The following is a 144179-nucleotide window of genomic DNA, read 5'->3' on the forward strand; positions in this document are numbered from 1 at the left end:
CTATCAGGCTGCGATCAGATACTATAACCTTGAAGTAAATAGTGAATCTTATGTGAGAATAACCCCCTACATAAATGGTGCCCCATGTGAGGAGAATCCACTACTTCACTGTCTAATCTGTTACAGCAACAATTGTACTCTCTGTTTAATTGGTTGACTTTTCCGTGTTCCTCTCTTGCAGTAATTTGCCAGTTGGTAAATCAGTGTGATACAGTGTTTATTGCTTTTTGGTAAAGAGCTCAGGGGAGTTTGTGTGTCCTAGTGGGGGTAATTAAGAGACATGAAGGAGTGGCAGGAAACAACGGTGGGAGTTCACACTAAATGATGGCCTATCTCCATCTCTAAGTGATAACCCCATCCAAGATGCAACATTTATTTCTGTATAAGATACTTTTGCTGGAAACAGTCACAGAGATGCCCTTGCCTTTAGCATAAAGTGTCAACTGATCAGAGGACCAATTTGTGCTTAAAAGTTTAACAGTTAAGAAAATATTTACTAAATAAACTAAAGTAAAACATAAAATGAAAAGTAACACAATAAAATAACAGTAATGAGGCTGTATACAAGGGGTAATGGTACCGAGTCAGTGTGCGGGGGGGTACATTAAACAATGCACTCCAATAACCTGTAGAAATAGTGTGCATCTTTCAGCTGCAATGCATTAAATGTGACATTATTCTTGAAAGAGCCCACCATATTTAAATTGTGAATGTTTTCTCAGGTTGGATGGATAGCTCTAGTGTCGCTTTATCCTTGTACCAACTCCCTCTGTGGTGGGGATGGAGAACGGCTCATATTCCCCACCCTCTCATCCCATTTCCATTCATTGTGCTTGCCTGGGGACATAAGGCCATTAACCCTCCAGAGCAGTTGCCTCTTTTCCATTAATGAGGGTCTGGTGCTACGACAAATGCTGTCATCCATATTGCTCAGCTTCTATATGTTAGATTTGAAGAGATATTATGGGGTCTTTGATCATTACCTTTATTGAGACAAGTATTTTTAGCTAATCCACTGAAAATCCGCAAACATTCCTTTGTGTGTGTTTTTTTACAGCCCGTTGCACACTAAATACAGCAAACCCGAACAATGCCATTCTGAAACATCATCCTGACTCACTCCCATTCAGACATGCAGGTTATTTTCTCATAAGGAATCAATAGGAGGATGGAGAGTGAACAGGGATGTGTAGATGTGTAAAGCAGATGCTCTGAGAGGACACAGAGACAGGCTGATTTCTCTAGGGGGAGCGAGAGGAAAAAGGGAAAATGTGTTCCATACCTCTAGCTAGACACAATTGGAAATGGAGTTTGAATGCAAAACCCTCCATTGCCCCAACTCCTCTCTGAGCTGGGAATTCTCATTGGACGAAAACCTGTTTGTGCTAATTTGGTTTGATGTGCCTCAGTCTGTATGCCTACCTCTCAATGTGGTCATGTCTCCCAGAGGGACTGCAAAGGTGAAGGGTGACAGTACTTCTAGTAGGATTGTACATTTAATTCATAGCTTTAGGGGAACTTAATGAGAGAACCGTAATGGAGGAATTTGGGGTTGAAAAAGTCAAGCAAAGGATCACTTCCAACCAGCCCCTACTGCCATGACATACTGTGACAAACGGAGCTGTAAACAAACAGGCTGCCACCCTCTACAGACTTGACTACAGTAGTCTGACAACCAAACAAATTAAGGATGGCTTATGATGAAGTATTGTGGTCTAAGAGGGTAGACTGCAAGTGCCAGGACTTCATTTGTGTCAGACTAGCAATGATGGTAAGTAATTCCTGTGGTGGGCTGGACACTGTGCCAGGTTTTGATATCCATGCCATGAATACACGAGACAAAGATTCTGGACAGGCCATGACGTCATTTCTAGTTGCATCACTTCCTGCATGTATTCTCCTCATCTCCTCACATGTGGATAAGACCAATTTTTGCACAAAACAAGCAATATCTTTTGAACCACGGCTTAAAACCTCAAAGTGCAAATTCATGTGATTCTCCATGTAGTAACAGAGTCTCGGAGGTCTATAAAGCTTTGGGCCAGAGTATTTTATCCATCCTGTAAATAACCATTTTATTGAGAAGGTCAATGAGGAGATCTGGTTACCTATGCTGGATCGGAGGAAGAGGGAGACTTAATTGCTCCCAGTGAGTGCAGTCTGAGGACTTGATTAGACCTCCAACCACTTCTCATGTTCTTCATTTGTATGGCGACAACCTTCCTCCTGACTGAAATCAGGCTGGGGTCGTTCCATGTCTACCGGTCTCCTGGGAGTCATACCCCAATGACTCTCCAACCTACTGACTACATTCCCTCCATTTTACTTCACATTGTTACCCAGTGAAAAAATATATACTGTATAACTTCAATTAATAACCTGGTAATTTATTTGCTTTAATCACTAGGCAACCGGTGCTTATTAGTGATGGGCTTCTACTAGAGCCAAGCGTCTATTTCCTTAATGCACGCAGCTTTTGCTCAGTAAAATGTTGCAAAAACTACACTGTTTATTGTAACCAGTATGACCAGTATAAACATTACAATGAGTGGCAGATAGCCTAGCAGTTAAGAGCATTGTGCCAATAACTGAAAGGTTGCTGGTTTGAATCCCGAGCCGACTAGGTGAACAATCTGTAGATGTGCCTTTCAACAAGGCACTCAATGAGTCTGCTAAATGTAATAAGAACAAATCCATCTCGATCAGACGTGCAAAGGCTTCCTGTAATACACCCCTGATTTCGTTCTACAGCACCATGAATTTGATGTTGTGTTTTCTTTTTGGTGGTGCCATGGCTAGCAACGGTGACAGAACATTTATTAAATCGTTTTTATGCACTTGACCATGGGAATATCAGAGCCGTGTACATGGTAACATTGTAAACCATTCATTTATTAATTTAGACCTGCCATTTATTTTAAACAGGTGTTCATTTGTTAAAATGTTTGCCCGGCTATTAAAATGTTTTACATTATTCATATCAAGACAATTAGTAAAATAAATATGTGTTGTTTTTGAAAGTACAAATCATACTAATATATAAAAAAATATTAGATGCCTTTTACTTGAGTAATTGTCTTATTCTGTGACTGAATAATAGTATCTTCACTCCTGTATTTCAATTATTTATTTTGTACTTTTGTACAAAATGAATCCAAATAAACTGTGTTGAGGGAACTGAGGACAGACAGAGCTGTTATCTCTTAAGTGTACTTTTGCTAATTGTATTATCTCAAGGAAAAAATAGGAACTGCAGCCAGTATCATAAAATGAAAAGAGAAAATCACAATAATAGCGCTCAACTGAGCCGCCTGCCATTAGCAAGATGAATTAGTTGGGTCCATGCTAGTGACAACAGCTACAGAGGGAAACTGATCCTGGTGCCTTGAAGACCTAAGCTCCCAGACACCACCAGGAAGCAGACACAAGGCCGGGCAGACCTCCAAGACCCAGTGGACACACACACACACACACACACACACACACACACACACACACACACACACAGGGAAACAGTTGGCACAGAAAAGTATACCTACATACAATGAATAATCTGAGATCTAAGATACACATTTTTGCAATTATAATACTGGATGGAAATTCCAGTATTACTTTTCATACAACATATAAACTTTAGTACTTTGGTACTTTGACAAGTGAAACAACGGACACAGAAAATAAAAACATACTAATTGTGAAAATTACTTTGCCCCTTTGATGTATTTGACTTTTAGCTTATGTATTTAAAATCATCCTTTATTTTGCATGGTCATTGCCTGGAGCCTGGCTCCCCAGTGGACTCTACTCGTCATTCTATCCAGAGGCCTACATAATAAAGTGAGGACCCTTGGTCAGAGGCAGGTTACATGGCAAGCACTGCTGCACATAGGTGACATTGACTACAAATTAGGTTTAATATTGGATTCCAGGCTGGCGGCCCTTGCCCGGACTCCATTACACCAGGGAGCCAGCAGCCGCATGAAGAAATTTGTATCAGATCACATACAGGAGTATTTCAAAAATTCGTAGCTAGGGGGAGTGAAAGTCACCTGAATACCATGTTTATGTGGCTAAGGAGGTTCGCTTATGCAAGACCTGAAGACTTGTGTTAGCCGGAACTGATACCTAGTCTTCACGCTTTAGTTATACCTTAATGTTTTGGCTTTGGTGAATGCCCCAATATCATTCAATTTATACACAACTAACACTTGAACAACATAAACCAATCAATGTTGTGGTGTGTGCCCAAATATTGTGGATAGAGAAGGCAATGTATTTTTGTGTTAAAAACAACTATAATTGACCATTGAGTCAACTTAAACGTGCTGTTATCGGTTCCATTGAATTTCACATTAACACGTCTGTTTGTCATGAAAGTATTCTTGAATGGTCAGTATCTATATACTCATCATTTTTAGTGGCCATAGGTGCTGGGATGATTGATGACATGTGAAGTATGACATCATGCCAGTGGGTGGCTTGTAAGAGCGCTGTACCAATGAGGTCACTGGTCTCCTAATGACCTCCTCAGGTTTCACAGCAGCAGCCGCCTTCTCTTCGGCCCTACTGTAGGCCTCTCCACTCCACCCTGGCCAGCTCAACGCTTGGCTAGCCTCTGAGCTCATTGTCTTTAATTAAGAGTTTGGGGTATTGAGTAGTAATTAATTTGGTATCTCCTTGCCCTTAATTGATAGTACTTTTTCTGTACACATACAGTGGTGTTGCTATGTATCTATTGATGTTGATCCTGTGGATCTTCATTCATGATGGTATAACATCTTTCCTGCTACCTCATACTAGTGGGTATAATTTGCAGTATATATTCATGAGCTTTAACTGGTCAGGTCACGAAAAACTCATGAGCTAAAAGTATGCTTGCATTAAGTATGCTTACAAGTTCTGTAACATGGTTACTATTCCTAGAGAGGGCTACTGTACAGCCTTTACGGTGGTCGCTAAAGGTCTTGTTGCCACACAAACATCGCCTCAGCAGACTAGCCACAGCCTCACATCAGTATTTGTTCTGCTCTGAATCATAGGTGGCCCAAAGCTGTCTTGATAAATAGCTACTCCAGGCAAGCATGGAGTATGCTCTCTGACACTATAGGTCACATAACCTTGTTGTCGGGACTAAGACTAATGCAATGTGAAGTGTCAAGTTATTATACTGAAACTAGACTGTGGAACAGAACCCGAACTAGTCTGGTGATAGGAAATAGGTGAAACAAGGCAAGGTGAATGTAGAAAGGTCAGAGAACAAAGAGATAGTGAGGAGCAAATGAGAGGGTACGGCCGGGGAAGCATTACACATTAACGGTAGCCTGTTGGAGCTGGAAAGGGGCATTGGGGGTGCTTGCTAGTTGATGTGAATGATAATAGGCTGCACAGAATAATTGAACACGTGATATGTAATAGCTACTCAATGGAGACTTGGTAGCACATGATGCTTGTAAGGAACTTGTTTGTTTATTTCAAGACTAAATAATGCAACAATAATTCAACTCTCTGTGTCTCCTGAGCAAATGCCTCAGCACCTGTCAGAGATTGTGGTACAGTGCCTATTGAGAGAGATGCTAGAAGAAAACATGCTATTATAACAAAGCCAAGTAAACTCAAAGTAATTGTCTGCAGATGGTGAAAACAAGCCACAGCTGTTAATATAGAGTGAAACATGAGCTATAAAATATAAATGTAGCAGCAAGGGATTGAGAACACACAGCACCAGACCAAAAGCAAATGACTTCCCATTACAGAATATAACCTACTGATCTGACTATGCTCTAGGTACATAGAGCATTTAAAGAGACCAATCTATGACTGGCTCATAAGGGTGGGGGGAAGGAGAGAGAAGGAGAGAGAGAAGGCGAGAGAGAGAGGTCTGATTTCACTGATATGCCTTTTTCTCTTTTCTCTTTTTTTTTGGGGGGGGGGGGCTTGATGTCAGTGTACTTTACCAGCACAAAGGAATCCCGTGCTTGCTGACATGCCTCTGCTGAGAGGTAAAGAGGACATCTGTCTCCTGTCACAAGCCTTCACAGGCCTGCCATTACCCAACAAGGGTAAGATAAGCCACCATCAGTTTGGAAAGGAGGCTACTTGAAGCCTTGTTGCTATCCTCATATAAGAACGTACACTGTACTAGCTATGGGGAGGGAAAGATGGTGGAATGGTTTCAGTGTGCTTTGAAATGAAATTGAGAATGAACTCCAGAGATGCAAGGATAGGTGGGATCAAATGTTAATTAACTGTACTGTTTATAGCTCAAAGGCCACTTAGGACTCATGTCTTTATAGAAATCAGCACTCCAGATTAACTCAGTATAGTGAGTCCATGCCCCATAATGCTCATACTCAATAAATCAAACTAGTCTACAGCTTGAGTCGTGTGTTATATGCACGTGATGAAGCAAGTGCATTATAAAATAACCATATCCACTGAAGGCAAACTGACGTTTTTGTGTAATGAGTGTTGACTACATCCAGACAGCCTATATTTGCTGAATTCCCTACAACTATCACATTATCAAAATGCAAGAGGGCATGCTAAATACATGTCCATGCTTTTCAAATAATATTATGCTGCTTCTTTCAGAAGTCTTTACCCGCTATTAAGGTTGTGCTGGTAGCCTAATGTTAGTGTCGTTTATTTGGTTACAGATGGCAATGTTAAACAGCAGAATAAGCCTACATGATGCTAACATACTCAGTCATTTACATAGATACAGAATCAAACCAAAAACAGCAATCATCTTCCATCTCCATTGCTATTTTTCTGCAGTGGAGATGTCTGTGCACATTGTTAATCAAATGTGTTGTGGAAAAGCAATGCATTTGTCTATACATCACCCACCAAGCAGGGAGAGCCAGGCAGGCCCTGTGCAGTAAAGGCCCTGTGCTGTAATGGGTGTGTGGTGCTTCAATGAAATATTAAAGGATCCTAATGAAAAATAGGAAGATTGCCTTTCGCTGCAGAATTACAAATGTGTCTATTAATTTATATTTGAAATCATACCAATTTCATCTGGTGTGAGTAGAGCCAGGCAATAAGAGCAGTTTAAATTTTAATGTATAAACATTGTTTCCCTATTGAAATGTAACATGGGTCTTTGAACAATGTACTAGCAGCAATAAATCAACAAGAGTAGAAAATTGCATGTCAAATTTGCATTTAACAGAATATGAACTCTACCTTAATAAAATCAATTACATATTTCTTTAATTTAATTGGCGTCAGCTCAGATCTTGCAGAATGCTAATATAATTCAAGATTTCCATATTTAATGATGCATGATTTTCATGGTAAATTTTACTTGGAAAATGTTGTCTTTAATGAACCTTAGAGAAAGCTTTAGTGGGATTCTTATTTGATAAATGTAACTTCTTTATTTCTAAAGGTCTTTTGGTCATTTTTCTTATTTGATTATAAAAAGCCTAATGGATCATATTTGAACAATCAAGAAATACTTAAATTGTTTTGGTTTTTTTACTTAAATGGGTCTTATTTATTTATTAACGTTACACACCGCATAGGGTTCCTACTGTATGTTAGTGATGGAAAGGTTGACTATTTTTACTGACGGATCTTTTCGACTCGTTCAGTCAAAAAAAAATCATCTTTCGACTAATTTAGTTCATTTGAGTCTATAATGCCCAGAGCACACAGGACCCCCTACCGGCGAACGATGAACTGACGACTCGAAAGTGTTATGATTCTACAAGCCTCTCGTTCATATGTCGTTCACTTTAGAGGGCTTATTGGAGCTTTAATTTCTGACTGAGACTTGTAAGAGTGTGCTTTAAACAATCTAAAGGTATTGAGTGCTAGTTATACAAATAGTATTACTTCTTGGTACATGTATTTTTCTTCTCTATGCTTCCTGCAGCATAATCTATTTTCCTGCGCGCATTTATGACGGACAGTTCATGGTCGGAACACGTTCCTGGACTAGAGCTCCTGAGCGGGAGGAGCGTATATCATCCTGCTGTAGGACTCATTGCGGCCAGCAGGTCAAACTAATTACTGAAATGAACAAGTCATTAAAACGAATCATGCCTCTCGAGTCAGTAAAAATAGTTGTTCAAAAATAATGAATAGTTTGCTAAGTGCACATCACTGCTGTATGAGCAGAAACTCTTTCAGGGGTTTGTTACAGTATTGTTGAGCTATACAATATCAATACAACAGTAACAAATGATATAGTCACACTCTTGGTTCATACTGCATGATGTAGGTATAGCTACAGTAGCCAGTTTGCCAGGTGCTAGCCTAAATTAAATAATGCCACATGAATTACAATGCTGGTCTGTTTTAAATGTGTGGTATTTAATCCATCATTTACAGTTGAAACTGAGCTTTCATAGCGAATAGATTTTTTGGTGTATACCATGCTCTTTGCTAGTGTTTACCTGGAGTAGATGTCCGAGCCCACATAATAAAAACATTGCCATCAAAATCCCTCTGTTTAAAACTATCTGAGACTCTCACGAACGTGTTCTACGTTTTATTCTACGACAACTAAAATATTCACCGGTCTCGTGACGCCGGCGTTCCAACTTCGAGCAGGTCTTCTCACAAAAACGTCTGTCAAATCCGAACAGTTTGAGCCATAGACTATGACCCAACCATCGAAAAATGTGACTCTCTGTCTGAAGACAACCCGGTACAGACCGGTAGAACATGAATTAATTTTTTTGGGGGGGGAACCAGTGTTACACATGTAACTTTTTTTACATTATTGTAATGATTTCCTATATCTATCAGATGCATCTCAGACACCTAAAACCATACTTCCTTTTGAATTATTTTTGGATGAATGTGTTATTCAATGCGTTTCTACGAGCTAATATCACTCAGGCCTAATAGCACTAAGGCCTAATTCGAATCAAATATAAAATGCATTCAGAAAGTATTCAGACCCCTTGACTTTTTCCACATTTTGTTACATCCCACCCTTATTCTAAAATGAATTAAACTATTTCTCTCATCAATCTACACACAATACCCCACAATGACAAAGCAAAAAAAAGGTTTTTAGGCATGTTTGTAAATGTATATATATTTTTTTACTTGATATATGACATTTGCATAAGTATTCAGAACCTTTACTCAGCATTTTGTTGACGCACCTTTGGGTATGACGCTACAAGCTTGGAACACCTGTATTGGGGGAGTTTTTCCCATTCTTCTCAGCAGATCCATTCAAGCTTGGATGGGGAGCGTCGCTGCACAGCTATTTTCAGGTCTCTCCGAAGATGTTCGATCGGGTTCTGGCTGGGCCACTTAAGGACATTCAGAGACTTGTTCCAAAGTCACCCCTGCGTTGTCTTGACTGTGGAAGGTGAAACTTCGCCCCAGTCTCTGGAGCAGGTTTTCATCAAGGATCTCTCTGTACTTTGCTCCATTCATCTTTCCCTCGATCCTGACTTGTCTGCCAGTCCCTGCCACTGAAAAACATCCCCACAGCATGATGCTGCCACCACCATGCTTCACAGTAGGGATGGTATTGGCCTGGTATTGGCCTGGTATGGTATTGGTAATGACGCTTTGCATTGAGTTTGATCTTGCTTTTTTTTATCAGAGCAGAGAATCTTGTTTCTCATGGTCTGAGAGTCTTTAGGTGCCTTTTGGCAAACTCCAAGCGGGCTGTCATTTGCCTATTACTGAGAAATTGGTGGATTGGTGGAGTGCTGCAGAGATGATTGTCTTTCTCTCCAGAGGAACTCTGGAGCTCTGTCAGAGTGACCATCGGGTTCTTGGTCACCTTCTTGACCAAGGCCCTTCTCCCACGATTGCTAGGAAGAGTCTTCGTGGTTCCAAACTTCTTCCATTTAAGAATGAAGGAGGCCACTGTGTTCTTGGGGACCTTCAATGCTGCAGAAATGTTTTGGTACCCTTCCCCAGATCTGTGCCTCGACACATTGCTGTCTCGGAGCTCTATGGACAATTCCGTCGACCTCATGGCTTGGGTTTTGCTCTGCGCTGTCAACTGTGGGACCTTATGTAGACAGGTGTTTGCCTTTCCAAATCATGTCCAATCAATTGAATTTACCGCAGGTGGACTCCAATCAAAATGTAGAAACATCTCAAGGACGATCAATGGCAACAGGATGCACCTGAACATTATTTGGAGTCTCATAGCAAAGAGTGTAATACTTATGTAAACAAGGTATTTCTGTTTTTTTATTTTGCCCTTACATAGCTGCATGCTACCCTTTTCAGTTGCAGTAAATGCACAGTCCCTTTCCAAGGAGTCTGCTACGAAAATGGGAATAAATGGATGTCAATTTCCATTTTAAATTGGTAACCAATGACCCATTGAGACAGCCTTTCTACCACAGACAGACAGAATAACTGGAATTAGAACAGCCTGACATTTCAGTTAATTGCACCAAGCATGCCACCTTCGCAATAACCTCCAAACCAGGTTCAATTAAGTCTTCACCTTCCAGCCACAGTTTCAAATGAGAGCCACTTAAACAGTGCTATGAAACAGGAGAGGCATGATAGATTGTAGCAGTCTTTTGAAACAAGTTCCTATTGGAAAGTCACATTGGGTAATTATATTTTGTACACTGAGTTCTGTCTCTGATCATTTTTTTTTTCAATTAGACATATTTCCTAATCTTTACTCTAATCTTCATAATTGGCAGGCTCTTCAATACTCAGCTCTTCGCATCTAAATGCATTTCCATGCAGACATCCATGAGAAGCTTACTTCACTGTCCAATGATTTTTACATGTTGTTTGTTTAGGATAATCCAGGATTTGGATTAATCACAAATCTGCAAACATCCCAATTCATTTAGTTGCCTTTGTCAGAGGACTCAGGCAACAAATATAACTATTAATATGATCTCGTCAGATGTCCGTCTTGTAATTTTTCACGTCATTTTTATAGGCAAGTCAGTTAAAAACATCCTAAAGATTGATTCCATACATCGTTTGACTTGTTTCTACGACCTGTAACGGAACTTTTCAAGTTTTTGTCTGGACAAAGTGCCTGCGCCTCATGAAGATGGATTACTGGGCTGAACACGCTATTTGGACATAAATTATGGACTTTATGGAACTTTATGGAACAAATCAGTCATTTATTGTCGAACTGGGATTCCTGAGAGTGCCTTCTGATGAAGATCATCAAAGGTAAGTTAATATTTATGGTGTTGTTTCTAACTTCTGTTGACTCCAAAATGGCGGATATTCCTCTGGCTGTTTTGGGTTCTGAGCACGGTTCTCAGATTATGCTTTTTCCGTAAAGTTTTTAAAAAATCTGACACAGCGGTTGTATTAAGGAGAAGTCTATCTTTAATTCTGTGAATAACAATATTATCTTTTATCAATGTTTATTATGAGTATTTCTGCAAAATCACCGGATGTTTTGGAATCAAAACCTTACTGCAAGTAACGTGCCAATGTAAACTGAGATTTATACATGTATTGTGTAACATGATGTCCTATCTGAAGAAGATCATCAAAGGTTAGTGATTAATTTTATCTATATTTCTGCTTCTTGTGACTCCTCTCTTCGGCTGGAAAAATGGCTGTGTGTTTTTTTGACTTGGCTATGACCTAACATATATTGTGCTTTCGCTGTAAAGCATTTTTGAAATCGGACACGATGGGTAGATTAACAAGATGTTTATCTTTCATTTGCTGTATGTGTGAAAGTTACATATTTCTAAAAAATATTTTTGAATTTAGCACGCTGCCTTTTCAGCGGAATGTTGTGGAGGGGTTCCGCTAGCGGTACGCCTGCCCGAGAAAGGTTAAGAACACATTCTTACTTACAATAATAATTGTGAATTGCAAGTCCTATTGGACTTCCAATCACGGCCGTATGTGATACAGCCTGGAATTGAACCAGGGTCTGTAGTGACACCTCTAGCACTGAGATGAGGTGCCTTAGACCGCTGCACCACTTGGGAGCCCATGTAATGGTATCTTGCAAGCTGTTCCTCGTATTTATATCAAAGCAAACGCCTGAAATGGGCCCTGAAGTCTTATAGCCTTGTCTGGCCCTGTGGATAAACCATGCTTTCTTTAAGGGTTGATAGTTTGATATTTAGCATGCCACAACAGAATGAATTACCTAGATTGGTCATACTTTATGCAATGACTGTGGGGGTCTTATGAGCCATATATAGATACGCTATTACTTTTGACTTTACTAGTTTCTGTAAATGCATTCGGATCATGACTGAATGTCAAAGTCAAATAAATGTAAATTATATTATATATATATGGGGAAAGATTGTTAGTAGTAATGTACAAATTAATAATAAGAACAAATTTCAATTTTTAAAGCAAAACGTTTATTCATGTTTGAAATTACACAGAACTACCACAAGGAAGACTTTTCAGTCCAGGGTGTAGTCGGGTTAGAAAGAAACACTAAACATTTTTAATACGTTAGAATCACTGCCACAAATCATTTTCCATGACTTTATCAGTTTCAGAATCACATACAATACAAAAAAGAGAAAGAAAGTTTGAACCCTGTCAAACAGAGCTTGAAATGTACAGTTCTGAAAACTGAAACCTCTATGTATTACAGTTTTTAATAATGATTTTTTGTGTGAATTAGTAACAAGATGAGCAACATTCAAAATGTTCTTCAGTATTTACAACAGTTTTACTGTTTGGTGTTAATTTATGACCAACATTCTCCTAGCCCCTCCCTCAAAATCCACCAATTAACAATTTTGCACCTCTCCCTCTTATTTTAAAAATGACTTTTTTTCTCATTATTCTTAGTATTAATATTATTGTTGTTAACATCATACATTTTCTTGTTTTTGTCTTTTTGAAGTTGCAATAAAGCAACATTCTTTTTTTAAGATTAAAATATACATTAGATTACATGAACAAAAACAAAGAGTTTATTACAAGATGTAATCAAAACCACTAAATAAAAATGTTAAATAAAAAGACAAAAACTATGGTGGTGATATTGTTTAGAGGTAGTAAGTGAGCACTCTAAGCTATAGAAATGTTGAAAATCTATTGGTTTCTATGAGTTTGAATGAGGTAATAAAGCTGTGTATTGATTGGTGGGATGTATAAATACTCTTAAGCTATATTATATACAACATATTTTGTGTGACTGGTATCTTGCCACATGCCAAAAGGAAGTGCTATAACTGGTTGGATTTACTGTTAGACCCATGACTATTTCAACCAATAGCCCAAAATAACATTTGAATATCACATGACTTTCACCTCACACAGAATGTTAACCTATTTAAAGTTGTAATTTTCTATGCTTGAAGATTTTTTCCCAAAATACAGTGTTATCCCATTAGTCTTGTCAATGAAAGGACTGCATGTCAACGAAAGGACTGCATGTCAACCTGGTGGTTATAAGGCAAAACTAATACTGAAAGCAACTCTTCCAAGCTGCCAGTGAGTTTACAACAGTAGCATTTCTTATTTGCTGCACTCCTTGCATTCAGTGATGGAACTGCTACTTTGTTAGTCAATATACAGTAGGTAAGATACCAAGGGAATTAGCTGATCTAAAACAAAACAAAAATGATATATATTGCATTTCAAAACCAAAACATTTTAGAATGCATATGACAACACCAAATGCCATCCACTTAGGAAGAAATTCAGCTTGGGGAACATCACTTCTTAAATCAATTGTCAATTGAAATGAATGTTGCGCAATAAACATCTGGGCCTTGTTTGATTGGTACATGTATGTGCTTACCCCTTCAAATGACAGACATAAAATAGAGAAATGGTGAAATATAATCATGAGACTGATGGAGTTTGAGCGAAGACTTCACTGAACTACCAAGAAAACATCAGGTGTCCATATTGTAGAACATCATTGTGAGGGGGGTTGAGGACTCTGGTAGATGTAGCAGACAATTAGTTCTGAAAAAAAGTTTTGTTTATCCTCTCTGGTTGGTCAGTCATTGAAAGTTCACGCTCTACAGCTTGGGGATCAGATGCATCGATAACAGATCAATTCGAGGTATCAGAGTGCACACTTCCAGGTCCTTCTGTCGGGGAGATTACAGAAGATGGAGTCATTGCATCGTGCCATCCCCCATTAGCCTAGGAAGGAAGCAGAAGAGAAGGGATCAAAACGAAATACTACAAATGAAAGAAGTCCATGTTAACAACATAATGCTTCGTAAGGAACCTATATTTGTAATCAAGACCAGTTATTCCCCTCAAAATGTTTTCATGTGAGGGAGAATAAGATGACTCTGTACAATAAAATATATTTAGTAATACAGATAACCAAAATACAGGTACAAGAGTCATTCTTATTGTGTAGAGTTTGTTTGTGTCCATATGCTCATTTACTAATTAATAAATAAAAAGAGGTATCTCCTTTTTGATATACAGTAGTATGCAGTACAACTGGAAAGCCAATGGCCATTCTCTGCATTATACTAGCATCAGCCATGAGACTCCTAGAAACAAATGTGCCTTATGCCTCAGCCAATGGGAGCGATCCCTGAAATCAATGTCTAATCAGATTTCAGCAGTGGCAGACAGCTTGTCGCTACATATTCTTATGTCAGTCAGGAAGAAGGAGGGCTGGGGGTGGGTGAGGTGGGGAATGCTGAGTGGAAGTGACGGGGCAGGGCCTTTCCCAGAGAGCCAGTCTGAGCCAGCCTGACTCCGATTGGCTCGCGGCAGGGACTAGCCTTTGCTGGATCCCCTTCGTCACCATCAACAAAACAAAAGGTTAGCGTATGCTAATTAATCTATGATGCACTTCATTATCAAAACAATCCGTCTGCATTACTGTACATTGGGGGCTCTAGCACTCGTTGTTCATTGGGGGAATTAGTATTTTGATGATTTTGATCGCCTGGAATAGGTTAATAAATAGCTATATCTGGTCTGCTTTGTCACAATGTCGGTACTGCATTGAAATAAGAGTATTGCTGTATGAGAAGGCCTCTCTATCTCTTTAAATGAATTATCCAAAGCATGTTTTTGTTGTTTTCTGGATGTTTCTCCTCTTTTCACGTGCTATTATTGGATGTGTTGACTTGTCAGTAATGTAGTATTTCAGAGAGTATGTTTGTGTGGTGATTATTTGAGCTCTGGCCTAAACAGTGAAGGAAAGTGAGAGAGTGAGAAACACTTCAGTTGAGCCTGCTAGAGGTTGACACTTCTTCTAAAGGCCTGCAGGCTAAAAGGTGCTCAACAGAACCAAAATGACACCAAACGCTGTCCGAGAACACTAACGACGGCCTGTGTTATCGTGTGTGTGCTTGCTTACATGGTAAATCCCCCCCAATTATTTTTATTTTAAAGATAACAGTGTGATATTTTAATATACTTCCAAATATGTATCCCACTTTGTGAATGTGAAGTGATTGTCAAGTATGGAAAATTAAACATCTAAGCGGTTCATTGACAAAGGTTGGCAATGTCGAAAGTATTAGGTTCACCTCTTTGCAATACTGAAAATGTATAACTTTTATATGACTATCAGAATGTACATATTAGCTCATGATATTAAAATGCCTCTCAATAACAATAGCTGTCATGTTGGGAAGCTGAAAATAACCAAGCCTTCACATCACTACTGTCTCAACCATGGCAACATGAAGACAACAAATGGTAATAGTTTCTCTCTGACATTGCAAAGGGAAATATGTCAGTAACCATTTCTCTCTCCCTCTGCCTCTATCCTTTCTCATCAAACAAATTAATCTTTACTCTGATGGCTTCAGATTATGCACTGTGTTGTAAAAAAGAACCATATCAGCCCTCACCAACGAAGATGGAATTCACGTCTGGAAAAGGTTGCAGGCGATCTCACTTTCATATTTTATCATGGTGATAAGGATATGGCAAAGTCTCTGAAGCATTTCAAAACAGCTAAACTAAACATAGAATACAACTAAAAGCCTGCTTATGTCATTTTGCTTTCAGTCACATAAGGTATTACAAGATGTTTATAAAATCAAAAACAGGGGGGATTTTAAATCCAATGTATTTTTATTCCACCTCCACTATGATCTAGGTGTGTTTCATTAAACTCTGCTTTTATCCCCCTGCAATGAAAATGTGCCAACTTTGCTACAATCTCTAATCTCCAGTGTCATGTTTGCTCTATCCTTTAAGAAGCTCAATCACTTGCTGCGTTGCTGCGGCAGTGCTGAATGGAGTTTCTCACTTCCCTGGCTCCCAGCTGCTACTATCTATTCTCCTGACATCCTAGATTTCCATTCAACCTTTCAAGTAACATTCAAAACTTTTTTCTAAGAAAAGTAAATGTATAACGAGTCAAGAAATAAAATCAATTAGTGCAATTAATTTGCCTAAGATGGCACTTTAATCAGACAGTTGGCAGCAACACGGGGTTCTCCGTCTGAGCTACACACTACTACCATTATGTGTATGATGTTTACAGTAGAATGGATCCAGTTCGGACAAGGTCTGCTCAAGGTAATGAAAAATAACCACTGTCTCCAGAATGGTGCCTACAGGAAGAGGATACCGAGATCACTTACATTCAAGCCATTTGGGCTGTACATAGTGTTCCCCCCCAGAGCTTCACTGTATCCTGCCGTCTGACTGATAACATGGCGCAGGGTATCCACCTGTGGGGAGAGAGAGGGTGGGCATGGCTGTCAACTCACTGTGGCATGGGGGTTTACATGAACACACATGCTCAATGCCACATTTCAAAACATACAGGACTTACTCCATGTGGAAAGGGACTATGAGACACAGACAACACATTATGGTGGGTGTTTGCATTATCCAATGTATGTAGAGTGGATCCACTGTCATCTAAATGTCTACTCTACCTATGGCTATGTCGAAAGTTATTGTGGAAAATGTCTAAATTCTAACGTTGAGACATACCACTGGGAAAAGAAAGGCCACACTATACACATAAAGTATTCAAACATACAACAATGTGTTTTGTAAACAAAACTATATGCACAAACAAATAGAGGGGAGGAATACATCTGAATGGACATAATGACGAGGACATATTTGCTGTAACATATGGACAATACAGTTGTATTGTACGGACATGATTCATATGTTCTTTGAAGTGTTAAAGCCATACGTCTCTAGTTCTAAGGGGTTCATCTGACATGCGCATGATTATGCTCCTCTATGTGTCTCTGAACCTGAAGAAATAACATAATGGATGACAACAACAATATGTCACACAACCAAAATGAGACAAAGACAGGAAAAGATACAAGAGAGGAATGTAGGGGACCATAAAACCCAACACCAACCCAAGAGCTCAAGTCAAAGCCAAATGCATTCACAAAATGGAAACTTCAATCAAGTCTGTTACAGAGATGAAATAAATCCATTTTCTGGAGGCTTTTATAAATAATTGTTGATAGCAATGGGGTGGGATATTTTCAGGTAGGCCAGAATATTCCATCCAAAGCGAATTAGAGTCAGTAAAAAAGAAAATGGAGCTCACAGTGTGGCTCACTTTTGCAGTGGAGACCTGACTGTGGGAATTTGAGCTGGCCCAATGTGGGCAGCATGTCTTAGTTACTGTACTTCAGACTGCACTGTGGATGGCTCAGCACACAGGCAAAACTGGGACGGCTCTGTGCATTTGCACACAGGACCTGTCCCTGTTTTTGGCTCCTACCTGTGACTGCACATTGACTCCGACTTGTGCCCCTTGGTAAGAATCCCCATTCAGAGACTGCATGCTCAAGAACATGTCCCCAGAGTTTGGGAGGTTAAAAGAACCTGAAGAACCTGGAAAGGGAAGATGTAAGTAGCTGAATAACTATATAGAGGGCTACGAGGGAAGAGTACACACTAACTTAACACACACAAGCGCACAGAGAGACACAAACGCAGACACAATCTACTGTACATAGGAACACAACGCCCACTACTACACTCAGTTACTAGATTCCCAGAAAGTAAGCAACTACAAAAGGGAAGGACGGAAAGCAAGGAAATACAAGATAGAGGAGAGGATTATGGTCATGTCAGAACTCTGAGAGGCTATACAGATTTTCCCCAAAAAGGAGGCAAAACAAACTGAATGAAAATCACATGACACAAACAGAGATTCAATATGTGGCTGGTGGCTTTAAGCTCCAAATTTGTTCCACATCCCTTAATCCTTATCTACTGTTAGTGGGGAAATATCATATACCAATGACAAGGACAATAAGAAGCTTATGAAAAGAGCAGTACCAGTAAACATGTTGGTTAAAAGAGTGTTTTTGCTCTCTGCAGAGTCCAGCTGAAATTCTTCATCTTTCATCTGGAATCCTGGGTGCAAGAAAAAGGGGACCACTTCAAATAGCTATCGCTTACCAGATCACATCCCTTTGTCAGGTCAGCCAAGTCCAAAATCACAGTCATTCTCCTGGACTATACATTATGTTGGATGTCTTTGTATTGTCATTTGTGAGTCCTATTCATTAATAATTGTGTGCATTGTTGTTGTTATTTCACATTGGTAACCTATACAGTCTACTCTAACTGCTCCCAGCTATTATTTTCAATCTCTCTTAGAATAAAATGCACTACCATACAGTGGAGCTACAGTTTGACAAATTAGAGGGGGGGCTGAGGAAAAGTCAAGGGAAAACAAAACCTCAGTGACATCATTTTGAATTGTCTTTTTGCCAGAAATACATCTGTTCTCGGTTCACAAACCAAGAACGCACTCTTTATGCATGAGTTTGCTTGTCTTATTTGGCATCGACTGTCTCAAAGACAGGAGACTCTGGGATCCCCAGGCTGGGAGCAGTGCCTGTCACTCCTGCCTGTGTGAATGGTGCGTGAGTGGGGGTGAGGCATGGGGGGGCTGGGGGCTGAGGGCTGGGGGTGGATGGCAGAGTTAGGGCCTGCACAGGGGTGCCTACCGGAGTTGGGTGTGGTAGGGGAGTTGGTCTGGCTGTTCTGCACTGCGGCGGCCACTGCATGCGCTGCTGTTACTGCAGTCTTAGCAGCGTACAGGTTAGCTTCTTCCTGGAACTTGCCTATGTTCTTCTTGTACCGGATTCTCTTGTTGCCGAACCAGTTGGATACCTGGGGGAGAGAGCAGAGGGAGAGCCGAGGTGTCAGACGTCAAGCAGCCAAGGCACTGTGCACTGAGCAGTGTGATTGTTTCAAGACGTTTGGGTCCATCAAGTACCCAATTCCCAGCCCCTGCAGTAATGTCCACTGGGTATGCAGGCTAATTAAGCAATAATCAGGAATCACTTGTGCGTTTTCATAAAAGTGAGCATGACATGCTCTCTGTTTGTCTCTTGACAAAACCAACACACCAGGGGTTGCTCGTCTCCCACAACACAAACTGAAAAGTTCTCCTGACTGTATTACATTGCCAGGCCTATTGCTAAGGAAACAAGTTCTGCCATTACACTCAAAGAAATATATAGACTTGTTTGCTTCTGCATTGGTGGTAGAACTTGCTTGTGTTTTTAACAGATACACAGTTTAATATTAATGAAGGATATTGCGTACTACACCAGTGCAGAGCATCAAACCCATGGCTGGCCACTGCACATTCTGTCAGCCGGGCTGCGTAACACAGGACACAGGCATTGTGGTGCTATGGTGAGGTCAAAGAGTAACAGTGAGACCTAAAGTGCCTTCACAAACTATTCTCACCCCTTCCCACATTTTGTTGTGTTACAGCCTGAATTTTAAATGGATTAAATTGAGATTGTGTCACTGGCCTACACACAATCCCCCATAATGTCAAAGTGGTATTATGTTTTTAGAAATGTTTCCAAATTAAGAAAAAATGAAAAGATGAAATAGGTTGAATACTTACTGACTCAAGACATTTGTTATGGCAAGCCTCAAGTTCAGGTGTAAAAATGTGCTTAACAAGTCACGTAATAAGTAACAATAATAGTGGTTAACATAGTTTTGAATGACTATCTCATCTCTGTACAACACACATACCCTGTAAGGTCCCTTAGTCAAGCAGTGTTTTTTAAACACAGATTTAACCACAAAGACCAGGGAGGATTTCCAATACCTTGCAAAAATCTGACTTTGAATATCCCTTTGAGCATGGTGAAGTTATTAATTACACTTCGGGTGGTGCGTCATTACTTTCCTAACTCAGTTGCAGGCGAGGAAGGAAACCACTCAGGGATTTCACCAGGAGGTCAATGGTGACTTTAAAACAGTTACAGAGTTTATTGGCAGTGATAGGAAAAAACTAGGGATGGATCAACAAATATTGTAGTTACTCCACAATACTAACCTAAATGACAGAGTGAAAAGAGGGAAGCCTTTACCGAATAAAAACTATTCTAAAACATGCATCCTGTTTGCAATAAAACTGCAAAAAATGTGGCAAAGAAATTCAATTTATGTCCTGAATGCAAAGCATTATGTTTGTGGCAAATCCAACACAACACATCACTGAGTACCACTCCATATTTTCAAGCATGGTGGTGGCTGCATCATGTTATGGATATGTTTGTCATCGGCAAAGACTAGGGAGTTTCTTAGGATAAAAAGAAACGGAATGGAACTAAGCACAGGCAACATCTTAGAGGAAAACATGGTTCAGTTTGCTTTCCAACTGACACTGGGAGACAAATTCACCTTTCAGCAGGACAGTAACCGAAAACACAAAGCCAAATATAAACTGGAGTTGCTTATCAAGATGACATTGAATGTTTCTGAGTGGCCTAGTTACAGTTTTGATTTAAATCGGCTTGAAAATCTATGGCAAGACTTGAAAATGGCTGTCTAGTAATTATCAACAACCAACTTGACAGAGCTTGAAGAAATAATAATGTGCAAATAGTGTACAATCCAGGTGTGCAAAGCTCTTAGACTTACCCAGAAAGACTCACAGCTGTAAGCGCTGCCAAAGGTGATTCTAACATGTATTGACTCAGGGGTGTTAATACTTATGTAAATGAGATACAGTATTTGTATTTCATTTTCAGTAAATGAGCAAACATTTCTAAAAACATGTTTTCACTTCGTCATTATGAGGTATGATGTTGTAGATGGGTGAGACATTGTTATGAATTCAGGCTGTAACACAACAAAATGTGAAATAAGTTAAGGGGTTTATGAGGAACTGTTGCGTCCATATGAAATACAATCTCAGGACAATGTCTACTGTGTCTCTTCAAATTGAAACCTGAAACCTCACTTTAACAATACTAGTAAATGCTAACATTAAAAACGGTATAGGGTCCAGCTTCTATATTTCTAAAGTGCAGTTTCAATATTTACATTTCAATATTTATATTATATTACTATGACTACTACTTCAATATTACCGCACTGTGATAGAAATACAACTGTCTCTCATAGTAGAAAGAAAGATTGACATTTTCTTTGCATGGGGTAAAACCAGTGTGTGAATGCTGGCTCTGCAATAATAGTGGAATAATAATGAGATTAGGTTTGTGTTTTAATAGTCCTATAAATTAGAGTGGCCTGTCGCCGTGCTATGGCTCCCCTCTCAGCTCCTGCAGCCTTCTGCCGGACCAGCCAAAGAGCATCTGCCCCTAATGAAGCTTTATTTAATTTCCACCCCTGCGCTTACTTTTTAATATCTCCAGCAGCCCGCCAATACTGCAGCAAGCGCAAACTGACTGGATTTGCATGACATCAGATCATTTCTATCCTGCATGTCTCTGTGCTTCTAAATCTTTAATATCTAGCCAATTAAAATTAATGACCATTCAGGCGAAGCCACTGTTGGCATGGTTTCCTTGACATCAATTGTTTGATGGGTTTACCTAGAGGTTAAACTAACAAGGAAGGTTTAATTGGATGCAATGAAAGCCCTAGCCATCATCCTTTTTACTTAACCTGCTTACAGTGGTTTTTAAGGGCAGACAGGATGCAGGCAGTCTCACCCTTTGAGCCAGATCACCAACAGCATTGCAGACCATAGAAAACCTCTCTCTGAGTGGTATCATTACTGGGATATTACTGTATATATTTAACAGGAAACAAAAACACATTACCCTGCTTTGAGAAATCACTTTAAGGCAAATGCAATGACATTGTTATATTTTAGTAAATGTAGAACTAAATTAAGTATACAATTATCATTATTACAGTTAATTCAAATAAATGCATATAATAACAGTGATGATTCTGCAGTATAGTACTTGGGCTAACATTTAAGAGAGAAAAAACAAAGCATAGGTAAAAACAAGCATCCAGCCAGCTCTCTAAAGCCTCTGGCCTGTTTCATCTAATAGTAAAGGCCAAACTGAGCTGCCTGTCTGTGCTTCTGGGTAATGGCTGGAGCTGCCTTTAATCCATCCTTTATGAAAACACATGGTGGACCAAGGCTGATGCCGTACACCCGTCTGCTTCAATGGCATCTATGGGCCTCACAGCGCATCATAAAAAAGTCACTTATCAGCAGCGTTGTGTTAACACAAGGGCCACAACATAATGAAAACTACCTAGCCACACCATAGCCAGACACTTTATGCAGCCCATCTACATGGCATTATAGTGCATAATGAACACAATGATTATGACACTGAGCTTGGATTAGCAATATATGAGAGGCCTTTGAACATTTTTATACCGGTAATGATCATCATTGTGACTATCACTGGTTTTGGTTATGCTATAGAAACAGTAGTTCTGTCAGAGATATTGTCTTCTGATTCTTGATAATAATTCACTATCCGGTATTCAACAGTGTTACATGAATGCTTGGAATAGAAAAGTATTGCAATCAATTCATCAAAAACAGAATTGCTTTGACAGGATATATAATGTTGAAATGGTATTTAATATATCAGTATATCAGTTTGTGATGACCTGGTCAGTGTTATTCTGTTATTCAGGACAAGCTGTTATGACTGTATTTAACCACTGTTTGGTGTTGTTAGATTGCACAGCCTCAGCAGTGTTAGCATCACCTAGCCTGGGTACTCAGGGGCCACTTCCTCTGGTCTACACACATTTTTCTCCTGCCCACTGAACCCTGGCTTTGGTGATTCACAGGTTGCGCTAAACATTGTGTAAATGCAGGCACCGTACGGTAGGGACCACAACCCAATCCACAGAACTAATTCCCTTTTATCTTGTGGCAGACCGTGCATTCAATTGACTTCCCTATGTAGTGGGAGCCAGGTTGAAAGACTGAATTACCTGACCTCAGCAGCTGCATCAAAGGGAGCGATTGTATAATGGCCATGCAGACTCCTTGCAAGAACACGACACCGGGTTTGTTCTCAGTGACCCACTAGAGAGGGCATGTAACAGTAGTTAATAATCCACTAACATTTCTGTCCCATTCCGGGTCAATACACCGCTCTTGTCATCGAAAGAGAATAGATGATCTTTCCCAGATCTCAATACAACTGGATTTATAAGGACTTCTTAGAGAACTCCTTAATGAAGCCTCACACTTGGGTCTTAATTATACAGACAAAGGTGGTTTCAGTGGCCGTGCTGCTACTTATATTATCAATAATAGAACAGAGAACATTAATACTTAACACATTAACCCAAGGCATCCCTCGCGCCCTCGCCTAAATATATAATGACCTGAAATATTGATAAGTGTCGCTCAATTGAAGAGTGTGAGCTCTGAACTGGGCAACCACAGATTGCGGTGCTGTGTCGGCCATGTGTTCTGAACTCTCTCGTTTGTCCGTCTGGAGGGCTGCCTGTCCCTGTTCGTGCCCTGGGAGCAGAGTGACCCCTCACAGCAGCACTGTCTGGAGAAGATATCAATTATGGCCCCAGACACATCCATAAACCAAGACACAAACCACTGCCATCCAATCACATGCTTTCATTTAGGAGCCCAGTGTCACACATGCAAACTGACAGAGTGAAATAATACGACTGCATCCTGCATTTAGAGGGCCATTGCCTCATGAAGTGAGGTCAACTTTTAAACAACACCATTAGCTCCTTTCGCATCACTGATGGTCGCTACAAACAAGCACATTTGGCCTCGGATGGTATAATCTGAGGATATGCTGTTTACTTCACCAGTAAATAAGTCATCCATTCCTTTTACTGGATGAGAAGTCCAATTCATGCTTGTAAGTGTTGGTGCACATGTTTTACAGATCTAAGTTAGGTTACTTTTTTTCAAAAATGTTCATGCAATGAAACTCACACTCCGTTCCTTCTTGTCAGAGAAGAATATAGGCATTGTATAATGTCCACCCAAACCTACTTAATCAATCCATTAATCAAAGCAGTACAATCCACCTGGACATCTGTGATAACCTTCAGGCTGATATTTAATGCTTATTGATTCACATAGTTCTACTACAGTCATTGAAGTTCACCATTAAATTTGAGGTTATTTGGAAATACCCAAACACTCATTCTCTGGAGTAACTTTCCTGGCTCTCCTCCTATGCTTGAGTATTTTAGGATGACAAACTCAAAGAGGACTTGGCTTAGTCTAACTCAAAAGTAGTCAGCAGGAGTGTCTGCAGTGGCCTAGGCTTGTCAAGGAGAACCCTGCTAATGGGGCTTGAGATGAGTTCAAGTGAATTTGTAAAAGACCTCTTATTTCTGCATAGACTGATTTGTCCTCCTGGGAACTCCTACAGTGTCCTGTTTAGTGAAGCACTCAGAACAAAGAATTGTTCCACTTGTGAGGGTCAATGTCCACTCCTTCAACTAACATGAAGCACACAGGTAGAAAGCAGAACATTAGACACACGCTGCATGTTTTAAAACCAAGAAGAACATACCTAACAAATGATCTACAACTAACAAAAAATGCATACAGTATAGAAAACAAATGATTTGTGTTATAGAAATAACCAAAAAGTGAAATGATATGGCATGAGACATCAAAAACAAACACAGTGTGGTGGCATGGGTGTTATCTTGAACTGGTATTTAACAATCATAAAAAATGATTAAAAGTGAGCTGAAAATACAAATGGAAATGTTGTATGATCCCTAGTCTTTGCATATGATTTGCTCAAACTCTTGATGTGTGAGATTCAACAGCAAAATAACACGTTCTATGTATCACAGTGGAACTTGCTTGGTGCCAAACCTACAGTAAAACTGTAATCATGGTATGCCTACATGAAAATAGCATCGGATACATTTTTTTATGCCAGGATATCAGTCCATTTGTGTGAGGGAGGGGAGCTGTGTGCAGTGGTAGACTGTGAAGGTGCACATACAGAAACAAAGAACATATACAAAGAATGAAAACAACAACAGTGGATCAGGAGAAGTCATGACATACCTGTGATACTGTGATGGTGCTTCCCACCCCCTGAAGGCAAAAAAGAATGGGCTTTTACAGTATCTGACTGCATGACTACACTCAATATACCCTTTCACACCCCCTCCCCACAGAAAAGAGAGAACATTGCAAATCAGTGTTTCTTGTATAGGTAATTCTCAAATTGGAACAGCCATGGATTAACATCTGAACTAGAATACAAAAATCAAAATGGTTCAAGTTGTAACAATAGTAGCAGAACAGAGTGCAGGAAGATAACAATACTAAATTGGTTTGGGTGTGGGGGTTGGGTGTGAGAGATTATATTGCCTTCAGGTTAACCCAACTATTAGGCTAAAGGTCAAGTGGGAAAGTCACATAAGTTGTCTGTAAAAACAAAATGTTTAGTGGGTGAAGCAGTGTCGTCTCCATGTACAAGCCACTGTGACCACACACGTACACCTTAAAAATCATATTTATTTACTGGATAACCTATACTGGTAGACATCCAGTCACCTGGACTGATCAGGCAGACAGAGAACACGCATGGCAGATGGGAATGAGAAAGAAAATGGCAGGAGACCCAGAGTGGACAGCTATTGAAAGGCTAACATACTGTAGGCCCAGAGTGGACAGCTATTGAAAGGCTAACATACTGTGGGCCCAGAGTGGACAGCTATTGAAAGGCTAACATACTGTAGGCCCAGAGTGGACAGCTATTGAAAGGATAACATACTGTAGGCCCAGAGTGGACAGCTATTGAAAGGCTAACATACTGTAGGCCCAGAGTTGACATATATGGAGGATTAACAGGCCTAGAGTGGATAGCTATGGAGGGCTAACCCACTGTAGACCTCCTATTGAGGCCACTATTGAGGACACTGACCTCCCCTCCCCATGGCTACTGCTGCGATAGGCCGAACACGCCCGAACTGAGGTGTCATTAGGCTCAATGTCAAGGTAAGATAAAGACACTGGACCTCTGAAAGTGCGGAATAGCCGTCCTTCCAGGCTGGTCTGGTGTTGCAGCCAGGGGCCTCGTTTACTGCCTTTTCCCCCCTGATTACCCAACAGCCACTGCGTCTGAGACAAGGAATCTGCACCCACCTGGGATACTGTGATGCTGCACTTCTTGGCCAACTCCTCTTTGGCTTCTTCACTGGGATATGGGTTGCTGAGGTGCGAGTAGAAATACTCGTTTAAGATTTCCGTCGCCTGCTTGCTGAAGTTTCTTCTTTTCCGCCTGAAAAGTGAACAAAATGAGAGAAAGGCCAAGCTCATTAGCAAGACCAGTATTAACTCATCCATTTGGAACAGACAAATTGCACAATCAATCTCACACATAAATGGTGAAAATAATGAGGAATGTGGGTCTGAGAGAGGCGTCAGGAGCGGAATATTGTGTCCTGCCTTTCAGCACCATCCTCATCAACACACACCAAGCCATCCGGCGACCCACAAACACACACAACACAAACACATACAGTACATTGCTTAATTTGGTCTGTTGGTCTCTGATCTCCAGTCCAAGCGTGTAATGTGTAGTGTTTAGTGCAGTGGATGGGTAGGCGTGGTGATGGAGAGCTAGGCCCAATTGCCCAGTCGGAGTGCATCTCGGTACATTATAGAAATCACAACATGCCCAGCTGAGCATTCTTCCTGAAGTGCCACAGCCCCAGGGAACTTCAGTGGGAACAAAGCAACTCTAACTAGATCCGGGTCCCCTTCTTCCCCCCAGGGCACTACTTACCATGTTATTGAGCATTAACTTATTTTGCCTTGTTTACTGCACTTCACGAAAGCAATGAGAAGCAAATGTGCTTCTGCTTGGTTTGCTTTAGCCCTAAACTTCCTCCCACTCTCCTTAGAGCTCCACTCCACAAACTGTTTGTTATTACAGTAATCCAGAACACCTGCTCATGACCTCCACTCCACCAATTACACATGACTTTGTTCCTGCTTCATTTAATCTAAACTGCTTTCAGGTGCTAGCGGATGATTGTTTTGAGAAGATGGCTATAATACATAACGAATGCACTTTATGGCAAGATCATCTGTGAATATTTGCAGTGTGCTCTTTGGCGCTGTATGTTGTGGGTTCGTTTTTTCTCAGACAGGAAGTGCATTTCTCTAATGTTGTTATTACGATCATATGTCTACATAGAGTTCTGTCTATGGGTACCTTCCGATGCTCCAGGCTAGAAACATTGGTTTTGTGCATCACAGTGAAACACACAGGAACACACACGCACATATATACACACTGACCTGGCATCAAGGAATCTGGAGCGCAGGATCATGACGGCCTCACAGGTGCTCTGTTTGAGCTGCATCTGAATGGAGCTGAACTTGCGGTGGATGATCCCCACCATGCGCTCGATCTCTTTGGGAGAGATGGGTCGCGTGCGGGACTGCTCCCTCAGCAGGTTCATCACATGGGTGGTGAACTCGTTACACGCCTGCAGAGAAATCACAGAGCACAACCCAGCCCTGTTAGTGTCCTCCTGGCTGTATCTTTTGGCTAGGTACAACTCTCTTAAGTAGCTGACCCGCCTCCCTTGGTTAAAAGCATCTTCACTGAACGTGCCCTGTATTTATCCTACTGCTGAGTGCTTCAATGACTTAATAGGTGAAGTCGTCTATGAATGCAAATGCCGATTTGCAATTTGGCTTTGGCCCAGCACAGAGAGAATTTAACCAGCTTTTTGTTAAACCAGTAGTTCATACATGATTCATTAGAATAACTAATTTACGTTGTGCACACTTTAGCTCATTACTCTGAGTAAAATTCGTTAAGTATTTACATTTAGATAATTAAACAAGGAAACACCCCTAAGAAAGATGCCTTCACTTCAGGCAATGCTATCTCTCAGAATGAGAGAGTACATTTGTGTAATTTACCTCGCTGCCTTGCTGAGGCAGTGTTCCAACCTTTCATTTTCTCCTATAATACTCCTTTGTTTTATTGCTGAAGCTCAACGTGACAGCCTAATGAGTTGATCGTATTCTCATTTTACTGAGACGACTGCACCACTCCTCAGAATTTGTTCACGAACCACACAATATATACATGTTTACAATATTACAAGGGGAATATTTTGTTCCCAGTTTTGTACTCATGGTGGTTAATATTACTGGCAATATTTCTAGAACATCAGGGCAAAGTGAGAATGAAAAACATCATGCAAGCCTATGAAGCTTAAAGGTGTGATGTAAAGGAGGTTAAAGGTGTGACTCACACCCACCTGTTCGTATTTCTCCAGCTCTGTGTGGTAGATCTGTCTGATCTGGGTGAGTTTGGATCTGTAGTCTGAGTGTTCGATGGAGTTGTCTGAGGCCCCGCCCGAGGCTGCAGCTGCAGCGGCTGCAGCGGCTGATCCACCCCCTTTCTCTGGTCCTGACACGCCCTCCGCCAGCAGCATGTTGTCCAGGCGCATGAGCTGGGGGTCAGGAGGGTCCTCCTCCTGGGAACCACGGATGCTGAGGCCTGAGAGACAACAGAGAGAGAGAGAGAGAGAGAGAGAGAGAGAGAGAGAAAGAGAGGGAGATAGAGAGAGAGAAAGAGAGAGAGAGCGAGAGAGAGAGAGACACATGATGACATCCAGACCTCCAGACATGACACAGAGGCTTTTTGATTAGTGGGCTGTATGATAGGGCAGAACCTCCATGGTAACTGAAAAGTAATATCACTCCATTATTTGTTTAGTGTTCCTTTGAAACCAGAGGGTGAGTTTGATTGGCTCACCAAGAACCACACCTAGACACATATTCTCAAACAACTCCATGGCTGATTTCCATTAGGGTGGAAAACACACAACAGCTCAAATTATGCAGCTAAAGTACCAGCCTCACAAGTATTGTCTTGTACAGAATCCTGAGCAGTGAGCCACTAAAGCCCAAATTCACTGGATGTCTGAATTCTGGTATGTGCAAACATTGCAGGGGTAATTTACGCCATTACCTCAACAGAATCGTAAAGCCGTAGTGTGGGACAGGTAGTCCCCTGTGGGCATGGATTGGGTACTTCCTGTGTATGGTCTGTATTCCTGTTGCCCAAGCCTTCTTTTAACTGCACACTGTGCTGCTCACTGTGTGAACAGGGTGCCTTACATGACAGCAACATCCATAAACTGACAAAAGCTCAACTGCAAGGTAGCGCTTCTATTCTCCGAAAGGATGAATATACCTCAAGCATGTGTCTGCCTTTTCGGCATGGAGCAGAGCCTTAAATCACAATTGTCACTTTGTTTTCTGAGATGAAACACATATTTAGCATTATTCCACTTCATTTACAACAATCTGCGAGAACTACTGTACTACTACACTATTTAAAAAAAATATCCTGCTAATTGTGCACTTATTTACTCTGCAACTAAGAAACCTCAGGGCACACGCCTGTGCACGCACACACCCACAAATCGTTGAGCGCTGACTTTTGCTGCTGTTTCTTTTTTCGTTCTTTCTTATCTTTCAACAAATCCTGATTAGCCGTCAGTCAGCCTCGGAGCACACCTGCACGCATAGAGAATGTTGCCATGATGGCTGCAAAGAAAAAAGACTGCAGCAGTTCAGAATTACCAGCCAAATAGCCCTGTATTATTCAGTCTAATAAATGGATTAAAAAAACTGCGCCCAATCTGCAGTAAACACTGAGTGCCCACTCAGACGTTATGATTACCAGAGTTGTCTCAATTCAATAATCTGCCTGCGATTCAGGGATTTCCAGCAGCTCATTAAGGCTTCATTAAGATATGGTGAGCCTCTGAATTCCAAATAAGAAGATTAGTGGTTCTATTGTGTGAGGCAGTAGCCTAGCAATCAGAGGCCCTCTCAAATCAAATCCAATTTTATTTGTCACATACACATGGTTTGCAGATGTTAATGCGAGTGTAGTGAAATGCTTGTGCTTCTAGTTCCGACCATGCAGTAAAATCTAGCAAGTAATCTGACCTAACAATTTCACAAGAATATGTACATACAAATATATGAATGAGTGATGGCCGAACGGCATAGGCAAGATGCAGTAGATGGTATACCGTACAGTATATACATATGAGATGAGTAATGTAGGGTATGTAAACATTAGTGGCATTGTTTAAAGTGGCTAGTGATACATTTATTACATCAATTTTTCCATTATTAAAGTGGCTAGAGTTGAGTCAGTATCTTGTCAGCAGCCACTCAATGTTAGTGATGGCTGTTTAACAGTCTTGAGATAAAAGCTGTTTTTCAGTCTCTTGGTCCCAGCTTTGATGCACCTGTACTGACCTCACCTTCTGGATGATAGCGAGGTGAACAGGCAGTGGCTTGGGTTGTTGTTGTCCTTGATGATCTTTTTGGCCTTCCTGTGACATTGGTTGGTGTAGGTGTCCTGGAGATGTCCGGGAGGGCAGGAAGTTTCCCCCCGGTGATGCATTGTGCAGACCTCACTACCCTCTGGAGAGCCTTACGGTTATGGGCGGAGCAGTTGCCGTTCCAGGTGGTGATACAGCCCGACAGCATGCTCTTGATTGTGTATCTGTAAAGGTTTGTGAGTGCTTTTGGTGACAAGCCAAATTTCTTCAGCCTCAGAGACGCTGCTGCGCCTTCTTCACCACACTGTCTGTATGTGTGGACCAATTCAGTTTGTCCGTGATGTGTACGCCGAGGAACTTAGAACATTCCACCCTCTCCACTGCTGTCCACTACTGTCCCATCAATGTGGACAGGGGGCTGCTCCCTCTGCTGTTTCCTGAAGTCCACGATGATCTCCTTTGTTTTGTTGACATTGAGTGTGAGGTTATTTTCTTGACACCACATTCCGAGGGCCCTCACCTCATCCCTGTAGGCCGTCTTGTCGTTGTTGGTAATCAAGCCTACCACTGTAGTGTCGTCTGCAAACTTGATGATTGAGTTGGAGGCGTGCATGGCCACACAGTCGTGGGTGAACAGGGAGTACAGGAGAGAACGCACCCTTGTGGAGCCCCAGTGTTGAGGATCAGCGGGGTGGAGATGTTGTTACCTACCCTCACCACCTGGGGGCGGCCCGTCAGGAAGAGCAGGACCCAGTTGCACAAGGTGGGGTCGAGACCCAGGGTCTCGAGCTTAATGACGAGTTTGGAGGGTACAATGGTGTTAAATGCTGAGCTGTAATCGATGAACAGCAGTCTTACATAGGTATTCCTCTTGTCCAGATGGGTTAGTGCAGTGTGATTGCGATTACGTCGCCTGTAGACCTATTGGGGCAGTAAGCTAATTGGAGTGGGTCTAGGGTGTCAGGTAGGGTGGAGGTGATATGGTCCTTGACTAGTCTCTCAAAGCACTTCATGAGGACGGAAGTGAGTGCTACGGGGCGGTAGTCATTTAGCTCATTTACCTTAGCTTTCTTGGGAACAGGAACAATGGTGGCCATCTTCAATCATGTGGGAACAGCAGACTGGGATAAGGATTGATTGAATATGTCCGTAAACACACCAGCCAGCTGGTTTGCGCATGCTCTGAGGACGCAGCCGGGGATGCCGTCTATGTCTGCAGCCTCGCGAGGGTTAACACATTTAAATGTTTTACTCACGTTGGCTGCAGTGAAGGAGAGCCCGCAGGTTTTGGTAGCGGGCCGTGTCAGTGGCACTGTATTGTCCTTAAAACGAGCAAAGAAGTTGTATAGTCTGTCTGGGAGCAAGACATTGTGGTCCGCGACGGGGCTGATTTTTCTTTTGTGATTGACTGTAGACCCTGCCACATACCTCTCGTGTCTGAGCTGTTGAATTGCGACTCCACTTTGTCTCTATACTGACACTTAGCTTGTTTTATTGCCTTGCGGAGGGAATAGCTACACTGTTTGTATTCGGTCATGTTTCCCGGTCACCTTGCCCTGATTAAAAACAGTGGTTTGCGCTTTCAGTTTTGCGCGAATGCTACCATCAATCCACGGTTTCTGGTTGGGGAATGTTTTAATAGACACTGTGGGTACAACATCACCGATGCACTTGCTAATAAACTTGCTTACTGAATCAGCGTATTCATCAATGTTGTTGTCCGCCGCTATGCGGAACATATCCCAGTCCACGTGATCAAAGTGATCTTGAAGCGTGGAATCAGATTGGTCAGACCAGCGTTGAACAGACCTGAGCGCGGGTGCTTCCTGTTTTAGTTTCTGCCTATAGGCTGGGAGCAACAAAATGGAGTCGTGGTCAGCTTTTCCGAAAGGAGGGTGGGGGAGGGCCTTATATGGGTAGCGGAAGTTGGAATAAAAATGATCTAGGGTTTTGCCAGCCCGGTTTGTGCAATCGATGTGCTGATAGAATTTAGGAAGCTTTGTTTTCAGATTAGCCTTGTAAAAATCCCCAGCTACAATAAATGCAGTTTACATAGAGTTGAATGAAGTTCTTTCAGGGCCATTGATGTGTCTGCTTGGGGGGGAATATACACGACTGTAATTATGATCGAAGAGAATCCTCTTGGTAGATAATGCAGTCGGCATTTGATTGTGAGGAATTCTAAGTCAGGTGAACAAAAGGACTTGAGTTCCTGTATGTTGTTATGATCACACCACGTCTTGTTAATCATAAGGCATATACCCCCGCCCTTCTTCTTACCAGAGAGATGCTTGTTTCTGTCGGCGCGATGCGTGAAGAAACCAGGTGGCTGTACCAACTCAGATAGCGTGTCTCGAGTGAGCCATGTTTCCGTGAAACAAAGAACGTTACATTCTCTGATGTCTCTCTGGAAGGCAACTCTTGCTCAGATTTCGTCTACCTTGTTGTCAAGAGACTGGACATTGGCAAGTAGTATGCTTGGGAGCGGTGCGCAATGTGCCCATCTAAGGAGCCTGACCAGAAGAACGCTCCGTCTGCCCCTTCTACGGCGGCGTTGTTTTGGGTCGCCGGCTGGGATCCGATCTATTGTCCTGAGTGGTGGGCCAAACAGAGGATCCGCTTCGGGAAAGTCGTATTCCTGGTCGTAATGTTGGTGAGTTGACGTTGCTCTTATATCCAATAGTTCCTCCCGACCGTATGTAATAAAACCTAAGATTTCCTGGGGTAACAATGTAAGAAATAACACATAAAAAAAACAAAATACTGCATAGTTTCCTAGGAACGCAAAGCGAGGCGGCCATCTCTGTCGGCGCCAGAAGTGCCTGGCACTGACTGAGCGACTGACCCAGCACACCTAGTGAGTAGGCACTGGAGTGTGTTAAGCCTCTCTCTCTCTCGCTCAGACACATAAACACAAAATTGAGCTGAAAACAGTGACACTACATGGTCCTTTTAAATGAACATGATGTCATTTCTCCTATCACATTCCCAATTGACATTGGTGTGTTTGGTGTGTGTAGCTCAGATGTGGAGATGCGAATGCAAGACAAATGTGTGTCTATTCATGGATTGTCTGGATGTTTGTCTTGTAGGTGTAATGGTGTGAAAGTAGAGGATGAATGTGGCCATTTGTGTTGGAGACACTGATGCTGGAAGAGTTGTAGCATCAGGTCTGCCAAGCCAAATCACCCATGTGGACAATATGCCATTAACTCCACTAACTCTAACCCCATCCCCATCATACCTGCAAAGATGCTAAGCTATTAGAATCGGATCTATGGTGGTGGCAATAGCTGGAGGTTGATCTACCAAACAGGTTTGCTCAGAGCAGTACTTCTGTCTACCTTTTGCTGCAGACACTTGTTTAAGTCTGCACTTTCCTTTGTACTGGAGGTGCTAGTAAGTAGGTAGGCCCGTTTTTCATGTCAGGTATATTAACTAGAACTCTGAGAGCAGCCGTTCACATTTCCACACCAAGCCCATGTTGTCACTTTCACTCCACTCGTTATCCAGGGGAAATACAGCTGGGGGAATTTACAGGGCTTTTCAGTTAAATGGACATAAATCACTGGTTTCATTCCAACCAAATAATCACCGGTCATAAAGAGCTCCTTGTCTCTTACCATATATTACCTCAAAGTTCCTATGAGCAATAATGTGGCCATTCAGCGCTTGGGAAAACAGACCGAGGTATTAGGAAGTGACATGTAATCCTGTTATGAAGCTGACGTGTGGAGTGGCCATGACATTTTTATCATAAGTGTCCATTTCTATTTGGGAAATCAGCGGGATAAAAATCATTACTCTACTGGTCTGAGATTGTGCCGCCCCTCCAGCAGCCCACTAGGGTGTGTTTGTGCCAGAGCAGCTATCGAGCCCCATCCATAACAAACACGTTTGGAAACACTGCCACCCTCCACCTGGCTCAACATACAGTAGGGAGCAGCTCTCATTCAAAAGACCAAGTGCTGCGATTTTCCTCACAAAGTCTATCTACTACTGTCCCACTGGGTAAAAACAGGTTGAATCAATGTTGTTTCTACGTCATTTCAACCCAAAACAATATAGTATATGTGATAAATGTGTTAAATCCTTGTGGAAAACGGATTGGATTTGCAAAACAGTAATCAACGTACTGTAAAGGAATTGTCTTTTTTTCACTCAACTTTTAAGCTAAATCCAATATCATGGTGATTAAGTTTTTTTGGGGGGGGATTTCTCGTTGAATTCATGTTAGTTGACAACTCAACCAAATGTCAATCAAAACTAGACGTTGGAATGACGCCTGTGCCCAGCGGGGTGTTTCTCTCCCTCTCCTTGTATTTTTGTTTTCTCTCATCATTGAAATCTTTGTTCATGTTACTTAATACCTCATTTCTCCTCTAGGGTTGAAAGGAATTGAAGTCGACAATGTGATTAATACATTCATATCAGCGAGGTCTGGCCTGACTTTTTATTTGTACATGTTTCAATGTCGTATCTGATCCGAGACAATAACACATACGACAGATGAAGACAAAGCAGGCCTCTCTCACAGCCTCTCTCACAGCCTCTCTCACAGCCTCTCTCCCCTCCTCTGTTTATGATCATTTCCGGTTTCAGGCCGTTGTCTCGTTCATCACCCCTGCTTGAAGTTCTGACAGTGATCTGAGCAGTGCCTCCAGCCTCTCCTTCCTACCACCTCTTTCCCCCTGTGCCCTCTTTCATTCCGTTGGCTTAGCTGACCTTTGGCCAGTGCTTGTTTACTCTCATCACTGAAGTGTGAGCTGGAGAGCCATAAAGGTAGAGCCCTGCTGGGTTAATGTGAGCTTCTGAGTAGAGGAACAGAATCAGGGGCTGGAGCAGGGTTATCCACCAGTTCATACTGCAGTACTACACTGTTATAGAGAACAGAGACAATCATTTTTTCTAATGAGATGATTTTCTTCTTTTTGCATTTCCTTTCTTTTAATATTTCTTCCACAGATTGAATCAAAAGACTAATTATTTTTCTCTCTATAGCATGTGATTGGATAGAGGGCTAAGAATATGGAACAATATAAACTGTAGAATAGTGTCGTAAATTGTTAGGAAACTGTGTGCCTTGCTGTATTTGAAAGAACACATTGTATCTCTGTAACTTCCACTGCTTTCAAAATATCCTGTTCAATACACTTAACCCTGATCCCCTGCAGTTCCTTTCCTGCTCAATGCTTCCAACGAATGGGCCCAGCGCATATCTACACACTCTGCATCTAATTGCATCGATCCACAAAGGTCTCCCAAAGCTAACTAATCGAAACAGAATTTATTTTCTGTCAATAATTGCAAAGGTCATCTCTCTTAAACCAGGAGACAATCCCAGGCAGTACAGATGCGGGCAGGCTGTGGTTCTCCTCTCTCCTCTCAGCCCTCTCTGTTCTGTGTATTAGTGAAGATCCCTGATTTCCACCATGTGATTAGACCACACTGCCAAAGCAACACACCAGAGACCACGGAGGACTTAAGAGAAACACTATCACAAAGAGCACCGTGTCACTACAGTCTTGTTCCCATGTCTCTTTTGACTTAATATCATCTCAATTTTCAAAGCCCCTGGATCAGTGGCTGTCCTCTTTGGAAGCAGGGAAGTGCATCAAATTACCATTGGAAATCTTTTGTTCTGGCAAATCAAAAATAAAGATTCTCTTTCATTGATGTCCTTAAAGTCTTTTATAAGCTTGGCCTACATCCACATGGTACAAAGAATCTGGGAGAATGCCTGCGGGCTCTCTCAAGCATGTACATAATTAACATGCCATTAACACATTAATACACATTAGCTATTCCCAATGTTAATGGCAATCACACTGAGGGAAAGCTAGCACGCATTAGCCACATTTTGTTCCAATTTCTTTCTTACCATGAAAGAGCTGAAAAGGATCCTGTCTAATTCGGGGGCTAAATCATTATATTTCCCCATAGACAGAAACAGTGGCTTTGACAGTTCTCTGCACATGTCTGTCAATGCGTGCTCACACTCTCTCTTTCAAACTGCATCAATAGGAAAAGATACACACATTACATTACTATTCCATCTCAATAAAAAGAGACTTCAAAGCATGCAAGTTCTCGTTGTATTCAATGTAAACCGCAAAGGGTTTGACTTTAAAGGAAGAGAAACTGTGCCGATTAAATGCAGAGTAATAGAGGGTAAGAAAGGGACCCTAAACTGGGGAATCCCTGTCCAGGATGATGCTGTATTTCCTCCCAGTATGGTGAGTGATAAGATAATCAGCAGGCCCGTTGACAGTGAAGTGGTACAGCCCCCCGGTGCTGGGTCAAGTCATACACCACCAGCACACTCTAAACGGACAGCACGCGAGGGTGGAGGGACAAGACGTGACAAAAAGTGGCTCCGGTCAGAGAAGAAGATCCCTGTCAGCTCAGGTAGCCTTTGTCCTTCGATGATGATGCTCTCCTCTCCCAAAGGAGGCTTTGACAAGGTAATGGGGAGGAGGTGTACTCCAAATCAGAAAGATGGGAGGGGGGATGGGTTAGGGGGTGGGAATAGATAACCCAAACAAACATCTTGTAGACATTTTGCCGAGTACACCAAAATGAATCACTGTCCCATTGTGGCACGGACATTTCTGGAAAGTGACACAAGGCATGACAGGCCAGGGAGAGAGGATGGGAGAAAACTGAGGGAGGGAGACTGGGTAAACAAGGCCTAGTGTCACTTGCTGTGTCTGTCTGTGTGTCCGTGTGTGTGTATGTGTGTGTCCACTCTGAATGCTGCCCTCTCAGACTGTGGTGGGCAGGCAGCCAAATGGCGCGGTGATGGCTGACCAGTCCTCGCTGTGGCGGCCGCACGCGGCGGTTGGGGAGACTGGCCAAATGAGTGGACAGGACCTCCGTTACAGATCAGCACACCGACTGACCCTACAGAACACATACAGGGATCAGCAGCAATCACCAACTCAATTCTGCCTGTTTACCTAATGAACCACTTACCATCAATATTAACATAAACCTAGTAGAAAAATATGACACATTTATATACCTCATACAAAAAAATTGCATCTTGCTCTACTTTAGTAACAAATAAATGAGATTTACAATAAAGTACTCATGTAAAATTTCAATATGACTAAGATAATTTGTTGCTTCTTCCCTCTTCATTTCATATCTTATGTACTTTTGGTTTTTAGCTGCTAGCCTCAATTTACTGCAAAAGTACTTAGATTTTTTATTCAGACCCCAAGCACATAATGCAAATGTGGCACTGAAAGCCACTTATGAAATACCCAAAGGCAACTAATCTCTCCTCCTCTCGTTCCAGCCTTCTCTGCAGCTCCCTAATTAGAAGATTGTATGAAACCAGGTCACACAGCAGGTCCTGTACACACAGACAACCAGGCATATATACAGATACCATTTCATCTAAACATCATGTGCATGAAGCCATGCATACATTATTCTACAGGCTAAGGATGTTATTAATCCCATGTTTTTACTGTTGTCCTCTAAAGAAATGGTTTAGGGTTGAAGAATTGTGTGTGTGTGTGTGTGTGTGTGTGTGTGTGTGTGTGTGTGTGTGTGTGTGTGTGTGTGTGTGTGTGTGTGTGTGTGTGTGTTACTCATGCACACATAAACCATAAAGCAGCATGGGGAACATACAGCAGACCGTGATCCAGTGCCAGACAAATTATTCTTTGCAGTGGCATTTCTACACGAGAGTTGACAGTCTATCATTTAGATTTTGTTGCAGTGTATCCACGGTAGAGACTGCACTGCCTGAAGGAGAAGGAGCTGTTTCCCTCTGAAGAATGTATTTTATAGAGAAGAATATGACTCCAAATTATAAATTAACATTCCCTTCACAGCCGAGCTAACGTATATAGTCCCAATTACACTTGGAGGCAGAGGCTGTACCGGTGGAAAATGGGCGTCTTTGACACACAAAAGAATATCATACTGCTGAGCGGTGAGAAATGCTGAGAAGCGCACCATACATTTGTTTTTACAGTGTTTATGACCTAAGGTAAATAGTGAATGTGATGTGGAGAGACAGAATGCTCAGGTCAGCCAAAGTCACGTGTACCTGAACAGGAGCATCATAGCTTCTGGCGTATTGTTGTGCCTGACGCTGCAGGTTGCTGTGGTCTGCGGTGTGACTTTGAGGAGGAGCTGGACAAATCAGCGTCCAGTCCCAACAACAGCATGTGACAGAAGCAGGCCAGAAAGGATGGACAGAGGAACAGAGACTACCAGGAAGGCTGCCAATCTACTCTTAATCAGCTCTCCTATTGCTCAACGCGTCACATCATATCCATCGCAAGAATAACTGTGACAGTACTACAGTGGTATTGGGGTTTAATACAAACTATTATAATAGGGATTCACAATAAAATAAACATTTCTATAATAATTCCAACAACAAATTGCTAAAGGGAAAAACCTTTTGTTTTTTGTGTTTAATTTGATCTTATGAGTAATTGTTCTGTATTTATGGTGCTACTGCTTGTCTGGTATCCAGTGAACAAGTTAAAAAAGGTTATTTGTTTCTAATTATTCTCAAAGTGTATTTTACACACCATTTAATGAGTTCGTCTGGAGGAGTGGCCATGGGCTGTGACTTCCTCCCCTAGTTATCCAAGATGAACCGTCCAGTCTCCCCCACGTCACCCCCATCATGTGAATCAAGTCCCTCTCCCTACTCAATTCTCTACAACGGCTTCACCGAAGCAAGACAACAGCTCCCGCTGCCATCTCGTCTCGGCTTACCGGGAGAGAGAGGGGGTTGGGGGGGGACAGAGCGAGGGGCTTGCTCCATAATTACAGTAATTAACAGTTGCAGATTTAATTGGAAGGGAAGGCATTAACGGGAGGAACATTGTGGCGGCGTGTGCGGAGAGAACCTTTGCGGCACAGGGCTTTTGTGTGGTACACACCTAATGGAGCAGTGGCTTGCTAGCTGGCTGGCTGGGCTGCGGAAGCGCTGCAGCCCACTGCTGACACAACAAGCACTGGGTTCAGATGCCGGGGCTCGTCACGACTCAAACTGGAAGCAGATAATTAGGTGCCAGGTTAATGAGAGCATGGGCTCTTGATGGCATTTGGTTACTGTATGTGGGCAATTAATGATTTAGCTTTTGTGTGGAAAACATAGCCCATTACTCAGCTTGGCCTCTGAGTTGGAGTGATGGAGTGGCAAAGGGCTGTAACTATAAACCTTGTTTAAATGGCTAACGTTGAATACCTGCAAGCAGACCATGAGGTTCCAGGTCAAACGCAGTACATTGCACGCCCATACACACACAAGAAGAAAGAAAATGGGTACTCTTGCCATAAGTGTTAATTCACGGTGTCGCCTTTCACAATGTGTTTGTGAAATCCCATACACTTTTGAAAAGCACTGCATTTTCATTCCATAGGATTTACTGGCAATGAATCCACAGAGAGAACTTAAGACATCCTCTTTCTTAGCCCTCCAGCCCAACGGCTCCACATCTCTTATTTTGGAGTATGTTGTTCTCTTGTCTGTGGTGGCCAATTAGAGTGGTATAAGATAAATGGGCACACACAACTTTGATGTCCATCTTTTTAATAAGCTTTGGTTAAGATGACATCTGTGTGAAAGGGTTCAATATCCTCACAGTGGGAGAGAAAAGAGGTTTATTCAGAAAAAAAAAATCATGTAAATACTGTTTTGAAGGTTTGGGCTGGGTTGGGGATCATCGCTTCTGCTGTGACTCTGCTGCTGATATTCATAATCATTTATAGCCCAACATATTGGACATCTTAGTTCTGCAAATTAGCCAAGGAGAGAGGATGTTTAGAGCTTTTCCAAATCGTTACTTTTATTAACAGAGGCTTGTGCAAAAAATATATATTCAACTACAACGTCTCCAAAAATATTTCCTATTTCATGCATGGACAAAATATTTAATTGAAAATATTTTTTTTTAAATCACTCTATACTAGTATAGAATATGTATCTGTGTAGCCTTTATGCATGGGCCTTTGACATACTGTACAGTGCATGGAGATATGATCACGTTTTTCTGAGCATATTTGTTGGGCGTCCACGTGTGTGTGTGAAGTGCGCATACCCGCTCTGGCCTGGGGACGTGCCCTTTTATATGTGTGTGTAACTCAGCCAGGAATAATGTAAATGTCTGAAGAGTCTTAAGACTGAGCAGGCCTGTATAAAAGCGCCCTGTTTGAGGCTAGTAAAACAAGTCAATAAATACAGACGAGAAGCCAGAGCTGTCTGCTGCGGGCTCTCCTGAATGAAAAGAGAGGTGAGCTGCTTATTTTCAACATGGCACCACAAGATGACAACAGCATTATGAGCCCTTATACATTCTGACTATCACTCGTCACTCGCTACGTATATCTGTCAACATAAAACTCGCCTACATCCTAGATGTAAAAAAAACATCCACCTCCACAGAGAGAACTGTGATGGTCATGGAATTTTGGAGGATGGTAATTGGCCAGCCAAATAACCGCGGTCACCGTAATAACCGTTCGAGTAGCAAAAAAATATTAACTTTTTTTTTAACACATTTCTTTTTCTCCTCTGCTCCTGGCTGCATGAGCTGCCCTAGAAATATAATGAATCCCCATTCAAGACAATGATGGCGTAGTGGGTGGACTGGTGGCCATAGCGAGTGTACACATAGGAGCAAAGTAGGAAGTAAAATACTGTATGTGCTAAAATATGTGTTGTGTTTTGTTGATTCAACTTCAACTGACATTTGCACATATTTTACTTCCTGCTTTGTTCCTATGGGTACAGTCGCTATGGCCACCAGTCCTCCCTAGAATGGGGATGCCCATTCTATTCATTCTATTTCTATGGCAGCACATGCACATGTTTGTTCCACAAACACAAATATATATTATTTTTTTGGGGGGGGGGGCGGGGGGGTGGTTATGATGGTTATTATATTTTCATGACAGTCTACATACATAACCGTTGGTTACACGGTTATACAGTAATTGTGCCAGGCCTAACTGTCAGTACACAGCTGGTTGTGTTGGGCAGTGACACACTGTATTAAATGCTGCCTAGTTACTGATCCAGGTTGTGAACTCTCTCTCTCTCTCTCTCTCGCTCTCTCTCTCTCTCTCTCTCTCTCTCTCTCTCTCTCTCTCTCTCTCTCTCTCTCTGTCTCCCTTTGAATTTTTTATTTCTAAAAGAACAGCAGCAGGAGATGGTACCACTCTCTGACTCCCACCACAGACAGCACCCAGAAGGTAGAGTTCCCTTCCTGTTTGCTCTCCAAATGGGAGGGTGATGACACAGACTTACCTAAATGGAAACACCATTACGAAGACAAACACTACACTATAAAAACTGTTACCTGATTACAGGTGAGAGCAAAGCCATGGCTTTCTACCTTTTACATTATGTCAACACTTCAGAAAAGCTAATAGGTCAGCAACTGACTGACTGGCCTCTCTTTGGTCTGGTCCATTTTGTGTTCTTTCCCTTTTCTCCATATCTGTTATGCCAACAGGATGTGTTTACCAATGGGAAAAGTTCCTCTGCAAACAGGCTACAGTACTGTTCTGTATGTATCATATCTGTGGCTTTATGTATGAATACTCTGAGGTCATATATCACCACAGGTCGTATATCACATTGAGGCCATTTTCAGTCTTTTAAATAACACACCTAATATTCAATCGCTGTATGTGGATATCTGTTTTCCATTTATTTTGCATGTTTTTAGGGAGGATTATGTATGAGTCATTCCACCTCAAAAAGCACAACATAGAGGATTTTGACACCCACCATGTCACATTGTTCTGAAATCGTTTCTGTAGTTATCGTTGCTGAAAACGTATTTTGTTGAATATAATTAGATGTCAGCAAAATTGATTGCACCCACATTTGAATTGACAGGAATCACATAGTATTAAAAAAACATCAACACCAACATCCAATTTGGAACATAATTCTTCTTAACAATGAGTAGGACATGAGGAATCCAATAAAATGGTCAAAAGCCACCCACGGACCCCCCACACCCCACGCCAATCCCACCCCAACAACCAGGATACAGAGTCAGTTCTCTATGTCTGACAAGTAGTATGGAGCTGCTGCTTGGAGTATTGCTTCTTCAACCTTTGTAGTGTATTCCCTGTGAGTATGGTGAAGTTTTTTTTTCATATTCAGAGAAGCTATTCGTTTTCTACACAAAGTTGCAAAGAAAATGTTGTGATCCATTTAAACACAAGAGATCAGAAAATGGATACAAGGGTGTTGTGGAAGTACTCAATGGTAGGAAGAAGTTTGGTCCAAATCAAATGTTGCTTACTATTTTTGTTGAATATTATGTGAATCCCATAAATGGAAAGGGTCAATTTGGGTGCAATCAATTAGCTTAATCTCTCAGAGATCAAATACAGTTTCACCAAAATAATGTTTCAGGAATGCTAATCTTATCTGTTTCCTAACTACATAAATTATTTCAGAACAATCTGAGCTAGTGGGTGTCATCACTTGCTGAAATTACATGGAATTTACCCATATGAAGTATCATGGAGGCATGTACTGCACACATCTGCACAACAATGTGTGGAGTGGGAGGTGTCATGTGACAAATCTACAGGAACAATTATTAGTCAGTTTCTTTCCCCTCAGACAATACCACCACTGGTGATACACCAAATGTTGCAAGCCTAAAATCCTGTGATAAGCGATTCAAATCCCCTGGACAAAATTAAATGTATTAAACATGTGGATTTCATAAATCTAGCCTCCCTCACTCTGGGTCAGAGGTAGAGTCACTACAGAACCCAGCATGCAGTTTCCCTGAGCTCTGTTACTCAAAGTCACAAGTGCTCTGTCTGCTATAAAATTGAACACCAGCAAAAGCAGCAAGAAGCCAATAAAAAATGTCTCTCTGTCCAGGAGTTGTTGAATTTCTCAGGGAACTTTGACTTACTAGCATGTTACACGGTAACTATTGTAAGCTATTCCAATGGTTGTGACTCTAGTACAGTATAACCTGCGAATCTGACACTTGGAACGGTGTCTCATGACACCTCCCACTTTCTGGCATCCATATTGATGGTGGATGAAAAATATGGATCAAAACCATCTAATTGAGACAACTGATCATCTTCATTCACTCAAAGACAGAGTTCACCCGGAAATAGGAGGGAGATATTCCTCAAGGTTCAGTGCTCTGCAGCATTGCTATTCCTGTTCAAGATACAGTAGCTCATGTTAGTGTTAGCCCGGGTCCAAGCCGTACGCATTGTTAAACACCCAACTGGGATCCTTTTAACCTTGAGCAGCATACCAAAGGTAGAGGCAGCCTGGGGCTATGGGGGGACTGGGTTCCACAACTCCCAGTGCCATGCTGCTTCACAGTGGGGGCCCAACATGGCCAGATTGGTAGAGAGGCCTTGTGGTATAAGGGCTGAACAGGGAGGAGGTAGAGGCTAGATGAGGGCCGGGGAACTAAACCCATTCATCTGGACCAGTGGTACTACATTCATTTGAGTTGTTTCATTATTTATTTGCTTTGATGTCCAAATGAGGCTTGTCTGGCCATCTCACTAGGCAGTGATACAGGGGGAAATTGCAAGAACATTCACCTTGGTAGAGACAGTGGTGGTATATGAGCATCTGCTCCCAGTCTGTTCACGAGACATTCAGGGTAATTATTTCTCTAGCTTGATGGATAATCTGTGATCACTAAAGATCAGAAAGAGCTAAGAAAAGACAGCCCGTAATTATCATTGCTCTGTGACTCTCCCAGATAGGTGAAGGACTTTTGAGCATCTCGTAAGTCAACTGCGCAACTTGTTTTAAGCAAACGAACACAGAAATCTTCAGATCCAGTCTGGCAACAAGGTCACACTAACAAAGGCAAAGTCTTCCCTACTAAAACACGTTGTTGGAGACACGGCGTTTGTCATGTTGACTGCAACTCAGAATGTACTGCTGTAGTAATCTTACAGGCCTCTTTAAAACACATGCGGTCTATTTCATTTTGATTTTTTTAAGATATACGTTAGAATTTTGGGGTCCATTGCTGTTTGGAATTTTTGGAATGTTGTTTTACAACAAAAGGGGGCACTGTAGAAAATGCTACAAATGTCATATCAGTGATTATGTACTTGACTGCCGTGTGCTTCCATTAGTAGCTAGCGTTTTTTATGCCATTTTAAAAGTGATAGCAAATAGGCTTTTGTGTCAGAATGGAGAATAGAATGGAAAGGAAACAGTAAGGAATGTGTGGAAATAGGTTAGGACAGAAGTGCAGTGGGCTAATAGATGTCCAGTAGTCCTATGAAAACCATGACTTTGTTTTCCTGTGTCCCTCCCTACCAGGCTGTCCTCAGAGCACACAGAGTCCGAGAACAGCCAGAGTGGATGACGGTAATACACTAGCAGACTAGGTTTAGCAGCCTACTGTATGTGTGGGCAGAGTGAATATGATGAATAAATGAGTATTTGAACAGAGTAGAACCCTTTTTTCTTAGAACCCTTTTTTCTCTCAAGCTCATATTATTAGTTGTGCAAAAACAAATACACAGCCCCCACCCATTGAATCATTTAAATTCCGATTTCCAAGTATAATTTAAGATTTTTTTTATTGCGCACAGTTGGCGGTTATTTCAAAACAGCGCAATGACAGATTTAAAAAGTTGTCAAATTGGATATTTAAGAGGACTGCAGGCAGTTGTGAATTTTTAAGGGAATAACACAGATTGGAGATGATTATTAGGAACCTATATGCATATGTTATGCCATAGGAAATGAATACGTACATTTTCCTCCAGGCCACCTACTTTCTAATAAGGAACTGGGAGTGTATAGATGTGGTAATGTCACAGAGTAGAGTTCATGTGGGCGAGACATTGCTTTTACACAATGATGTCAAAAGGAATATGTCACTGTATGATCATGTGGAATAAAGATACTATTTTCTTCTCTCTGTGAGTTAGTATTTCATTAATGGTTTCATTATTCCCCTTAAGAATAAAGAAACCAGTCTTTTATATGAACCTTGAATCAGCTTCTATTGAAAGTGGTTAACAGCATTTTAGTTTTCCATAGCAGCACAGATCTGTTGAAAATACCCACGTGTAACATAGGCTGTAATGTAACAGCTTTCTTATAAATTGAACAAAAGAGAAAGTGACAAGTGACAGTAATGGTATGACAGTTTTTTGCGAGATGAGTTTTTGTAAACGTACAAAGCCAATGTGCTGGATGCAAGAGGGTTAGGTCTCGAAGACAGCAGGGTGTTGCTATTTTACACAGCCAAAGTCATTGATTGCAGGAACAGTGTCTGATCAATACGCACATACAAGCCTCTTCCTAACAAAGATCTGAATGTAGAATTCATTTACAATATCATATCTCAAAAACAGATAGTTCTGGACAAGCATGCTGAAATAGCACTTACTGTACCCACTGTCACTTCTGGCTGTTATTATTCAACACTAACGATACAGTTTTTTCTGACCTTTGGTCATTTTGTTGTTGTTTGTTTTGTCTTGTCTTTCACAAGCGTTTCCTTTCAGTAACTGTTACTCAGAAACGCCCTCATGTCCATACACACTTCCTCATGTCCATACACACTTACTCATGCAATAAGCATCATTGTCACAGTTCCTTCCCTTCCAAATGGCTCTGCCTCCGCCATCTGCAGGCATTCCCAGACACCCCGCTTTGAGTCTGCCATAATGATGCATGACTAAGTACAGTTAAAGTGTTGCAGTCTGTTGGCAAAAAGCAGTCAAGCACTTTGCTATAGTGTCACTACGGATAAGCGAGACAGTTGAAGGTTGACGTTGGATAAAAGGCAGTGACAGGTGGTGTGTGTGTGTGTGTGCGTGTGTGTGTATGTGTGTGTGTGCGTGTGTGTGTGTGTATGTGTGTAGGTGCGTGCGTGCGTGCATATGTAGGTGTGTGTGTGTGTGTGTGTGTGTGTGTGTGTGTGTGTGTGTGCGTATGTGCGTGTGTGTGTGTGTGTGTGTGTGCGTGCGTGTGTGTGTGTGTGTGCGTGCGTGCATGTGTGTGGAGACCATGGCACAACAGCTTTGAGTGTGTATTTCAGTGGCACGTGACATGAGGATGGACACACAGAAGAGAAGTGCTGCGCTGGGGTATATTAAATCTGGGACATGGTTTAAAATAAGCTCCTCTGCCAGGGAGTGTGGCCACAGTGCTGCCAGTGCAGCTTGGTCACGCCACTGCCACTGGCTCAGTACAGCCACAGCAGCTGGGCATCTCCCTCCACACAGGTGGCAGGACCCGGGCAACACTGGCACAGTCTCTTAGGAAACTAAAACAGCCTGATGATGCTGGACTAAAAATACTGCTCAAACGGTGAAGGAAGTGTATGGTGTAAACACATGGTAATATAATTGAAACGATCACATTTATAATAAGAAACGTTACTCTTCTGGAATGCCTACACAGAGTGCCCCAGCACTTGCAGTAAGCCTGTGAACAAAGTACAGCCTTTCCAGTGCACTCCTCATTAATGCAGTTTATTTGGCTTCTTATGCTGGGCTGTGAGAGCCGGTCTCTTTGGTGAGTCTATGGAGCAGCTGATGCCTGCTCTGTTTGACAAAGCAATCAGGGGGCTGGAGGTTCACTCAGAGCAGGGATTCTCTCTCTTCCTCTCTCTCGCTCTCCCTCTCTCTCTCTCTCTCTCTCTCCATTGTCCTGCTTCTGCCACTAGATATTCAACTTACAGTCAATGAAAAGCAGACAAAGAAATACCCGCTCCACTTTCTTTTGCCTGGGGTTTAATGTCTACAGTAAATGCTGCATAGACTCACTCGCTCCTTTACCAAATGTAATGCAGCTATTGCTTTCATGTACATTTTTTAAAGAACGCTTTTTTTTTGTAGAAATGCTCATTTTGCCTCATCATTCTGTCACAAACCCTTCTCCTCTCCCTCTTTCTCCCTTCCACTCTCTTTCTCTCCCTCTCCGCCGCCACAGACTACATAATTGATGCAAATGCTGTCACTTGCGTCAAGAGTGGAGGCTCTTCTGGTTAACTTCTCTGCAACACTTTATCGAGGAACATTAACTAGAGAAAGCAGCCTCGCGCCAGGGGTGGGAAATATGCTTGTCATGGGTCTCTTTCAAGCTGCCATTCTAGGGACTACTTCAGGACTGTTTCATCAAGGTGATTGAGAACAAAAAAGTACTGAAGCAAATTCCAGCTTATGTTTAGGGGCCTCGGCACATCCATTATTTATACTGGCCCAGCCCAGCCTCTCCACCCCTCAGAATACATCATTGCCTGATTCTCAAATATTTCTCCAGGTTTCATTCCATTTAAGCTAAATCATTTTCGCATCAGGCTCGACAAACCATTAGGCACAGAGAGCCTGCTTTTTGTGTGTGACACAGACCTGAAATTATGGATTGCTGCTTTCATGTGGGAGCAGTTGGGGCTTGATGGGAAGTCTCTCACCACTGGTAAGCGACAGGGATGCAGTCAGAGACACAAACCGAGTTCCGTCTAATAGAACAATGCTGGAGGAATATTCAATTTAAGTCTGTTTCTAAAAGGGTATAGATTGTTTTCATTTATGCAATTACAAGTATTGAAATTCATCATATTTTTATGTGTAGGTCCAACATTTAGCGTTCTAAAACTGGTTAGGAAAGATACTTGAAAGGCAGACATTTGCAGTTCTCAAGTATGCACATCGTCTACTCCCTCCGACTTCCAGCAGATTGCTGCGCTTGTCTGCTCCTGCCTCCCCCTTTCTCCCCCTCTCTCTCGTTCTCTTTCTCTCTCACTCCCTTGTCCTCTGTTTCTGGCCCAGGCCTGTGCTACAGATTAAGTGACTTGATCCTGCAAACATCTGAGGAATTCAGTTCCACCTAGGGGTCAGAGCGAAGCCAGGGGATAGCCTTACAGGTCCTGGTCCATTAGCAGATCAGCAGAGGTGTCTTCAGCACGGCTCTACCGGCAGGACAGGAAGAAGGTATCTTGCAGGATGCCATTCAACAACACTCATTATCATTACAACCATAACCTCAGCCTGCTCACTCACATGACCACAGAGATTAAAGAGGAAATGAATTAGTACCACACAATAGTTGTTTCTTTGGTAGCACGTGTCTTGCTTTATGTGTTGTACTAAAGAAGCATACCTTTGGAGATAAGACTTTAGTTAGTAATTGCGATGACATAGTTTTGAAAAGTGCACAATGATATTTTGAGCAGTAATTTTTGTTGTTGTTGACTTTTTCACTTATTTGTGAACTGCACAACTCAATCTCACTAGCCTGCTGACTGGTTCTAAGTAGGCACTTCAGAAATAAACAATACAACATATTTCTGGCCAATAACGAAGATCTGGCTTCCTGGAAAAACATTTCAACCATAATTAGCTTTCTCCCTGAGAGGCTCAAATGCTTCAGATGGATGTGTTGATGCTCTCACTGTGTTGACTGTTCAACCCTCTGTGCCATTCAGAGGGTGAATAGGCAAGACAACATTTTTAAATGTCTTTGAACGGGGGTATGGTCGTAGGTGTCAGGTGCACCGGTTTGAGTGTGGCCAGAACTGCAACGCTGCTGGGTTCTTCACGCTCAACAGTTTCCCGTGTGTATCAAGAATGGTCCTCCACCCAAAGGACATCTTGACACAACTGTGGAAAACATTGGAGTCAACGTGGGCCAGCATCCCTGTGGAACGCTTTCAAAACCATGAGGAGTCCATACCCCAACAAATTGAGGCTGTTCTGAGGGCAAAAGGGGTACAACTCAATATTAGGAAGGTGTTCCTAATGTGTTGTACACTTAGTTTACACAATCCATGTCTAAATTGTCTCAAGGCTTAAAAATCCTTCTTAAACATGTCTCCTCCCCTTCATATACACTGATTGAAATGGATTTAACAGGTGACATCAATAACGGATCATAGCTTTCACCTGTACTCACCTGGTTTGTCTGTCACAGAAAGAGCAGGTGTTCCTAATGTTTTGTACACTCAGAGTATATTGTGGTAAGCAATTTAGGTACGCTATTTAGCTTGCTTGTTTTATGGCATTTACATTGATTGTGTTTGGCTCTATGTGGTAAAGCATATGGGGTGAAAACATGCCAGCATGAAGAACTGCCATTAAGGCAGTGGTGTCCATCTCTCAGGAGCCAGGAGCCCTGCATAGTGTGACCTGCTCAGAAGGAGCTCCTGTAGCTTACTGGCAACGCAATGTGAGTTTACGGCTAACACAGACTCATTTATTTGACTTATAGAGAGGCCCATCATGGGCAGGTTCTGTAGAACATGCTGACCTTGTCATTCTGGGGGGTAGGCTGGCTATCCCCCTGGGCTGCAGGAGCAGGAGCCTGTTGGTGCTAAAGTACTGTTACCCATCCACCCTCTGGCCCATTACAACACAACAGAAAGGAGATTTTTATGTGTTACAGCAGAACAGGTGTCTGCTGTAGGGTTAGGCATAACTAACCTTTTTGTAAAGTAAGACACAGTAACATGTTGGTCTTATTTCTGAGCCCAGCCTATGGGGTTTTATTAAATGTAGTACATTATATCAGATGAATAGGACATACATGGGGTATATCTGGTTTTGCAAGAAGATACATATTTCCTTATACCAGGGCTCTCCAACCCTGTTCCTGGAGAGCTACTGTTCTGTAGGTTTTAACTCCAACCCTGTTCCTGGAGAGCTACAGTTCTGTAGGTTTTAACTCCAACCATGTTCCTGGAGAACTACTGTTCTGTAGGTTTTAACTCCAACCCTGTTCCTGGAGAGCTACAGTTCTGTAGGTTTTAACTCCAACCATGTTCCTGGAGAGCTACAGTTCTGTAGGTTTTAACTCCAACCCTGTTCCTGGAGAGCTACAGTCCTGTAGGTTTTAACTCCAACCCTGTTCCTGGAGAGCTACAGTTCTGTAGGTTTTAACTCCAACCCTGTTCCTGGAGAGCTACAGTCCTGTAGGTTTTAACTCCAACCCTGTTCCTGGAGAGCTACAGTCCTGTAGGTTTTAACTCCAACCCTGTTCCTGGAGAGCTACCGTCCTGTAGGTTTTCGTTACAACCTTAATCTAGCACACCTGATTTTAATAATTAGCTGGTTAATAAACTGAATCAGGTTAGTTACAACTAGGGTTGGAGCGAAAGGAGGGTAGCTCTCCAGGACCAGGGTTGGAGAGCCCTGCCTTATACATATGCTGAGGATAAGAGAACCTAACCATTCATTGCAATAGTCTTAAAGGTGGTTTAAAATGACACCAATGACACCAAAAAGCCCAGTAACTGCCCAGTGTTTCCTATCTTCTATGAAATATGACCTATAAATATTGTATAATTACAATATGAGTAAAATAATTTTCCTTCTAAAAAATGCTATGTTTTCTGTATTGGAATGGTGTGGGCATAACCCAACAACAGAATGGTGTGTATACAGGTAATTAAAAATGTTAATGAAAGTAGAACGCTGATTGGGCAGCTCATCGTCCTCTAGACCGCTGATTGGGCAGCTCATCGTCCTCTAGACCACTAATTGGCCAGCTCATCCTCCTCACAGAGATTATATCATGTTCTATGAGGAAAAAGCAAGCATTTTTAAAACAGCCTGAGATACAAGTTTGAGGTGGGGTTGTGTCTCCAATTTGTGCTTTGGCCACAAATATGAGTATAGGGTGAGTCAACAACATTATTTGGATATGAACATTTAAAAGTGAAATTTTCACTGGGCAGTTACTTTAAGGATAAAGGGGGAGGAGTGGCTGTAAATCAGGAGCAAGGAGAGCATCTTTTAGCTCCCTATAAATCCTTATTATTTCAAATAGCATTTTTGAAGGCTAGAGAGTAGAGCAGAGCATGTTCTCTTTATTCTGCAGTCAGTGGCAGACACGGTCAAGCACTATGGGTTAATGTAATATCACAGTTGGATGCATCCCCAAGCCACTTAAACTCCCTATTAGTAAAACAGTCCTTCTATGCACAAAAAAATGAATGTCTGCAGTAACTTAAAGAGCAAAGAGCATTGTCTAACCTACTTCAGGGAGTAGATATGTAGGGAGTAGATATGTAGGGAGTAGATATGTAGGGAGTAGATATGTAGGGAGTAGATATGTAGGGAGTAGATATGTAGGGAGTAGATATGTAGGGAGTAGATATGTAGGGAGTAGATATGTAGGGAGTAGATAACGAAGAAGAAAATACAAGCTGTTTCCATTGCAATATGAACAGCATATGAACATCATTTCAAAAAACAGCTACAGTTGGTGAAAATAATCATAATTCCTAAGCTTTATTCAGAGTTTCTTAACTAACTGAGATATTCATAAACCCAATTTGGTCATAGGAGGAAGTTAGACTAAGTAGCCTATGGAAAAATGGAGTGTACAAAAGCCATGGTTCATCTAGTGGGACTGGCATATCAATTAGGATTCTGAATAAGAGTGTAATTGGAAGCAACAGGAGCAGAAAGAAGCGGAAATTCATCAAGGCAACCATGGAAAAGCACAAATGGGTTCTGAAGGAAAAGTAGAGAGCCGCTCCGCCACTCCCCTTCCCAGTCTTTGCCAGGAATAAAATCACCTACTATTACCAATGCTTACCAAACAATTAAATCAGCAACCAAACAACTCTTGATTAGTTGTTTCCTTCCCTGGACAGTCCTAGGAAAGTTAATGGTTTTGCTGCAAATATTAGTGAATTATTCCAGAACTCTTGGTCCTTCAAGTCACATCAGCTGAGATTTTAAACTGGGTCTTAAGAGCAAAACATGGCATTAAAGTTTTATAGCTCATGTGCTCCACCAAGTTGTAAATTAGTTTCATTAAAAATAAGATAAAAGGGAGGAAATTAATGTAATGACTGTCTGAGGCTCTCGGCTTCCCTCCCGTCCAAAAGAGGGCAACGTCATTTTGTGAAAACTGAAATAGCTACGTGGTGTTTGGGTCATGGGCCATTTTCCAGGGTGTTTTATAGGTAGGTGGGTTTTATGGGGTGAGCATGGTGAACACACATGCAAATACAGCCAATGAGCACTGTCCTTGTGTTTTCAGAGTAGGACTGGCTGCCTGGTGACAGAGGCCCACTGCCCAGGAGCATCTGTCTCTCCACACGCCCTGCCTCTGCTGCCAAACAGGCACACTGGCGCAAGCTTGCCACACACTCATTGTGCCACAGCTCCACTGTCACTAAATGGCACGTTCTCTCAGCCCCAGTCCTCCCTTTTCATAGGCACAGGCTTCTCCAGCTGCAGCTTAATTTCCTGTGACTTGCCTAATTACTGTAATTAAGGATTAATTGCCATTAATTATTCACACATAAGCTCATCGCAAATCATGGGGTAAATGTCTTATGAAAGCTGCCATACAAGTCATGTATAAACACACTAGGATGCTCCAGGCTGCTGAATCGATCACTCAGCCCTCCAGCAAATCTCCACGCCACACTTAGGAAAACAGCGATAACTCTCCCCAAAATCAACAGTCTAGCCAGGTAATGGAGGAATCAATCCAAATGTTTTTTTTGTCTCTGTTTCAATTCATCTATTTCCAATGGTGCATCGGAACATCTAAAACATCAAACGGATATATGTGCCTGAAAGTGTTACTCAATCACAACCGTAAACGTTGCCGTAGCAATGTTTTGGTTTACCCGTGAGTCATGTGGTCAGAGATGATGTATGTTGGTACTAAACACAGGACATCACAGACTAAAGAAACCAAGAGGTTGGAAATCAAGTTAATGTGGGAACATAAACATGAGCATATGAAAGGGCTAATTTAGCTTTAAACTCTGCTTCTAATTCTCTCCCTCCAGGTCAACTGCATGAGAGGATAGTTTATTCAAACTGCTATCACAGCAGAAAAGATGCCTGAAAACTGGCAGGAATTATCTTTGTGTGGCACATGGGGTGAATTAAATCAGTTAAAACATTTTCAGGAGGTTTCAGGGGGGAGGGAGTGAGACAAGATTTCAGGGGGGAGGGAGAGAGGGATAGAGATGGGGTTTCAGGGGGGAGGGAGTGAGACAAGGTTTCAGGGGGGAGGGAGTGAGGGAGTGAGGGATAGAGACAGGGTTTCAGGGGGGAGGGAGTGAGAGATAGAGACAGGGTTTCAGGGGGGAGGGAGTGAGAGATAGAGACAGAGTTTCAGGGGGGAGGGAGTGAGGGATAGAGACAGAGTTTCAGGGGGTAGGGAGTGAGGGATAGAGACATGGTTTCAGGGGGTAGGGAGTGAGGGATAGAGACGGGATTCAGGGGGCGGGAGTGAGGGACAGAGACAGTGTTTCAGGGGGTAGGGAGTGAGGGATAGAGACATGGTTTCAGGGGGTAGGGAGTGAGGGATAGAGACGGGATTCAGGGGGCGGGAGTGAGGGACAGAGACAGTGTTTCAGGGGGTAGGGAGTGAGGGATAGAGACAGGGTTTCAGGGGGGAGGGAGTGAGGGATAGAGACAGGGTTTCAGGGGGTAGGGAGTGAGGGATAGAGACAGGGTTTCAGGGGGTAGGGAGTGAGGGATAGAGACGGGATTCAGGGGGCGGGAGTGAGGGACAGAGACAGTGTTTCAGGGGGTAGGGAGTGAGGGATAGAGACAGGATTTCAGGGGGGAGGGAGTGAGGGATATAGACGGAGTCATGCAGCAACAACCTCTCTCTCTCTTATCTTAGAGCTACACAGACATAGACACACATTTACATGTGCCTGTGCAAAGCCTGAGAAATCCCCATGCACTTTTGAGGCAATAGTTTAAAAAGCTCATGGTTCATAAAACCATATTAATGGCCATGTAAATCTGCTGAATATGAAATGTCTTCCAGGGGGTAGCATGCAAACAGTATTTAAAATCAGACACTTTTACTAGCCCTTCAATCAGTCCTTCCAGTTTGGCCCATTTATGTGTTGAGAGACAGAAAACAAGATAAACTATGTAGTCCTTTACAGAGGCTCTGCACAACCTCACAGCAACCCAACAAACTCAGTTCTAATATACAAGTCTGACAATTATTTTCAGATTCCTGGAGTGGTGTCTGGCAAAGATGCTGCTTCAGCAGTGACATGGAACTCCAAATCTGCTGTCCCAGGTAGTTTCTACATAAACACTACTGGTACTACTGATTGAACTTGGGCTGGGGTGCGGGTGGGGTGCGGGTGGGAGCGGTGGCAGAGGGGGCACTAATTGTTAGGCTGGGGCCGTCTGTGCCAGATTAATGCAGGGAACATTTTCATTTGGGTACATAAGTTTGTTTGTCTGATTTAAACATTTATGTTAATGGCCCTTCTGGCAGCTCTTAAATGCTTTATACACTCTTGTAAACTACTTCTTAGCAGATCCATCATTTAGCCATCCTCTCCTTGCTATCCTGCTCAACCCAAGTACTGTAGAAAAAAAGAGAGCAGATAGAAGATCATTTGAGATCGAGAAATGTGGATTACAAGACCTCCTAACAGAGCTGGAGCCAAGACGTGCAGAATTTCATAAGATCAGCATTATTGCAGCCAGTGTTTAATTTATAGAGCCGACCCAGGGCTGTTTTATGCGTTTACTAGATTCATGTGCAGAGCCATACTTTTTACTGCTGTGGTCTTTGATCGAGTGAAATTTATTGGGATTAACATGCGGTTAAAGCTTGGTCTGTGATCCATTTCAAATCATTATAAGAAGCCACTATTTTTTTCCTCTCTACGATTGAGTCTGCAAAGCTCAGTTATTATATACAAACATAAACTGGCAGGTTGTCTGTCACGACACTATGCAAGTCTCACCATGATGCTATTACTGTACATTTTGAACAACTCCTTACACAAAAAAATAAAAACCAGTCCAAGTGTCATAAAAAGTTCAACTTTGTAGGCTGAATGTGTTACTCTATGTGACTAGGTGCTAATCATTACACATGTAGACACCATCACCTAAAACAACACCTTATATCCATAAAAAAAAAAGGTGTCTGGGGTAACGTGCTGTTAAAGCGCCAACGCGAGATGCAGTCAGTGTGTCATCACCCCTACACAGTGAGTCAATGTGTGAGCTGCAGGACCCCACAGCTTCTGTCTGTAGCTAGCTATCTGTAGACCCCTCCGCCCCCACACAGCACACTCCTGACTCTCACCTCCACCCCCTGCATGACACCTCCCAGCACATGCATCACCGCCACTGCCTCTGCCTAATTGATACTTCTCTATTTGTCGTCACCTTCCCTCTGTCAGTTGGCTAGGTTCTCCATGTCGCTTTGCATTTATGGACTCCCAACTGCCTTGATCTGGGTAATTAGAGTTTATGTGTTAATTGGTGTAAATACAAAGATGGGAGTTGCAGGCGAACATTTCACACTGCCAGCTATAAATTGTGGCTCTGATAAGTGCGGGCTGCCGTGTTGGAGGGACAGCAAAGGGAACAGAGAGATTTCTGAAACTGATTTTATAGCCTCTCCTTTCAAGTGCAGCAACAAACTTTATGATGTGATTGCAGCAAAGTGCTTCTAACAATCCGTATGTATGAACACATGGTGAGTCGTGTTTAATATATACTATACCTTGTTAATAAAATCCCCATATATTCTCAATGTAATTTACTGTTTTGAGTATTTGTGTACAAGAAAATGGCAAATAATTAGCAGAAACACAAAACAATAATAATAATAAATGTTATCAATTAAATAAATACAAATGTAAAGAAACACATTATCAGACAAAATATGCAGATCAATTACACAACTTTGAGCTGATTACAAATGTGCCCCAAGCCTGTGCTTTTCACATGCAAACACACAGATGGATGTTTCTTTTCCCCCCTTTTCATTTTCAATGTGGTTCTTTTTCAACTCTGTGGTGTCAGCAGATGTCCTTCTAACGGAGACAAAGAAAATGAGAAGGGGCTGGATATCATCAGCATAGAAATGAGGCTCCTCTTACTGCCCCCTCTAAGGCACAGCCATAGCGCCGCTCCAGCCACTGCACTACCTTTTCAACTTGCAAATGACAGTGTCACCAAATGCTATCCTTCCATCAATCAAGTCGGGGGGGTCATGAATATACAAAAGGCGAAGCGGAGACTGGCTGCCTCCCGCCGCTCTACTTGGCCCAATTATACAGGCTCAGCTTTCTCCTCTGCGCTCCCACTTTTTGTTTCAGTCTAAAGGGTACTGTCCTAGGCAGCCCCAGGCTTAATCAAGGTAGGTCACGCATACTGGCCCTCTCAAGTGGACTGCAAATGCAAGTTAAATGTGGACACCAAATGTCATCTTTCTTTTGCATCATTACTGCTAGAGGGCAAAGACAGCAGGGGACATTTCTGCACCCCTTACCCAGACATATCCCATGTGCCGCATTCCTCCTCTTCCACCAGAACCACACCAAACTCCTACATGTCAGATCATAGTAGTGAATTAGCATTCTAACGGATACACTCCAATCCAGGGATGAATTAGCGCACTGGGCTAATGACCTTCCTACTGAAAGTAGAACTGATCGTCGACGGCACTGCTGATCAATACCAAAGCCTCAGCTCTCCCTTTCCTGTTTCCCTTTTTGTTGATTTCTCAGCCTCATAACACACTATAGATACATCTTCAATACAAACATGAGACCCTTTGTTACCATGGGAGCCATATGTGTGGAATAAGGTGGAGAGAGAAAGAGAAGATTTCTGATCAGGGTTGTATGATCAAGAAAACTACAGACACTATTCAGGCCAATCTATTTCCTTTGTCATAGATAATTGTCAGAGAAGTTGGATGTAAAATGCAAATAAAATACTGTGCCTACAAATGCAAGTATGGCTGACAGAGCAACAAGATATCAATCACCGAATACAGAAACAACTGATGTACCTATGCCGCATTGACACATTTTGTAGTGAAAGATGACTCATTTATCATCTTACTAAAAGTGATGACTCTAACTGCTTTGATTAGTGCAGCTCTGAAACAAAGGTTAAGTTAAGGCCCTTTCTTGGGGCTCAGCCCAGAGTGGACGATGTGCTACACTATGTCTGAATTTGACACATAAATCTGTGCTGATGGAGGGGGAGGAGACGTTCCTCTGCGTCTGACCTGGTAGACTACACTTTGTTTGGACATGACCACTCCCTGAACCTAGTCAGTTTGGCATTTCCTTGAGAAGTTCATACTCCCTTTCTCAGATCTCTCAGACAGATAGTATCATGAAATACACAAAAGCATATTCATACTGTTAAAGGAGAAGGATTACAATAGTATTTCTCCATCTTCACAACAGTCCGTCTGAAAAAGTCTCGATAGTTAGTGAGCGTCTAAAACACATTCGACAGGGTCTGTTTTCAATTAGCTTTGATCAGGTTTTTGAGGTGTTCATGTGGCAGCATTACCTTGGTAATCAACACACACACAGAGTCCCACAGGAGAGTGAGAAAGTAAAGGGTTAACCTTGGCCCACGGCTGAGAAAATAAAGGACTTTAAATATGTAAGTGGACGTCAGAATGGGCCATGCAAGAGCAGTGTGGGTTTGGGTAAACCAACAGTCTGCCTCCAGTAATTTATAGACAGCTATGATAAATGCTATTTGTCCATGACAGTCACATTAAATAATAAACCTTGGCTTGCTATAAACATTACCAAATCCTGACACTATTGATTTATAATGTCTAACAGTGACATCAAACCAAACAACTGACAGAAACAATGCCGGGGCTTTAGGAGCAGTTTGTCAACTATTAATTCTGTCAAAGGGGGTTTCGGCTCTAAGCCGGGAGAGCTTGTCTTGCAGTTGTCAATCCCTGTACTGAGAATGAGTGCAGTGTGTTCGCGGGTAAGGGCCCAAGGTACTGCTCCGTTAGCCCTAATTACCCCCAGCCCTGCCTTGGCAACCACAGGGCCAGCCTCTGTTTAAAATGCATGTTAATTATGCAAATTATTAATTGGGCTGGTGCTAGAGGATTTGTGTTTATGCCCGGATTATAGTTAATAACTGTATCAAGCCGCATTTTAAGCCTGACCTATGACAAGTAATGCTGAGGTGCTGAAAGGGACATTTTCCAATACATTAGCTTCTCTTCTCTTCCAAGTCCATTCCCCATTACTACGCGCTGAATAAATGACATGTGCATTTTCCAACATAGTGGAAGGAAACAGGGTATGAATACCCTCCTGAAATTGTACAGTAAGTGCATTAGATCTTAAGATTAAGTAGCTATTCTTCTGAAATGAATGTCATGTAATAGTATCTATTATTGTATACAGTATATAAAAAAAGACAGCTGTTTTTTTCACACGCATGCACACACACACACACAAACACACACACAAACAAACACACAGGCATTTTGGAAGGGGTCCTATTTCATGGCTGTCCAGGATTAGCTGTCAGGCTAATTGCACACACCTGTGAGGGAGACCACACATGCCCTGTCACCACCTGCAATATGGAGCTGGCTTATTGCATGCTGTAATCCCCATACTACCAAAGTCCTGCCACCCAGCCTCAGCCCCGGCCCCGGCCCCAACTCTCAACATCTATAATGGGGTCCCAAGTAGACTTAGGTCCCTCTTACTCCACACCTAAACTACAGGCCCTCTCCTAAATTCTCAACATCAGTCCTGTGTCCCCTGGCCCTAACTTTCTCAAATGCAGCTCAAGCCGTCCTGTGCGAGTATGTGAGTATGCAAACTAGCCTTCAAAGTTGAGCAAGAATACAACTCTGGGGCAAAGTTATGTCAAATGCCATAGTGAGCATGGTTGTGACTAGCATACCTTAACCCTGGCAATGACTCACTCACAGAGATCCTGATAGAGCTTGCAGGCCCTTTGGGAGCTTTGAGTGTTTCCTGGATGGGGTTAAAGCTTGATTTGATGTGCAGACAGTCATGCATGAGTGAGAAAGTGCTACACAATACCCAAGAGCTATGAAAAGAATATCCTCGGCCAAAACCTTGACATTAAGGGATTAGATAAATACAGTGAGCTCCCAAAAGAATTGGGACAGTGACACATGTTTTGTTGTTTTTGGCTCTGTACCCGAGCACTTTGGATTTGAAATTATACAATGACTATAAGGTTATAGTGCAGACTGTCAGCTTTGATTTGAGGGTATTTTCATCCATGTCGGGTGAACCGTTTAGAAATTACAGCACTTTTTGTACATAGTCACCCCATTTTAGGGGACCAAAAGTATTGTGACAAATTCACTTATATGCTTATTAAAGTAGTAAGACGTTTAGTATTTGGTGCCATATTCATAGTATGGAATGACTACATCAAGCTTGTGACATTACAAATTTGTTGGATGCATTTGCTGTGTTTCTGATTATTTTGTGCCAAATAGAAATGAATGGTAAATAATGCATTATGTCATTTTGGAGTCACTTTTATTGTAAATAAGAATTGAACCTAAAAGGGTTCTTCGGCTGTCCCCATAGGAGGACCCTTTGAAGAACCCTTGTTGATTCCATGTAGAACCCTTTTCGTTCCAGGTAGAGCCATTTTGGGTCCATGTGCAACCCTTTACATAGTGGGTTCTACATGGAACACAAAATGATTCTAGGTGGAACCAAAAAGGGCTTTCTTAAGCGAACAGCCGAAGAACCTTTTTGGAACCTTTTTGGTGTGTAAAAAAAGTATTGTGTCATTTTGGAGTCACTTTTAAATAAGAATAGAATATGTTTCTAAAGACTTCTACATTAAGTTGCATGCTACTATGAATCTTGAATGAATCGTGAATAATGATGAGTGAGGAAGTTATAAATATAATACCCCCCCCAAAAATGCTAACCTCCCCTGTTATTGTAATGGTGAGAGCTTAGCATGTCTTGGGGGTATGATATTTGTGCATCTGTAACGCTCACTCATCATTATTCACAAGTCATTCAGGATTATTCGTAATCATGGTAGGATCAAATTAAAGCTGACAGTCTGCATTTTAACCTCGTAGCCATTGTATCATTCCAAATCCAAAGTGCTGGAGTACAGAACCAAAACAACAACATTGTCATAGTCCCAATACACTGTATTTCTCAATCTTAATTGTTCACTATGCAGAAATTGCTCCACCATTTCCTGGTTGGTAAATTCAAATATTTCTCCCAATTTCAGTTTACAAAACAAGAAAGTATAGTGTAGAGAATCATTGTACCATCTAAACAATAATGTATCATCTATGTCATTGTACCATCAGTTTCAGCTGTTTGAAGCTGGTGTACAAAACCCAAAGTAAAAGACAAAAAAACTCAACTTAAGAACGGGAAGCATAGAAATAGTGCATATTGAACAGATCTACCACGTATTAGATTTGCTTTCAATAAGAATGGCAGCTATATGAGAATGACAGCTATATAAGAATGACAGCTTAACCCCCCTTTTTCTCCATATCCAATTATAATCTTCGCTGCAACTCCCCAACAGGCTCAGGAGAGGTGAAGGTCGAGTCATGCGTCCTCCCGAAACATGACCCGTCAAACCGCGCTCCTTAACAGCCGCCCGCCCGCTTAACTCAGAAGCCAGCTGGACCAATGTGTCGGAGGAAACACCATTCAACTGACGACCAAAATCAGCCTCCAGGCGCCCAGCCCACCACAAAGAGTCACTAGAGCGCAACGAGCCAAAAAAGCCACCCCCCCGGGCTAAACCCTCCCCTAACCTGGACGACACTGGGCCAATTGTGCACCACCCTATGGGAATCCCAGTCACAGCCAGTTGTGACACAGCCTGGGATTGAACCCGGGTCTGTAGTGATGTCTCTAGCACTGAGATGCAGTGCCTTGGACCGCTGTGCCACTCGGTAAGCCCAATAACACACACTTCAATGTGAATTTGGTTGGGTTGCCCAAAAATGTACAGATTGTGGAATTAAGGCATTTTTTCCTTCAGTGAGCCAGGACACCATAGCAAGATATTTAACCCTATGACTCAAAAAGACATATGTAAACAGTCAGAAGCCATTCTCTGATGTTAAATAGAAAAGTATTGTCAAATGTACTGATACTTAATGACATTACTTCACAGCAAGAGGGGTTTCACGCATTCCTGATAATCCCCTCTATTACTAACCCGAGCTAGCTAGCTAACTCAGAGGGCTGTGCAAGGGAGGGAGCAGTATGAATAGCCCAAAGGAGAGTTGTAATGCTGTTGAGATTGCACACTGTACATCACATTGAACAGTAAACACACTGAGAGTCACAGTGTGTACTATTCCTCGGCTCAAGGGCCAGCTAACCAGCAGTAAGCAGCACTTCCTCCAGTTGCTGCCTGCATTGAAATGGTTAAGAGAGCGTTAAGCCATATTGCTCAATAGCCTTTGATCAATACAAAGAAGTGCTTGGATTGCATGTTCTGATTTATGCCCTGTGAACACATGCATGCACACACATGCCTATGCACACATACAAACACCAACAAACACACTTTGCTCCAAAAGTGTTGCTATACCACACTAATGAGTTAGAATATCATGAGAAGGAAAGGCCAGTAACCTTTGGCAACGGACTGAAATACTAAAAACAGCCTTCCTAGGCACTTGTCTTACATCACCTTTGAATTTGAATTTTAACCATTCGCTCAATTGATTTAAATGCTAGTTTGAAGAGAGCCTAGTAGAAGGCTACTGTAAATCCCGCTCTCCTTTAATGTTTGCTGCAATTCCTCTGAAATGGGGAATATTGATCAGTGTGATTTCCCTGGGTAGCCAGAGCCAGGCAGAAAGAGTGACAGACATTCTTTAAGGGACATGGAGCCAAAAAGTAGAGGGAATGTTTTTTGCAGATGTTTTCTACATCCCGATAAGCTGATAGATGACACGCATCACTTCCCCGTGCTGCATGTGTTGTACGTGGTTGTGCTGACAATGGTGGATTTGCTTTAACGTGGGACTGTTGGCTACACTGGCTCTAGCTCATCTAATGGGTATTCTAATGGGTATTCTAATGGATATTCTAATGGGTATGGTAGGAAAAGCTCTTTTCTTCTTACTTCAAAACTGTGGAGCGGAATCTGCCATTATTTGCACTAGATCAAAGCATGTAATCATGTTTTAGAAATCAATAATTGCTATTTTCTCTGAGTTGCCTGTTTTTCTTGGCTGGAATGTTAGAGCCCCTGAAACAGATGAGTTAGCTAAGTGGGTTCGCTAAATGGAGGGGCTTTAGCTGGTCAGGTAAAGAGTATGCATCAATGCCTGGGAACCAGTGAGTAGTGATCTGATGTTGGTTTTACATTATTAATTTGAGACACACAAGGTCATTGGAGCCTGATAGTCCTGGGAACTGGTTGTTATCTTAACAAAGTTGTCAACCTGCATCTGCATTGACTGATATGGCACTGATTGATAACACTGGGCTGAGTAGCGGTTCTGGATATTCTTTGGTGATCTCTGAAATGTAAATGCCAGATATTTTGCTTTAAAAACAAAAACACAAAAGTGATTTTTGGAATACTGAAAACAAATGTTTATGCAGTCTGTTTGGTGGCAAACTGCCAGAACTAAACATATCCTTATTCCCTTAAATCTAGCTCAAACGCAAATGTTAAGGGAATATTGTCAAAACGTATGGTCAGTTGGAAGAGAAAGCACACCTATTGTGTGAATTGTTTTATTCTAACTGGAAAATAAACATTTGAAAAACCGGTGATTTTTTTTTTACAAAAGGGTGGAATCCTGAGCAGCTGGCATGAAATGAACTCTTCTGTAGAGGGAATGCCAGTTTCAGAGCGCCTTGAGCATCGATTTGGAGCCAAGGCAGTAAACAGCTTTTATCAGCAATAATGATGGCATAATCCCAGTTAAAGAGGAAAGTAGCATATGGCATCAGGCTTACAACTGCAATCCAAACAAAGTAGGGGGGATTTATAACACTATGTCCACTTGAAGGATATTGGATAGCCAATACTCTTCTTTTTTTTTTCATTCACAGGTTATCATCGACACTGTTAGAGATTAACCTGACTCATGGGATTTATTTATTCATTCATTTTTGTCATGATTTGAATCATGCCAATACACATCATAAGAGTGTACTACTGCACCATAAGCACCATAAGCAGCATGGAACCATATGGTTAATAGCTTACAACTGGCAAGTGGGGAAGTATCCACGTTAGCCATGCTACCATGTTAAACAACTTGTCACAAGGTATCAGTCAAAAAAATCCTGGCTCATATAAAATGATATAGAAAAGTATAATACCTCAATATTGCTGCTGTATTGCGAGCACCTGAACGGACTAGCTACAGTAGTGTACAGCGTGTTTATGCAGAGCAAAAGCAGTCTCTCTACTTCCCCTAAGCAGCTAATTTAAATGTATTATCAATCAGGCCTATTGCATGGCTGGGGCTCTGAAGTGGAAATGCACTGCGCCGCAATATCTATATTTCTGTTGTCAGTTCTATCGTATCTCCCTTCATTAAACCTATCAAGTTTTCCCTTTGATCATGCAACCAAGGCCAGAAGGCAGATTTGTTCCTGGAACAGTGTGCGCCTGCCAAGTTGCTCTCGAGACTGGCTTCAACCTCCTCCATTGATTTTCCTCCAAGCTGCGACCATTCATTGTTTGTGACATTCTCCTGTCGCCTCTTTAACACCCTTCAACCAAATCAATTTCATATTTTTGTCAATGCCTTGCAAGAGGATGAGCCTGATGGAAAGGGACTATACATGATTTAGGATGTCGATTTTCTACAACAGTTTTATCTGCAGTTTTTACAAGACTTTTCCATTTAAGGACATAGAGAGGAAGAAGAATGTGCTGTCAATCACGGTAAGCTAACAGTCCTCTTAACCACCTCTCTAAACAAATGTTTAAAGGAAAAAAGGGGATAAAACACTGCAATTCTGTGAGACAAGAGACACATCATGTATGTCTGTGGAGCACAAAAAAACTCATACTTGATTTAGCAAACAATGACAACCATTTAAAATACAATCTTCCTAGACTTGTAACCTAAAAGCTCATTCACAAACTAGCAAAATGTAAGACATATTTGTATTATGACCAAACAGCATGCACTTATATTTTATGCTTTACATTATAGGAATTCTAATCTTATTTCTTTTCCTTTTTATGTTTAATTTGTTCTGTTACTTTCTCTCTCCTCTCAGCAAGCGTATGCCATTCTGCTTCGCCCTCTATTATAGTCTTGATACCAGAGTCACAATGACAACAATAATAACAAAACTGACCTTGACTTTCGGCATGAATTCTAAGAGTACTATTTGATAACAATATTAACTGTAGCCATAATGAGATGAATATTCCCTATTTAGCGTGGAAAGCTTTAGGACAAATTCTGAGGGGAAAGCTGCCTGCTCCAGCTACATGCTGGTCACTCTTGATGATTTATTGCCTCCTAGCTGTTCAATTTCACATTTTGTCCTCGTCATATCCCCGACTCATGATCATTCTGCGCTGACCCTTGTAGGGCAGGCAGGGAATATTGATAAAACAATTATCTGCTTGCCGTTCATTTGATTTTCCATTTCAATTACGGATTGGAGAAGGCAAAAAGAAAAAGATTGCAGCATTGATTTTCCCCCCTACCTTACAACAGGAAGGAGGCTGGGTTTGATGGGATGCTTTGGTGACATGAAATGGAGGCAGGTGAAGCGAGGCGTTCGGTAGCTTCAGGCTTTCTTTTGCCGTTGTAAAGGCTTTGCTTTATGGCCTGTTCTCAAATTAGGTATAAAGATGTCATAGGGACCAATGACGGTATTTTAAAATGCAAGAAGATGGTGAATTAAAAAAAAAAAAAATACAAAAAGGGTATACATGTTTACCATTGAAAATCTCAAACAAAATCTTAACCCAATTTCCATCCCACTCTATAGGCTAAAGGGTTTGACGCCTGTCCTCTCCACCAGTGGAGTCTGAACTGCGATGGGATGAGCTGCTCTCCATGGGGGAGCACCATATTCACACCACTGCTGACCTGAGGTAAATCAGTGCCGGGTCCTCTGGAGGCCAGGGGCCCAAGAGGTCAGGGCACTTTGTCAGTGACACCATTCCATTCCCCCATTCTGATGTTCTGCCAGTGTGTATTTGTCACTCTGAAATGACAACATACTGTAGCTGCATCATACTAGTACTCCCCATGGCACTGACACAATCCTTACTCCACATGGGGCTGTGCTATGGTTGAGAGGATACAGTTTGACCAGACCAGACAACAGAGCGCTATGTACAGTATTCCAATAACAATTCAACTATACACAAATAAAGGCTGCAGGCATTTGAGTGCAAATTCTGTCATACTGAAAAATCATGTAAATATGTACAGTGCCAGTCAAAAGTTTGGACACACCTACTCATTCAATGGTTTTTCTTTATTTTTACTATTTTCTACATTGTTGAAATAACACATATGAAATCATGTCGTAACCAAAAAAGTGTTAAACAAACCAAAATGTATTTTATATTTGAGATTCTTTGCCTTGATGACAGCTTTGCACACTCTTGGCATTCTCTCAACCAGCTTCATGAGTTAGTCACCTGGAATGCATTTCAATTAACAGGCGTGCCTGGTTCAAAGTTAATTTGTGGAATTTCTTTCCTTCTTAATGCATTTGAGTCAATCAGTTGTGTTTTGACAAGGTAAGGGTGGAATACAGAAGATAGCCCTATTCGGTAAAAGACCAAGTCCATATTATGGCAAGAACAGCTAAAATAAGCAAATAGAAATGATAGTCCATCATTACTTTAAGGCATGAAGGTCAGTTAATCAGGAACATTTCTAGAATTTTGAAAGTATCTTCAAGTGCAGTCGCAAAAACCATCAAGCGCTATGAAACTGGCTCTCATGAGGACCGCCACAGGAAAGGAACACCCAGTGTTACCTCTGCTGCAGAGGATAAGTTTATTAGAGTTACCAGCATCAGAAATTGCAGCCCAAATAAATGCTTCACAGGGATCAAGTAACAGACACATCTCAACATCAACTGCTCAGAAGAACCATTACTAAAGAACACCAATAACAAGAAGAGACTTGCTTGGGACAAGAAACTTTTGACTGGTACTGTATTTCAAATGTCACATAACTTCAACAGAAAATCATGAAGTCTATACAGAAGAAACGAGTAAGACATTGATGTGGAATTCTGGTGTTCATGAGCATTGAGCAAGCCATGTGAAATAAATGTATTAGCATATAAAGTAAATAATTCTGTATTTGGAACGTTGGTAATGGGTTAAGACCTAATGGGAATCCTAGTAAAATAGCCTTCTGGGAGCCTGGGAAAATGTGCCTCAGTGAAGTGGCCGGCTCCTGGCCAAAACTATGTGTAGAGGGGAAGGGGAAGGGAGGGGAGGCGCTGACTTCACAGAGATGGCAGGACAGTGTGTGAGAGAGAAAGGGTGAACGGAGAGCGAGAGCAAGAGAGAATGGGGGATGCAGAGAGAGAGAGGGAGAGAGACTGCTCTAGGAATCTTCACCCATGGATGATGTTAAGTTCCAGTGTTGAGCATAATCGTGTAAAAACGCTGAAGACTTGAAATGGCTGATGATAATGCTATTGCTGGCCAGTGATCCAGCACGGTCCCAGGCAGCAGCAGCAAGGCACCCAGTGCTCTACAACCTCCTATACTGCAGTCCGCTTCAGCGCACACAGTGGCTCCAGGGGAATTCACATGGCTGACCTTAAGGAAGTTTGGCTTTGATCAAAGTTTAGCGTTAGCAGGATTGGGCTGCCTGCTGCAGATCAGGCTAGGGGATCAGGGGCTAAAGCCAGGGGCCCTGGCAAAGATCTGTTCCCAAAGCTCCAGTGCACCCTTCCAAACCAGGATTCTGTTTGGCAATTAACGTAATGAACTGGACAACGTAAAAACGCATAATTACCTTCTTTATCCCCATCCATTGAGGTGCCTCTCCTACAATTTCTAACATGTTTACCACTCTATCATAACTGATAGGAGGGCTTGACCTGTCTCTAACTGAGGACCTCCCTATCCTACACCACCCAGAATTCATCAAACTGATATGTTATGATCATCCTAACTGTTAGTATTCTCACTTATGTCTAGGGTTGCTAAGCTACTGGTAGTTTACCAAAGTTACCGGAATCTTCAGTAATTTTGGTAATTAACAGAAAATCTATGGTATCTAGTGTAACTTGGGTAATTTATACTTGAATATAAATATTGGTCTCCATATTTTCCCTGAGTTTCTAGGGGAAATGATTAAAGAGAAAATAGCCTCATTAATGTAAAAAACAAAAAAATCTCATCAACAATGACAATTTTTCAATTAACTCTGCAACTCTTCTAACTGGCACCAGCTCACATTAAACACCAGTGCTATTCACTAGGTTGATGGTTTATATTTAGGATAATGTTTTACAGATTTTTCATTAAATGTTTTATTTTGAAAATCATCGTATTTAATTATTTCATATATTTTAACATGTGATAAAGACACATAGAGGGTCAGAGATTATTACAGACACCTGTGATAATTTGAAGTACCCAAAACGACCACTAGATGTCTTGTGATAGATTACATAAAATCCTTGAAAGATACCAAAATTCTGGTAGATTACTGGTAAACCCTGCTTTATGACACAAGAAATAATATCACAAGTGCTGACACGTCTGTAAAATAACACTTTCTTGTAGACTTCCTTGTCATCAGCAAGGGTGAAACACTGCAGCCCTTGTTCAGAGAGCAGCCAACAAGGAGAGGCCATGGAAAGAACAGAGGGGCAGACAGAAGAGACAGAGAGGAGAAAGAGAAGAAGACCTCCAGTAGGGAGAGAGGTAGTGCTTCCAGGGCATATGGTGTGTGTGTGCATGAGTGTGAAAGATAGAGCCATGTGTCCATATGTGTTGCTGGGAGTGCCCGTGCTCTCGTTCCCCCATCCAACCTCCCAACTCGTCGATGCACAACATGTCTGCTCGCTCCCTTTTCATTTGAACACATTTACTAGCCCCAAATTTCACTTCAATCTCACCTCATCTCTCCATACTACATTAACCCCTGGCAATTGCCTTCCAAATGACCCCATTAAGCCGTAATTGCCTCAGCAGGCCCGCTCCCTCGCTTGTAATTCTGTGCTGCTCGCCCACCAGACGTTCCCCCGGCATTGTTTCATGTTCTGGCTCCCATCAGTGAGTTCAGATGCTGACCCCCCGCCATCGTGGCCGGAGCCACCGCTCCACTCACTGACCGCTAGCTAACAGTGGCACTGTCAGATGACTACTACCCCCCCCCCCCCCCCCCCCCCCCACGCCACAGTGAGCTCACACACACTGGAGGCACCATGCATTCACTTCCTCCTCAATGACCAGACACACAACCAATTTGATTGACAACCTTGCAGATGATACAGGAGCCATTCATTGACGATCAATGACTCTGAACTTCAACCTAGATTACCTCAGACTCAGACTATTTCAGTGTTATACTCCATTTATGATAACCGCTGGCGTGACGTTGTAATGGAAATATGCTATGGAAGTGTGATGTAATATATTTTTCTTAATGTGTGCTTATATCAGCTCTCAAGAACCAAAGCCAAGATTTGCATGTGATGTGTTCAATATTTAACTTAGGAAGTGATTGGTGTGATATCTGAGCATTTACAGCCAATGAGCTAACAATCCATTTTTGCCTTCAGTATTAATCAGGTTTGTGTTGGGAGAGAGTGCAGCCAGCAGTGACACCCGCCATGGCACCTCCCAACATTGCCTCACCTTCCGTGTTCCCACCAGGGAGCTTGTGTCAGGACTGCTCAACTTTTTTGATGAGGGCCTCCATGGGTAACTAACGTGCAAATGCAGATGGGTGGGGAAAGCAATCCTGACAGTGATGTATTGCAACTGGTTGCAGGTGTCAGAGAAGAGGGAGGCTTGGCCAGCCATTGGTGTGCGTGTGTGTTTGGGGGAGGGGGGGGGGGGGGGGGGAGTAGGACTGATACCCCATCTCCTCTCAGCCACCATGTCCACACTGCCTCCCACAACTGGTTCATTACCCCATCAAAGCCCTCATCTTCTCCTCTCACAAACCCCTCTCCCCTCTGCTCTCTCTCTCTGTCTCTCTGCTTCTTCACAGCACTACTCAGCTAACAGCCTGGTTCATCTCAACATCCATAATGTATGTGACCTTTGAATACAGTACTGTTGACATACGTTCAATAGAAAACTGATAATAACAAATCAATACTCTATACTAGACTATACACTATAAAATATTGTGGTACAGTTCTACATAAGTATTGTATATTTAACGAATCCACCCAATACACTACACAGGACACACATTCATACATTGTAAACACACACACATACGCGTCGTTTATAGCCATTTCATTGTTTATTTTTTCAGTTTTTAAATAGCTCATTCATTTAAATTCATTATTTTCCAAAGCAAAATGTTCCCTCGGAATATCAAGGTGTTTTTGTTGCAAAGCTCTAACTGATCCAGGGGGATTTGGTTCCAACAGCCTGTCTCTCCCTGGCCTTTCAACACAAAACTCTGTGCTCCAATCAAAATGAACCACCAGGGACCCCCCCCCCCCACACACACACACACACACACACCCTCCCCTCCCCCGAGCTATGCCTTCTCTGAGTGCTGTGATACCAGCATCCCTGCCATTGATCGCAGAGTTTTGCAAAGAGCACGCATGCTAGTATTAGCAGAGAACAAAGGCCTGTGCTGCCTTGATAAACTACTGCACACGATTAGTGCACCTAATGTCTCAAATATATATTTTTTTTTTCTCCAAAGAATAGATCACTATTATACAGGTTAACTAGGGTCTCACACTAGTCACAACTAATCTTTTTTGAGAAATTGTATGATACTTCAAAAAATGTATTGATATCTTTGTGGTTTACAATTGACTTGTCATATTTGATAAGTATATACATATACAGTATGTAATAAATATACAATGTTTTGTGTGATGCAGTTCTATGCACTTCAATTGCTTTCATTATGTCCAATCTAATTTCAGGCACTAAGTACATTCAATGAAATACAGCTTTATTGATCCATAAACTTCAGCTGACACAAATCAAGGAAATCTAATACATTATAATTGGGATAAATCACAATTAACCCACGGCAAACTCAGTTATTGGTCGACCACTGACATAGTGCTAATTATTTTTGGAAAACTGTGTCATTCTTCCTGGCAAAGTTTAAAAATAACTCTTCTATAAATACAGTATGTGCTCGTTTATTTAATCAAAGGCTAATTTACTTCTGACAGAGAGTAAATTCCACTATTTTCTGTGAGGCTCTATAAAATTGCCATCATTTTTAATTAATTCTTAATTAAAATATATTACACCACAGCTTCTACCCATCTCTCTTGATATTCTAACATAATCAATTCAGAACCATTTACATATCATTAATTAAAAGCTTTCCTCTCTCATCCTTAAACTCATAATGAGGGCCTATTCCTCATTAACAACCTATAAGGTAGAATATAACAATGCAGTGGAGAATGGATCGCAGATTTTACAATGTGTCCTCTGGTTTTCAGCAGAGCTTTTTCTCATTCTAAAGTTGACTAAAATGTTGCAGTGTAAATGTTAAAGCACTGGAGGCCTATGGGTGAAACATCATCATGTTTAGAAATCACAATCAGAATTGTGCAAAAAGTAAACCTATCGTTCCCAATTTTGCTATTCAAAGAACATACTCTTCTTTCAGAAAGGGGAGTTTAAATGTATTTATAATGCAAAAAGAATTGACAGTTCAATATCAGCAGTCCTGCATTTTACTGTATAATGAATTGTGCAGTAAAATAAAAAATAAAAAAGCAGGCGTGTATTCATTACCCAGGCTTTAAAAACGCCGCCACGTTTCAAATATCTCTCCATCTTGAGCTCTCTCTTAAGGAAGAGTAATAATATCAAGTAATGGTAGGTATTGTTATGCCGAGGATCAGGCATATCCTGATTTTTATCGTCAGTCTCTCACAGGTGCTCCAGCGTTACTTGTCACGACTGCATGTCTGGGTCTTCCACACGTCAGATGGAAATCTCTGCACTTGGTGTTTCAGCAGGGTGACAGCAATTTATTTGAATGTTTCGTCACAACGGTGGTGCATATTGTGTTGGCTGCCCGCACACCAGAATGGCAACAGCTCGTACCATTCTGACACACACATAGTGCTGTCACAAGTCCTGCCATATTAGCCAAATGGCCAGTGAGGGGGTGACACATTTTTTATTCCTTATTCATGGATATGTCTTATATTCAACCATCGAAACCACCAAAATGACTGATTTGTGCAAAATGAACTGAGTCAAAGACACACTGACACATTCCACCAATGTAAGGCAATCAGACAATAATCAATAACAATGCTTGTGTGTTATAACCTCAGTCGCTGTTGAATAGTCAGTATTATTAAGGAGTTCTAGCAGGTGGAGATCAGCAGTCTCTCTGCACCTCCGGGTTGTACAAACAGCCTTTACCCTGATAAGTTTAGGCCTATGCCCAATTACACGCTTGCAAAGTCATGCCCAAGTAGAGAATTATGAACAGATCCTACCGCAGCCTCATCCGCAGCCTCATCCTCTCACACAGTGTTAATACCACCGGCCCAAAGCAAGCTAACAGGAACACACACGCACACTCACAGACATATACAGACAGCTAAAGCATTGCTGTACTTCAATCTGCAACCACAAACACTCATTTCTAAGAGCAATAAACAAGAGTGGGTTGACCATAATTGGCTGCATGGTGGATAACAAACATATTCATGAATGAAAGAAATACATCAAGTTGTTGTGGCCAGGAAATAACAAGAAAGAGAGCATGTCATAAAACTGTTATGTATTGGATTCACACCTATACTAAATATTAAACTTACATTACATTACAGTACAGTACGGAAACAACTTCAAAGCCAAAATAGTTTAACACCAAGCTGTCAGCAAATGTCAAGAATCTTATTGACTTGGGAACTGACATGAATATGTTGTCTCTATTTTAGAATAGGTGCTTATATTTCACTAGCCAGAATAGCCCAAGGCTGGCTGTGTCAGTACATACCTACTACATACCGACTACATAATGTAAATACAATTCCTCGTATTATTCTGGAAGAACAAATTTAGCACACACAGGATAATCAGTAAGTTAATGAAATCCTCTCAAAGATAGGAACTCTATTTTTACACTGTGATAATTAAAGTACTGCACAGTTATAATTTACAGCCCTCGCTTAATTGCATAGGAAAAGTAAAATGGGAAAGGTCTATGAGGAGATTAAAATGAGAGAGTGTGTGTGTGTGTGTGTGTGTGTGTGTGTGTGTGTGTGTGTGTGTGTGTGTGTGTGTGTGTGTGTGTGTGTGTGTGTGTGTGTGTGTGTGTGTGTGCGTGTGTGCGTGTGTTTGTGTTTCTGCTCTCGATGTTGGGTTGCAGCCTCAACAAGAGATTTCCATGCATCTAAACAAAAGCATTATATCTTTTAGCATCATGGAATCAATCAAGGATTAGGTAATGAAATATGTACTGTCCTATTTTCTTCTGCTACCAGGCCCTTTGACAAATCGAGCGCAATCCAAAATCTCCATAAATCACTATTAAAGAGAAGTATATCATCTCCAGCGCATATATCTTCCCCAGCCTGACCCGTAGACTAATGAGAAGAGGCCTAGACTATCTTGTCTGATTAATTAATTCAAAATGTCGCCTGTTATTCAAATGTGAGGCTGGTGTTATTTGAATAAGACTTGACAGAAATGCCTGAAGAAATCATTTCTGGTTTGTGAGGTTGCTGTTGCATTACTGATGATGGCTTATGGAAATGTTAGAAGCAGGGAGTATTTTCTCCCTCTGCGCCACTTCTCTCCCCCTCTCTCTCACCTCTCTCCCCCTCTCTCTCACCTCTCTCCCACTCTCTCTCACCTCTCTGGTCATGATAGCTCAGAGAAGTATGTCATTACTTCCACCCGTTCACAATTAGGTTTTTAGAACTTATTTCCACTGTCCTCTGTGTTTTTTGCATTCCGTCCCACAACTGGCCCAGATCTGCAGGGCAGTGCTTTGGCTCCACAAGAGGCATGCTGGCAGAGAGCGAGGTCATGGTTTTTACAACAGCAGCTCCCCACTGCTGACAGCCACTGCTGCCAAAGTGACACACACTGTTTGGCTTTCCCACGTTCATACAGCTAGCTCCACAGCCCTTCATCTGTATCACGCCCCATGCCACACACAACTAATCACAATTACAATGTAACGTTACTCCTCACTCAGATTTCCCAGGATCGCTCCCTTTAGCTCACCATGCTAAATCATATACAAGGTAGGCTACACAATTATCAAAGGTATTCAGATAATAATTGTAAAATATCTGACTCTATAGCATGATTTTTCCTTAACCCTAGTTTCTGATCTTTACTGGAGGAAGCGGAGGAGACGGATAGAGTGGAGGTGGGGAGGAGAAAGGATGGAGGAATCGGAGTCCGTGGGTCTAAGTGCGTGAGGCTGGTGCACACCACTCTATCCCTTCCCTCATCAAGCATGGATTCTAATCAGGGCTCGGGAGATAAAAGACACTCAGTCATTAAATAAATTAACTCTTCCACTCCATGCTCTCCATCAGCACCCGGGAGAGGCCAGACCGTGCTCGGCATACTTACAGACGGAGGTACCAGGCGCCCTCGCACCCAGCCTTCACTCCAGGACCTGACGGGTCGGCCGACCCACACAAAAACACACATACACACACTACGTTAGGGGATATTTTTCATTATTTAGAGAATGTGGGTAACCACGCCTTCTGTTCTAACCCAGCTATGTGCACATTTGCATGGGAAGCCTATCACTTTGCATAATTGTATTAAAAGACCGAAAGCAAATTGAGGGCATTACATATACAGTACAGACTGACACAACTTACTATACGTAGTAAAACTGTAGAGGTTTAAATAGTAAACAAACCCTTGTAACTATGCTGATTCAGTGACTTTGTGAGATTTTGTTGATGGGAGCTTTGAGCCTTCATACACAGGAAACAATTGAAATGACGAATGGTGAGATAGTAACTATTCAAATCACTGACAAGCCAAATCAAAGCTGACATTGTCTTCCTACGCACCCGTCTGAGAGCAGAGAGAGGCCCTTATGAGGCTTACTGATTCACTGTTTAAAACTTTGACTTCTCTGCTGCTCGCATACACTCCTACCTTCCACAGTGCTACGAGAAAGAAAGTGCTACCTAAATATGTATCAATCATTCTGACAGAGCTAGTGCTTATTTGAGAAGCAGGAGTGAGGGAAATACACTGTGTCAGCAGAATGTCCATTGGCAAAACTTGCTTTTAGAATTTTCACTGCAATGTGCAGAGAGAAATGCCCTTAGAAATCCCTTACAAGGTGCCTGGTATCATCCTAATGCATGCTTTAATTCTCCATTACGTAGAAATGAAATACCTGGGAAGGTGGAAAAGACATTAGTGAAAGTAAGGCCTGAACAGAATGCTCTGGGGATGTCTGTGGCACACAGGATTAAATATTAATGTGTCTGCTGCTAGGACACAACAGACACTCATATCATGGCTACTGCACATCAGCTCAGTGTGTTCACACATGGGCTCCCGAATCTTTCACTTTCAGAAAATCCTCAATGTTTAAGATGTTCAATTAAACGACTGTTGTTAATATCCCAAAACACACTTACTATGAAAAAGCACATTGTCATCATCCTTTCTTTACAACATCGAATATACCTTATTTTTGTTTGCTGTCCTTTTCCAAGTGTGCAGACATGATCGATCATATTGATACATGGATCTAGGTTGCCAACATGCCATTAACTGTGTTGTAATATCTATAGACATGTAGTGAAGATATTAGGGACGGCTGTTAAACAAATCAAGCAAACATCAGTCAATACCTGTTATGTTGTAATATAAGTAATTCCATATATCAGTAGGTGCTTTTCCTTTCCCATGTACTTCCTAACAGCCATAACTCCAGGAAAGACTGAGTACTCCCAACAGCATGCTAGTGGACAGGATACCAGCTCACAAATCTGGGGAGCGGACCCATCCTAAATTCATTAGGAGGAACCATCCAATCTCCCACCGGAAAAAAAGGGAGAGAAAAATAGCAGTAATGTACTCTGGGTGACCTCCACTTTCTAAAGGGAAGAGAAGCCAGCCTTTTTCGCTTTTCAATGCCCGTCAATGTGGAGTAAAAGGAGGGACAGCGTTCCCCTGCTCGCCGTCATTAATCATGGCTTTCTGGGAGCAAGAGCGTATTAATTTCTGTCATCCCAAACATCATTGCGTATTGTTATGGCACGGCTCAGTCCTCATTCACCACCAGGCGTTACCCGCTCGTCCTGGCTGAGGGAATACAGGCCCGGTGTGGCTATGTTTCAGAGCAAGAGGCCTTTATCCCTGGGGCTCTGACACCAATTAAGCCATTTCACCAAGAGACGAAAACAGGACCCGCCGTTTCACTGTAACATGAGCCAGAACCTAGTCGTTGGCCACTTGCCATCTTTCCATTGCTTCAGCCCACAAAAATGAACTTCAAGGGCTTAGGTGAAGAAAAAGAAAGATACATTTAGAGTAGGCTTATACATTCACCAACCCTTGCTTGAGTTAATATGACGCGAGAAGAGGAAGGGGATTTCAGTCCCTTGTGTATTGTTCTAGGAGTAGAGATAGTAAATCTGGATCACTCAATAATAGAAGGTTTCTCTGTGTGTTCAACACCAGGAACCAATATCTTGCCTTTAAAACAAATACAGCCCCATCATGGTGTCATTGTTTTCATCTGACCTTCAATATATATTTTCACTTTTTCTATCATTATCTTAATGTTGAGTAAAAATAGACACTCTCTGCCCCATTTGAATAGTATAACGTTAAGGCAGTATAGTATTTATTGATGACTTCAAAGCTGCTCATCCAGTTGTCGTTAGACATTTACATCTGCTTTTACATTTTTATGGCTGCCTTTTGGCAGGCAGCAGAGTGGGGCTTGTTAGGGCAGCAGCAGAATAATGCAAGGTTTGTTATGAATTAAATATTAGAAATCTTAACACAGCAGCCATAAGAATTATTTGCCTTATTAAAGCAGCAGCAGAAGACGCTGATTAAATTTTCATTGCATTGCAGTCTTTTTCCCATTTTGGCCTTCAATATATCATTCTAATGTGTGAAACATGTGGAACAATGGCTTGTGGAACAATGGAAAAGAGTCTTCATTTCAGCTGAACAAATAAGGATAGAACTTTAGAAAACACCTTTTGGGAAGATACATATGGTACAGCAAGGGAGAAAACGGACTACAGTCACGCGTTGTTATTCGACATAGTAGAGCATGTGTGTGATAACACTGATAACGATTTGAACACGGTAGCAGCCTTGCAATGTTGTACTGTTCTAAATGCTCAAATAAAATCTGTAAATCTAATAGCCTACATCTGAAAATGCCAACACTTCTCTGAGAGAGAAACTGATCACCTGTAAGAGTTCCATTCCCTATACATGTTACTGTATTACATGGATAATATTATATTCAGCGTATAACGAAGAAAACAAACGGCCAATCATAAAATAGATAAACCCCAAAACAAATAGCATCATCAAAATATATTTCCTGTGAACAGCAGCGGTGCACCTCTGTACTAAAAACCATTGTAGCATGTTGGTTGTCCACATGTAATGTGTATGGAGAGTAAATTAACATCAGGCATCTATTGCCCCATGAGAAAATCTCTTCCCTGAAACACTGGAGCTAATGAAATGGGGACCTATAAATAGCAGTATCATTACTGACAGCAGACCAGTCTCTCCATCTGACCCTCTTTACACTAATAACTGCTATATGGCAATATAGCTCCACCATCTAACGATGCTGCGTTAAAACATTAAGACCAAGATTGGGCTCAGATAAAGAAACTCTATAGGAAACATCCGGTAACCAAACCTTTAGTTGTATCATTGTTATAACTGTGTAACAGTCTTCCCCATGGTCCAGTGTCTCTGTTACCTGACCTGATCTGTGATCAGCTCTTACTGAATCAATATCACTTATCGCACCATAAGACACTTTCAGACTAGTCCCTTTTAAGCTTGAACTGAATATTACCGACACAAATCTAGCAATGTATAATTGAGAAAATGTCATTAAGTAAACATGAAACGAATTGATTTAACAGACATACTCGCTGTCAAATCTATATCTGAAAGGAACCATCAAGCGAGGTCTGCATGGGTAAATGGTCATTTTACATTTTGCTGTAGACATAAACACTGTGGTGGGTGGATGGCTTTTTAAGCTTTTACGCCTGCTGACAAAATTATTGATGATAACACATCACAAATTGTACTTATTTCATATACACATGTCAGGGGAAAAGTATAAAATATTGAAAACAGCGTGGCTGGTGGAACATTCACTTTAAATGAAAATGTAATGTTTCAATACTGAGCACAATTTGGTTAACCTGCAAAGAATAGCTGCCGAGTCAAAGGTGATATCGAATTCATCAGACGGCCTCTTTCTGGTCTGTAGAGCGCGCAGCCACGGCAATATATTAGAGGAGATGCCATGCTAACAGATGCCGGGGCCCCGATAGAGAACAAGCTACCTCCTCCATGTTGCTGTGCCCCTAAAACATCTACAACATTTCAGTTCCTCCATCAACATAAGGGCACCATGTAGCCCACAGGGGGAAACATTATGACCTCTGGCCCCTGGAGAGGAAGGCTTGGCTACGCAACGATCACAAGGGATTGAACATCTCGAGTAACTCACACGTAAAACAAACATATTCCCATTTATTTTTTATATATATTTTTTTAAGCCAACTGAATTGATCAACTCCAATGAAATTACAATACCAGAATTCTGGCTATGAGTTCATATTCTATATGTTCATATTCACTGTGTTTTCTTGAATAACAAAGAATGGAGCAAACCGAGGGATCTGAGATAGAAGGTACTTAAATGAAACATGAGCTCATCTAAAGAGTTGGGGGTGGGGGTGCAGGGACCACATTTATTAAATGAGATTAGCAAATATAAGACAATGTCATTGATACCCAGACTGGGTCAATGTGGGAGGAGCCTTTCTGCCTGATGGAGGACGAACAATGCTGAGGAGGATCTGAGAGATTTATTCTAATTTTCTTTTCTATTATTCATCACGCTTCAGCAGCATGTTGGTTCAGGTGGGATACTCTGTTTGGTTAGCAGAGAGAGGCACCAGAACATTGAGGATAATGGCGAGTGCACAGAAAGCAAGCAAGGGCCATGATGCTCCAAGCTTTACCGATGTCAACCGTGTGAAATAAACGTGTGGCAGACACAAAGAAGTATTCCTTGACAGCCATACTCCTACAGCTGTAACCCCTCAATTTCAATCAATCCTTCCCTTTTGCATCCCAAGCAGCCTTTCCTGGCTGCCACCGCCTGAAGATAGCTATTTCACCACCTCTGTCATGCCTAATTAACAACGCAGATGTACAATTTCGAAATTTCGCAATTAACCTACTAAAATATTGTTGGAGGATGCTAATTCTTATGCCAGTTGCCATAAAGACTAATTTGCATAACGTATGTGGAAAAACAATTATCGGCTGTTGTTCACATAGGAGCCCACAGAAAACGCTTCCAGCTATAGAAATGGGAGCGAGAGAGGCAAGTGCAAGGTTCTGCGTTTGTACAGATGGAAGGACATCAGCACCAGCGGATTATCGTTCAAAAGCGCCTCGTTCAGATCAGAATCAGATTCCGGTGCTGCTATATACTGTAGGAGTCAGGATAACAAAATACAACAAATACTCAGAGCATGTGAAAGCATGAGATTACAGATTTTCCCTCCCTATAGATACTGATTAGCACCCTACTTTTTCTCCATTCTCTCTTTGTCATATGCTTGCTCTTTTTTCTCTGTTGTTAGGAGAAAGGAGGGAATTTGGGAGCTGCTTAGATAACAGCCCCATCTTCCCAATCCCCTGCCCGCTGCCCGATGCAGAGGAAGCACAAGTGGCCCTGCCATTGAGACGGCCAGGAACCCAGCTGTGAGAGAACCATTCTGCCGAGCGCTATCTAGTCACTGCAGCCACATCACTGAGGCACTCTCAAACAAAAAGCAGCCAAAGTCAATTGTCTGTCTGCTGAATAGCTTTCTGTTCCCCGGCATACATTGACTCTGGTATTGTGCGCAAATCAACACTATAAAAAAAATAAATGGTAAAGAACAAGGCAGTCTTGACAAATATTTACTTTTGATCTTGGGCCACGGTAAGGATACTGATATCATTAACTTAGATTGTTTTCTCAATGTAATAATAATACTAACACAAATACTAATAATACTAATAAAAATACTACTACTACTAATACTAATACTAATAATAATAATAATAATGGGATGTAAAATTAACACCAAACTAGATTAAGGTGGCTCATTAACTCTGTCAGAGAGCCTTGAAATTAATGTTCCCTAAAGGTTTGAGAAATGCTTACCCCTAAAACCTAACAATATTTACGCAAGGTAATGCTTTTACTCAGCCTTGCATGTGGTTAATTACAACCTCACTCTGAAATTAATTCAGCCAGTCCAGTGTTCATAACCACAGCGTGCACATAGATGAACAGACACATTTTGTAGCATGTTCAGCAGTGTGTTCAGTAATGTGAGGAGGCTAACATAATGCTGTCCAACACAATGCTGACATTCCCCTAGTCTGTAGCTAGTCTCTCTAATCCTCTGCTCTACACACTGGATCTGGGTATCTATCAGCCTGAGCCTCCTGCACTCTCTTACCTCTCCAGACCTCCCGTTTCTGAACTTGATGAGTCAAAGGTCAAGAAAACAACAGGTCAATAAGCAGCCAGGAGGAGTGCAGTGCAGCTGAGAGAGCTGTGAAGAGGACTAAGCCTCTCAGTGGCGCGCTGTGGTTTAGATTGTAATAGTTTTCTGTAATCTCTTTCTATTGATTAAACCTCACATCAAAGAGGAGTCCTGCTGCAGAACCTCTCCTTTCCTGGTCAGAAATACCATATGGAGGTAATCTTTCACCGTTGTTATTCTTGCTGCTCCCGCTGCTGCTGAAAGCCTCTCTTCCAGGGCGAGAGAGAGGGGAAAGGAGAGCAAGAGAAAACAAACCCAGCACATCTGATTAGCACTGAGATCTCCCTCCACAATGCACCGTAGTTCTTCCTCAAGCTATGGCAGAAAGAAATGACAGCATACTTATCTTTTTAGAGTTTACTTTTCTTTTTCTGCCCCTGACATGCTGGGCACAATTCAGAAGAGGTGTGGAAAAAAGTAATGTCGAAGAACAAACCCGTGTGATCTTTTGCAGATTGCTAGTGTCAAACATGACGAGAGAGGAAAAACTAAACGGGAAAAAGGGCACAGAATTCTAGCAGTTTTAGCAATATCTCACATTCAGCTCATTGAAATGCAAAACCAAGAGAAAGTGAAAAAACAAACCCCTCCTGCTAAAAACACTCAATTTACTGACAAGTAAATGACTTCATGCTGCCACTTAATCTCATTTCTTCCATAATGCCCTCTAATTAGCATATCAAAGTGAATTAATACTTCTAGGGTCTTAGCAATGAGGAAATCTGCTCTAGGTCTACAATAAGAGTGCCAAAAATCCTCCGAACACTACAAACAGCATTGCATTGCAAAACCCATCTGTCTGTTTACCAGTCAAGTGCATCCCTCTCTCTTTCCCAACCACACAACACGGGCTACTGACCCAAGCGGAAAAATAGATTTAACTTAACCCCCCGCCCTTGACGCCATGCACCGAGGTCCCTGGTGAGTTTCTGAGATTCTAAGTGGGAGGCATACATACATTAATTCTCCACACAGGTTGAAATGGCCGTCGTATTTCTAACATGGATATTAATGTAAAGATTCTAGATATATATCAGGTACCGTTTCACATTTTTCCACTGGAGCTGTTTAAGAGAGCCTTGATACAACTACTCTACTCTTCTCCCAAAAATACATTTTCTGCTCAGTTTTGAAGCACATACTTTAAACATAAAAGAATTAAAGCCGTGTTTGTTTGTTGCACTGCTGTCAAATTCATGGTTGGAAATGATTTTCACCGGATGGGATCATTGCATGGTTAAATGACATTGGGATTGTGTGCCACTTGAACAGACATGAAAGGGGCAAAGATTCACAGGGGCATGTGAATGGCCCACAGTGGGAAAGGAAAACAACCCGGTCAAGAAGGCCACCAGACCAGCTGAGCTCTGTCAATGGCTAAGAGGGGGGAGGCTGTGACTCCAAACCACATGTTAACCACACGCACACTCACACAGATACACACTCACACAGACACACACACACACTCAAGACAGATACACACACACACACTCAAGACAGATACACACATCATCCATTCACTCTTTAAACAGATGTAAATACGTATGTTTGCTGTCATTGTTTACATGGCTACAATACAAACACTTCTGGTTTGATTTAGCCTGTTTTTATTTATGCTTGATACAGTGTGATCCAAGAATAATAATGAGCATTTTATATTTCCGAACATTGCTCTCTTCCTTTGATTTACGACAAAATATCTTAGCAAACTAATTGCATTGAATTGCATTGAATTGCATTATGTATCTATTGATAAACTATAATCAAATGAAGGCACTGGAGTATCTGGTTACAATGAGATCAATAATGTCCACCTGTCAAATGTTTTCATACATATAAGATGTAGACAAAACTGCAAAGAAGCTAAACACACACACACACCTCTGCATTTTGAGGCACGTCTCAATTCAAAACAGAAAGTGGATTTAAATTCATAAAAGTAAAAACAATAACTTAACAGCTACTTCCAAATGCCAAACGGCACACAAAACACACACTGATCAGAGTGACTGGGATAGAGAAAATGTACAACCAGAAGAAGCATTATTACACAGCCATTTCTAAATTGAGTGCTCAAAAAATGTAGTACAGAAGAATATTGTTTAGTGGAAAAATACATTGAAACAAAGGCCATCAAAGGGATTAAAGAAGATTACAACAACTGAGCTGGTAAACAAGCTCATTTAAATAATTTGCATACTTGGAGACCCTATTCCTCATGCATATTTAATTAGATCTTTAATGTAATATGAAATATAAATATGTAAAAAGTAATCCAATATGTGCCCATGGAGATTTGAGTTCTACAGGTGGGGTTTAGATCTGAAAGCGTATAGGGAAACATACATATCGTGTGTGTGTTTATATTGATGCATGGATTAATCTATGATGCACACACAGAAGCATACACAATACTGTATGCACAGTCGCTCACACACTATTACATCGAGCTAAACCATCCAGTGATCACTTTGTCCCTCTTTCTTACACGATCGCTCGCTCGCTTTCCCTCTTCCTTTTCGACAGGCATAAAGAATGCCTCAAGTAGGCAAGGCAGCCAAGCGGGCCCTTCTCTTGCCCCTGTGGACACCTCCCGTGGCCAAGAAGTTCATTAAGTTTTATGGTCTTCCCCAAGTCACTTCTGCTTATTATTAGCCCCACAAAGGCCACAAATCTGGCAAGCCATCACTATTTTGAAGCAGTAGCAAGTGAATGTCATTTAAGTTTTTTTGTATGATAGGCCACTTTCCTATGTTTTAAAATGGGTTTAAGAGTGTATTTGACAGCTGTCATCACTCTCTCTCTCTCTCTACAGACACCAATATACAAAACTTAGACCTGACCGGCATGTAGGGGAAAATGCCAAATGCTTACATCACTCTTGTAATCTGATGTATTTTCTCTTGTAGTCATTAACTTTGCCATTGGTATCAAATATACCAAATATAGCAAATATTCACTAGCAAGAGTAAGTATAATGCTCCTGGCAACAGATTGAAAAAAAACTTTCCACAACTTGAAATCTTTAAAATGAAAAGGACATTTTATATTAAATGTATTTAATAAAGTTCAATATTTTGGGCGATAATAAGAACCTCTGCCTATTAGACTGTATAGGGTATTGGCCCAAAAAAAAACAAGCCACACACACTTTCACAATAATAATGAATTGCAATATTTTGTATATGTTTCATATACACCTACAATACTGAAAACTTGTATTTGTGTTTTACATTGCAGTGCAAACACATTTTTGTAATAGGTTTATATGTGAGAAGTTGACTAGCAGTAACCTCCTTTTGGCTCATAAAAATTGGGAGAGGAATCCTATCCATGAAAAAGACCTTCTCCAATAATGTGGGCATAAAATCCTTAAGTATTTTTTTGTCATATCCAAATGTTATATTATTTGTATTAGGTCCATACGATATCCATCTGGACTTGGAATGACTGGCAACCTGTCCTAAAAAAAAGCATCACATCATTGGCTGTGGTGTTTGTGGCTTCTTATGAGCATTCTCCTTTCACCAAAACCTACAGGCCCACTCGACCTTGGGTAAACAACAGAAATTAAAAGGCGCATTATGATAAAATACTGTGCTATCAGTGTATCATATTTGATTTGCTGCATTTGCTGTGACGTCAGGATTGCATGGCATCGCAACGCACAAGAAAGGTGCACAAGACAGGTTAACCCACTATTAGCAACCTATTCGTTTGTGGATTTGTTATGGTTAGAGTTTGAAAAAGGTGATCCTAAAGTCGCATGGTGCCACAGTTGTCACTCACTCGCTTGCACATGCACAAACTCACTCACACAGTGGACACACACACAATGTTGTTGTTTGGGGGGCGCTTGTTTCCCCTTTCGTGTTTTACACATCATCTTACAGAAGGCTACTAAGATGACCAAACAAATGTAATATAAAAAAATATATACTTAAAATGAATTAAACATAATAATTAAAATGTTAAATCATGTCCTACTTTCTAACAATGTGTTAACCCTAATACAATTACTCATTTGAATGCTACCCATTTGTATTAGGAAAGTCAAATGATGTGCAGAGACGGGTTCTGAAGACTGTCCACGAATGCCTGGCAAATATTTTTATGTGTTGTTTTCTATTAGGCTAGACAATGCTGTTATATATATACTTTACACCGTTTCATTGTACTTAACTTGTCACGTTAGAAACGTCTGACTTTATTGATCCAATGAATGCTGTATGTGCGTTACAGATGGCAACAACGGTTAGATAGACTGGCGCTAATAATGTCCTATAGTGATCCTGTGGTCAGAAAACCTCATTATGCAGGAGATTACATTGTAACTGACACATTTTCGGATTAATTTAAATAGTGAAAACAGGGTTAATCACTGTAGGCTATACTTTCAATGATAATAAAACACAACGACGCATAGTTGAGATGCAGCTCACATAATGGGCGCTGTGTGGTGTAGCCTAAAAACACCAAAGCCGGTGAATGTCCTTTATTTGTGCGAAACGGGAGAATGTGACGCACAGCGTAAACATGTGCAGGATGCCAGCTCGTCCATGCCACGGCAATGGAACCACCGAATAACAACCCACTATCAATTTGTACGTGAGAACACATAATACATTTTTTTTGTGGGGTATGGATGCTTCTCAACGGGTGAAACCATAGCCTACATTTTCCCGTTACAAATTTGCTCCGTTGCGGAGCTGATTCTGTCTCCCGCTTGATAACATCGGATAAGGCTGCCTAGAGGAAAATAAAGATGGCGGTGTGCAAATGCGTTGAGGTTCCGCAATGTTTCCTATTATTACAGTCCTCGTGTTGTTTAATCCTACACTTTAATGCATGTGAAATCTTACCAGTTTTCTCTTTGATCTCGCAGAGGACGCTGAAGAGTGCAGGTTTCATTCTGTGGCAGTTCAGTCCATGTTTCCTGTTTCAGTTTGAGACAAGAACCAACATTGAAATATAGTCACTATAACACCACAGTTGTTAAAACTTTTAAGAAATTACTGAATAATGTCCTTGCTCTTTACAATAACTTCGAGGTCTTGCTCACTTTGCACATGGAGGATCTGTAGGTAATGTTGACATGCATCTCAAAGTTGTAACATAAAGAGTTATTTGTCAACTCGAATGACAATGGATGCATTGTTTGTTGAAATACTAACTATTCTGTATGACTTCAAAGTTAGTTTAAAAAAAGTTTATTTGTTGAAAATTCACAATTGAAACTACTCAAGAGTGTACATTCAAAATTGTTACTAATGGAAAATAACTTGCTATGGAATTAAATTAGGACATTACCCAACGTTATTTTAAAATATCATGAGTTCCTGTGAAACACATTATTTTACAAATACGCATCAGTCAATGTTTACAGTAGCCCAGCCTACCAATACGCAACATTATATGTAAATGAAATATATAGCCTGCACTTTCCCCTAAAAGTGTATGTAGACTCCACACTAGGCAAAGATGCAAGTGTCAAAACTGTTAGAATTACTGGATGACAGGTGTTCACTTTTTAATATACATTGGTCCCTGCAACTAATTGTCCGTGAGTTTCAGGTATGGAGCAGCATTTTATAGCCTAGCTACCTGTTATTACATGGGCATTAATTAGCTATAGTGCGTAATGGTGCGTAAAGTGTTTTGTAGTGAAAACATATAAATGAACCAACTTTGCTTGCGCCTCGTCCAGACTTTGGTCAGTTATGGTCATTATTTGATGCAGAATGTCACCGATATCTTGTTTTCGCCCATCATCTGTCCCATCGTGTCCATGTGGAGGCTGCAGTCCCATGCCTCCTTGTACGGAGTGGCCAGCCAAGCTGACACCGCCGAGAGCCTGCATGATCCGGGCTTGTTCGTCCATAGTCAGCCGCAACAGAATCAATGCACTAAGCCACACAAACGGAAATTTAGCTTGAAAAACTCACATACAAAAACTACTAGTACATGTGTTGCGTTAAGGAGCTGAATATTGGTGATATTGCGCTTACGCGGATAAGAAAAAATAAATAGGTGAGTACCAGTGATGGTATCAATATCGCGTGTCCATGTAATCACTTTCTTATTATCGTGTTTATTTACGGTCCGAAGTGTGTGTAGTTATGAATGTTTGTGTCCGAAAATGCATAAGCTATAATTCTTCAAAACTTCTTTGTCAAAATGACAGCCGCTGTCCCTCGTATCCTCTTGTCAATTCGTCTTTCTCTTTAGATTTGACGTGTTGGGTATTGCTGATCCTTGCTGATCTCTCATTTATTAGCGGTCTTCTTTTGATTATGTTTCCTCTTGCAATTCCTCTTGTAAATGTTCAAATCCACATTATTGTGAGCGCGAAAAATATCCAAAGTGAAATAAAGCAATGAGCAAGTGAATGAAAAAACAACAACAATTAAAAACAAAATACAACACTTAGGTAGTAAATGAGTACCTTCTACCTGTAAATGTATAGCAATTATTTCCAAGATAACTGCAAATTAAATAAATCATTAGCGGCATTGGTAGCCAAATGCAAAAATAAAAATATGAAATGTAGAAAAAGTTAATAGCGTTAGTGGAAAAATTATAGAAAAAATAACAGCGAGAAATTAATTAGGCTACACGCTTTAAAGCGATGCGCAAAAATATCTGCCTGCTGAAATTTATGAGCCCGAGCCTCTGCCTGTGTGCTTTATGTTGTTTGATGGCAGCGGTAGTGAGCGATTGACAGTGTGCCAATGCCACTCACTCAGTGCAGACGTGTCAGAGCAAAAAAATACTAAATCGGAATAAAAATGCACGCTCCGCCCTTCAGAGGAGGGGTCTATATTCTTGTCACTTCTCTCTGGAACCCCGAAAATAAAATGCTAGAGCAGTGCTTGAGATTGTTATTATAATGATGAAATAACGGTGGAGTCCCACTTGTCGTATGCCTTACCCGTGCACGTGCACCAAAATGTTGTCATTCTCCACACATAATAAAAAATTGGAGTGTAACACACAAAATAAAAGGCTTAGCAGAGTTTTATATAGTTTGATACAGAACTGATAATGAATTGCACTGACTCTTCGCTTCTCAGGGCTATGCTATGTATGGTCGTCCCTACCAAGCCTTGCCTCATAGGGTAGGCAAGCAGTAGACATGTTTATAATATTGGAAGTAAACCTCATCGACCAATCAACGCTGTGTTTGAATGCGACTGACGACCAGGCTGACCTATTGCTGGCCGATGCATGGTCCTGAAAGCCCACCCACCACATCCCTTCATGTACTTCTACAAAGGACATAGAGGAAGAGGCGAAGCGAGAGGTTTCACTCTCCCTAAAATCTGTCCGAAATAATCCTTATGCGTTTCTATGGGTTTATTTTGGACCTAAGCTTGTCGCATTTGGGACAATTACTCCAATTGTTAGGGCAGAGACATGAGCATCTCTTCATTATATACAGATCTCTGAAAGTATATAAACTTCTGATTGGTCGTTGCTACGGGTGACATCCATAGCACAAGCAGGCAGCACCGCTCAGCGCTCCCCTGCAGTTGCTATGGCAGCAGACAAGTTGTTGAGCTGGATGCAAGGCTGCAACCATAGAGATCCTATTAAATAGTATTCTAGTAGTCGAATTCCTAATTCTTGGGCAACAACATTTAATCATCATCTATATACCCACCATTCATATAAGACAGGTTTTAATGAAATGTCACCATCATGCAAGCACTCTAGAATAGCAAGTGTGGGAAGAGTATCTCTGTGCAAACTTGTCGGAGAGCTCCCCATGTTGGTGAGGGTGTAGGTCACACAAACTGTGGTGGTGCAATATGAACCAAGACATAATAACTAAATGTTATCTTAATTCATTGTAAGTATAACATTGACAAAATTAAAAAGGCTATACATAATCTTTGCCTCTAGGGGTGCTTTTGAGCCAAAGGGGGTCCCCTAAATGGACAGATATTCTCCAGAAATGAACTCAATAGACAAAAAGGGGCTCATCCATGCCCATGAGCAAAAGCCCTGTTAGCCTAAAAGAAAAGATGATGTGCTTTCATTAGTTACAAAATAAACCTAGGTACTGTACAGCCTCTAATGAAAACTGAAGGGAACCCCTTTTGGCTCAACAGCATTCCCAGAGCATGAAGTTCCATATAGCCTCTCTAATTCTGTCAAAACTCTTGAGATAAATTGCAACACAAATTGAAAACTGTTATTGGATCATACAGTCATCATAAAATATAACAACAAAAGTGGTTTAGTGTTGTTTATCAGAAAGGAACACCAAGAGGTTTTGCGTCACAAAATAAAATCAAGATCACAATGTAGCCTTTGGGAAAAGTCATACCACTGAGTGAACTACACTATACTATACACTACCCTGTGTATTGTGTACCTTCACAAAATTAATGAAATAAATCCAAGAGAGATTTGGTTCTGGATTGAATCAAGAACCTCAAATGTCTGAGGGTTGAGATCACGGCAAACAGCTTCTAACAAGTGAACTGTGTGGTTCCGCTCCTTTCTTATTCACTTGACCTTGAAGTATCAGCTCAACACACTCTTGAGTTTAGTGAATGGGAGTCCCAGGACTACTGCATTTATCATTGAAATACCGGAGCTGTCAAGTCACACTGCATACCTGTCAAGGAGGGCTCAAAGGTACAGCTCGAGCTCCTCTCCTCTGTTGCAGTGCATGATTCTTCATTGCATTGCATACCATATCTTTTCACCATTGTTTTCAGTCATATGTCAACATAATTCATTTCCGTCCTATGACGGCCCCCTGCAAAAAGACAGTACCATTACAAATTCACCACCCTATGTTTACATAACCAGTCGTGCACTATTGTCAGAAAACAATGTTTTCAATTCTGAAACCATATTATTAATCTAAAATATATTATTTATTCTACTTTTATTCATTTCCCTAATCATTTTCAGTAGAAAACCATTGCAAAAATAAGTACATAATAAAAGCCTCTTCTATTGCATTTATAATGCGACTGCAGTTGATCTAAAAAGGAGTAAGACATAACCGAAAGTCAATTTGACTGTATACCTGGTATTTATTTTTAGTTGATTTGTGTTAATTGAGACATCACCACTTCGATGAAGAAAAGTTGAACATTTGAAATTAATTATTGCTGTAATGGCAACACCACTTGAATCAAGGGGGGGGGGGGGAAACAAGCATCACATTACATTGCATATGAGATAATTTGATCATTTAGGATTTACCTTCTGTGGACTTTGTCAAGAATGGACATGGTATTGGAGGAAAGGATGCGTGGCATAACATGATATGTTTAATGCATGAGGACTTATTACTGAGCCTCATCAACTCACCATTACTAATGAAATGAGGACTTTTAAAGCAGAGCATGCTCGTCTGTTTGAGCTACACATGAGTGTGCAGAGACAACACTTTGTCATCTGTTCAAATGTATATTATGCTTTTCAATGTGACATCTGAAAAGACCCACAGGTGCCATAGAAAGCAGTGACTGTGTTGTCATATTTCATTTAGGCATCCTTCTGCAAAGCTGTAATTGCCTAATTAGCTTGTTAATTAGGAGATTAGCATTTACTGATAGAGTGGCTTGCTCTGTTTTGATGGGAGGGATACAGTTTAAGTGAGGAAGTTATGGGTGCGTGATTTTAGAAGGCTGTTGTCTGCAAGGGGTTAACGGAATACTAAAGAGTATTAAAAAAAGAAACACGAAAATTCTGTAAACCACCCAGTGCTGTTGAACACAAAACAAATGAATCAACAACATTTCCAAATTAACTGAAAATCCAAATTTTTGCGCTTTAAAGCTGAGATCAGTGAAACAGCACCACTGGCCGACCCACCACCATTGTTATTGTTTTTGTTGCCGAGCTAAGGAGCATCTTCCAGCATGGAGGAAAAAAATTGCTCTTCTATTGCACGTGCAATGATGTCAGGGGGAAAAAAGCGGTGTTTGTTGTTTGCTGTAACTTCTTGTAACGGTTTTCTTTATGAGAAGGAGAGTCGGACCAAAATGCGGCGTGTCTATTGCAATCCATGTTTAATGAATTAACACACTAAACACAAACACTACCAAAACAATAAACTTAACAAAACCCGAAACAGCCTATACTTGTGTATCCTAACACAGAACAATGACATCAGGACACTAAGGACAATCACCCACGACAAACTCAAAGAATATGGCTGCCTAAATATGGTTCCCAATCAGAGACAACGATAAACACCTGCCTCTGATTGAGAACCACTTCAGACAGCCATAGACTTAGCTAGAACACCCCACTAGCTACAATCCCCATAAATACACACCACATACACAAACCCATGCCACACCCTGGCCTGACCAAATAAATAAAGATAAACACAAAATACTTTGACCAGGGTGTGACAGAACCCCCCCCCTAAGGTGCGGACTCCCGAACGCACCTCAAAACAATAGGGAGGGTCCGGGTGGGCGTCTGTCCATGGTGGCGGCTCCGGCGCGGGACGTGGACCCCACTCAATCAATGTCTTAGTCCCTTCTCCTCGCGTCCCTGGATAGTCCACCCTCGCCGCCGACCATGGCCTAGTAGTCCTCACCCAGAACCCCACTGGACTGAGGAGCAGATCGGGACTGAGGGGCAGCTCGGGACTGAGGCAGCTCGGGACTGAGGGGAAGCTCAGGAGTGAGAGGAAGCTCAGGAGTGAGAGGAAGCTCAGGCAGGTTGATGAATCTACCTGGCTGGCTGGTGGTTTCGGCAGATCCTGGCTGACTGGCAGATCCTGGCTGACTGGCAGATCTGGAAGAGTCTGGTCGACTGGCAGATCTTGAAGAGTCTGGTCGACTGGCAGATCTGGAAGAGTCTGGTCGACTGGCAGATCTGGAAGAGTCTGGTCGACTGGCAGATCTGGAAGAGTCTGGTCGACTGGCAGATCTGGAAGAGTCTGGTCGACTGGCAGATCTGGAAGAGTCTGGTCGACTGGCGGATCTGGAAGAGTCTGGTCGACTGGCGGATCTGGAAGAGTCTGGTCGACTGGCGGATCTGGAAGAGTCTGGTCGACTGGCGGATCTGGAAGAGTCTGGTCGACTGGCGGATCTGGAAGAGTCTGGTCGACTGGCGGATCTGGAAGATTCTGGTCGACTGGCGGATCTGGAAGATTCTGGTCGACTGGCGGATCTGGAAGAGTCTGGTCGACTGGCGGATCTGGAAGAGTCTGGTCGACTGGCAGATCTGGAAGAGTCTGGTCGACTGGCAGATCTGGAAGAGTCTGGTCGACTGGCAGATCTGGAAGAGTCTGGTCGACTGGCAGATCTGGAAGAGTCTGGTCGACTGGCAGATCTGGAAGAGTCTGGTCGACTGGCAGATCTGGCTGCTCCATGCTGACTGGCGGCCCTGGCTGCTCCATGCTGACTGGCGGCCCTGGCTGCTCCATGCTGACTGGCGACCCTGGCTGCTCCATGCTAACTGGCAGCTCTGGCGGCTCCTTGCAGACTGGCAGCTCTGGCGGCTCCTTGCAGACTGGCAGCTTTGGCGGCATCCTGCAGACAGGCAGCTCTGGCGGCTCCTTGCAGACTGGCAGCTCCTTACAGACTGGCAGCTCTATGCAGACTGGCAGCTCCTTGCAGACTGGCAGCTCCTTGCAGACTGGCAGCTCTATGCTAACTGGCAGCTCTATGCTAACTGGCAGCTCTATGCTAACTGGCAGCTCTATGCTAACTGGCAGCTCTGAACAGGCGGGAGACTCCGGCAGCGCTGTAGAGAAGGAAGGCTCTAACAGCGCTAAACAGGCGGGAGACTCCGACAGCGCTGGAGAGGAGGAGGGCTCCGACAGCGCTGGACAGGCGAGGCGCACTATAGGCCTGATGCGTGGTGCTGGCACTGGTGGTACTGGGCCGAGGACACGCACAGGAAGCCTGGTGCGGGGAGCTGCTACCGGAGGGCTGGGGTGTGGAGGTGGCACAGGATGGGTTAGACCGTGAAGGCGTACTGGAGATCTTGAGAGCGGTGCTGGCACAGGACGTGCAAGGCTAGGGAGGTGCACAGGAGGCCTGGTACGTGAGACTGGCACCATCTTAACCAGCCGACTAACACGCACCTCAGGACGAGTATGGAGCGCTGACCCAGGTGCCATCAAATCCCCGACACGCTCCGTCGGGCGAATTCCATGTTTAAAACACCAACACAGCAACTCCCTCATTTCTCTCTCCTCCAATTTCCCCATTAACTCCTTCACAGTCTCTGTTTCGCTCACCTCCAACACCGGCTCTGGTCTCCTCCTTGGCTCCTCACGATAAACAGGGAGAGTTGGCTCAGGTCTGGCTCCTGACTCTGCCACACTCTCCCTGAGCCCCCCCCCAAGAAATTTTTGGGGCTGACTATGGGGCCTCCGTCCGCGCCGCCTTGCTTGCTTCGCAAACTCCATTCTCCTATATCCTTCCGCGCACTGCTCCATCGAATCCCAGGCGGGCTCCGGCACTCTCCCTGGGTCGACCGCCCACCTGTCTATCTCCTCCCAAGAAGTATAGTCCATACTGTACTCCACTTTGGGCTGTTCTTGCCTGTTGACACGCTGCTTGGTCCCTTTGTGGTGGGTGATTCTGTAACGGTTTTCTTTATGAGAAGGAGAGTCGGACCAAAATGCGGCGTGTCTATTGCAATCCATGTTTAATGAATTAACACACTAAACACAAACACTACCAAAACAATAAACTTAACAAAACCCAAAACAGCCTATACTTGTGTATCCTAACACAGAACAATGACATCAGGACACTAAGGACAATCACCCACGACAAACTCAAAGAATATGGCTGCCTAAATATGGTTCCCAATCAGAGACAACGATAAACACCTGCCTCTGATTGAGAACCACTTCAGACAGCCATAGACTTAGCTAGAACACCCCACTAGCTACAATCCCCATAAATACACACCACATACACAAACCCATGCCACACCCTGGCCTGACCAAATAAATAAAGATAAACACAAAATACTTTGACCAGGGTGTGACACTTCTTTGTTGTTGTAAAGTCGCAAACGGACGTGGCTGTTTCACCATTAAGGATTGCAGCTTTAAGATATCAAAATTATATGAATTAACAATGTATATCTTATTGTTATGATTCATATTTTGTATGTTCAATAGAACTAGAGCTGCTGGTAATGGGTCTACCTCTGACCAATGGTACAAAGGAGCGGTGAGATGGATCCTGGTCTGAGTGTCGCCTCTGTGATCCCCTTGTTGAGGGAGATTCGAGGAAATGACCAAGCAGACGGTGCCAGAGACATTACTAACCAAATTATGAACAGTCTTTCATTTGGTTTGTGTACATTGTTTATTTATTTCCCGGCATTTGTTCCAGGCTTGCACTTTGTCTTCATTATTGCTGCACATGTGAAAGATGAGAGGTACTGTGACTGTTTGTTGCATCTGTTTATGGCTGTAGAGGGGTGAAGAAACATACATGCTGCCTGCTTTTGGCTTGACTTTTAGGATCTTTGCTCATGTTTGCGATAATTTTGCATGATACTGTTTCAGAAATATCAAGCTATGGACATTTTTATTGACAATGTGAGGTGAATATATGATTTGCTTCAGGCTCTAAATCCATGCAAAATTTTTATGAAATACGACATGCAATAGATGTTTTGTGATTGTGTATTGCCTGCATCGACTGTTCCAAAATGAATCTATGAAATGGTCTTATTCATGGAAAGGGATAACTGGTCCAAGAAAATCGTCAATGCTGCCTACTTTAAAGCTGGAATCTACATTAGGGGAAACAGCGCCACTGTTCGCCCCCAGCGTATTTGTTAATTTTGTTCTGTTTATTACATGGCGGAGAGGAGCATTGAGTATGGTGGTAAAAATGCAATACGTACTCTGTGGTTCTATTGTGCGTGCTATGATGTGCTATGATGTGCTATGATATGCAATGATATTCAATGATATGCAATGATGTGCAATGATGTGCTATGATGTGCTATGATGTGCAATGATGTACTATGATGCGCTATGTGCAATGATGTGCAATGCTGTGTTATGATGTGCTGTGATGTAAAAGGATGTGCAATTATGTGCAATGATGTGCTATGATGTGTTATGATATGCAATGATGTTCAATTATGTGCTATGTGCTTTGATGTGCAATGATGTGCTACAATGTGCAATGATGTGCAATGATGTGCTATGAGGTAAAATTATGTGCTATGATGTAAAATGATGTGCTATGGTGTGCTATGATGTGCTATGATGTGCTATGATGTGTTATGATGTGCTATGATGTGCAATGATGTGCAATGATATGCAATGATATGCAATGATGTGCAATGATGTAAAATGATGTGCTATGATGTGCAATGATGTGCTATGACGTAAAATGATGTGCTATGATGTAAAATGATGTGCAATGATATGCAATGATATGCAATGATATGCAATGATGTGCAATGATGTGCTATGATGTGCAATGATGTGCTATGATGCGCTATGTGCTATGATGTGCAATGATGTGTTATGATGTGCTATGATGTAAAATTATGTGCAATGATGTGCTATGATGTGCAATGATGTGCTATTATATGCTATGATGTGCAATGATGTGTCATGATGTGCTATGATGTGCTATGTCCTATGATGTGCAATGATGTGCTATGACGTAAAATGATGTGCTATGATGTAAAATGATGTGCTATAATGTGCAATGATGTGTCATGATGTGCTATGATGTGCTATGTTCTATGATGTGCAATGATGTGCTATGATGTGCTATGATGTAAAATGATGTGCTATGATGTGCAATGATGTGCTATAATGTAAAATTACATGCTATGATGTGCAATGATGTAAAATGATGTGCTATGATGTGCTATGATGTGCTATGACGTAAAATGATGTGCAATGATTTAAAATGATGTGCTATGATGTGCAATGATGTGCTATGATGTGCTATGATGTAAAATTACATGCTATGATGTGCAATGGTGTAAAATGATGTGCTATGATGTGCCATGATGTGCTATGATGTGCTATGACGTAAAATGATGTGCAATGATTTAAAATTATGTGCAATGATGTGCTATGACGTAAAATGATGTGCTATGATGTACAATGATGTGCAATGATGTGCTATGATGTAAAATTATGTAAAATGATGTGTATGATGTGCAATGATGTGCTATGTTGTCAGAGGGGAAAAAGATTGTTCGTTGTTTGAAGTAATTTCTTTATTGTTGTAATATTGCAAACAGACGTGGCAGTTTCACTATTACTAAATCCAGTTTTAATGTTGATTCTTTAGAAGTCCATGTGTGTGCTCTTTGCAAAGGTAAATACATATGTTTAAAATACTGCATCTGCCATTGCATGTTGTTAACTCCCACTGTCGTCATTAACTAATTTCAAGTGCAATCTTAGTGTAGGAGGGAAATTAACAAACCATTAAGAATGTTTTAAATGCACAATTAGCATGCTGACATTTCTATGACATATTCATGAGCAGTAATTTTTATAGGGAATTTGCAGACCCTTTTTAAAGCAATATAGTCTAAAGTCTGTCTGAAAAAGAGGTCTCAAGATGGGCCCTGATTTAATGGGTCATTAGAAATGAGTAACCACCACTATATCTGGGTTAGAGGATGTGCCTCTCACCCCATACTTCTTTATCTTTGGCCGTTCCTGCTTTGTAGACCATGGCTGTTTACATTGCTCCACCGTAGATGAATAAACTCTAAAGTCCATGATACTGTACATTGGCAGCTCACCACTGTAATTTTAAAAGAATAAGATGAAGGTGCCAGGGTGTTTGTGATGTGATATGTGGTTTATGAGGTTGAATAAATTAAGCCAGAAAGATAAATGTACTCAGTCACAATTATGCTTGAGAATATGACCCTCATTGGCAGGGTCAACACCCCTCCCCCCCCTTGGGGTGTGCCGTGGCGGAGATCTTTGTGGCTAGGGTCAGTTTGTTATATCTGGAGTACTTCTCCTGTCTTATCCGGTGTCCTGTGTGAATTTAAGTATGCTCTCTCTAATTCTCTCTTTCTCTCTTTCTTTCTCTCAGAGGACCTGAGCCCTAGGACCATGCCTCAGGACTACTGGCAGGATGACTCCTTGCTGTCCCCAGTCCACCTGGCCGTGCTGCTGCTCCAGTTTCAACTGTTCTGCCTGCGGCTATGGAACCCTGAAATGTTCACCGGACGTGATACCTGTCCCAGACCTGCTGTTTTCAACTCTCTAGAGACAGCAGGAGCGGTAGAGATACTCTTAATGATCAGCTATGAAAAGCCAACTGACATTTACTCCTGAGGTGCTGACTTGCTGCACCCTCGACAACTACTGTGATTATTATTATTTGGCCATGCTGGTCATTTATGAACATTTGAACATCTTGGCCATGTTCTGTTATAATCTCCACCCGGCACTGCCAGAAGAGGACTGGCCACCCCTCATAGCCTGGTTCCTCTCTAGGTTTCTTCCTAGGTTTGGGCCTTTCTAGGGAGTTTTTCCTAGCCACCCTGCTTCTTCACCTGCATTGCTTGCTGTTTGGGGTTTTAGGCTGGGTTTCTGTACAGCACTTTGAGATATCAGCTGATGTAAGAAGGGCTATATAAATCAATTTGATTTGATTTGATTTGAATGACAATCGGCACAGTGAACCTTTTGCCCAATTGTTTCAACACAGCCTGATCTCATGATTTAATGTTTTACATTTTTGGGGTAAACATTTGCCATAATGCTAACCCTGACTCTAACCCTGACCTTACTCCTTACCCTTGCCTTAACCTTAACCTACTGTCATCCTACAACTAACCCTCATCAATACAATATGTACAATTAACAATACTGGAAATCCCAACACTATGGTTTGAAAGTCTTGTCCCTAATCCCAAAGTTCCTCCAAAGTACCTGTCAAAAGAGAGTCGGAATTTAACTGTGAGAGGTATTCTGGGGGAGTGTTTCTTTGGGAAGTCAAGACAGATGTGAGAGATCAGGAGCAGGCAGTAAGCACAAGGGAAGGTGAGAGCTACACAGCTATACTGCTCCCCATGATCAATCATACTCTACTTGTCCTTCCTAGACTCCAGCTGTTACACTGTCTCCACTGAATGCACTGTTCTCTTTGCTTAAAATTATTACACAGGCTATAAACCCTGAGAGTGAGGAGACCTGTTAATGTGGGTCCATGTAGTGGTCGCAATAACCTTTAAGATCGGCCAGTGGTGGGTTGGACACGGGCCATATATCCCGTCCAATACAGGATCGAGAATTGACTTGAGGAAGCATTTAAGGCCTTTCCCTTTTAATTGCCACTCACTGACTGTTTGCTGCAGTTCCATTGATTATTTTATGACTACGTTGGACTCAGGCCTTCATTTCAAGGCTGCACTGAAGAGCAAGCAAAAAAAATCTGGCATTGTAAAACAGATAATGAAACATTGGAGGAAACTGAAGTGTGTTGTTGGTTAAGTAATTATGCATTGTATTAGCCCAACATGATAGTATTTGCCACATCAAACAATGTATTATAAATCAATGAGTCATTACTATGCCAGATATGTTACACAAGCAAAGCAAAGTACTGTGAGATCATTGTTATCCATTTATCATAGAATAATCTGTAACTACTGAGGATGCTAACTAGCAATAGCGCTAATCATGAGTTCTAGTTATTCAGTTGTTTACATTTTTGGGAAAGTATGTTAGGATTAAATATGTTAGATTTGGATTAAACCTAGAGTATGTTCTCATCAAGGATAAATGTTGTTTGTGTAACCATTGATGTGCTGTAGCCTATAATGAGGTGAAACATCCTGATAACAGTGTATCATTCAATATATCGCTCTGACATTCCTTGTCCATATAATATTCTTAATTCCATTCCTTTCCTCAGATTTGTGTGTATTGGGTATACTGTATGTTGTGAAATTGTTAGATATTACTTGTTAGATATTACTGCCCTGTCAGAGCTAGAAACACAAGCATTTCGCTACACCTGCAATAATATCTGTTAAAAACACGTGTATGTGACCAATACAATTTGATTTGATTATACCCTGTATACAATTTGAAATGTAGACTTTGAATATACAGTATACCGTCTTATTCAAATGCTCCCAGACAGATACTGTAAAGATTAGAAAATTAAGATGACTATGATAAATAAAGCAATTGTGTTACCTGAATGACACACACACAATTCCCATCAGTTTCTTGGTATCCGTCCGTCTGATTTTTAAATGGTACAGCACTTTTCCCTGCTACATGAATTAAACATTGTGCAAAGGTCATAGCACAGTGTGTCTAAATCACTGTAGCCAGGCTGCCCTCAACTCAACTTGGGTGTTGACATCATGCCAGATCTGACACCATAACTCAGCCTACTGCGATGGTCATTTGATAAATAGTGCCATAAATTGTTGACAAAACAATTTGTGATGTATTATGTTACCGACTGCTTATCAAATCAAGTAATCTGGCAGGGTGCTCCATTCATCAGTATAATGTCAGCTCTCGTTTGGGTGGGATAGAGACAACTTTCCTGTCCAGTGGACATATCGATCTGCTTGGAGAGATCAGCAAAATGTTCAGAGAATATTTGTGCAATTTTTCTCTCTCTTTTACTACTTCTGTGTATCACACGATATTTTACGACTTATTTTTCTCTTTTGTTGTGTTTATTCTGCCATGTTGAGAATCATGACTTTTAAAGAACTCTTCAGTACTTTTACTATACAGTGGGACCTGGACTTAGCTGTTATTGTAAGACTGCTTCTCTCTCTGAACTCGCACTGTTAAGCAGTAGACAGATTCACTTTATTTGATCCGCATCCGCAGTCATCTTTCATGACAAATGCCAGAGATACAAAAGGACAACTGAGAACAATAGTTGATTAATATTGGACAGCACTGTGTGATCATTTCCATCATCTCTATTCCTCCTTTTATGTGTCCTCGTCTTAAGCTCAAAGACATAAAAAACAAAAAAGCAGGCAACAGAACGCTACAATGGAGAAAGTAACAGTGACTGAATAAGAAAAACCTTGTCCAAATGAAGTGTCTGTGCATTCAGGTACACTTACAGTATCATACATGTTAAAAGCAATCTCCGTATTTTGTGTTCCTATCAACAGAATCATACAATTGAAAATGCTATCCATTGTTACCATACTTCAAACTCCTTTTGTTGAGCATGTCTGTCAGTATCATCACTGTGACTCGCTTCTTTGTATGCTACTCATTAAGTGAAATGTGAGCAATATCTGTGCTACTCTAAAGCCATTCAGCCCACGCAATAGTCAGTTTTAAACAATGAAATATTTGATCTTAAAATAATGCCATTGCTCAATAGCAGTTGCATCTTCTTGATCAAGAAACAATGTCTACATAACGCCTCTTCATCATGTCTTTGCTGGAAGTCGGCTGTCCACCCTCTCATTTATAATGTTCAGTATCTGCTCGGCTGACAGTGGCTGACCTGTGGGCTTCAAAGAGACATTGAAGTTCTGCAAATAACCTGTCTATCATGGAGTCTGTCAATGATCACGATTTATCCACAGCATCTCAATGATGCCTTTAATGAATACTCAAAGTATGTTGGCAAAAAACTTTTTCATCATGACTACATTTTAGACTGGCCTCTCCCTATTCCTCATGCATGTTCTAGCGTATAACTTGTTTAATTCTTTGCCATTGTCTTAATGCAATCTTGTTTGAAAAAGTGATCAGATGACATCCTGACCTGTACTAATTAGTATCCAGCAAAAAGGGCCAGGGGATTTATGAAAGGGTTCACACTGACACTCATAAGTCTTACTTAGGCCTCGAGTTAAAGTCACACAACCTTGAGAGTGAGGGAAACAGATTGCCCGAAAAACGTTCATGCGGTGCATTCAGCCTAGATTAATTAAAAAGGCAATTACAATACATTTTTTAAGTAGACAAATAAAAATGGAAGTTTAGAATGATGTGTTCTTTCACTATATCTTCAACATTAAGAACATCTTCACTTTAGCTATGAGGAATATGTGTAATTTGTTAGGTGGTGATATCATCATGGCTATTATTATTTTTCTTACTGTATAATGCGAATGAGTGAAACGTGCTGATTGGAAAGCTTTGTGGTCTGCCAGTGAGAGCATCTTTAAATGCTGCAATTAAGCCCAGCTGTCAGTCTCTGGGGGAGGCGGAGGCGGAGTGGTGGAGGGAGTGAGGTGGGGCTAGGGATGGGATTGGAGAGGGTGTGGTTGGAAGCTGGCACATCAATGTTCTTCCTTCCCAATGAGGAGCCAGGTAGGCATCTACTTGTGGTGACTTATCTTGATCGATAAAATATCTCTTACAAGTAATTTAGAAAGGTCTCACTTGTACTGAGAAAACTAGTCTTTTAAACCATAAACAGGGGTGTAATCATTAGTCCAAACACTTGCAAAGTGTTTTGTTTTGCAATGAAAATAAGAGTTCCTATTAAACAATTTCAGGTAGGTCCCTACACCGTTCCGTTCCGTTTGCTTCTGTTTGGTTTCTAGAGAATCCACCCACATTTCCTCGTTACTAAACATTTCTGACAACAACATGGCAGTCAAAATTAGGGGATTTGACTAAGTTGCCTGCGTTGAACCCGGCTATGGCCTCTCAAGAGACCGGGCAAAGCTGGTGAGGGAGGCACGCTCTGCTCAAATTGAGAAGTAATCTGTTTCCCTCGGTCATGTTCTCAACAAGGCAGTATGATGCATGGTTCCGAAACAAACATAATCTTTCCCATAAAATAAAGTGAACTCCCAAAGTATTGGGACAGTGACAATTTGGTTGTTGATTTGGCTCTGTACTCTAGCACTTCTGATATGAAATGATACAATGACTATGAGGTTAAAGTGCAGACCGTCAGATTTAATTTGAGGGTATTTTCATCCACATCAGGTGAACTGTTTATAAATACCAGCACTTTTTGTACATAGTCCCCCCATTTTAGGGGACCAAAAGCATTGGGACAAATTCACTTACGTATATGTATTAAAGAAGTCAAAAGTTTCGAATTTGGTCCCACATTCCTAGCACGCAATGATTGCATCAAGTTTGTGACTGTTGGATGCATTTGTTGTTTTGGTTGTGTTTCAGATTAGTTTGTGCCCAATAGAAATAATTGGTAAATAATATAATGTGGCATTTTGGAGCCACCTTCATTGTAAATAGAAATAGAATGGATGCTACCATGATTACGAATAGTCCTGATTTAATTGTGAATAATGATGAGTGATAACGTTACAGAGGCATAAATAGAAGAAAAAAAAATATGCCCACCCTGCAGACGGCTATATCGGTCAGCTAATACAGGACTTGTCAAGGCCCAGTGCACTACATTTGTGAAATTTTGTAAAAATATAGATTTAGATTTTTCAGGGGGGTACTGCAGCACCTCTACTTCCTGTGGCTATGAAAATACCCTCAAATTAAAGCTATCAGTCTGCACTTTAACACACATTGAGTACCTTTACATGCACAATAATAATTGGATATTAAACTGTAGGTAGATTAGGCAATAGTCATGTAAACACCTTACTCTGCTTATCTTAATCGGTGTCGTTGAGTCAAAATCAAAGTAAGCCTACGGCGATTAAAAACTCCTGGTTTTCTGAGCAATCTTTCACATTTTTACATGTAAACACCTTATTCAGTGTTCCAGATTTGTATTTGATATGTGCATGTGCTCTAGCCGAGCGAGCCTCCCTGTTCAGCGCAAGTGACTTGAGTTCGGAAAAACTGAATGTATCTGTCTTAGAAGTCGTTATCACATACAAACGTTATATGTCAGAAATCAGAATCAAATATGCTTACCACGGTAGAATGTTTATTATGATTGCCGATTTTCTACCAATCAGTCAGCCTGATTTCAGATGTGTCGTTAGAAACAGGATTTATTAGGCAAATCGTTCTTCATGCAAAGCATGTAAACAATAATGTCAAAGTGGAATTTTGTTTGTCGAAAGTGTTTTAATAGAAGTATTACAAGTATTACAAGTATTACAAGAATACAAGTATTCAAGGCTAAATATGTTCAGCAGTAAAAATATGCTTAACAAATTCACGTAATAAGTTGCATGGACTCATTCCGTGTTCAATAATAGTGGTTAACATAATTTTTGAATAACTACCCCATTCTTTGTACGCCACACATACAAGTACCTTTAAGGTCCCTCAGTTGAGTAGTCAATATCAAACACAGATTCAACTACAAAGACCACTGATTAGTAGATGACATTTTAAAAAGCAGACGCTGAATATCCCTTTGAACATAGTGAAGTTATTAATTAGGCTTGGATGGTGTATCAATACACCCTGTCACTACAAAGATACAAGTGTTCTTCTTAACTCAGCTGCCGGAGAGGAAGGAAACTGCTCAGGGATTTCACCATGACGCCAATGGTGATTTTAAAATAGCTACAGAGTTTAATGGTTGTGATATGAGAAAACTGAGGTTGGATCACCAACATTGTATTAACTCCACAATACTAACTTAAATGACTGAGTGAAAAGAAGGAAGCCTGTACAGAATAAAAATATTCCAAAACACTCATCCTGTTCGCAACAAGGCATTTAAGTAATACCATTTTTTTTGTGGGGTAAAGCAATTCACTTTTTGTCCTGAATTGTCACGACTTCCGCCGAAGTTGGCTCTCCTGCCTGTTCGGGTGGTGCTCGGCGGTCGTCGTCACCATCCTACTAGCCGCTACCTATCCCTTTTTCGTTTGTCTGTTGGTTTTGTCTAGTTTCACCTGTGTCTATTTTGGTTTAATTAGCTCCCCTATATGTAGTAGTTTGACCCGCCCTTTTTTTGTGCGGGATTGTCTTTTGTTACGTGTGTACATATTAGGTTGTGGTGTATTTTGTTTTCTATACTGGACACCCTGTGGTTTTGGGTTGTCTGGTATAGTGTCCTGCGCCTTGTATTTTATTGGGCTTATCAGTTTGGTGTGCAATAGTAAAGCACTTTACTCCGTTACTCACTCTCTGCATCTGATTCCTGTACACACACCTAGTCCCGCGTGACATGAATACAAAGCATTATGTTTGGGGCAAATCCAACACATCACATCACTGAGTACCGCTCTTGATATTTTCAAGCATTTATTTGTATTGATTTCACCTTTATTTAACCAGGTAAGCCAGTTGAGAACAAGTTCTCATTTACAACTGCGACCTGGCAGGTGGTGGCTGCATCATGTTATGGGTTTCCTTGTCATCGACAAGGACTAGGGAATTTCTTAGGATAAAAAGAAACGGAATACAGCTATACGCACAGGCAAAATCCTAGAGGAAAACATGGTTCAATCGGCTTTCCAACTGACAATGGGAGACAAATTCACCTTTCAGCAGGACAATAACCAAAAACACAAAGCCAAATCTACACTGGAGTTGCTTACCAAGACAATATTGAATGATCCTGAGTGGCCTAGTTAGAGTTTTGACTTAAATTGTTTTGAAAATCTATAGAAAGACTTGACAATGGCTGTCTAGCAATGATCAACAATCAACTTGGATAAAAAAATTTATAATGGGCAAATATTGTGTAATCCAGTTGTGCAAATCTATTTTGAATTCAGGCTGTAACACAACAAAGTGTGGAAAGTCAAGGGGTGTGAACACTTACTGAAGGCACTGTATGTTAAACATTTCAAACTATGTTTCATTGAGATTTCAAATAAAGCATTTTTTTCAAAAGCAAACACTTTTGCATGTAAAAACACAAAATCCTCCTCATTACTTGCCGACTTCGCCTTCAACCAGAACACGACACCAGGCTTACGCCCGGGAGGCAGTCCTGTTCCATAACGAATTCAATCACTTTTAACCCGGTGCAAAGCCCGCCCGCCCAGGTGCCCGGACCAGCTTAATCGAAGTCCCCAAATGGCTTCTCCCATTTCTGTCACACTCACTCTTTCTGTGAATCCCAAACCATCCCCTCACCCCTAACAACTCACTCGGAGGGCCCTCCATTGTCACGTGCTGCTGAAGAAACTCAGAGGGTGACTATCAGAGAGTGGTGATGAGACCAATAAACCCATCAACTTCAGGACACACTCCTGACTTGACTGATGCAATTCATGTTCCACTTTTAAATAATAAAACTAGCATGAAATTCAAATGAACAATCCCTTTATGGCATATAATTATCTATTCTTTGGTATAAAATTGCGTAAACATTGCAGTGTGTGTCAGGATAGCACTTCAGCTCGGTCGAATTAGCCCTTACACCCTAGATAATTTTCACTCCCTCAGCTTTGTGACACTTGTGCAAATGGTGGAGGAGCGCTTGAATGCACAAATGGATGACCAAGGGGCGAGGGAAGGGGGTGATTTGGGTTTCAACTCCATTTCACTGAAACCAGGAAGTGACTCTTGGTCACCTCCTAGTTTCACTATCCATTCTAGTGGGCGTTTGTACCCTCTCTGTCCCTAAAGTCAGAGTAATCCATAACACATTCTATAAGAAAATCTAGTGTTCTGCAGCTTGGTTTTAAAAATCACAGAAACACCCAAAAATATTTTGTCAAGAAAGCCTTGAATATTAAAGTGATGTAGGAGCCCTTGCACCAGTCTTTTCTGCAGCAATTCTTGTAACTAGGCTTTTTTTTTAAACAATTCAAATGGTAGTGCTCAGATTAAAGGGACAGCTTTAAACATGTGCTCTTAAAGTATGTGAGAAGCAGATAACATAGAGTTCAACAGAAATATAATACGATAATACGATAGTATGATGATTACAGTAATGGTCATATGGTCATATGAGAGTTTAATCAAGAAGGCTGATAACAATTGGATGGGTCCCCCCTGTAATTTGACTGCTCCACATACACTACAGGACCAAAGGTATGTGGACATCTGTTCGTTGAACATCTTATTCCAAAATCATGGGCATTAATATGGAGTTGGTCGCCCCTTTGCTGCTATAACAGCCTCCACTGGTGGAAGGCTTTCTACTAGATGTTGGAACATTGCTGCTGGGACTTACTTCCATTCAGCCACAAGAGCCTTAGTGAGGTCAGGCACTGATGTTGGGCCATTAGGCCTGGCTCGCAGTCGGTGTTCCAATTCATCCCAAAGGTGTTCGATGAGGTTGAAGTAAGGGCTATGTGCAGGCCAGTCAAGATCTTCCACATCGATCTCAACAAATCATTTGTGTATGGATCTCGCTTTGTGCACATGGACACTGTCATGCTGAAACAGAAAAGGGCCTTCCCCAAACTGTTGCCACAAAGTTGGAAGCACAAAATCATCTAGATTTGCTTGACAGCAATGGGTGTGGCTGAAATAGCCAAATCCATTCATTTGAAGGGGTGTCCACATTCCTTTGTATATATAGTGTACTAAATCATGTGCTGCATATGTGGATAGGTGAACTGGGTCACAGGTCATAACTGTACTTTAGGAATTATTGTAGCTCTGTAGGAGAAGGGTTGTGGAAGACTTACTGTACAATCTACCATAACTTTAGGAAATCAATTAGGCTATTTTCTATTTAAAGTTGCCCCCCAACTTTGTTGCACAGGCTGATCGATAGAATGATGAATGCTATTGAATTCAAATTATGTCTTGGTATTTGACATTGAGGTTTTCAAAGAGAAGTTGAATAGGAAGCAAGAAAATGTGTGAAATTATTTCAATGTCTTCTCTTACTCATTTAATGGGGAGTGTCATCAGTAGGCTGTGACTGGTTCAGACAGAACATCTGAGACTCAATTCAATTGTTTAAAAAGAACGTTCCTCATATCCCATTTTTTTATATTGAGGAAACGGGGGGTTAATGTAAAGTCCTGAATACCTTCCAGATGGGTTTCTTTAGTGTTAGAGGAGGACATTATCATTGTGAAAAGAGATAGCATAAATAGGTCTGTTGACCATGAATAATTTTTGTACATTTTGTTACTCTGGCATATCCTTCATTAGGCGTTCAGCATTAAATTAAAGTAGAACCAGTTTCCAATAGTAATTAACTTGAGTATATCAGGAGGCCATTATTCACATCAAAGTAACCTTTTAATAGCTGAGCCTTTAACTCCACTGCAGGTAATGACTTTAAAAAATGCTTATTAAAAGACAAATGGTAATGAGCTTTAATAAAGCAGAACAACTTTGAAATGAACAGCAGTTTTCAATAGAAAAAGGATGGAGGGATAGGACACATGATTGCATTAAATAGACTAATGATTCTTTATCAGCCCTCTCATGCGTACATGAAGTTAACATTAACTGTGATTGAGGATGGATCTCCGTGAAAAGAGGGGATTTTTCAGGGCTCTTTAGAGAATCAGATAAAATAAAAAATAACCCTGGTAATTTCAATTGCCAAGGACTGATAACACAACTCACATGACCTAGAACTAGTAGAGTGTAACAAAAATCTCTTTCAGCAGTTATATGGACTGTCACAATACAGTACTTATGTAAATGGTATCATTATAAAATGAACCTTGTTCATTATTTTAAATAGGTTCTAGATAAAGGGAAGTGGATTAAGATAGTTGGTCAAAGGGTTTAACATTATGGTATAAAGGAAGGTGAATTGGATATTGGCTATCATACATATGCCATTTGCTGCTATGATTTCTTCTACACAAAATCTATACAGACAATGTGCATGGTTAATTCTATAAACCATTCATAAAAAAGTTTGATTGAACAATGAAAAAAATTGCACAACATTATTGTAATACTGCCTACTTAGCGAATGTAAAGTGTGTAACGGTATAGGCATACACACTTTAAATACATTATGATAAAGAAAATACATGTAGTATGGACTGACATGCTGTCTTTTTGTTTAAGGTGTACATTAAGTTTCTCTATACCTGTGCTATAACACTGTAATTACCACAGTTCTACAAAATGCACAATATTCCGTAGCTATGCAAACACTGCAGTGCTTTTGCTATAGGTGCTTTGAAGTCCCGGGAAAATATGTAGCTAGACAAACAATAGACCGAAAGAAAGACCAAAAGAAAGTAGACAAAGAATTACCAACAGAAAGAAGGGAAATAATTATTGTGTGAGCAGCTGGAGCTGGATTCCAGCTGACACCAGCACCTGGGTGTGCAGATCAGGCTGCCTGGGGCTGGCCTCCCTCACACTCCACAGCCCCACTACAGCTCCCCTATGCCTGCTGGAGCTCTGGCTGGCACCCCCCCGCCTACCAGCCTTAGACATAAGTAGCATTGCCACTGTGACGTTCACAGACTTATTAAAGGGATGATTTGTGAAACGCCATCTTTTTATTTAATTAATCACCAACACAAAGCCATAAAACCCATCATTTAAAAATATACTTGTTAGTTTGCCATGTGCCTAATAGATCATGGTACATTAAAGAAGTGACACGATGATGTATTTTAAAATGTGGGCACCTGAAAAGACTGGCAAACTTCCCAATATTTTAAGGCCCTGTCTAGCCATTTGGTGTGTCAGCATTTAGCGACATAATACAAATGCTTTGCTCTACCTACTGGTGACGACGGCGTGCTCTGCGTTACATCCCTTTTTGTTTCTCTATAAGTTACAGAACAATGTATACATTTGCAATTTACAAACAATGCTTTCCTCCTTCAATGTTCTTCTTCCACTCAACATATTAATGAGTCATTAAAAAAATGAGTTATTTTGGAAGATAAGTAACAGGAGCTCTGCATGTTTGTTTTTTAGATGGCAAAGCTAAAGATGTGTACATCTCAGCATGGGCTCTTTCAGGAAAATGAGAAAATTATTTGCATATACCTCATGAAGTTTCAGTTGCGCTTTATTTTACAGTCTGTTATTTACCTAGTATTTACAAATGCAATAATTTAGTAACGACCTAAAACTTACTCCATTGTTTCTCTAAGGTCAGGTCAGTTACCCATCGTTACCACACACTTCCTTCGTAAATACCAGGAAAATATCAGCTGACACAGGACTGTAAAACGTTTATTAATATGGTTTACTGATTGGTTTCCTCATAGTGAACTACCGTCTACCATTTGACAATTAAGAATTGAAATAAAACATGCACATGCTGTATTTGAATATGGAGACGACACATGTCTACAATCAGGGAGTATGTAGAGAGAAAGATAATTACTGTAATTGATGTTATCATTACTGTGATGTGTCTACCAAGCTACCAGTCAATGGAATGAGGAGCTTGAACTCATTTGTGTACAATGCACAGCATTGGTCTCTGCTGTGTCTGTGTGAAATTTAAAAACGGTTAGCGACTCTCAACTGTCATTTCATTTTTATGTAACATTTCTTATCACATATCTATAATTACACTAGGCACCAGAAATGAACAATAAACATTTGTTCAGCACTTTTGGGGAACAATGTGTGTGAACTAAAGTAATTTGGTCTCTAGCCTTTCAAGATTACTTTAGTCAGGAACATGATGAATGCAATGGCAGGCAATGCTCCGATGCATCATTGTCACTCTAGCCCCTTCTATAAGATTTTTCATGGGAGTTGAGCATTTTATGATTAAGTGCAGTATTAGTCATTGTTTTGGAAGAAGACTTGTGCACTAATTTACAGAGGAGCGACAATCTATGGGGGAGTTTCCATTAGCCATGACAATGAACTAATGCTATGAAGTAAGAGTGGGAAAATGTGATTTTTACCCCTCTCTAAAACAGGAACTAATTTCACTTGTGGTTGGGAAAGTCATTCCACACTTGCAGGTATGTATACCTGTGATATTACAGTTATTTTGTTAACATCAGTCTCTGTCTTTAGCAGGAGTGTTGTCATGCTGCACTGAAAGCTACATTAGAGGATTTATTGAAGTTGACTAAATAGGTACGTTTGGGGTGCATGGCATGAGCTAACAGAAATATAACCCATCTGAACAACAATATCAAAAGTGAGCTATTTGTTTTTGAATTTAGAAACGCATTAAGTCTTGCTTCCTTCAAGCAGTGTAATGTGCCACATATTACCTGCCTGGCGATGATAGAGGAAAATTGTTTTCAAACAAATGATAAAACATGCCTGCAGCGAACATGGAAAGTAGGGTAACAGCATGCTAGCGAGATGAGAGTTACTGATTAAAATCTGTATCTTTATCGCCCTGAAATCTCTTCCACCGTGACGTCAATAAATCGATCAATTGAATACTAAGAAGCAAATGTTAGTTTTATTTGTGATTGCAGGGTTGACCTCTCATTCAGAAAATGTCACTGTTTTTTCTTCTTTCCTTGGTGGCATTTCTATAGAGATTAATGTATCACGGTTGTCTCTACCTTCTTGCCCTTTGTGCTGTTGACTGTGCCCAATAATGTTTGTGCCATGTTTTGCGCTGTTACTATGTTGTGCTGCCGCCATGTTGTGTTGCTACCGTGTTGTTGTCATGCGTTGCTACCATGCTGTGTTGTCATGTGTTACTGCCATGCTATGTTGTTGTCTTCGGTCTCAGTTGTTGTAGTGTCATGGTGTCTCTCTTGTTGTGACGTGTGTTTTGTCCTTTATTTTAATTTTATTTTTAATCCCAGCCCAAGTCCTTTTGCCTTTTGGCAGGCCGTCATTGTAAATAAGAATTTTGTTCTTAATTAACTGACTTGCCTCTTTAAATAAAGTTTTTTTTTTTTATACGGTGGCTAACTGCTGTCAGTACAGATACTCACTTCCCTTGGAAAATATGAAGTTGAAATACTCCCCAATCAGACAAGTATTTACACATGAGTTCCAGATTTGATTGGCTTCTGTAGAGAAGAGTGTGTTTGGATTAGACCTCAATGCATGCCATACCACTCACTGTATCTATGTAGTATATACCTCTAACAGACCCTCAGTCTGAATGGGGATGGTTCTTTCATGCTTGGCTGTTTCGGAGGAGGAAATAGAACGCGCACTGGATTGGTTCCGGTTGTTTGCCTTGCACAGAGGTATTCTCTCTTGCCTGCTCATCGTAACAGAACTTGTGACCTTTACAAAACGAATGATAGTCTGCTTATTTGTATGCAAAGTGTTTGTCCGTGTATTTATTGTGCACCCTTAATGGCAGTGATCTTTGAACTTAATATACAGTATATGGGGTAGCCACTGTAATATCAGATAGTGTAGCTAGTTGCAAAACTTATAGCTGGCTGCCACTATTTTTATAGTCATGCATAGTGTATATTGATGTATGTACAGTTGAAGACGGAAGTTTACATACACCTTAGCCAAATACATTTAAACTCAGTTTTTCACAATTCCTGACATTTAATCTCAGTAAAAATTCCCCGTTTTAGGTCAGTTAGGATCACCACCTTATTTGAAGAATGTGAAATGTCAGAATAATAATAGAGAGAATGATTTATTTCAGCTATTATTTCTTTCATCACATCCCCAGTGGATCAGAAGTTTACATACACTCAATTAGTATTTGGTAGCATTGCCTTTAAATTGTTTAACTTGGGTCAGACGTTTCAGGGAAGCCGTCCACAAGCTTCCCACAATAAGTTTGGTGAATTTTGGTCCATTCCACCTGACAGAGCTGGTGTAACTGAATCAGGTTTGTAGGCCTCCTTGCTCGCACACACATTTTCAGTTCTGCCCACACATTTTCTATAGGATTGAGGCCAGGGCTTTGTGATGGCCACTCCAATACCTTGACTTTGTTGTCCTTAAGCCATTTTGCTACAATTTTGGAAGTATGCTTGGGGTCATTGTGTCACGGCCCCTCCTCTGCAGTGCAGGGGAGGGTCATTAGTGATTGGATTCACCTGGGATCAGGGTATTTAAACTGCTTCACTAATCACTCTTGTCTCTCTCTCTCTCTGCTCCTCCAGGTATGATCCTGTTTTGTTTGTTCCTTTGTAGTTTTGCATAGTTTTCACTCAGTCATTCACACACACAGATTCACGCATCCCTGCACTTTACATATACCTTACATTATGATACTTTCACACCTCATTCCTTTTTCATTGTTTAAAGTTAACAGTTTGGTTTATAATGAATAACCTTTTTGATTGGCCTATACCTGTTGTTCATGTCCCCTCATTTTTGCCACAGGCTATTAGCCGGCCTGTGACAATTGTCCATTTGGAAGACTCATTTGTGACCAAGCTTTGACTTCCTGACTGATGTCTTGAGATGTTGCTTCAATATATCCACATAATTTTCCTGCCTCATGATGCCATCTTTTTTGTGAAGTGCACCAGTCCTTCCTGCAGCAAAGCATCCCCACAACATGATGCTTCCACCCGTGTGCTTCATGGTTGGGATGGTGTTCTTCGGCTTGCAAGCCTCCCCCTTTTTCCTCCAAACATAAGGATGGTCATTATGGCCAAACAGTTCTATTTTTGTTTCATCAGACCAGAGGACATTTCTCCAAAAAGTATGATCTTTGTCCCGATGTGCAGTTGCAAAACAGTCTGACTTTTTTATAGAGGTTTTGGAGCAGTGGCTTCTTCCTTGCTGAGCTGCCTTTCAGGTTATGTCGATACAGGACTCGTTTTTACTGTGGATATAGCTACTTTTGTACCTTTTTCCTCCAGCATCTTCACAGATTGATTTGCACTTTTCGCACAAAACTACATTCACCTCTAGGAGACAAAGCGCATCTCCTTCCTGAGGGGTATGACGGCTGCGTGGTCCCATGGTGTTTATACGTACGTACTATTGTTTGTACAGATGAACGTGGTACCTTCAGACATTTGGAAATTGCTCCCAAGGATGAACCAGACTTGTGGATGTCTACAATTTTTTTCTGAGGACTTGGCTGATTTTTAAAAATTTTCCCATGATGTCAAGCAAAGAGGCACTGAGTTTGAAGGTAGGCCTTGAAATACATCCACAGGTACACCTCCAATTGACTCAAATTATGTCAATTAACCTATCAGAAGCTTCTAAAGCCATGACATAATTTTCTGGAATTTTCCAAGCTGTTTAAAGGCACAGTCAACTTAGTGTATATAAACTTCTGACCCACTGGCATTGTGACACAGTGCATTATAAGTTCAATAATCTGTCTGTAAACAATTGTTGGATGCAAAAACTATTGTTTGTTAACAAGAAATTTGTGGAATGGTTGAAAAACGAGTTTAAATGACTCCAACCTAAGTGTATGTAAACTTCCGACTTCAACTGTGCGTGTATATTACATGCATGCAATATACACTGAGTGTACAAAACATTATGAACACGTCCTAATATTTTGTTGCACCTCCTTTTGCCCTCAAAACAGCCTCAATTTGTCGGGGCATGGACTCCACAAGGTGTCGAAAACATTCCATAGGGAAGTTGGCCCATGTTGACTCCAATGCTTCCCACAGTTGTGTCAAATTGGCTAGATGTCCTTTGGGTGGTGGACCATTCTTGATACACACAGGAAACTGTTAAGCGTGAAAAACCCAGCAGCTTTGCAGTTCTTCACACACTCAAACCGGCACCCTACTACCATACCCAATTCAAAGACACATAAATATCTAGTCTTGCCCATTCACCCTCTGAATTGCACACATACACAATCCATGTCTCAATTGTCTCAAGTCTTAAAAATCCTTCTTTAACCTGTCTCCTCCGCTTCATCTACACCGATTGAAGTGGATTTAACAAGTGACATCAATAAGGGATCATAGCTTTCACCTGGATTCACCTGGTCAGTCTATGTCATTGAAAGACAGCTTTTCCTAGTGTTTTGTACACTCGGTGTACAAACACATGTGATAGGTGAGTGTAATGTTTTCATGTGGATTCAGCAGCAGACTTGATTGTAGCCTCTCCACACAACAGTAAAGTAATACATTTTGGTCTATGGGGGTCTGGCTTTGTGATGCCCTCAGTATAATTAAGTGGTATATTAGAAAGAGGGCTGGAATAAAACATGAGTATGTAAATGCAGCCTGGAGCTGATGTTGTAGTGATTATTACAATGCAGATAAAGCATTTCTCATAACTGCCTGTGTCTACTGAAGCCTCCAAAAACATCTGGACCTTTTAATTGAAAAATGCCATGGTTTTCTGCCGTGCTGGTACTTCTACTAATTGAAGTCAACAATTAAGACCAAAATGTAATTGAGAAAATTGCATTACTTCATTATGTGGTGTGTCAGTCACATGAGACAATTGGTTTATCATTGTTTATGGGTCACTGGAAAAGGGGCAACAATTTTGTTCCCAGTCACTAAAGAATAAAACAGTACTTATAGATGATGCTCAAAACTCAAAAAATTGTTGTAACGCAAGGAAGGTAGTGGAACTTACAGTATGTAGTTTGGTGCAGCAATTTCAATACGGATTACATTCTGAATTGATTTGTATTTCGCTTTGAGGTGTGCAAATGACTACAAATCATTTTCCTCTACATTGAGGTCAATGTTCTACACCTACAGTTTATATGATCTGGGGGCGGCAGGTGGCCTAGTGGTTAGAGCGTTGGGCCAGGTTGCTGGATCGAATCCCCGAGCTGACAAGGTAAAAATCTGTCGTTCTGCCCCTGAACAAGGCAGTCAATCCACTGTTTCCCAGCAGGCCGTCATTGTAAATAAGAATTTGTTCTTAACTGACTTGCCTAGTTAAATAAAGGTGAAATTGTACAATTTAAATTAAAAAAATGATTTGACTGTACAGTAGCAGCATTATTGTCTTACACTTCCTGGTCGTAAAACAAGCAATTAGGTGCTAGCTACTAATGTGTTGAATGGTTTCTCCATAGATTTACCTCCCCACTTCATATTTAATTAAACCTGATCTCTGAGAAGATATAAATCCATATGTCCTTTGGCTGAGTGTGGGGAGCAGCACACCCCAATCATGTCAAATAAGACCTGCAGTCTGTGCATCTGATCTGGTCTAGGCAGGCAGGCATCATCACTCCTTTGTCATTGTGATTCCACGTGAACATTCCTTCATACTCTCAGTCTGGAGGCTCCAGATTTGTGGTCCAGGGGCAGGGGCTGTTCATCTGCCAATATGGCACCACTTTGAGTGATGGGCATGTGGCGATGTCACTAATGATCAGGCCATAATGATTCTCTGACAGGAGAGGAGAGCAATAGATTGTCACGCGGGGAAGCTAAAGAGGTGTCCTAATGATCTATTCACAGACACAGCCAGAGGCCCTCCTATTTCACCCTCGCTCCACCCAACGCTACTAATCGGGCTCCTCTGCAGTGGAGGGGGGCACCATGTTGTCTTAATGCTGGTTCACTACATAAACATCTGGCTCCTCTCTATCTATATTTTATGCCATTACCTTTTGAGCCTAGAGTGTATTAGCCTCAGGAAGTTGATTTCCACAAGCATGAGCCTTCAACTTAGGAAGAATCAAGTAGAAATCATTGGGTTGTATGGCACTGTTTTACCAGCATGTGTCCTATATAGAATCATCCCAAGTGGTAACATTTCTGTAGCACTCAGCAAAATGAAGAATACCTTACCATGACCTCTATTTTTATCAGATGCTCTGTTACCTCCTGTCTCCCTTTTCTTTTTTGAGTTCTTAACACCTCTGTAAAAATATACACACAAGGCCTCAAATAGACTGTATTTGTATACATACAGTGCGCATTTCTACATCCTAATATCTTGATTAGCATGCAATGGGGGGTAGAGCAAAACAGAGAACACCATTGTGTTCATGAGAGTCTCCCCTTTCTATAGAGTGGTAGGTGAAAACATTCGCATGCTATAGACGTCTTCGTGAGAAGACCGATTTTCAGGATGTCACTTTCCACCACAGTAGCGGAGGGGCGACGTCGGCAGATGTGGTGGATTGAGATGCAGCTCATGCAAAAAAAACATATCTCTAGCTTAAACTGACGGATTTTTATGGGAATTTCTTAGATTCGGTGCATCAATAGACTCTTGTGGTTTTTAAACTCCAACCATTTTATACAGTTAGAATATCCTTGGTCTGATCAAATATTGAAGAAGAATGAAAAAGGAAAAAAAATGTTTTAATGCTGTTCATAGCTAAAAAAAAATCTAAAACAGATTCTCCTATAGCGTTGAGCTTTCCATGGATTTGACATGGCTTGATAGATAAGTGTTCTACCCAATTTTGATTCACGGCAACACTTCCCGACCAGCATTGTTAGAGAACACTTTCACCCCATCAGTGTATTTAATTATGCCTGAACTAGATTCAACAACACTACTCTCAATATTATTTTATCTTATTTAAGGAAAAGAAAAAAAAAGAAAGAAAATAAAAAAGCTGGAAGTACTTTTGTATTTTCAGATAGTGTTAATGAGTGTCTGCTAAGCTTTCCCAGTTATCCATCATCCGGTAATGGAGGAGAGCATCCCTTTTCCAATCCGCTTCATTAAAAATGTTCTATTAAATCTAAATATGACACCATGTACCGCTGAAATTAATAGAGAGTTTCAGCATGTTAAATTCATCCTTATGGTGTTGAAATGTTCCTGGAATGTGTTAGCCACATTGATTTTATTGTACGAATACGATTTAAGGAGAAAGTGCATCTGAACAATAAAATGCTCATTTGGCACTGATGTTGTATCATTACTATAGAATTTGGCATTACCATTATAGAACACCTTGCGGAGTGAATTATTTATGAACTCAATGTGCTTTTGATGCCTGGACTTCATGGGTGAGTTAAAAACAAACTACAGTAAATTTGTCACTCCTTTTAATTTGTCACTCTTTTTTTGTGCCATTCAATCTCATTATATTAAGCAGATTACCCTATGGCACCAAAAGGACAGGTGACATCTTTAAATAAAGTACACACTTTTGATTTCACTCTGAGAGCCTTATTGGTTGATTTATTTATTTTGTTTGTTATTTGGGCTGTGTGCAGCTGCTTCCTGCCAGGTCTGTCCTGACACAGGCGTGTGTCTGCCAGCCATCAATGCCACAACTCTGTGTGCTGCTCTTAATGAGCAACTCTCCTTCATTAGGGAAACAACATCTTACCTGTCAGAATTAGCACAGACAGCAACCGCTTACTCCGAGCTACACCTTGTCTGCTTCGATTAAATACAGTTCAAGTTTTGTCTGTCCATTTTCTTTCAATCTCCAGATGGGTCAGAACATTGTACAAATAAGAAAATCTCACTTAAAGCAATCACAGATCATGGACAACCTGGGGTTATAGGTTATCAGCACTGAATAACTAATAATTTGTGGCCACTAGGCTACCTGGGGCGGCAGGTGGCCTAGTGGTCAGAGCATTGGGCCAGTAATCGAAAGGTTGCTGGATTGAATCCCGAGCTGACAAGGTAAAGATCTGTTGTTCTGCCCTTGAAAAAGGCTGTCAATCCACTGTTCCCTAGTAGGCCGTCATTGTAAAGAAGAATTTGTTCTTAACTGACTTGCCTAGTTAAATAAAGGTTAAATTAAAACATGTAAAACATTAAATTAGTATTACTTAAAGATCACAATAAATGGGACCTTTATGTCAATGAGCAAGGTCAGACACAAGTTGCTAACATTGGACAACTATTGCAGCTCATGCAAAAAAAACATATCTCTAGCTTAAACTGAAGGATGTTGATGGGAATTCGGTGCATCAATAGACTCTTGTGTTTTTTAAACTCCAACCATTTCATACAAAATACAGATTAGCCACAAATGAAAATATTTTTCTCTAAATACGACTGGCCTTGTTTGTTGGGCTTTGTGTCATGTTTTCTTAAAGGGGGGGTTAATCAACTCTCTGACAGCACCAACCTGATAATTACCACAGAAGTGTAATTATGTTTTTTTTATTTTTTTTATCTCTAAGATAATATTTGGAGCATTATTAGATTTTTTTTTGCAGAAGAAACAATTGATCTGACAACACCTTGTGGAAATTATGCGAAGTAGGAGGTTTTGCAATTCAGCTTCAAAAAATTAAAATTATATTTTTTTGACATGATATGATGACCTTTAAACCAAGTCTTGCCAAGTTGATCACTTGTGGCGGCAAATGCATCTTTGTATTTAGTTTGATTCTTTAATTATGAGTCTGATACTACAAAGTCAGACTTATGTAAGTGCCAAGCGTGTAGGGTTAACCCTTTAGACCCCTATAGCGTATAGGGTTAACCCTTTAGACCCCTATAGCGTATAGGGTTAACCCTTTAGACCCTTATAGCGTATAGGGTTAACCCTTTAGACCCCTATAGCGTATAGGGTTAACCCTTTAGACCCTTATAGCGTATAGGGTTAACCCTTTAGACCCCTATAGTGTATAGGGTTAACCCTTTAGACCCCTATAGTGTATAGGGTTAACCCTTTAGACCCCTATGCATACCTTTCATTCTGTTATAAAGCTTGTACTAAAACACTGGTCAAATTACTTCAGTGAAAACATGAATGTCACCTCCATAGTTGTGTTAACACCTGGCATAAACATGCTAATGAATGCATTGCAATCACATTACATTTCTTACACAGTAGTGGATGGAATAATATCACACTCACATATACAGTGCCTTGCGAAAGTATTCGGCCCCCTTGAACTTTGCGACCTTTTGCCACATTTCAGGCTTCAAACATAAAGATATAAAACTGTATTTTTTTGTGAAGAATCAACAACAAGTGGGACACAATCATGAAGTGGAACGACATTTATTGGATATTTCAAACTTTTTTAACAAATCAAAAACTGAAGAATTGGGCGTGCAAAATTATTCAGCCCCTTTACTTTCAGTGCAGCAAACTCTCTCCAGAAGTTCAGTGAGGATCTCTGAATGATCCAATGTTGACCTAAATGACTAATGATGATAAATACAATCCACCTGTGTGTAATCAAGTCTCTGTATAAATGCACCTGCACTGTGATAGTCTCAGAGGTCCGTTAAAAGCGCAGAGAGCATCATGAAGAACAAGGAACACACCAGGCAGGTCCGAGATACTGTTGTGAAGAAGTTTAAAGCCGGATTTGGATACAAAAAGATTTCCCAAGCTTTAAACATCCCAAGGAGCACTGTGCAAGCGATAATATTGAAATGGAAGGAGTATCAGACCACTGCAAATCTACCAAGACCTGGCCGTCCCTCTAAACTTTCAGCTCATACAAGGAGAAGACTGATCAGAGATGCAGCCAAGAGGCCCATGATCACTCTGGATGAACTGCAGAGATCTACAGCTGAGGTGGGAGACTCTGTCCATAGGACAACAATCAGTTGTATATTGCACAAATCTGGCCTTTATGGAAGAGTGGCAAGAAGAAAGCCATTTCTTAAAGATATCCATAAAAAGTGTTGTTTAAAGTTTGCCACAAGCCACCTGGGAGACACACCAAACATGTGGAAGAAGGTGCTCTGGTCAGATGAAACCAAAATTGAACTTTTTGGCAACAATGCAAAACGTTATGTTTGGCGTAAAAGCAACACAGCTGAACACACCATCCCCACTGTCAAACATGGTGGTGGCAGCATCATGGTTTGGGCCTGCTTTTCTTCAGCAGGGACAGGGAAGATGGTTAAAATTGATGGGAAGATGGATGGAGCCAAATACAGGACCATTCTGGAAGAAAACCTGATGGAGTCTGCAAAAGACCTGAGACTGGGACGGAGATGTGTCTTCCAACAAGACAATGATCCAAAACATAAAGCAAAATCTACAATGGAATGGTTCAAAAATAAACATATCCAGGTGTTAGAATGGCCAAGTCAAAGTCCAGACCTGAATCCAATCGAGAATCTGTGGAAAGAACTGCTGTTCACAAATGCTCTCCATCCAACCTCACTGAGCTCGAGCTGTTTTGCAAGGAGGAATGGGAAAAAATGTCAGTCTCTCGATGTGCAAAACTGATAGAGACATACCCCAAGCGACTTACAGCTATAATCGCAGCAAAAGGTGGCGCTACAAAGTATTAACTTAAGGGGGCTGAATAATTTTGCACGCCCAATTTTTCAGTTTTTGATTTGTTAAAAAAGTTTGAAATATCCAATAAATGTCGTTCCACTTCATGATTGTGTCCCACTTGTTGTTGATTCTTCACAAAAAAATACAGTTTTATATCTTTATGTTTGAAGCCTGAAATGTGGCAAAAGGTCGCAAAGTTCAAGGGGGCCGAATACTTTCGCAAGGCACTGTAGTAGAAACAACAACAATGAAATTCTTAACAAATCATATGAAATGGGTGATGGACGTAATACATTTTTTGTGCTGTTTGGACAATTTCTAGGATATTTAATTTAAGGTCATGAAACACGGGACCAACACTTTATATGTTGTGTTTATATTTTTGTTCAGTATAGATTGTTACCTACATGTAGTTGGTTGGGATGGGGTGGGGGCTGATACAGAACATAAATACAGTCAAAATCACATGTTGAAATTAGGTTGAAATGGAACCGTTGAAACAACGACCTCAAAAAGACGTCTTTTCAAATCTCAAACAGACCTGAAAATCATTATTTTTTTTTCATTTGTTCACTGGGCAGTGTGGTTAAGGTTAGGTTTAAAAACAGATTTTAAGAAGATAAATTATAGAATTATAGTGGTTAGTGGTTCGAGTTCCTGCCCAACTAGATGTGCAGGGGTTGCAATGCATCAACATCAGATTGCTATATCATATCATGATGTGGTTAGCTAATATGTTTAATATCTATCCAGTGACAACTCCAACTTGTCTTCCCGAGACATGGAGAAAGGCACACTAAGGGCTTGCATGTTAGGCGCCTGTGTAATTTACACTGAACAACAATATCAACACAACATTTCTAAGATTTTACTGAGTTACAGTTCATATAAGGAAATCAGTCAATTGAAATAAATTAATCAGGCCCTAATCTATGGATTTCACATGACTGGGAATACAGATATACATCAGTTGGTCACAATACCTTTAATAAAAGAGAAATGCTCACCAACAGGGATGTAAACAAATTTGTGCACATAATTGAGAGAAACAAGCTTTTTGCACATACAAAACATTTCTGGGATCTTATATTTCAGCTCATGAAACATGGGACCAACACTTTCCATTTATATTTTTGTTCCGTGTATTTTATAATGCCTCATTTTGAATGATAATGACCCAGCTGAAGCTGGGCACGCCGGCAGTGAACGCTCAGTCCGCTTTGACACTCAGCTCAATTAGATTGCAGTCACACAAAACAATTAAAATGTCCTCACTCAGTTTTTTTCCCGAACTCATATCAATTGAAAGAGGTGGCAAAGGGGTGAGGCTTTACCATACATGCTAAATTAGACCAATGTATTACTTATGGAAACACAACAACACTGTCAGCAAAGATGATTGGCGATATGGATTATCCTGCTAGCATACAATCAAAGCAAAAGCCACAACTGTCATTGGAGGTGTTGTTGCCGATGTTGAAAGAGGGGGAGATTAAAATGGATGTTTTACTTCAAGGTAAGTCCTTATATTCACACATTGGGTGGCTATGCAATCTAGACCATTTCAATCCAAAATGATTGACTGGAATTAATCAATCAACAGAATAGTGATGACATACTGTGTGAGTAACTTTTTAATTACAGATGCATAGGCCTACACGATGAAACCCTGCATAAAGCAAGCTCAGCCCAGTTAGTTATATTGTCCAATCACAGTTGTTGTCTGATTGTTTTATGTGCCTCCAAATTTTGAGTTAGTGTGTCAACATGTTTAATTGCGTTTCTCAATTAATTGCATATCTCTAATTGCATATTTCTAGATAGTATCTCGAAATGTATATTTATGTATCTCGAAATTTCGAGATAGGATCGACATTTTAAACAAAATTATGTCGGAAACGGGCTTCCATAAAAATCTCTTGATATTTTAACAAGGGGGTCTAATTTTTTATCAATACATTTTATTGGCTCGCCATTGCCTCACTTTCTCACTTAAATTTTTTTTAATCCCTTAAACATTTAATACAATTTGTATGGCCTAAGTTGTAGGGAAAAAAACTACATTTTCAAGCGTGCACAAAAGTGAATTTACAGTTGAAGTCGGAAGTTTAAATACACCGTAGCCAAATAGATTTAAACTCGACATTTAATCCAATTAAAATTCCCTGTCTAGGTCAGTAAGGATCACCACTTTATTTTAAGAATGTGAAATGTCAGAATAATAGTTTATTTCAGCTATTATTTATTTCATCACATTCCCAGTGTGTCAGAAGTTTACATACACTCAATTAGTAGCTTTGCCTTGAAATTGTTAAACTTGGGTCAAATGTTTTGGGTTGCCTTCCACAAGCTTTCCACAATAAGTTGTGTGAATTTTGGCCCATTCCCCCTGACAGAGCTGGTGTAACTGAATCAGGTTTGTAGGCCTCCTTGCTTGCACACACCTTTTCAGTTCTGCCCTCAAATGTTCTATGGGATTGAGGGCTGGGCTTTGTGATGGCCACTCCAATACCTTGACTTTGTTGTCCTTAAGCCATTTTGCCACAACTTTGGAAGTATGCTTGGGGTCATTGTCCATTTGGAAGACCCATTTGTGACCAAGCTTTAACTTACTGACTGATGTCTTGAGATGTTGCTTCAATATATCCACATAATTTTCCATCCTCATGACGCTATCTATTTTGTGAAGTGCACCAGTCCCTCCTGTAGCATTTTCCATCCTCATGAAGCTATCTATTTTGTGAAGTGCACCAGTCCCTCCTGTAGCAAAGCACCCCCACAACATGATGCTGCCACCCACGTGCTTCACAGTTGGGATGGTGTTCTTCAGCTTGCAAGCCTCCCCCATTTTTCCTGCCAAACAGTTCTATTTTTGTTTCATCAGACCAGAGGACATTTCTCCAGAAAGTATGATCTTTGTCTCCATGTGCAGTTGCAAACCATAGTCTGGCTTTTTTTATGGCGGTTTTGGAGCAGTGGCTTCTTCCTTGCTGTGCTGCCTTTCAGGTTATGTCAATATAGGACTTGTTTTACTGTGGACATAGATACTTTTGTACCTGTTTCCTCCAGCATCTTCAAAAGGTCCTTTGCTGTTGTTCTGGGATTGATTAGCACTTTTCACACCAAAGTACATTCATCTCTAAGAGACAGAAAGCATCTCCTTCCTGAGCAGTATGATGGCTGCGTGGGTCCATGGTGTTTATACTTGCGTACTATTGTTTGAACAAATGAACGTGGTACCTTCAGGTGTTTGGAAATTGCTCCCAAGGATGAACCAGACTTGTGGAGGTCTATAATTTTTATTCTGAGGTCTTGGCTGATTTTTTTTAATTTTCCCATGATGTCAAGCAAAGAGGCACTGAGTTTGAAGGTAGGCCTTGAAATACATCCACTGACTCAAATTATGTTAATTAGCCTATCAGAAGCTTCTAAAGCCATGACACCATTTTCTGGAATTTTCCAAGCAGGCACAGTCAACTTAGTGTATGTAAACTTCCGACCAAATGGAATTGTGATACAGTGAATTATAAGTGAAATAATCTGTCTGTAAACAATTGTTGGCAAATTACTTGTGTCATGCACAAAGAACATGTCCTAACAAACTTGCCAAAACTTTAGTTTGTTAGTAAGACATTTGTGGAGTGTTTGAAAAACAAGTTTTAATGCCTCCAACCTAAGTGTATGTAATCTTCCCACTTCAACTGTTATTGTTGTTATCCAAGTTGCCAGCAAACCTGAGTGTTATACTGTGACACTACCCAGATCTACTCAGGATTTTCTAAAGCTAGCCAGCTTCAGTTAGCATAACATTCCAGCTCAGGCTTCATCCATGTTGCAAAAGGTGAATATTGATCCTGCATCTTCTGCTAACTCCAGCAGGGTTGTAACTGTGCTTGCATGTTGCACATGGCTAGTCCAACGGCAAATTCTTCATTGAGACAACGCTATAACCGTCATCCATGGGTGAGTAGGCACCACATAAAAATGTTGATGAAATCGACATTCTTGAAAAGTTATCCTGCAATTTCAGCAGGCTACGTTGGGAAATAGTCTGGAAGTGCTCCATCTTTCTTGTATTATGTGTGTCGTTAATTCCGTCTCTGGTGTGCTTTGTTGTGCTTATCAATGTATGAGCACCTTTTCCTCCCACGAACATATTTGTATCGAGTCATACAGAAGCTCACTGCGTGCAAAGTTTCAAAAGTAATCAGTCTTTACTAAATGTGTAGTGTGATATGTATTTGAAAATTACATTTAAAACATAGATATTTAAATCATTCATCTTCCTCAAATATGGTCCAGAGAAAGAAGGGGATGATGACGCACTTTGCGAGAGGGAGAGAATCTGATTTGATTGGTCCTCAACTCGCAGTTCAAACAGGATAAAGTGGAATTCTGAAGGATTTGTTGCCCTAGAAATGAACCTGGCTAAAAGGGAAGCACCTTTCCTGTCAAAGGTTTTCCCGGATTGAACTCAATAGTTGACCAAAGTTAGCTCACTAAGTCCTCTATCTTGTGTCGTAGTACACCACTCTGGCTTGCTATTGATGGTATTACCAATGTAAATACTAAATATAACTGACGGGATTAATTAATATGAAGTAGCAGAGACGTATAAAATATTGCTAGCTCCTAAACACACATCCAGCCAAGATAGAATCTGCAACGATGTCTGTTGGTTGCAACCCGCTCCCAGTCCCGTCCTCTCTGTCTGCTTCGCTCTGCTCGCTGCGCCCGCCCACTTTCTGTCATTTTTGTATGAAGTGGAAGGAGGAGGGGTACTACCATGCATCCAAGCACCCTGATTGGTTAGGAATAGGGCAGAGGTGTGGAAGGTGATTTGCAGGTGGTGTAGGTGAGAACCAATTTCTGTTGAGATGGCTCAGGCTGGCCTTTTTTTAACAGAGTTCAGAAGTTGTGGAGAAAATCGCACTTATATTATGTGTTTTTGACAAGCCAACGAGGACAACACAAGTTAGCATCAGTGATGTATTTAAAACTAAAGTTTGAAATTGTTGTTAAGTCTCGGATAGCGAAGTAGCGAAGAATTTATGAAATAATTGTCAGTGACTGACATAACAGAAAAACTGCTGATGCACAAACACGTTTCAAAATTGCATGTTATGTGTTATACTAATTCTAACACTCAACAGTAAGTTGAGTTCCTAAAATAAAAGGGGGGCTGCCAGTTGCCCATCCATGGTCTAGATGGTAGACTCCTGTAGGTAGATCTACATTTAGCCAGATTGGTGCAGTTGCTTTGTCAAATGGTTGCCCCCACAACCCTTCTTAGACACTATGGAAAGGAGTGGGAGGCCATGGCAAATGGTGAAGTCAGAGAGTGCCCTCTTATCATCAATCATGCATGGCAGCACAGAATAAGCTACTTCTACAGATAACGCTACTGGCACTACCCATCGCCATTCATCAACTCACAGACACCACAAAAAGCCAAGCAAAAACAGCTAACCGCACCTCCACCTCTGTGACCCTTACCATCACTACCACCACACTGAGGTCCTTTCTCTGCCAGCCTAGCATTCCATTCAATTTGTACCATATCAAGTCTTAGATTTATTTTAGAAACCCAGCTAGTTGTGTTCCGGTTCCGGTGGCATACATTGAAATACATGGCTTTTTCATGGCTTTCTTTAGCAAAATAACTTAATTTCAAATAATTGGCAACACACAGTATAACATCACATTAAGGTTCTGGGGCGTCCACTGTATTACAAGGAACAATAGCAGGTCTATTTTGCTCCAGCAGCTGGCATATTCAATTGGTTCGTAATTCACCTGTGGGAACATGGCGTGTCTCAACACCCGACAACAGAAAGAGTTGGCCACCACTATCCAAGTGATTGTACCTCTCCCTTCGACTTGAAATGAAAACCAATAACTGAATCTCTTGCACTGCTCACTTCTAAAGTGAATGCCTACTCAACTAAAGTGGAAAGTTTGGAGACAGCAGCTAATGTGACAGAGGGGCGACTCCATGACTTGGAAACAGCGTTAACTAAACTAGAAGAGGAAATCAATCTCCTAAAAAAGAAAACAGAATCACTCGAAAATCATTCCTGTAAATTGAATGTGTGGATCACAGGACTTGAAACTGGTGTGGAAGCGGGCAACCCAAATTCCTTCATGAGCAATCTTTTCTATGAACTCTTTAATCAGAACAAGCTGGGTCCCATACCGGTGATAAACATTGCACACAGCACAGGTCCTCCTCGGAATGGATCTCAGTGTACAGTTTTGAAGTCAAACAGCAAATTGTTTGCCTCGTAGAGAAGATGTTCAACATCTACCCAGATCTGAGTGCCTATAATGAGATGAGATCCCAGCTACGCAAGCTAAACCTGTGATGCGGCTTCATGTACCTGGCAAAACTCATCTTGAGCTTCCAGAATACAACACACACCTTTTCCACTGCCAATGAGGCACAAGACTTCTTGGAGAAGCACCTCAAGCCCAACAGACAAGGCAAGAGCCGACAGATCTAGGCTAACACCAACTTGACTAGCTCAATATTCAGGTATGCTATCCATACGCAATAACGCAGTCATGTCTGTGATGCTGCCCTCAGCATAAGTCAATGATGAGGACACCCCCTCAATTGGGTAAAAGGAACACTATTATTATTTCTGACCATTGGACTTCGTGAATATTATATTGCCTATGGTCCAGGACATTTAGACAACGACGCCAATGACAATGGACAATATATTGAAGTCTCATACAGACTGGGGTTGCTTCCTTGTGGGGCTACAGCACATTGCACCCGTATTGGCTAAACTGTTTAGGATAGATGGCCAGTCCCATGGGCTACCACACAATTCCTTTTAGTTTTTTCTTCCTGTTGATGGCTGTCCCCCTCCGTTTACGCTGCTGAATTTATATCCCAGTGAAGACTTGGCCTATAGGTCATGATTGATTATAGTGAAGATCTAGATTATAGACTGCATTTCTTGCACATACCCTCATATTTTTTTCATTTTTTTTTTACATATTATTGAGCACATACATGTCTAATACAAATTGAGGGTACATTATGTTTAGGATAATTTATACCATTTTGCTAATGATAATGGACCAGGAGCTCTTGCTCCTACAGACATCCTGTTTGACTGTTTAAGGCTTGCGTTTCTGTTATTATATTTAGCCTACTTTTTTCAAATTCATTTCCTACCCTTATTCATCAAGTCTGCAAACTTACAATTAAAGGTCAGAAACCCTGTAAAGATAGTGCAGGGGGGGGGGGGGGGGGCAGGGAGGGAGGGCTTGGGACTAGGGAGGGGGCAGGGGTTAGAAAAGAGGATTGGTAGCTAGGGAGGGGGGAGCTAGGGAAGGGGGGTGTCGGAATGGGAAGGGGGAATGGGTCACGGGGGGGGGGGGGGGGGGGGGGGGGCGGTTCTGGTGGGGAACGACCAAAGGGTGGGTTTCCCTGTGGTTCCTACTTTTTGTTTCACATCCATGGGCTTATTGACACAAACGATAACAATTACATAATTAATAATTAATAATAATTAATAATTAAAACAATGGCAATGGTAGCTATTCTCTTCTGGAATTGAAAGGCCTAAATTATCCTATTAAAAGTTCCAGCTGTCTTAATATCCCAGCAAGAAACCATATTGATATAGCAATGCTCCAAGAAACACACCTGCTCCAAAATAACTCACATAAAACAGAGAACCATTTGTACAAACTGGGCGCTGTTTCATCAACCCCAAACAAAACTTAAGGCGTAATCATAATGACACATAAGAAACTGTGAATTACCATGCTGGGTAAAGGCTAAGACGAAGAAGGCAGAATCTCTTCCCTTAACACTAGAACTGCTGGGCCTTAAGGGACGCCTCCCCCCCTTCAAGTTAATGAGCATTCATTCCGACTGCAGCAATTCTTAACGGTGTAATTCATTAATTTCATATACGCTATTGCAAAAAAAATCATTTGGTTGTGTTTATGAAGTTTTTAAAAATGTTATAACACAATAGCCTTTCCATTCGTTTATGTTACTGTAATCTATATGTAAAAACAAAAACACCAACATTCAATAAATTTTATTCATGGAATGCCTTCTTTACAACTATGTAACAGAAAGCATATGTGTGTCAAATGATGAAAACACCAGTAGCCTAAATATCATTATAAGCACCAATTGTGCTTGATAAATAATGAAAATCAGCACAAAAGCAATAATGGCATTATAGTGAATATAAGTGTCAATATGACAGCAGTCAAACATAGTCCATTATTGTCAGTGCTTGCTATTCTATAAAAACGTGTTCCAAATGTCAGAACCCTGGCAAATTTGTCTGTTTCCAGGCGTCACCTTCTAGTTTCTTTGTCATCAAAATGGAGGTAACGCATGATCTCTCTGAAGCGATCCAGTGACATGTGTCATGACGTTGGCCTGGGGGGAGGTTTATGACAGTCATTAATACCTCTTCCCCCCTTTTTCCTCTCTCTACCCTACTGATGTGAAATTTGAAAACCTCTTGGTTAACATAGAGATTCTGGGAACATCAGAAGGTGGGGGGAAATGAACTATATTCTGGTAATCCGACCAATTGAGCATATGCGGTGGTACTTAATGAATATGATGTCAGTTCGGTTGTCATCTGGGACATTCTCATCAATGATAGGATGACATAAACTCTACAGTGGAAAGTCTACACATTGTAGTTATTGGAGTCACATGGAATTGTTGTTCAATTTAAATGTTTGAATATAAAATTATTGGTGAAGAGATTAAATGTAATTTTAGCTTCCAAATGAGAGATTTGGGTTTTCATAAGGTTAGGGTGTTACGGTGCGTGAATGAGGACCCAAAAGCGAATTAACGTAAACAGAGCTTCTTTAATAACAAAACAAAACGTAGGCTCAGATGGACCGGCAGGTTCCGACAGGACAGGACAAGGTTGCAGCAAACATGACGATAGTCTGGTTCCGGCATGAACAACACAAACAAGAATCCGACAAGGACAGGAGCAGGAACAGAGAGAGATATAGAGACCTAATCAGAGGGAAAAAGGGAACAGGTGGGAAAAGGGGTGACGAGGTAGTTAGGAGGAGACAAGGCACAGCTGGGGAAAAGAGGGGGAGAAAAGGTAACCTAACAACGACCAGCAGAGGGAGACAGGGTGAAGGGAAAGGACAGAAACAAGACACAACATGACAGTACATGACAGTACCCCCCCACTCACCGAGCGCCTCCTGGCGCACTCGAGGAGGAAACCTGGCGGCAACGGAGGAAATCATCGATCAGCGCACGGTCCAGCACGTCCCGAGAGGGAACCCAACTCCTCTCCTCAGGACCGTACCCCTCCCAATCTACTAGGTACTGATGACCACGGCCCCGAGGACGCATGTCCAAAATCCTACGGACCCTGTAGATGGGTGCGCCCTCGACAAGGATGGGGGGGGGGGGGGGAAGACGAGCGGGGGCGCGAAGAACGGGCTTGATACAGGAGACATGGAAGACCGGGTGGACGCGACGAAGGTATCGCGGAAGAAGAAGTCGAACTGCGACAGGATTAATGACCTGAGAAATACGGAACGGACCAATGAACCGCGGGGTCAACTTGCGAGAAGTGGTCTTAAGGGGAAGGTTCTGAGTGGAGAGCCAAACTCTCTGACCGCGACAATATCTAGGACTCTTAGTTCTACGCTTATTAGCAGCCCTCACAGTCTGCGCCCTATAACGGCAAAGTGCAGACCTGACCCTCTTCCAGGTGCGCTCGCAACGTTGGACAAAAGCCTGAGCGGAGGGGACGCTGGACTCGGCGAACTGAGATGAGAACAGCGGAGGCTGGTACCCGAGGCTACTCTGAAAAGGAGATAGCCCGGTCGCAGACGAAGGAAGCGAGTTGTGGGCGTATTCTGCCCAGGGGAGCTGTTCTGACCAAGACGCAGGGTTGCGAAAAGAAAGACTGCGTAAGATGCGACCAATAGTCTGATTGGCCCGTTCTGCTTGACCGTTAGACTGGGGGTGAAAGCCGGAAGAGAGACTGACGGAAGCCCCAATCAAACGGCAAAACTCCCTCCAAAATTGAGACGTGAATTGCGGACCTCTGTCCGAAACGACGTCTGACGGAAGGCCATGAATTCTGAAAACATTCTCGATGATGATTTGTGCCGTCTCTTTAGCAGAAGGAAGCTTAGCAAGGGGAATAAAATGAGCCGCCTTAGAGAACCTGTCGACAACCGTAAGAATAACAGTCTTCCCCGCTGACGAAGGCAGTCCGGTGACAAAATCTAAGGCGATGTGAGACCACGGTCGAGAGGGAATGGGAAGCGGCCTGAGCCGGCCGGCAGGAGGAGAGTTACCGGACTTAGTCTGCGCGCAGACCGAACAAGCAGCCACGAAGCGACGCGTGTCATGCTCCCGGGTGGGCCACCAAAAGCGCTGGCGAATGGAAGCAAGCGTACCCCGAACGCCAGGGTGGCCGGCTAACTTGGCAGAGTGAGCCCACTGAAGAACGGCCAGACGAGTAGGAACAGGAACGAAAAGAAGGTTCCTGGGACAAGCGCGCGGCGACGGAGTTTGAGTGAGTGCTTGCTTTACCTGCCTCTCAATTCCCCAGACAGTCAACCCGACAACACGCCCCTCAGGGAGAATCCCCTCGGGGTCAGTGGAGGCTACTGAAGAACTGAAGAGACGAGATAAAGCATCAGGCTTGGTGTTCTTAGAGCCCGGACGATAAGAAATCACGAACTCGAAACGAGCGAAAAACAGCGCCCAGCGCGCCTGACGCGCATTAAGTCGTTTGGCAGAACGGATGTACTCAAGGTTCCTATGGTCAGTCCAAACGACAAAAGGAACGGTCGCCCCCTCCAACCACTGTCGCCATTTGCCTAGGGCTAAGCGGATGGCGAGCAGTTCGCGGTTTCCCACATCATAGTTACGTTCCGACGGCGACAGGCGATGAGAAAAATACGAGCAAGGGTGGACCTTGTCGTCAGAGAAGGAGCGCTGAGAAAGAATGGCTCCCACGCCCACCTCTGACGCGTCAACCTCGACAATGAACTGTCTAGAGACGTCAGGTGTAACAAGGATAGGTGCGGATGTAAAACGATTCTTGAGGAGATCAAAAGCTCCCTGGGCGGAAACGGACCACTTAAAGCACGTCTTGACAGAAGTAAGGGCTGTGAGAGGGGCTGCCACCTGACCGAAATTACGGATGAAACGACGATAGAAGTTTGCGAAGCCGAGAAAGCGCTGCAACTCGACGCGTGACTTAGGGACGGGCCAATCAATGACAGCTTGGACCTTAGCGGGATCCATCTTAATGCCTTCAGCGGAAATAACAGAACCGAGAAATGTGACGGAGGAAGCATGAAAAGAGCACTTCTCAGCCTTCACAAAAAGACAATTCTCTAAAAGGCGCTGGAGGACACGTCGAACGTGCTGAACATGAATCTGGAGTGACGGTGAAAAAATCAGGATATCGTCAAGGTAAACGAAAACAAAGATGTTCAGCATGTCTCTCAGGACATCATTGACTAATGCCTGAAAGACAGCTGGAGCGTTAGCGAGGCCGAAAGGAAGAACCCGGTATTCAAAGTGCCCTAACGGAGTGTTAAACGCCGTCTTCCACTCGTCCCCCTCCCTGATGCGCACGAGATGGTAAGCGTTACGAAGGTCCAACTTAGTGAAAAACCTGGCTCCCTGCAGGATCTCGAAGGCTGAAGACATAAGAGGAAGCGGATAACGATTCTTCACTGTTATGTCATTCAGCCCTCGATAATCTATGCAGGGGCGCAGGGACCCGTCCTTCTTCTTAACAAAAAAAAACCCCGCTCCGGCGGGAGAGGAGGAGGGGACTATGGTACCGGCGGCAAGAGCTACAGACAAATAATCTTCGAGAGCCTTACGTTCGGGAGCCGACAGAGAGTATAGTCTACCCCGGGGGGGAGTGGTTCCCGGAAGGAGATCAATACTACAATCATACGACCGGTGTGGAGGAAGAGAGGTGGCCCTGGACCGACTGAACACCGTGCGCAGATCGTGATATTCCTCCGGCACCCCTGTCAAATCACCAGGCTCCTCCTGTGAAGAAGAGACAGAGGAAACAGGAGGGATAGCAGACATTAAACATTTCACATGACAAGAGACGTTCCAGGAGAGGATAGAATTACTAGACCAATTAATGGAAGGATTATGACAAACTAGCCAGGGATGGCCCAAAACAACAGGTGTAAAAGGTGAACGAAAAATTAAAAAAGAAATGGTTTCGCTATGATTACCAGAAACAGTGAGGGTTAAAGGTAGCGTCTCACGCTGAATCCTGGGGAGAGGACTACCATCCAGGGCGAACAAGGCCGTGGACTCCCTTAACTGTCTGAGAGGAATGTCATGTTCCCGAGCCCAGGTCTCGTCCATAAAACAGCCCTCCGCCCCAGAGTCTATTAAGGCACTGCAGGAAGCTGACGAACCGGTCCAGCGTAGATGGACCGACAAGGTAGTGCAGGATCTTGAAGGAGAGACAGGAGTAGTAGCGCTCACCAGTAGCCCTCCGCTTACTGATGAGCTCTGGCTTTTACTGGACATGAAGTGACAAAATGACCAGCAGAACCGCAATAGAGACAGAGGCGGTTGGTGATTCTCCGTTCCCTCTCCTTAGTCGAGATGCGGATACCTCCCAGCTGCATAGGCTCAGCACCCGAGCCGGCAGAGGAAGATGGTAGTGATGCGGAGAGGGGGGCAACGGAGAACGCGAGCTCCTTTCCACGAGCTCGGTGACGAAGATCAACCCGTCGCTCAATGCGAATAGTGAGTTCAATCAAGGAATCCACGCTGGAAGGAACCTCCCGGGAGAGAATCTCATCCTTTACCTCTGCGCGGAGACCCTCCAGAAAACGAGCGAGCAAAGCCGGCTCGTTCCAGCCACTGGAGGCAGCAAGAGTGCGAAACTCAATAGAGTAGTCTGTTATGGATCGATTACCCTGACATAGGGAAGACAGGGCCCTGGAAGCCTCCTCCCCAAAAACAGATCGATCAAAAACCCGTATCATCTCCTCCTTAAAGTCCTGATACTGGTTAGTACACTCAGCCCTTGCCTCCCAGATTGCCGTGCCCCACTCACGAGCCCGTCCAGTAAGGAGAGATATGACGTAGGCGACACGAGCAGTGCTCCTGGAGTAAGTGTTGGGCTGGAGAGAAAACACAATATCACACTGGGTGAGGAACGAGCGGCATTCAGTGGGCTCCCCAGAGTAACACGGCGGGTTATTGATTCTGGGCTCCGGAGATTCGAAAGCCCTGGAAGTGGCCGGTGGATCGAGGCGGAGATGGTGAACCTGTTCTGTGAGGTTGGAGACTTGGGTGGCCAGGGTCTCAACGGCATGCCGAGCAGCAGACAATTCCTGCTTGTGTCTGCCTAGCATCGCTCCCTGGATCTCGACGGCTGAGTGGAGAGGATCCGAAGTCGCTGGGTCCATTCTTGGTCGGATTCTTCTGTTACGGTGCGTGAATGAGGACCCAAAAGCGAATTAACGTAAACAGAGCTTCTTTAATAACAAAACAAAACGTAGGCTCAGATGGACCGGCAGGTTCCGACAGGACAGGACAAGGTTGCAGCAAACATGACGATAGTCTGGTTCCGGCATGAACAACACAAACAAGAATCCGACAAGGACAGGAGCAGGAACAGAGAGAGATATAGAGACCTAATCAGAGGGAAAAAGGGAACAGGTGGGAAAAGGGGTGACGAGGTAGTTAGGAGGAGACAAGGCACAGCTGGGGAAAAGAGGGGGAGAAAAGGTAACCTAACAACGACCAGCAGAGGGAGACAGGGTGAAGGGAAAGGACAGAAACAAGACACAACATGACAGTACATGACATAGGGCTCTGCTCAATCAGTGGCCCGCCGATTTTCGCTCCACTATATAAAGCCTTGACGAAAATGTAACCTCCTGTTCCAAGTACGTGAGGTCTGCAGCCTCTGCGTTAAAAGGACTAACATGTCAACTACAGAACTAAGCCAACCTCAGCGTGAGCTTTGGTTGCGAATGGTATGAACTTTGAACTCTTATTCACTAACTCTTATTCACTAAAGAAGTAATACCTCCTAGCCGTTGAGTTAGCAACAGCAGCTGCAAATGCGGGCTAGGAAAGACAGAGAATCCCGTCTATCACACAACGACTTTACTACAACGTATCCAATTGACCACCAGAGACATTCTTCAAAGGACAAAGGACTCGGTTTGGCAACATGGCCTTCCATCTACCACCAACCTACCGAAGCGCAGCTCAGAGTAAATATTTATTGCATTTTCCTTTTCCAAATGGGCGGTAATTTAGAATGCATAAGATACTGTATTTACGATAGCACAGCTTCTCCCTTTGTCCCTCAGTCTTCTCGCTCTTTCACTCAAACCCAGCCCCTTTTCTTTTGTGTAACCATCTGTCATATCTGTTCCGCCCGCTAGGGATGTTTTCCTTTATGACGTAATTTGTAATCAAGGTATAATTCATTCTAGGTATATGTAATTCTGTGTGATTAGTTAGGTATTTAGTAAATAAATAATTAAACCCAATTTTGTATTGCTGATTCAACTTGTTAGCCAGGGTTCGTGAAGATAACCAAGAATTTACAACTTTCAGATGAGACTGAATTAAGGTGACGATTAATATTGACTGCTATTGATGTCAAATATTACTAGGTCTTTAAGAGTTTATTCGGAAGATAACAGCTCTATAAATATTATTTTGTGGTGCCCCGACTCTCTAGTTAATTACATTTACATGATTAGCTCAATCAGGTAATATTAATTACAGAGAAAGGATTTTATAGAATAGTATGTCATATCACTTAATCCGGCAAAGCCAAAGACACGACACATGGTTTCTCCAAAGAAAGGTATCCCATACATGTTGTGCTGATAATCGTCCCGTAGCATTGTCACCGGCTTGTTCTATCCAAATGGCGCTGTCTCTTCCTCGCTCCTGTCTCACCATTTCATTTGGTGGGAGCCCGGTCGGCTTTTTTGTGCAATAGGCCTCAGAGGTGTAGGCTGAAGCTCGGAATCCGAAGAATAATCATCAATTCCTTCGCCACCACCATCATTTTGCAAATTACACACACTCTCACTGTGTACTCCAAGTAGGCCAGAGAAAACTAATAAGACTGCCTGGACTGCTGTTCTTCATTCACAATTGGTGATTACATAATTATGCATCATTCGCTTCCCCTTGCTCATCAACTCACCCTTCTACTACTTCATTCATTTAATCTGTTGTTATATGTGTGAAGGTAGTTTTGTTATAGTTTAGGTTCAGTTTTGAGGCAATTATCAGGTTGATTATCAACTGGGCACGGCTCTTTCAAATGTCAGGAGAAGGAGCGGTCAAGGTCAATGGGGGGAAACCAAAAAATGACATGCCCTCCTGAAACTGATTATAACTCCAGTTCTGTTTGTCATGTTAAGATTCTAACAATGACAGTGTGTAATATAGAATTGAGGAAACATCAAGGACAGGGGGAGGCATGATTTTTTTTAAATGGTAGAGTAATACAAATAAAATAATCATGACTGCTTTTGCAGTTCTGGTGTTAAATGTATCCATAATGGAAAGAAAATTGCCTTTATTAATGTGGACACTCCAAATTTATATGATCTGAAATGTTTGTATTCTCTGAACAGCATATTGTTAGAATTAACTGAATTCCATCTGGTTATTGGGAAAGACGAATGCCATTTTGGACATGAGGTATACATCTAATAAGACTAACTACAATCCACATGCAACCAAGCATATACTCTCCAACATACACTCTCTGACTACAACTTAATTTATGCCCTGTGAGCACGTAAGCCTAAAGCAAAATAGTATACTTTTTACTCAAACAAGCATAAATCATTATCACTAATCGATTTCATACTATTATCTACACCTATATTTTCTTTCATTATGAAAATAGAAATTCTACATATGAGCTTATTACTGCCAACTCCTAAAAGAGGCACAATATGGTGTTTTAAAGTTTCATTACTAAAATCCTACATTCATAAAGATCTACAAATATTCAGTCGGTGATCCCCGGATTATATGGGATTCCACCACATGTTTAATTAACAATAATGCAACTGCATTTGCATCTGGGTTGAATAAATCACAATTAATATCAGATTTGAAGGTAAGACCCAGGTGCAGACAGTGTCGAAGTAACAAAAGTTTATGAAATCGAACACGGGCAGGCAAAGGTACAGGACGGCAGGCAGGCACAGCGTCAGGTCAGGCAGAGGTCGTTAATCCAGAGTATTGGGGCAAAGGTACAGGACGGCAGACAGGCTCAGGATCAGGGCAGGCAGAAAGGCAAACTAGAAAAACAGGAACTATAGATAAGACAGGAGCAAGCGGGAAAACGCTGGTAGGTTTGATAAACAAACAAACAAGAAGACGGGAATAAATAAACGGGATAATGGGGAAGATGGGCAACACCTTTTTATTTTTATTTTTTTATTTCACCTTTATTTAACCAGGTAGGCTAGTTGAGAACAAGTTCTCATTTACAACTGCGACCTGGCCAAGATAAAGCATAGCAGTGTGAACAGACAACACAGAGTTACACATGGAGTAAACAATTAACAAGTCAATAACACAGTAGAAAAAAAAGAAAAAAAACAGAGTCTATATACATTGTGTGCAAAAGGCATGAGGAGGTAGGCGAATAATTACAATTCTCCTGGAAGGAGGTGGAGACAATCACAAAGACAGGTGAGACAGATCAGGGTGTGACAATTCAAGAAGATATCAGATTTGGAAATGTTGTCAACTGTCTTAGGGCGTTCTCAACAAACATTTTCAGACCAGGTAGCTATTACTTTTTCCAAAGTCAAGACAGAACTTAATTTATTGATAAGACAGATAGCAGAATTTGCCATCAATCGAGTAAGATTCAACCATTACTTCCATGGTAATCGTAATTCAAAAGGCACTCACACATCTGAGCAATCTTTTTTGCAGGTGCATGGCAACAGTCGAACACAAAAGCTCGGACGAAGGCAGTGAGGCCGATACGTAAGCTTATTAAAGATCAGTGATACTATCAAGAGCAGTGTGCGGTTTCCTTTTTCCTTCTTCCATGGTAATCGTCCCAGTCATTTATTGGCCAACAAGCTACACAGTAATAATCAATTAGCTGATATAGCAACTATTGAATCTGAAACAAGGGAATTACTATCAGAACCCAAATTAATCAATCAAATATTCTCCAGCTTCAATAAAGAACTGGACACCTCTGATTGTAAATCCACACCAAGACTAAGTCCTTCTAAAAGAACTAAGGACTCCTCTTCTCTCAACGAAGGAAGACACTCAACCTCAGTAGTTGGACCAGCAGGCTGCTCGTTGAGCTTTGCATCGCTCAGTCTCGACATGGTGGTCCTCAGTTTTTTGCTCTTGGCAATGCACAGCCATTTTTGGATATCCATGCTGATCAAAGCTTAGCTAACTAGCTACTATTATTCAGCATACCAAAACTTAACGAAGTTAGTAGCTACTAGCTAGCCTATTATTAGCTGTCTAGAAAAGTTAACTACTTTTTTCTCTCTTTGACCCCACCCTGGGATCCAATGAGCTTCCTAAACAAGGTAATGAAGGTGGTACCTTGTGACATTGCATGGCAAGGTGCCCAATCAGAAAGCATTTTTTTGTTAACCGCTAAAAATAACATTACTAATAACATCCCCCTCCCTCCCCCTCCTCAGATCATGAGTGCACACCCGGCACATGGCCTCTGCCCCAGTCTACATTACTGGCAGGCCCAGTGGTGCTACATTGTGAAAACTGGGCAATGTAATTCTTATACCATTTGTTATGTTTATGGGGAAACAAAACTGGGGCACAAATTCAATCTGGGGGGTCCACGTCCAGCTTTGCCACCCCGTAGAGCCAGCCCTGTCACTATCGCCACCTATCTTTCATAAACACAGGTATGAAACTGTTTTCTAAAATCTTGTCGTCCCACCTCGAGACTTACAAATTCGTCCATGTGGGTTTGTTAAAAAGCATTTATACTCAGACAACGTCAGTCGACTATTACATATCTTAGGTGCTTCATCAGAAACAACATCTTCTTGGGTTGTATTATCTCTCGGTGCAGAAAAAACTTTTGACAGACTAGAATGATCATATCCTTGGTCAGTCTTGGAAAATAGGGGAATTGGTCCAATTTCATTAATATGATTAAAATACTATATCCCAATACCTCAGCCATAGTTATTACATGTAATATCTGCTCTGCTCCACTCAGAATCGCTAGAAGCAGCAGACAAGGTGATCCAATTTTGCCTTTGCTATTCTTATTATCCATGGAACCCCTGGCCCAAGTAATTCGTCAGTCGAAGGAAATAACACCAATTTCCCTCAAATCTACAGATCACTTCATCTCTTTATACACAGACAATATTTTATATATCTAGACAATGTATCTCAATTGCTCTCAAATGCATTGAAGATCATAGATAAATTCAGCATAATCTCAAGCTATAAAATTAAACTAACCAAATCAGCCCTACTGCCTCTCAAGACCCCAATGAAGGACTCCATCTTGACTTATGGAATCCCAATTGTTTCCCATTTTATATATTTGAGAGTAGATATATTTCCTTCCTTAGATAAAACCATTGCCAGAAACTTTAACAGAACGCTCAAATAAATGTAGTATGACCTCACTAGATGGAATAATATACCAGTTGTTTTGAACGGCTGTCACGCCCTGACCTTAGAGATCCTTTTTATGTATCTATTTTGGTTTGGTCAGGGCGTGAGTTGGGGTGGGCATTCTATGTTTTGTGTTCTATGTTTTCTATTTCTGTGTGTTTGGCCGGGTGTGGTTCTCAATCAGAAGCAGCTGTCTATCGTTGTCTCTGATTGAGAACCATACTTAGGTAGCCTTTTCCCACCTGTGTTTTGTGGGTAGTTGTTTTCTGTTTTTGTGTCTGCACCAGACAGAACTGTTTCGGTTTCATTCGTTCTCTTTGTTGTTTTTGTTAATCAGTGTTCAGTTCAAATAAATCATGAACACGTACCACGCTGCACCTTGGTCCTCTCATTCAAACAGCCGTTACAACGGCAGAATATCTATTGTCAAAATGAATATATTGCCACGTGCTGAATTTCTGTAGTTCAGTGCTTCACATGGCTCCCCCTCCTGGCTATTGGGATGAAATATATTGTGTGGTTTCAAAATGTATATGGCAAAGTAAATGATCCCTGATAAAATTAACACATTTAGAAAGAGCGAAAGACGTAAGCGGACCATCTGTACCAAACTTGAAATTTTATTTCATGTCACTAACATTTCGCCCCATCCTAAAATGGTTTAGACATGATTTTTCTGCCCCCTGGTTGAGAGAAATAAGGCGTCTCCTATTGCCCTGGAAGAAGTGATCTTCACTGATATATCCATTAGTTAATGTAAACTACTCATTGGTCCTATTATTGCTCATGAAATGTATATTTGGTGTAAAATTGAAAAACAATGTACCTGGGAATCAAAATGGCATGCCCAATTGCCCAAATTTGGAATGTGTACCCTTACCGATATCTGGATTGAAAACATTCCAATATTTGGAAGATACACAAACATTACCATTTACAATTTAGGTCAGCTATGTTGGCCTGTGGAGTCCCTTGGAAAACACAACTACCAAACCATGAATGATGGGATTTATAAATCAATTATATGTGCTCCCAAAAGTACTGATCTCTATAAAATATAAACAACTTTTGGAAAGTTCATATTCTGAGCTAGCCATTAAAAAAAGTATGGCCCACAGATCTAATTGAATCTGAACAACCCTTTAACTGGAACAAAATATGAAAAAATATGACCTTGGCATCCAAACCATCAATTTATGCATTTTAAGTGTGTTCACAGACTGTTTTTAACACCAAGAAGACGTTTTACGATTAAATTGGCCCCAACTCCCAACTGTTCACTGTGTTCCCTAATCAGGTAAGCACAATTGATGGAGTATGATGTGCCCTGCAGTTCACTGATTCTGGGGCAAAGTTACAAAATGAATTTAGAGGTACTTGAATGCTTTGCATCTATTATGTTACTTAACAATTAATCTTGAGTCTCTCAATCAATCAGATAATATTACTGCTGGCAGGCAGCACGGCTGCACATTTTTGGGGGGGGCTCTAAGATGGCAACCATCTCACAAGCTAGATTTCCATCCAATTGGTGACATATTCTAAAATATTCTAAAATCCACATAAAAACAACAAAGGTTGTGTGCGATGACATAGTGCACATAAAATACCTTTTGCAGTTAAATTCCCATGTACAGAATAAAAAATACAAGTTAAATGGGTTTCCATCGCATTTTCAACTCTAATAATGGTTGAAATAAATGTTACGTTATATTGCGGGTGTGCCCACTCGGGTATTGGCATGTGCGATCTAGCCAACAGCTCACAAGTACAGTGCGGGAATAGTCTACATTATGCGATTATTATTGACAAAAGAGCGAGATCATTTTTATTTGTCAAACGGCAGCTGAGCATTGATGATCATGTCACCAGAATAAGACACTCTATATTTATTGGAAAGGAGCATCAAGTACATCACCTTGCACTTTCACCACCCTGTGAAGTTCATCATAATTTATTTCATCTGTAGCCTAATACACTGCCTGCTTTCCAGACAATTCGCAGTGGGAGGACCACACAACAAGTCATCTCGTGACTCCAAGTTTACTTCGATATGATGGTTATTATATCAATATTTGAGCATAAAATGGATAGGTTTGAGGGAGACTGATGGGCAACCTTGGTTTCTGGGTTGGATGGGAAGGGGTGGGAGGTCTGAGGGGGGACATGGTTTCCAGGTGGGGAGGGAGGATGCGGGCAAGTGGATGGGGTTATCTTTGTATGCATTTCTTTGATAATTTATTTGTACCTATAACTCCCCCTCAAAAATATATATATACAGAAATAATTAAAGTTGGTCACGATTTTTAAAATAAAAAAAACAGCTAAGTCAACAATAAAACAGAATCACAAGTCTGATGGATTGATGTTGAGGCAGGACCAACCAGAAGTGCATAGCAGTGTGATGGTGTGTTGGATGCCTGAGGCTCCTGTAGAGAGAGGCAGGGGGATGCATGGGTCTCACTACAAATGCGCTCTACTTTAGCCTGCACCTAAAACCGCTTTACTTTAGCCTGCACCTAAAAGCAAGGCAGTTACCCCCCAACAACAACTGAACCCCGGGTGTCGATGACATGGCAGCCCCCCTACACCTTTCGGATTCAGAGGGATTGGGTTAAATGTGGAAGTCACATTTTGGTTAAATGCATTCAGTTATGCGATTGACTAGGTATCCCCTTTCCCTTTCCCTAAAATGACTGCTGTTTTTCATTTCCTCCAAAGAGATCTGACGGCCATGGCAGTAATGGCGCTGATGAATGCCAGAATAAACAGACGGTGGGAGACAAGACAAAGAAGAAGATAAATGTGTCCGAGGGTATAGTTCTTGGCAGTTCAGAATTCAGACAAAATCTGAAGTTTCATATTGGTCATCTATTCACTGGAAAAGGGTATCCCAGACTTTATTCAGAATATGTGCCTATACTGTAGGTATGACAGCATAAACCTCATTTAACTGATATAGCTATTCTCTCTCTCTCTCTCTCTCTCTCTCTCTCTCTCTCTCTCTCTCTCTCTCTCTCTCTCTCTCTCTCTCTCTCTCTCTCTCTCTCTCTCTCTCTCTCTCTCTCTCTCTCTCTCTCTCTCTCTCTCTCTCTCTCTCTCTCTCTCTCTCTCTCTCTCTCTCTCTCTCTCTCTCTCTCTCTCTCTCTCTCTCTCTCTCTCTCTCTCTCTCTCTCTCTCTCTCTCTCTCTCTCTCTCTCTCTCTCTCTCTCTCTCTCTCTCTCTCTCTCTCTCTCTCTCAATGACTTATTATATGGGAAGACATTCTGTGTTTGGAGAAGTGAAACGATATAGTGTAGCGGATCAGCCGTTCTGATGACACACAGGACCTGTCGGTGATCAGAGTGCTGGGAAGCCCTGTACCCAGACACAGCTAGTCGATAGGTCCTACACTCCATCATAGCTCCACACTCTCCCTGGCACCAGTGCTTGGTGAGCTCTCTCTGGGGAGGAGTTGTATGGGGTGCAATGGCACCTTACTTTGCCAACATTATTGCACGGCTGGCTGATCCAGGCCGGTCTTTGGCAGGTGAGGGATGCCCACGGGTAGGGCATGACAGAAATGGAAGCCTGTGTCTCCCAGGCAGGAGCAGATGTATGGTGCCAGGGCTGGACATAGGTGCTGCTGGTTTGTTCTGAGACTTTGCCATGGTAGTACAGTGTGTGGAAAGGGCCTTCTGTGCTCTTTTTCCCTCATTATGTTCCATCATGGATTTTTTTAGCTGTGAGGAGCCAACAGCTTTCAGTGCTTATCCGCACAGTGTCTTAAAATCCTGCAGTAAATCAGTGCCAGGGAAAGTGCAACGGAAAAAAATCTTGTTAGATTTATCGGCTTAGAGCCTTGTAAACAAATATTGAATGCGTACCGAGTTCTAAGCCTTTAAAAGTGTTTTGGAGCAGTTTGTCATTCTTTTTGCTGAGCTTTTTGTCTCTGGTCATTTTAGAGAGTGAGCAATAAAAGCATCTAAATGTAATAAACTAAACAGCCTTTTCCTCATTTAATAAGGACTGCTGTATCTTAAAAAATTGCAGGGTTAATTAGAAGTATTCATGCACAATGCTCTTGCCTAGACATGAAGCTTGTCTTTTATAGAAAGGAAGAGCTTACCTGTGGTTTAAAGACAGAAACACTTTATACTCTCCATATACTGGACCTTACCAAAGACCTCCACTTTAATCTGCTCTTGAAATGTGCAATTTAGATGGATTTACAATGGCAAATGCTCTGGGTTTCCTTAAAGCCAGCCCTTATGATAATGTACAGTTGGCATTAATATTAATGTATCATTATCACCTGTCTGGTCTCCTAAATAAGTGCAGTTGTGTCAGGTCTGGTATAGATCACTTGGATAGGGCACACTTCGAAAAAACATTCTTTGAAGAGCTTTGTGAATTAATTGGGGGAATTGCAAATCAGGTAAATCGGCCAAATAACTCATTGTCACATTCAATCAATAAACTTTGTAAATCAACTCATTTAATTTATAAATTATCTTATATAGATCAAGTGGCCAATTAAACAATTAGCAGACATTTAGCAATTAATTAATTTAACCATTAATCACACCATTACAGTTCAGATTTTAAGACAGCAATTTTGGGAACAGGCAGGCAGCCGGGCGTTTGAGGCAGTACGTCATGGATGGAGAGTGCAGCTTGTGACACAGCTAGATTTACTGTGCTAAAAAGCAATGCAATTAGGAGAGAGGTTGGGAGGCAAAACTGGGGTTCAGCGCATGGCCTCTGGTTTCAGAGGAGAGAGAGCTGAGGAGGGGTTCAGCGCATGGCCTCTGGTTCAGAGGAGAGAGAGCTGAGGAGGTGTTCAGCGCATGGCCTCTGGTTTCAGAGGAGAGGGAGCTGAGGAGGGGTTCAGCGCATGGTCTCTGGTTTCAGAGGAGAGGGCGCTAAGGAGGGGTTCTGCGCATGGCCTCTGGTTTCAGAGGAGAGGGCGCTAAGGAGGGGTTCTGCGCATGGCCTCTGGTTTCAGAGGAGAGGGCGCTAAGGAGGGATTCTGCGCATGGCCTCTGGTTTCAGAGGAGAGGGCGCTAAGGAGGGGTTCTGCGCATGGCCTCTGGTTTCAGAGGAGAGGGAGCTAAGGAGAAATTTGACAAAAATACTCACACTCTCAGTCTCCCTCTTTCTTTCTTTCTTTCTTTCTTTCTTTCTTTCTTTCACACACACACACACACACACACACACACACACACACTTTCTTCTGATGGAAAGTACCAAATATGACCTTGTTAAAACGCACTCAAGTTAATTTGGTTAGTAGTACATTGCTTCAGAAAATATATTTGGAAGAATGTCCTTCAATATATTTTTTGAATATATTTGCAAGATTCTATAGAGGACACTCTAACATCAATTTCAATCAAAATCTGATTAAGATCATGTAATAATAGATCTTATATAATAGATCACTAAAGGTCATAAAAACAAGTTGTTTTGTAACGACTAAGAAACAATGTCATGTATTTAAAATGAAAGGTTTATAGGTACAGTATAACGGCATACAATACATAATCAGTTTACTTTATGTCATCCATTGGTGATGGATCCAGGTAGTGCTCTGCCCTGGCGCTGTCCAGGCCTTGAGGTGCTGATTACCTGATCCGTCTTAGCTCAGTCAGCGGGAGGTGACAGCAGCCCTCTCCCTGATACCCACTGACCACTGGGCTTGGCATGCTCTCTACCCACCTGCCCTCTCCCCTCCTCCTACCTACCTACCGACTCCCTACTCCCTCGTTCACACGCTTCTCTTTGCCTTTGCAGAAGGAATGGGGACTACTTCCCTGGTGCTGGAGAAGCGGAAGTCAAGGCGAACTAAACTCTTTCTGACTATGGACTCCTGTGTATCAATTCAGCTTTGGCTCTGGCGGAACCCCCTTCTTTCATTCTGGCAATAAATGTAAGTTGCCCAGCCGGGTATTTTATTATGTTATACTAAACAACTGTTTACTGTTTGCTAGCTACATGAACGTATTTGTATGTGCACCAGCATGTTTCAGGTTTAAAGTTAATTGTGTAAAGTCATGTTAACAGTTTTGCTTGCTTTAAATATGTGCTTACACATTTTGCCTTATAATTTATTCTGACATCATATCATGTCATCAATTCAATTCAATTTGATTTTTCAATTCAATTCATGTAATCTCTTGTTGTGTTTACGACTACTTTCGAGACATTATTTGAGTGTAGGTGGGAGGAGTTTCCCCCCCATCATTATCTATGTTATGTCAGAGAGCTTCCATTGTCACAGATGGATCCACTCCGTTCAATTTCTACAGGCTCCTTCAGGTCAGCTCAGCGCGTCACCATGTTTCATGGAGACCTCCGTAAATGACCATATGTCCCAGTCTTCCCCTTGTCCTTCTATCTTATGCCTACCCATTTCAGAAAGATTATGGCGTGGTTCATAACTGTCCCCATTACATTAAACATTTTATTTCACAAGTGTTGTTTTAGCTGGCATTTATTTACATTTTATACAGATGTGTGAAATAGTAATGATAATCACCTAATTATTACTCGTTCATG

At 41.6% G+C, this 144179-nt stretch overlaps 1 protein-coding gene across 6 annotated transcripts; it reads right to left on the reverse strand.

Annotated features, from left to right (window-relative positions):
* Positions 1–12288: 12288 nt before the first annotated feature.
* LOC110535969 (pre-B-cell leukemia transcription factor 3) lies at positions 12289–87322 on the reverse strand. Of its 6 annotated transcripts, XM_021621390.3 has the most exons (11): positions 85895–87322; positions 85070–85143; positions 28402–28643; positions 27425–27615; positions 26264–26399; positions 25178–25207; positions 18852–19017; positions 18175–18252; positions 17612–17724; positions 16491–16580; positions 12289–14064 (listed from the first exon to the last, which is right to left on the reverse strand). In XM_021621390.3, the coding sequence occupies exons 1-11, from the start codon at positions 86086–86088 to the stop codon at positions 13972–13974; spliced, it is 1407 nt and encodes a 468-aa protein (XP_021477065.1). In that variant the 5' UTR covers positions 86089–87322; the 3' UTR covers positions 12289–13971. The 6 variants fall into 6 exon arrangements, with proteins under 6 accessions (XP_021477065.1, XP_021477072.1, XP_021477067.1 ...); XM_021621397.3 differs by lacking the exon at positions 17612–17724; XM_021621392.3 differs by lacking the exon at positions 25178–25207 and having other exon boundaries at positions 85895–87320.
* Between the last annotated feature and the right edge of the window lie 56857 nt (positions 87323–144179).

This window comes from Oncorhynchus mykiss, chromosome 11 (assembly GCF_057628025.1).
Source record: "Oncorhynchus mykiss isolate SJ-2025 chromosome 11, ASM5762802v1, whole genome shotgun sequence".
Taxonomy (NCBI): Eukaryota; Metazoa; Chordata; class Actinopteri; order Salmoniformes; family Salmonidae; genus Oncorhynchus; species Oncorhynchus mykiss.

What these genes read in the sequence shown, in the direction of transcription:
- LOC110535969 (XM_021621390.3), bottom strand. Translation starts at nt 86,088, where the DNA reads ATGGACGAACAAGCCCGGATCATGCAGGCTCTCGGCGGTGTCAGCTTG. An exon ending in AGCTGGAGAAATACGAACAG is followed by an intron (nt 27,616 to 28,401) that starts GTGGGTGTGAGT and finishes ATTTCTCTGCAG; the next exon opens with GCGTGTAACGAGTTCACCAC. An exon ending in CCCTACCACACCCAACTCCG is followed by an intron (nt 18,253 to 18,851) that starts GTAGGCACCCCT and finishes TCTTGCACCCAG; the next exon opens with GATTCCAGATGAAAGATGAA.